Genomic DNA, 144,179 nt, shown 5'->3' on the forward strand with positions numbered 1-144,179 from the left:
TGTCCTGTTGAAAACCTCCAGTGGGAGCCACAGAAATCCATCAGTGTTACCAGCGACTGGTCACTTGAGCTTTATACAGCGCCCCATGAAACATCGGTGTGGCTGAAGCAAACACAGCACCACGCACTTCACATGCCCCAGGATTGCAAGAGGGCAACTGCGTATATGGTTTGCCATAAGGAGGAGGAGGAAAAGGGGTAAGAGGTGTCCGTCTGGCTGTTGTCAATTAGCTTCTACATTTTAATAAGGGTCTGAGTTATGCCTTGTTTCTGGTTTAGACTGGAGCTGCTCTCTCTGAGGCTGACTGCTTCTTTCTCTAGAAAGCAAAACACCAGCCACACCTTCCTTAAACATAAGCACTCTTCTCATGAGGAGATTTTTCTTCTGAAGGTGGAACAGCTACATCTAACTGGATGTGGGGAAAGCACTGTGATTGATTGGCTTTTTCCTCTTACAGGTAACCTGAGTGTTAACATCCATGTGCAAACACATGGGGGCAAAGAAAGACTGAAAGTTTAACTTTATAGGGTGGGGTTTTTTTTTCATCCAGAGGATCCCAGTGTCCTCTGCACCACCAATAACATTAATTTCACACATAGTGAGTAAAGGATAGACAAGACATCAAGAAAACAAGATGCAAGGGGCTCAGCAATGCCAAGAACTTCACCAACTTCACCTGTGCTCAGAAAACAGGAAATGAAAACTCTCATGCTGCTGCACCCTGAGCAATGTGACAATAGCCAAGAGAAAATAGAATAAGGTCATTAACAGACACATCACCACTTCTGACCTGCACGCATTGACTGGGTGGTGCCCAGAAGGCAGTCGGACAGCATCACTGTGACAGACTTCAGGGAATGAAGTGCTGTATCTACGTGAAACTAAAGGTGGTATTTTGAACGGGATGTTGGTTAGAAATGGTAGTAGCACAAGAAATACAACAGAAAGAGAAGGAAGACAAAACTATAGTGTACTTTTCAACTATCTATAAACCCTAGCATTTAGAACAAAACTGGGAAGCAGTGGCTTTCTTTTATGGATACAGCTCATTTTGATTGCTTCCATACTATATACACAGGTACAATAAAAGCCCAACCAAGTAAACAGTCAAGCATAGGCTCATTGGAGCCATTCTCATGCTGCACTTCGACAGAGTGTACCTCTGTGGGTAAGTGCAGACCATCTTGTGCTTGCCCCACCTGCGATCCAGCCAGTTTCCAGCCCTGTCACTGTATTAGCATGGCAACGTTCCCTGAACTGTTGAGCTGAAATCCCTCAAAGAGGCCTGTAAGCACAGGTATGGTACCATGTTATGGTCTATATAGCACCTAGGCTGTAGCTGGCCTGCATTAAACCCACTCAGCCTACCAGCAGAGCAGAGGTGACTGTACCCACACACTTGGGGACAGCCATGCCTGCTTTTTAGATTGAAAGGTGCCATCTTTTCAGGCTGCCCATAAAGGATCCATTGCTTTCTAAAGTGATGTACTTCCACAGCTCTGACAGAACGGCATGTGGCCTGAGTCCCACAGATGTGCAGCCCACAACCTTCTGCAGACTCCAGCCATAGTCTATGTGCCCAGATATGTTCCTTTAATGTCAGTGCAAATCCCCCTGTTGCCTCAGCTTGTTATGGATTAGCTCAAGCTCAGTCTTGTTTCTTTTGAAGTCAGCAGGAAAACTCGAGCCGGGGAGAAGATAAATCTATTTTCTGGTCTCTACCTTCTTCTAAAAACCAGACTATCCTCCTGCAATGCAGCCTGAAGTCTTCAGCTCTGATAGGTCCCACTCCTGCAGCCACTTGGTTTATTCTCTGAAGTCTGCATCCTGGAGTCCCAGCAGCAGCAGCAAAACCAGCTGCCAACATCCTGGGAATATCTGCCTTGGAATCTCAACTACTGTGTGAAGCTGCTGCTCTCCGGTTTGAGATTTGTGTTTGCAAAGGAAATCTGTCCAACAACAACATCGACAGAGGAAAAAAAAGGAGGAAAAAGGGCTTTATATAACAGAATTAACAGAGCTGTTGCAATAGTAATGTGAATTTAACAGGCAACTTTTCCTCCTCCTTCTCTGCCCCCACCCTCTAACAGCAGCTCCATTTGTTTTTGTTTCCAAGCTTCTTTTACTGGCCACTCTCACAGCTCCACTCCCTTTGTCTAATTTGGATCTTGAACTTCCATGCAACCGACTCTTGCTGTAACTGTAAATCTTTTTATGGCCCTTCTGCCTCTGAACTGTAGAAGCAATGCCACTGTAAGCTGCCTAAATGGGTCGTAAATCCACTTAGTGCACTGAATGAGGAAAAAAAGTTTTTAAGGGAAAGAAGGAAAAAAAAAAGAAAAGGCAAACTAAGGTGGATGGAGGGACACGGGGGAAAAACAAGAATATATTTACTAAATGGAACCAAAATAACAGGAATCAAAGGGAAAATATGAACACTGGGGGGTGGGTGGGGGTGTGGAAAGGATGAAATAATGCATCTTGGTGGTAAAAACAAAATCCTGAAGGGCTGCTCAGTTTATTAACGCTCCATGATTTTTGGGAGCATGCTGGTTGCCCTGCACTCTTGCTGGCACCAGTAGGACCTGGGAAGCATTAGGAGAGCCTACAAGGCTGCTAGCAGCTCATAGATTCTCTTTTTCCACTGGGTGGTCCAGGGATTGGTATCTGGGCCTAATTCTAGCTCTTTTGCATGGCCTGACTCGCAGGCTTCATTGTGGCTTGTGCCCTAGTCAATTTGTCTGTAAATGGAAGATAAAGATATTCCCCTTATTCCTAAAACATTTTGAGAGCTGCTTGAATGCCACCAGGGAAGGGACAGTGGCAGTCAATAGCAACGGTTTAATTTGTGTCTGTAGAGGCAGAGCTAACCCAAAATAGGCAACTTTTGTCCATGTAATTTATTGCATTTATCACCATGGTATCTGAACTCTAAGAGTATTATCCAAATTCCACTGAATGCACCAAATGTCTTTCCACTGCTTTCAGTAAGTTTTGGATTTGACCCCAAAGTTACAAAAAACCTGAGGAATATGTCAAAAGAATGTAAGTGGGTGTGAGTTGAAATTGAGGAGTTTGGAGACTGGAGTATGCAGAACAGTAGCTATTTAAAGACCAAGTTTGCTACTGAGTGTTCCCTTTTAATAGGGTTATATAAATACATTCCCGTCTCAATATATGTGGAAAAACAGGCAGTGAGGTGAGACTCAATCGCTTTATTTCTTATGGGAAATATTGTGCATAGCTAAACCACCTCTTCCCCTTTCCTCACCCACCACCCACAGGCCCTGGAAGCCTTCAGCAGCTGTGTACAGTGTGAAGAGGCACATCCGGGAGCATGGTGAGAGTTAAAAAGTTCACAGCATCGCCTTTATAATAAAGTCCCTGTTTTCACTGCGTTCTCACTTGGCCTTAAAGACTTGATCTGAGTTTTGGCAACTCAACATGTCAGAGCAGGAGGGGAGACTGATTATGCCTTTTTATTATTATTATTGTTATTTTATTGCTCTGCTGCCTTGCAAGGAAAAGAGGAGGGGAAAAAATGAAAGCAATGCTCATGCTTGGCTCTCTGCAAAGACCGAATGAGTTTCAGCACAGCTCCCTCAGGCCATGTGTGTCCCTGCAGTAGGTTACTGCCAGAGTGGGCACCTTAATTACCATTATCAGGGAAGAAAAGTCAGGCTGAGAGGTGAAGCCCTCTCTTTTTCCACCAGTACCATACGTGTGCTACACTGACCAACAGTTCAGGTCAGGAGACACTGATACTATAACTTAAAAGAGTCTTACTAAAATGATGGAAATCTTTGATTGTGAAAAGTGGGGTCTGCACCTGGATAGTAGTGATGTTTCCAAGGAAATCCATCTGGTATTTTACTGCTTATTCTCTCCATGCACTTTGTGTACAAGAACAATACAAGACCTGGAATATTTCCTATTGGGAGTCTTCCAAAAAGGTGTTTGTGCTCTGACAGGTCAATAAGCTACACAGACTTTTGCAGTATTATCTCTATTACGGGTAACAACTGGAATGCACATCTTTTTAAAAGCCTTCCTAAAAACACTGCCATGGATCCTTGGAGCAGGCAAACTCTTGTGAACCTCACTGAACTTCAGGAAGCTCATATACCCCCAAACCAGCTAAGTCTTCATTATCTTCATTATCAGTATCTTCATATTTCAGGTGGAGTTCTATAACTACACCTGAAATCAAATGAAGCTCATTTCTGCCATCAACAGAGCTGGGACAATCTGCCTGCACTGAGGACTGAAACTTGTCTGCACTGGAGAGTAGGACTCAAAAGTCACAGGGTGCAGGACACTGCAATTATGGCGAACCAGCTCCAGGAGGAAGTCGGTGTCAAAAGCCTGTAACAACACTGGGCATGGTTGGGCATGGTTGGGCTATCTGTCTGCAAATAACCACACAAATATATTATAGAAAGCCCATTTTAAAAGGAAAACTATATAAAGCCTATTAGAATTGGGTATCAGTCTTTAAAGACTTTGGGAACCCAACGACAGCATTACAATAAAATCACAGAGCCAGAACGACTTGATCACAAGGCAACCGACCTCTCTTTCATTGCCAATTCTAACTATTTTATTAGTCCTAGTGCATACATATCACAGGTCTCAAGATGACTGATGCTTTCATTACAGCCTTGGCCTTGGCCACTAGGTGATTGTTAAGAATCTCAACTTTCATTTTTTAACTTTGTAGCTGTCACCATTTAAAGAAATTATATTAAAAATAAACTACGAAAACTTAAAAGTAAGAAAGGGGGAAAAAAGGTGAACCCTATGGAAATGCAGAAGACAAATTAAAAAATATTACTATAGTAATTATTTCTTACCTATCTTCAATTCTTACTGATCGCATTTGATGGCTAGAGTAGACATTACTGGCTAGCTGACAGCAGCAAAATTACCTTGAATGAAACCCATGTAACAGAATTTGGCTATAATCTACATTTGCTTTAAATTTGTGCAAGCTCTAGTATAGAACTAGGAAACAGTCACAGATTTAATTTACTTTTCACTTCTAATGCTCCTTGCATATTGTGGGCGATATGAATTTGGCATGAGGTTTGCATTTATTAGCACATATAAATTTACCAGGAATGTTTGGTCTTGCTGTTCAAGCCCAGATCTAGAACACAGGAATATGTCAGAAGCTGAGTGTCATTTTTAAAAGCAAGCTTAGAAATCATGTATTTTTGTTGAAACACTTCACAAGTAAACCAATTGCACCCAGGAAGTTGAGAAAGCAGAAGCAAGACATATCCTGAAATATTCTATGATTTGGAAAACCTAAGTCATGATTTCTAAATACTTGGAATTGGAAATCCTGCTGCTAACTGCTCATCACTGTTTCACACAGTTTCACCCAGATCCAAGGACAGATTTCTGTCTCCCTAAATTTAAGGAAAATTTATCGAAATAACCTTCAGATTCATACTTTAGCAGCTTGGATTCAGTAGTAGATGTTTGCACTTGGTATCCTACCCGCTCCTTCTAAATTCACATACACAAACTCAAACAACTATTTACATCCACACATAACCTGTTACAGACAAAAAAGCCTCTTCTCAGCTTGAGGAGAACCTGCTGTCAACAAACTCCTCCTCCTCTGAACCATAACCTTTGACTCATCCTGTGGGGGAGAAGGGAGAAATTCAGTCAGGTGCAGAATGCCAATATGTGCCTCTGGGGTGACAGACATGCAATTTCCAAGCAACCATTTAAAGGTCCATATGGAATTTAATGTTTAATATGAAGCAACAAGAAACAGGAAAACCCGACGGCAAACACATGCCGTGTGTTACTTCTGCCTGTGAGCTTGGGCCAGTGTCTGAGCCTTTCCAGGTGCTCTCTTCTGCACTGGGAGCGAGCTGTGGGGATGTTCAGCACTCTTGGGGTGCTCTTACACTTTATTATTATTATTTTAATTAAGAAACAAGCTGCTTGGTCCATTTGAGGAGGGTATGGCTCTGAGCAGATGTGAAAATAATCTTTAAACATGAGGGTCAGGCAGTGGAACATTTCCAAGACTGTATGAAACATTAGGCAAGTGAACGGAAAACATTTATTTTTCCATCTCATATACCACAGAAAACTTGGCATTCTCAAGTTCATCTTTGTACCTACATTATAACTGAAGACTAATTGTGTTTTCCTCCATATTTTTCTGCAGATCAAAAAAGTTCAAATCTATTCTCTCCATTCATACCAAAAAGTTGTTTTTCCCATCTATGGCATCAGTGCAGCAGCGAGGGAGCCAGGCTGCAATGCCAGAGACACTGATGGACTACAGGCAAGTGCTGCTGTCCATGGACCTCTGGAAATGGAGATGAAATGAGGCTCAGTTGTGTGCAGCACATTGATAAGAATTTGGCCCCCATTTTAGCATGACCCACTAGGTTTAAATTGGTTCATTTCTCAGCCAGCCAAGAGCAAATGGGTGGTAGATGTGATAAGGCTGTTCACTGGAAATCACTCTTGACTGATTTAGCTTCTCCTCCTTGGTAGTGTATGGGCTCAGTTTATGGCTCAGGCACATAAATTACATGGGAAAAACCTTTCATGGTTGTGTATAGCATATATATATGTTGTCACCCCATCAGAGGAGAAGCTTTTATGAAGAATTAGCTCTGAGTGTATACAGAATAGCAACGATCACTTGCAGTTGCTCGACAAAAATAAAGTCACATTTTAAAATAACACTTTTGAATTAAAGTAGAACCAAGTAACTTTGATCCTCTTTTTATATAAAGGATCATAAAACATTGCTGCTGGTTCTAAACCCAACACATTTGAACATGTTTTATTTGTTTGTTTTTGGAAAACTAATAAGAACTATGAAATTCCAAAAAGTTTTCAGAACTCATTAACAAGATTTCACCAGTTTGGAGTTTGCTTTTGCCTCTTTGAAAGAAGATACAAAGATGTTTCATTTTCATTTTAACATGTTTACAGAACAAATGTTCTACCAGCACCGCTGCATGGTTATTTCTGGGAGATGAGTAACAAGATATTGGAGAATTATTCATAAGAATCATTTGGGTGATTTTATATACTTTCTTGCGATTGGAACAAGGGCCTCATTTCAGGCTGTAACACTCTCAGTTTCTACCCACAGGCGGATGTAGTATTGAGAACAGTCACTTGAACCCAGATTAAAGACCACAGAGATTAAAATCGGGGGAGTAAAGCTTCAAGACAAGGGGTGCTTTTGTCTTGGGCCTGTGCAGCACACGACAGCAGGGTCCTGACTCCAGACTGCATTTCCCAAAGGACACAGCGCTAACAATTGTACAGCTACACAACAGCAGAATCTGGCTGAGGACCGAGGTCCCTTCTCCAGGCTGGCTGGAACGCAGGAGAGAGCCAGGCTTTTGCTGGAAGAGGAAAGCTGTGAGAAGAAAAGGGAGGAAGGGACTTTACAAGCCTATGCAAAATCTTCATTCAGGTTAGGATTTAGATCAAGTAAATTTAGACAAACATACCAGGTGAGATTTTTTTTAACTGGGTATCGCAGGTTTTAAGACACCCACAAACCACCCAGGTCCAAGTGATTGGTCTCAAAGTTATTTTCCATCCTTAAAATAAAAACTTCAAAACTACCCTAAGTGGGAAGGAAGGCTTCTTTTTCTCCTAACCCAAGCCAGATCCCACTGAAGGCAATGGAGATTTTTAATAACACCCTCCTCCTGCCCCCGAAGTTCAGGATAGGTTTACACGATGCAAATCTATTTTAATGCTTTAGTTTAAATATTTAATGTTTTCCTTCAGTTCTGAAATGTGATGTTCTTTTCTGGTAAATAGTGTGTAACTTCTGACTGCAGAACCACTGGAGGAAGTTACCATCAGGATAAACATTGATAATTATTAGCAAAATTCCACTGTTCATATCAGTTTGGTGAAAGAAGGGAAATTCATATACCTCAACTATAATATACTACTTGTTCCTTGCAATAGAAACTTCTGCAGCAGAAAGACCATCCTTCTTACACTACTGCCGGAAATCCCTACTACTCTTTCAGGATCCCAATCAACGCCTCCCCAGTTTTCCCAACCAAAGCTATGCACTCAGCAAAGCAGTCCTGCCATAAATCTCGAAGCATTACCAGCTTTCAGCAAAAGCTGGTAACATTACACTGGGGGATGATGTATGGGGATGTCACCAACTCCCTCCTCACATGCACAGACCCCCTTCCCCTGTTGCAGGCATTTTTTATCAGCTTTGGTGACATCTCCCAGCCATCAAGCAGAGTGATAGCAGCAGCTTTCTCCCTGGTTCCACAGTGAGTGGTCAGTGATGCTTATGGGAGAGTAGAGGAGGGAGACAGGAGCTGGGCATCATTAACAGGACAACTGAATGGGTTATGCCTCTCTGATTTCAATTAACCTCTGAACTTTGTAGTGACAAGATCTCATGGTTACCAGCTAACTCCAGCAAAACCCAGATGTTACAAGTGGTTAATCCAAGATCTCAAATGGTGCATAATTGAGATGCCTACCAAAACAAAATATATATTCTTTAATATCCTTATTGTGTTGGAACTGGGGTCTGATTATTCTATCAAAGCTAGGGTCTGATCCTGTTCCCGTTTCAAATCAACTGCCATCGAAGAACAAACCAATCTGGCTATGTTAAGAATAGAGTTTTCCATGATTTACTCATGTATTTTTAAGGGAGCAGGTTTTAGTTTTAAAATCAGCAGAAAGTTTTAGAGATTCAATACAAAAGATCCTTTTAAAATCCTATATGAAATACAAAGACTTCCAGCTTGCAATAAAGCTACAACCGAGAATTAAAACTGACCAAAAGAATGACATTTTTTTTCAATTAAAACATATTTTGAGTTCTTCTGCCTTTTTAATTCAGAAACTAGACAGAGAAACCCTGGCTTTGTTGGCCTTTGTTGTCAGCACAATTCTGACACTTACAATGTTGGCCACCTCTGGTTAGTGGAAATAGATTTATAATAATTTATAAGGGTGCAATGGCTAAAGGATAAAGTGTTATCACTCTGCATATTGGCTTAAATGAATTTGTTCCTCATCTTTACACAGCTATAAATGAAAGACAAACCTGAATTGATGATAACAGACCATGCCTTTTCACGTAGCTGCAGTTACAGCACCCAGTGTGAGAGACACTGAAGGGTGTTGAAGCAAAACCAAAGACTACGGTGCAAAAAAAGATGATAAATACTGGGAAATGTGAGCAGACTAGTAACATTTTAAAGAGATGCAGTATCCCAGAAGTAATTTTAAGACAATTTGAAGACAAAGTTGGTGGTGATGCTATGGGTAATAAACCCCTCTTCACTAATGGGTTAATAGAAATATCAGTTTAAAAAGAAAAATTATGAAAAAAGATTAAACAAAATTTACTGACTGAAAAGTGGTGACTATCATAAACCAACTCTAGGACTTTGTTATGCAGTTCTTTGTAGTTTAAACAGTACCATTAGTTAAATTAACTGCAAGCCTGCAAATTCTTTACTCAAAGCAGTAAATAATTACATCTAATAAGCAACTTCTTGTAACATAAATCTCACAATCTAGGCTGACATTATCAAGAGTTTTGCTCATAATGGATATTTAAAGCATCAATAGAAAGTAAGAGTCCAAAATCAAGGCTTCTTTAAGGCACAATACCCTGCTTTGCAATATTTAGGACATTTCAGTGGATGCATTTTAGAAGTTCCTTCTAGACACCTGAAGATGCCCAAGTTACAACAGACTGCAAGAATGCCCTTCAATTCCTTACACATTACTAGCCCTACCTAATAATGCCTAATGTCCCAATGATAGAAGCATCTGGCTCTTCTCCCCTAATCAATAACATTCAGCAAAAGCCCCTTCTTCCAGCAGCAGCATAAATTATCAGTTCTATGCAAATAGACTTGCTAATGTTAATTGCCAGGGCTGATTGGTGATTAATTTTTTGATTATGATCAATCATTCTGCAGGAATCTTAATAAGACATTCAAGGCAATCTGCAAATTGATAATAATTAGGGATCCCAAATGGTAAGGCATCCACAGCCAACTATAAAACATGTCTGTGATTGAACATGCTCCTTTGAATCAAGTTCCTCCCTTTTGAAGAAAAGGGAACAATCAAAGCCTCTGGAGCCTGATAGGACTGTGCTATCAAGAAGATCCTTTATTGCCATTTTTATGGTAAGATGGGTTACGGCACCCTCTAACACAAGTGGCCACCTTCTTTATGTCCCTCATATGGTAAGAAAAGAAATGGGAGTTTTATTTACATGATGATGTTTTGGAAACATTACCCCAGTTCACAGCATTGCAGCCTGGGAAAATAAGCAATTCACAGGAGCACAGGATCCCAAAGTAACCAACCTCTGGTGAGCCAAGAATCACCTCTTGGAGCAGTCCTGCAGGGAACACAGTACATGATACAAGAGAATTTCAGACCATGCAAATTTAAAAAGGGACAAACAGAAAGCTCATGCGATGTCTTTTTTCTAGCACAGAGGAGGCAATAGCATGAGATTTCTAGCACTAAGAAGAGAAATGCTTTCTGTCTCTGACACTTGTTTGTATACTTTAGGGTGAAAGTTCTGATGTAAACATAGCAGCTCAAAATGTAACATGATTCATAACGTTTTCTTTAGCAATGAATTCTCTTGCAAACATAAATATACTTATGCAACATTTTAAACCCAAATACTAACTATTGCTTTGTAGGAAAACTACAGGCTGGGCAGGGACTGGACTGAGAGGAGCCCTGAGGAGAAGGACTTGGAGGTGGCTGATGAGAAGCTCCCCATGATCTGGCAGTGTTTGCTTGCAGCCCGAAAGTGTTCAAGGCCAGGCTGGACACGGCTTGGACCAACCTGCTTGAGTGGAAGGTGTCCCTGCCCACAGCAGAAGGTTGGAACTGGATGAGCTTTAGGGTTCTTTCACACCCAAACCAGTCTGGGATTCTATTCTCTGATTCTAGGAACCAGAAAGTACAAGTGACTGGAAGAGGACATGAAGTTTAACAAACAGCCCTAGAGACAAAACTGCGCCTCCCCAAACACTGCTACCCACTTGGGTGTTCATCAAGCTGTGTGCAACTTCTTGGGCGGCTCTCTGCCTGCATACCCCAGTGTGGCATTTCATGCACATGCTCAACCACTGGGCCTTGCGGAGCAAGGGTTTGACTTTGCTCTACGTTCAAATTGGACAGACAGATCTTGACACCTGCTAAGAAGAGCTGAACAGTCATCTCTTACTGACAAAAATGAATGATGTGCAGGAAGTGAGGAATATAGAGGGAAACATTCGAAGCATGTTGTATCTCAATGGCCGCCTGTCACATTCAAGTAATATCCAAGCCTTTGAAATGCCGGTGCTCATGGCTTAATTCTGATTTGCACAAAATATTCCTTTTTACATGTCAAGGATGGCAGAAGGGAGCTAGAATATAAATGAAAAAAAAAATCCCTGAGGTCTACAATTCTTTCAGTTATTTCGGTGCTGCTAAATGTACCACTATTTGAGGAACTTACAGCGTAAGTAGCTCAGCTCTTGCTGTTATTAGAAGGACAGAGTAGGATTAGCCTCTACTTTCATGTTAAATTTTCTGAAGAGAAGTTAGATTTCAGTTGAATGTTGCTTTACACAGGAAATATCTTCTTCCTGAATGTGTCATCTTTGCAACAAGAAACTGAAACATGGTTTTTACAAGAAGTCCAGCTATAAGTGCGAGCTTTTACACAAAACAGTTTCAATAAAAACAAAACCCAAACCAACCTAAAGGAGGGCACGGTTCCTTTCTTTCCTAGATAGGAAACAAGAAATGTTTTAAAAGAACACGTATACATAAGGGTTTTAACCATAAAATGGCTTCTAATTAGGGATTTTTAAAAGCCTTGATCCATTCTTTGCTAAATCTCATTATTTCTCAGCCAGTTTCAATTTTTCAAGAATTGTAAACACGTATAGAGGGAATTTAGTGGCCACAGCAACCACAGAGTGTAACAAGGAGTAAACACCAGCATGTACCAAACACATTTACCTTAGACAAAACCAGCCCAATTCTTTTCTAGTTGTCCCAGATCAAGAGCAATTCCTCTATTGTCAGGGGAGCAATTCTCTTAAGCTGATGTCTTTGATAAACAAATCAGGACCATATTTTTAAAGTTAACATTCCATTGCTTTTCTATTTCTTTTTAATTCTTCATATTTTCTGAAACCAAATAAATTAACAAACATTTAATTCTGCAGCTGAGATTCCTCACTGCTCCCCTTATAAATCTCCCTCAGGAAAACTGAACTGCTGTCACGTTCCTTGGATTTGGTCTGTCATTCCTCTCCAGCTCCTCGCGCTTTTACAATTCGCAAGGTCATGAGTACAAAATGTGCTTGTTAACTTCCACAAGAATAAAGCTGTCAGATGGGCTGAGGCCTCCTTGTGTACCAGTTTAGTGAAATATGATTATCCCAAGCTTTAAAATGGATAAACCTATTAAATTAATAAATCTGCTGCCCTGTAGCCCACCACTGATGTCATTGCCTTACCTACGAGGCACCCCTTCTTAAATTAATACTTGATAAAGGAATAAATCTTTTCAAAACACTAAAGCTTTGCATGGAAGAGTTATCTTTCGTGTTACAAACTGTAAGTATCTTTGACGGAAATGGATGTAAGTGAGAGAAAATGAATTACAGGGAAAAAAAGAAATCTTAGAAAAATGCTATTACCTAACACTGAGAACTGCTGCTTATCTGTACACAACTAATCGCTTCCCTGTTTCTTCTTTTATTCTAATGTGTGAGTGAATTTTAGTGCTTATGAAAGTGAAGGATAATTAGCAAGGTAATGGGTAAAGTGGAAGGGCACCGCCTTATCAAAGACAGGTTGGGTCAGCTACACATGGGCCAAAGAAATCATGATTCACTTCTTTCAGCTGCTTTGACTTATTACTCTAAAGGTCCAACAATGAAGTTTCACATCAGGGGAGAGAGAAGGAAAAAGAGTTTCAAAGGGTTCATCCTTCTTGACTTCTTAGAAAGCCTTTAGCATATTGTGTTTGATAGAATATAGTATCACTAGTCTTTATTGGTATTAACAATCTACTACACTGACACCCTCACAGAAACCAAAATGCACTCTGAAAGGCACTGACCAAATAGATGGCAAGACTCTAAGATCCTGCAGTCTCAAATAAAGAATTCGAAGGGTGGAAAGGAAGCAATCACAGACATACGAAAGCAGTTGCTTTAAGATCACATGGCAAAACCCAGCAAAAATAGAAAACAGAAAACACATTCCCTAGATCCACATCGGTACCTACAGCTTAAGTTACTTCAATAAGGTTAAAAATGAGACAAAAACAAGATCCCAGCTCATCCAAAGGCATCCAACAACGTGCTCAGAACTCAAAAGTGAATTTGTAAAAGGAAACAGGAAATGAAAACTAAAGAGGGTTGACATGATTACGGGGTGTTAATAAGAAAAGACATAAGCCAGGGGCCTTGATGTACAACTAGACAACAAGAGGTTACGTTTGGAGTCAGGGCTATGCTAATTTGCAAACTTGGGTCCATTTCATTAAGTGAGCTGAGAGACAGGCTGTCTCAGTCCAGCAGAGAGGGATCTCATTATCCATGTAGGGAGCAAGAGATAAGAATCTTTTAATAATTGCTTGGAATTTTTTTTTATGATGATACGGAATGCTAATTTATGCTTCTCCACTCAATGTGGAGAAAAAACAGCCCCCCTCCTGGCTGTGGCCATTAGGACAGAGAGGGAAAACAGAGACTAATACGCTTGCCCGGGAGACCAATGCTGCAAAACTCCATTAAATGCACTTCATATTGGAAACATGTTTATTTACAGTGGATGAAAAACTTTGCCAACCCTTTTTACTTAATTATTAATAGGCACAGCTGCAGGAGATAGGGTCCAGTCCAAGCCTCACTGCAGTCACCAGGCTACTGATAAGTAGCCTTGGGATCAAATCCTTTACTAATTTGCTAAGCAATGGTGCTGAATTGACACCTTTGGAAAAAGCCAAAGAACATACATTGCTTTGGTAAAAGCGTTGTTCACACTCACTTCCCTTTGTCCTTCTCTCCAAAACACTGCAGACATAAGAAAGGAGCTTCCTAGAAGCCAGAGATTTGTACAGTTATTCCTTCCCCTGCAATAAATATCTCACCTACTTTAGGCTAAGCACATCACAGGTCTTACGACAGGGAAAAGTTTAGTCTATCAGAGACTAATTTTTAGAGATTCGCACCTTTCACATGACCATACCAAATACAGTTCTGGCTACCTCTAAAAGCACTGGCATAAAAAACGCCAGGGGTAATGTCAGAAAAGGTATCATGCTCCTTTTCACTGCAGAGTATTTGCAATAGGCTGAGATACAGACACAATAACTTACCAAAATCGTACTAATAGCATTAAACTTTTAACAGTAAAGTTTTCCCTCTGCCCAAACGTATGCTGCAAGGAAAGAAGAAGTAGAACTGTTTCCACAGCCAAATCTGCTCATTTGCTTGAATTCACCGGGTTGGATTGTACAGTTGAAAAACACTGTCCAGGGAACTCTGAAGATGTGCTTAACTCTAAAGCTGGCTGCAGGACTTGTTTCATGCATTGGATCAGCCTAAAGACTATGTACAACTTACCTGTCGCCTCAGCAGGAACAAAATTAAAAGGCTTTCTCTAGCTGACCTTGCCTCTTTTCCCAGCTCTTAGTTGTTCATTAACAATCTTTAGTTTTCCATATGCCCGTTTACTGTTTGAAAGGATTTGGCCAATATCTTTTGTGAAAGGCACTCCCAGTATTCACTTTGCAGCCAAGACTGGAGAAAGCAGGGTTGACAGAATGGAAGCTGGCTTTCCTGGATAAAAAGCTCATGTTCTGGCTCCTTAATTAGATAGGAATAACATGAGAATCAGCTATATGGGCACAGATGCTCCCCCAAGATTACAGAAGTGCCTTCTGCGAGCATATTCTGATAGTTACATTTAAGGAAAAACTCTGTCTCCACAGATATTCCTACTTATAAATCCATCCCTTGGAGCAATCCTGGGAAGCAAAGACTGTGTGTCCCTTGGGAGCAGCAGAGCTGTGAGTGGTGCAGACACAGCCCAAAGCTGTGACTTGGGCTACAGCCCACTGGGTCAGGGACAGGAATGACTGGAGGGAAGGAAGCACAAAGTCAGTATGCTCACAAGGAAAACCAAAAGACCAGAAAGGAAGTGAAGCAGAGGGCAGGAGCAGCTCTAAAGGGAGCACACTGACTGCACAGGGTCAGCTCTTGACATTACTGAGTGTACAGAAGTTGTCCCATCCCTGACCCCAATCAGAGCTGATGTGGCACAGTCCCTCCTTTCCTCACAGCTGGAAGAAAAGAGCACAATGGTTACACATCACACCTTCTCCCATCCATACTGAAACAGGGGCCAGGTACACACTGTTTCTAAGGAGGTGCTGTTCAGTCAGTCCTCCTCTAAATTAACAGTGCCTGCATCAAGGGGTGAGACTCATAAATGAATGTCACTTCCCAGGCTGCTGTAGAACAGGGATCTTTTCAGAAGCAGTTGTTTCTCTGTAAGGGAGACAGATAAAACAAAGTGGACAGCAGAACAAAGCCTCGATGAGCCAGGTCCCAGGAGGAACCTTGGGATGTGCTACCTGGGAGCATGGCACAGGCTGCTGCTGTTTGGGAGCCAGGAGGGAGCATACCGGGATTAGCCATGTGCGTGCTCTTAACCTTGCAAGGACAATGCTTCAAATTGTCCTCCTCATAAAGCTCTGATAGAAGTTACAGTCTCAATTCTCCACTCTTCCCTCCCCCTTCACCACATATCTCACCCATCAGAGATATGAAGAAATATGAGCAAAGGCTGCAGTAGATCATGTCAAGCCAATATTAAATGCCTCTAATGGAGCTTAGATTAGACCAGTCTTAAATGTCTGGATGTTGTGTATAAACACCCAGGGACTCTGCAACTGAAAGGCCTGACCACTGGAGAAAAGGCTCAAATACCAGCCTTCTGCTTGCAAAATGCCTTGAGTTCTTGATGTCTTAAGACTTATCCTACAAGGTGCTGTTAGCAGCACTCTCCTGTTAATGTTTTTTAATAAATGGAAGTCTCTGTACTAACAATGTCATGTGAGCTTCCCTTACAGTACACTTCAAACCAGAGCTGAAGTATTCAAATGATGTAGTTTCAAGCTTTGAGCACATTTCAGTCAATACTCATTAAGTCAATAGGCAAATTCTATCACTTTTGTAGCTCTGGGCTCCCCACGTCTATGCAATTGCTATATTGCATCACATTTCATCCCAGACAGCTGTGGCATGATGCACATCACCCTTCACTTTATAAAGTTTCCCTGTCTCCTAGTCCTCATAACTAAGGATATTCCACAGCTTTACTTTCTAATAAGACCTCATCACGTTAAAACATACAATGACCTTTCCAACTGGTTAAATGATGTCCACTAGTGGCTTGTGTAAGACCACTAAATTTACTTTTGCTTTTGAATTAAGTCACCAAATTTCAGCCTAGGTATTTAAAGATTAGAAACTAAAAATCAGAACCTGACCCTCACAAAGTTTCATGCTGGTTGCTTTGTTCTGCTCCCTTCTCTCTCCCGTCCACAGGTTCCTGTTGTCAAGTTAAGATATATATATCCAAACCACCTCAGTCTGAATTTATTTGCAGTGTACTGAGATAAAAGTCCAGCTGCAGTATAACTAAAATTTAGCAGGGTAATAGGCTCCAGATTTTTTAAAACCTATTTTCTATTAAAAGGAGATCTCTCTTTCTCTCTCTGCTTATTCCTCATTATTACAATATGAATTTAAGGTACTATAAAATTAATAGAGCACCAATTCTAGAGACTGAAGTCTCCTACACAGGCAGCCAGCCAGCCTGTCCCTGCCACTGCCCTCCAGCTGTGACCGTAACCCTACACATGATAACAACTGGTTTACCTCTAGGCAAACTCATTTATTGACCCTTTAAGATGGATGTTAAAAGACCAATTGAAGTTAATAATGTGTAATGCTTTTTGTGAACTGGATCCTTGACCATATAGAACAGATTTTAAATTACTCACCTCATTATAAGCTGCAGAAAAGCTGCAGAAAAATCACCCTCTACTACTGATGTATATATATATATATGCATGTATGTATATATATAGTTATACACATACAGAAGAAAGATTTGCAAGCAGGAAAGTGAAGATACGGTGAAGTCACTTTTAGCCTACGATGGGTATGGTTTGATTTCATCTTTTAAGAAGGTTTTGCTAAACACGAGTAGTGAAAGAAGTCTTCCTTGTCCCCTTTCCTTGCAAGGGCAAAGAAGCATCAGGACAGGCCTTTTGGCCTGATGCTGGTATCTAAGAAGGCCAGGGAAGCCTGGACTGTGATTTCAGAGATCCTGCAGCCTGCTGCTCTGTGGCAGTGAGGTTCTACAAAGGATTTTGGAGTTGTTCCATTCACAGGTTCTCACTCCAGCTGTTAATTTGGCAAGGACAGTGCTGAGTCCCAACCAGGAGAGCTGCAGACATGGCTCGGGGTCTATCACGGTGGGCTTCTGCCCTCTGGCTTGCCTGTATTGTGCATCCACATAACTTAGGGAAAAAGTTCTTTTTCCCCGCCCCCCTTTCACAATAGGTCTGGTCACAGCTGGAAGGCAGTGGCTGTGTGTTTCGAATACAAAAAAGAGGAGGTGGAAAAGGAGGCTCTTGTTAGCCGCTTCTGAAGGCTGAGACATTATGTCCAGCCACATACCTGTGATACGTGCAAGTAAAACAAATCTATGTACACAAGCATATTAGCTCCAGTGTAGGATGGGATATAATTATAGCCAATTAAATAATTTTTCCTCAGATGCTTTTTAGAAATCAAGTTGTTATCTATTCATCAGACTGTTAGTAAACACATCTCTCTCACACACAACATGTTTAACTTCTGCTCCGGTTATATTACTTATATGCAATCCTTGCAGTAATTAATGACACCTCTATCAGCTCCTGGCTTTTCAAAACCCCTGCAAACAAACAAAATGTAACAATTAGGGGAATTATCTTTTATCCATTTGAGAGTAAATCATGAGGGTTGGTTGGTTTGCTTGGTTTTTACTTCCTACTTCTACATTCACATCCATCTTTTAGAAATGGGTATGGAGTTAGTGCAACCCTACTCCTCATAATGCTCATTCATGCCAGCACCTTCGGGCAAGGGGACAGACCACATCCAAGAACTGAGAAGTTCAACTTCACAAAGCACAAGGTTTGCATTGCCAGGTGTGCATTCAAAACTGATTACTGTTCTTAGACATAATAAATAAACATAGTATATGTATATACTCACATGTCCTCTAAGTGCATGCAAGCAAGCCCTGGACCTGTGGCCCAGCTGAGAACAGTTCTGTGGGTGAGGTTAGTCCTGGCTCAGTTTTCAGATTGTCTACGTTTGTGCCTTGCATCAGGCAGTTCTTTCAGAGGCAGCCACTGTTGCAGTCATAGATGAATAATGATGTATTGCTGGGGCCCAGAAATGTCAAGTGGACTAGTGGTAAGTGCATTTTGTGATGTTCATGGAAACAGCATCACTAAAACCCAGTGTGCAAGGCTGAAAGGCTCTCTTAGACCCTCTGCAACCTGGGCTTTCCTTCAACATCTACCAGCTAGACCCTTTTTAATCCTTCACAAACAGCTTCTGTCTTTATCCTAAATAAGTCATGGAGCTTAAACAATGTTATTTAACCTCCTGTGCCCTCTCCCCATATTTCTAATAGTGTCAAACACCCATAAACTAATTCCAAAAAGCCACACGTTACCCAACCAATGCTGCCTAAGGAAAGCATTCAGGAGTGTTTATGGGGCAGCTGAAGTGTAATGATTTAGTAGATGTTTATAAATGTTTATACTGTACAGATTAACATTCCCCAGGGGGGCTGTAATGAAGAGAGTGCTCCAACTGGAATCAAACCAGCTAGCCTGGGCTGAATGAGCATGAATGAATCCTGCTGGCCTACCCTCACGAGCTGTTTACTCAGTCTGAACGGATTTCCTCTATCCATGCTCCTTCAGCATTTTGTTTTGGGAGAGGTAGAAGAGAGCCTGGTCTCAGAAGCACGGCTTGGAACTGAGCTAGAAAATCCAGTCACTTGGATCCGAGCAATTACTCACAAATTGCCCCAGACAAAAGAACAAAGAGCCCAACCCCTTCTGTTGTTGAAGTGGAGGCTGAAACTCCCACTGACTTCAAAGGAAGCTGGGTCTCAGCCCTAGAACACAGTTTTCAAATATTGTGTCCAAGTGTAAACACTGACAATCATGCTGAAGCAACTACATCCTGCTATTGCACTAAGATCAGGGTCTTGGCATTTATGACTTATAAGTTTCATGTTATTAGGTCACTAGATTTGAAAACATGGCTTCAGATACTGTGACGCTGCGCTGGAGGTTCACAGTGATGGGTGATGGAAGACCCAGTAGTAGTGGTGGACAGCGTTACTGAATACCCAGCTGAAGGTGATGGACATCTTTTATTCAGAGCAAATGAAAGAACTTCACTTTGTCCAGTGATTGCTCAAGGAGTAAAACTATTTGCTACTGGTACTGGGATGCATGCAATGTGTTCCACATTGTCATGGGTTTAACGACATGAACACCAACCCCACAAAGTATGACTGGGAACTGGTGGATGAAGCTGTGCCTGCCTTGGTGCCTCAGAGCAATGTGCAAGCAGGTTTTAAAAGATGCTAACAGCAGTGATGGCCCCGGAGGTATGAGAGAAAGATCATTTCTTTTGGGCATGGTGCCAGGTGAACAAAGACTGTGAAAGCACAAGTAAGGAAACAAACCCCTCTGAATTTTTGCTGTGGTCAGGAGAGTATGACTTTTTACAGATGACACATGTATATATTCAGAAAGTGAGTCACCTGAAAGGGGCCAGGAATGGGTGGGAAGAATATAGAAAGGACCATGGTGTGGCCATAGCCAGCACAGGCCAGTAAAGGTGGCCAGAAACACCAGAGTGAACCATATCTTCATGAGGGGGATACCACTGCCAGGGGATTTCTGCAGACTGAGGGCCCACAGTAATTTTCAAATTGTGCTTTTTGCTGGTGTAATGAGATTTCTCACTCCTACCAAAATTATTCTACCTCTGGCTCTGATAGCCACGTGTCTGCACAACATGGACAGTGAGCAGCATCACACACTGCAGGTGTTCTCAACATTAAATACGAAATACTCCCTGCAAACTCTTAAACCACAGCACTGAAGGGAGTCCCACTGAAAATGTCTGCTGTGACCCTTCAGCCTCTCTAATGGATCAGGCAGATGGAGAGGGTTCAGTACATGAAAGCATTTCTTTGAATGGGTTTCTGAGATGTTTTTAAAGTCTCAAAACTAAGTTTGCTTTGAATCTTGGATGGAGACACTGGGCAGAGGTAATTTTGTCTGCAGTGGTTTATTTGCCCATCTCATGAAGCTGTCTGAGCCAGTTACAGTGTTTGGCAAACACTCCTGGTACAAGTTCTATACTGTAACCCCACTTGGGTCTTTAGATCAGTGGAAAAGACAGATATTTGAAATCTTCTAGAGCACTGTAACCATCAGGTAATTAGCTGTAGCAGACTTACAAAGTAGGAAAGGCTCCTGAGAGCTCTGAAATGAAAGCACAAAATGTCTCCTGGAACTAATTTTAGACTGGCTTGAAGTATTTAATCCTGCAAATTATTGCCAGCAAGGAAACATCAAGGTACTGCTGGATCTTAATAGTGGCAAACCAGCAGGAATGGTTCACCCTAAGCTGCCTCCTGCTGATGGCTGAGCAATCAGACACGCTTTACACTACTCACAAGGTGCAGAGGCAGCTCTGTGTTGTTCCCAGTGACTTGCAAAGTGGCCTGGAATTGTTCCTCTCTTCTTTGTGTCTGCAAAGGATCCTTTATCAGTGAAGCGAACGCAGCCCTATATTGGAAACAGCAGAGAATAAGGAAGAGGAGAATAAACACTGGTGGTACAGACAGCACCATACCACTGCATCATGCTAAACCCTGGGTCCACGGATGCTCTCCATCCTTCAGAGGGCAGGGAGGGGTTTGCAGAGAGGCACAAGGAGGCAGAGTGCTTTGCTCTTTCATAAACATGGTCTGTCTCATTCGGATAGATAGATGCCTTTCTGGTTCCTTGTTTTGCTCATGAGTTCTCATTAATGAAGTTGAGGAGATTGAATTTATCCTTTCATTCCCCCAGGCATCAGTTTCTCCATGTGCGAAATGTGCAAATCTGAACCTTCTCAGGGAGCAGGAAATGGCAGATAGGGGACTAGAAACCAACTTCCAAGGTTCTTAAGCTCAATCTGCTCTCATACAGATCTTCAGATCTGTAACCTCCTTTACTTTCATCAGACACCATACGAGGGAACCAGGAACCTCCACTGGGAAGCCACTTAAGGATCCTGTTGCTGTGGTGGCTAAAAAACTTCATTTATTTTCCAGACTGAATTCATTCATAGCCAATTAATACCCATTTGTTCTTGTGCCAAAATATTCTACCTTCAATAAGTAAGTAGTCTGTCCAGCTCTGTGAAAGCTAAATACTTGATTGCTACAGAACCTAGGAGTTTCCTCTTCCACAAGCCGTAGGCAGAAATGTTAGTAACAGAATGTACTGTAATACCCCATGCAAATTTTGCAGGAGCCCATCCAGGTATGTGCAAGAATCTATGTACCAACTTCAAAACTATTTCCACTACCAACTTTCCCAGCTGGGAAGCTTCTCTCATCTTCTAAAGAACAAAGGCAACAAGCTACAGTTTAACATGTTACTGAAAACTCTTTCTCAAATAATATAAGCTGCCATGTCTCCTCATCTCCAAAACCCATCAGGCACCAAGAAGCATCTCATCTAAAACCATAAGGATTAAGACCTTGCATATTTCTTTGAACAACAAGCATTTCTGAAATCAGCTTTTCTTTCTTTTTAGGTACAGGTATCCTTTTGCACATGCACCATTTGTATCTGCAAAACCAAGTGATCAAAATGTCAAAACAAAAGTTAACCATAAGACCTTATTCATCTGCATTATGATTTACTCTTCAAAGGATTATGCCTTGTTTTCCACCAGATTCTACTTCAGGATGGACAGTGCTCACTTAATAAGCAGATATTCGGTATTTTGTTACAGTGTCATTATTCAGCGTGTGGCTTGAGGCCTTATTTACCACATACATACTATTCAAAACCTGCCTGCAAGTCACAATTGCTAATTTTCCTGTGAGCTTTTCTAGGGCTCTTATCGGTATGGCATATGAGTGCTTCACAATGTTCATTTCTTTTAACAACACCCCATAAGATGAGAGGAGATTATTATTCCTGTTTAACAGATGGGAGAGTGAAACACAAAGAGATTCAGGTCAAAACATCCCGCTAACATTGGGTACCCAAGCTGAGATGCCTGGGAATTGATTTCTCAGAATGTTTAATGTTGTACAGCATCATATGCCAGGAGAAATACCACTGACAATGTATTCTGCAAATGGGAACACAGAAAACAAAATAAGATTAATACCCAATTGGAAAGAATTCAGTTTAAATCGACTTCTCTAAAACTGGATGAGAGTCCTAAAGTATTCAGATGCCTTCGCCATGACATCCCCCAGTTTCTTTTCAATCCTCTGCCTCTTACCGCACTTTCCAGCTTCCATACCAAATAGAGGCAAAGCCCATCAGACACCAGCTGCCTCCTCTGCCCAGCCATGACTCATCTCCTGAGATGCTCCACATTCTGAGTGGATTGAGACCTGGGTCCTCCACTAAATATAGCAAATGGTCATGTAATTAAAGACTATACCAAACACATATACAAAATAAACACTCAGCAGGAAACCTTCATTTCATGATTTCCCAACACCCTTTACTAAATACTAAGCCTTCAAAGGAGAACACTGTCTCCATTATGTATACATATATATAAAAATATAATTTTTATATATCATTTATATACCATATATAATGGCATATAAGCTATAAGATAAATATGATTTAATTTATAGAAATATTCTAATATATTTTTATATATTCATATTCTTGCTCCTGATTCATAATATGCTGAAATTTTCCAAAAACTGTAAAAGGTTCCTGCAGGGAACACTAAGCCCAAATTATTAACATTTTCAAGTTGAAATTAGAGGTGATCAAAATCTGCCCATAGATTCCAGTTCAGCATTTTTCCTGTGTCTTTCTGTTTCAGGGCATCAGGACCACTTCTTTTTTGTATCATTCACAGCTGAAGGAACATAGAGGCAATACTCCAAATTTCTAGCATGCAGGAAATTCAGTTATTCCATGATTTCATTTCATTCTGCATTGGGAGCACACCTATGCTTCCCTTGCCTCAAACTTTCAAACTCCCCTTGAAATGTTATTTGTGTTGGGTTTAAATTATTCTAAATAAATCAAACAGAGCTGATGCCAGCACGGGAAATTTCAGTGTGAATGCTCAGAGTCTGACAAAGCTACAAGGAAATACAGAAGCCTGGAAAGTTTCAAGCATTCCCGGTTACAAGTACACCACCAGCTATTTCTAAAATACCATTGTAACACCATATACATTTTGTAATAATAAATATGCTATGTGTTACTTTCAATACAGGGGTACCAAAGAAGGCACCTTCATTTTCCATATATTTTTACTGCCTTTCTGTCTCAGATACAGCAGAGTGAGGAGTGTAGCCTTGCCCTCCCCTCCTCCACAGGCCCTCATACAGTCATGAGAAAAGAGCCTACTCCAATCTTTTTTACTCTAAAAGAACCTGTGAAACAAGGAGCTCTGAGTTTCTCATATGGATGAAGTGACTCCAGCAGCAGAGCCATGCTAAGCCCAGGGAATAGCACTTGTGAGCAGATACAGGGTCCTGCTGAGAGGCAAAACTAGGGTTTCATAGAACCACAGAATACCTGAATGGGCTGGGTTGGAAGGGACCTTAAATATCATTTAATTTCAACCCTCTGCAACAGGCAGGGACACCTTCCACTAAACCAGGTTGCTCCAACCTGGTCTTGGGTTAACCAGGCATTAAATGACATGGAAAGCTGGCCAGCTTGCTTGTTTCACTGATTAATACTTTGTTCTTTTGTTTTTCTCTTATCTAGGGGATGAGTAGCAAAACGTAACTCTGAAGGGTATGCTGGAGCTTGCTGTGAACCTGGGCTTCTAGTTCACAAAGGATCAGCCATAGAGAACCGTTCAACTAAACCCCCTATGTCAGGATCTTCTATTTTGAAGGGAGGTGAGAATTTGGAATGAAATACTCAGCTGAGAACAGCTCTTTCCGTAAGGCTCAGGCAGTGGAAACCACTCAGCCCTGCAGCTGCCAGCAGCCAGAGAGGAATTCCCCTGTCATGAGGGCCGTGACTCACGCGTGCCCCTGCTGCTTTTCTCCCTCTGATGTAGGGGCCCTAACTGTGGTCTGGGATGTGTCAGGAGAATGGACCTGGCAGAGATCGCCTCTGTTACACAACCTCTCCATCCTGCCCAGCGGCACGATGCACCCAGAGCACGGAGCCGCTGCAGGTGACACGAACTACAAAATCCTTTTGCAGCTGATATTTCTTCTCTCCTTTTGTTTCCCTTATTCTTCTGCTCCTCTGGAATAACCAGAGTAACTCAGCCAGCTCCTGAGCAATCACAACACTGTTATAAAAGTCAGAGGGATTTTTAGCACCAGTTTCATCAGTGTAGAATGAGGCTCACACACAGCAGCGCTGAAACAGGTATTGAGGTCCCTCATCAGTTTTGCTCAATAAATTAACAATGGAGCTGCTGCCACAGCAGTGTGAGCAGTTGGCAACGTTTGCATTTGTGCTCTGGGTATTTATTACTCTGTTTTTCACGAGCCCTTTTAATGCCTCCAGGAGTAATTTATGGGAACAGAAGAGCATGAAAATAGCAGATCCCACTTATTTAAATCTCTGGACGATGAAAATCACATGAGACGAGCAGGTTTCACATTGTTTCCTCTTCATAAATGGCTTTCTGAAGTAGTAAAAGCCAACACAAATACTGTACAAACTACCAGGTTTGTTTGGGCTTACCCAAACAGTGCGTGGACATTTCAGGTTTATCCAAGTTTGGGCTCCATTTTGCTGACTAATTTCATAAAATCACTGCAGGTTTTAGTAACTGTTAAAATAACTAACTAGATACATGCACTAAAATACCTTTTAACTACTTTTACTATAGGAGAGGATTACTTTGTGAAAACAGTTTTTAGTATTAATCTTGTTACTTTTCAGATTGATGAGTAATGATGTGTGTGACTGGTGGTTCTTCTTCCCTTTTGTTGGCAGCTTTTAGTGCTCCTGCTCCAGAATAGGAAGCAGACTGATCTGGATGCCCAGGATGGTCCAAGTTTCCAACAACTGACAGGTTGCTTATTTCTCTTAGAAAAGCAGCAAATTAGTGAAGCATGACTAACTAACTGTGATCCAGGGAATACTCATCCTGGCAGTCACATTTAGAATCATAACCTTTTGGTGCTGAGAGTAATAGTAGTTTCTGGGTGGTGTAGTTTTGGGGGTATCTGTTGCAATCAAAAGCTTTACGTTGTTTCAAATGCGATGTGACGTTTCTGAAATAAGTAGCGTTTGCCTATAAAAGGCAAATTAAAGAGGTTCTTTGCTCTGTCTTTTCTCAAGAACTGATACGCTGACTCCCTAGTTTCCAGATAAAGCCATAGACTATAAGATACAATGCTTGTCTACTTTAGTTCTACTATATTTCATATTTTGCCTCATGAGATCAAATTTATAACGGTGATGGATGTAATATAAGAGTATATTTTAAACACCGCAAGTGTACCTGCGTGGCTGCTCATTTTTCACCAAGTCATTCCAGGAAGCATTTAAAAGCCAGAAGCCTGCCCCAGAATTTGTTTGAATAATCCAGGCTTCAGTATTCTGCAAGACAGCACAGAAAGTTAACTTGAGAGGTTTTCTCTGCTGCTAGTCACACCAAAGGTCTATAAAGGCAGCCAGATCTTTTATCAGACTCTTTTCACAGAGAGTCGTGGAGAGAAATCTCAACCTGGACCTCCATCCAGCAAAAAACCTGCACAGATGCTCGGCCTCCTTTAGTGTTCCCTCTCTATAATCAGAGGAAATAATCCACAGCATGTAAAGCTGCAAACATGTTCAGGTCTTTGCAAATCACAGCCACAACAGACCCGAGCTTTGAAAACTTGCAGGAACATTCACAATTTCACCAGCCTCATTCAGCAGAAGGAACATGGAACCACTCTGAGTCACAGTCAAAGCCATTTATGGGTACTGGGAAGAGTTGTGTCCCTGGACAAAATGTAGCTTTCTCTCAGATTCCTTCATGGGTTTAAGGAGAATTAAACCTTTCTGAAACTCGCTGGGAAAAGATGGAGCAGGAGGAGAGAGAAGGACAATTTATCTCTAAATTACATTGCTCTTCAGAGTAAACCACAGAGAGCTGTAATGGGACAAGTAATTTTTTTACATGGTATAATTAATTAGAACCCATAAAACCCAATTAAACAGCACTTTTGAGACTATCAAGTGGTGCATGTTTGAAACTGCAAATATGACAGTGTAAGTACATTTTTATAGCTGGGCACACTCCTCAGGATTATTTTCAGTGCTCTACTAAAATGGGAAATGGCACCAGTTTGGCCCCTGCTAATAAATCGTTCGGAAACAGGCTATATTAATAATCTTTATGGGGGTAGGATGGAAGCCAGATGGGGCAGAGAAGGGAGTGTGGAGGTGGCATAATATATTGGCCGGGAAAACATAATCCAGACCAAAGCAGCAATTTAATCTTGATGTGCAGGGGAGAGGGCTGGGTGTACAACAGGAGGGGTGGTGGGCTGGAAGGAGACCAGCCCTGCGGGATCAGGAGCAGCATTTCCAAGGTAAGGAAGGCAGCATCCCCCAGGGTGAGTTCTTATCTGTCTAAATGAGGCAGGGAGCACGGAACGGAGCAGTGCTGCAGACAGGGTTTCTCGAGCAAGGCAGGAGCCTTGTCCCCGCTGCCTGCCAATGAGCAGTGGTGCTGGGAGCTCCCCCTTCACCACTGTCACATCCTTGCTGCCCTCGGAGGGGGCCGCTGCCTGTGTGTGCAGGCGATGGTCCCGATGCGTGCGTAGGAGCCCGGTACACAACCCAGCGCGAGCAAAAGTTCCCTTTGCCCTTGTTTATTTACACGAGGCCCCGTTTGTGTTTAACTTGGCAGCCAGGAGACCTGCGCCTTGTGCCAAGCGCTAATTCCTTGGCTGCCCTGACAGGCCCCGGCCTGCACACCTGAAAGCCATCAGCGCTCGGGCCGGGCTGTTCTCACGTTGCGAGGCAGGGACCGCGGCCGCGCACGGCGCCGGCACGCACTCCATCATCCCCGTCAGCGGGTCCCGCCCGCGCAGCGAGCAGGCGGACAACGAGCGCTCGGGAGAAGCCCCTGCCTTGGCAAGCGGCTCCCTGTCAGAGGGCGGAGGTACCCAGCGCAGCTACCAGCCCTTCGCCTTGAGTTACCGGCTTGTTTGGGGCTGGGGTAGTCTATCCTTTCAGCAATGATGGGTCATGAGGAAACAGCCCCTGAGAGCTGAGCTTCAGTGACAGCACCAGATTGAATCCTAACAGCCCCATTCAAGTGTACAATGCTCCTCACGTGAGCTGCTCCCAAAAAGGGGGACTTTCTCTTATCAGGCACTCTGAAAACCCCTCCAGAGTCACCCATCAACACAGGAAGAGTATTTAATCCAGAAATGCAGAAATTCACATGAGTTTTGGAAGCAGTAGTGAACAGCTGAGCTCGATAGAAAGTGCTGCTGTGAAAACCTGCACCATCTACGGGAAGAATATAGGGAGGACTTAAGAGCATAAAGGAGATAAGCGCTTTCTGCAGAATGCTGTTGCACTACACGTTATGCTCTCTGAAGGTCTGCAGAGTGCTGTGACATTCTTTATTATACACGGGGAGGCTATTCATCTCTTAGTTTTTATGAATGCATTTACTGTATTACAGAATCTTATAAATATTTGCATTTCATAAGCCTTATGCCATTTCACCTACACTGAGATCCTTAAGCTTTCTCCCTACGTAAGTTATTTTAAGATCTCAGTCTCCTCAGCAGCTCTAAAATCTGCCATTTTAGTTTGGTAGAGACATTTCTTCTCCTTGTATTCTCCCTGTGTGTAATACCTCTACTTAGAACCAATAGGGACTGAGAGTCTTGACAAGCTAACAGTCCTAGACCACAAACAGGTTCTGGACCAATTTCTCATGACCTTGAAAAGGAAGGAATGAAGGACTTAACCACTGGAGAGCTCCAGATTTCCATGAGGAAAACCAGCATTGCATTTGTTTCTATGGCAGTCTTAAGGCTGTGCACTTTGCAGTCATCAGTTCCTAAAGATTACTAACACCCCTCCCACCCACCCAAGCCAAACAAACAAACAAAAACACAACTGGGGTTCTTTTTGGAGCCTTTTTTTCATGGCTTTTCTGACCCCTACACTGTTGAACATGTGGGAAAGCACACGACCTTACAGTCAGAATATAACCACAGGCCTAACAAAATGCTTATAACATTCTTTCAGGCACTACTAAAGCAGTATTTTCTCTGAAATATATTAGGTAGATGCTGATATGATATTTTTTCCTAAGCCTCTGTAGTTCACGTGCGGCCTCTCCACAAGCCTTGTACTTCAGGTTCCTCACTCTGCTCTTTAAACTGCTGGGCTTTTGAATGTTCTTAATTTTTGCTGTGTCCCTGTAAGGTTATCTAGGGCCATACTTCCAACTTGAAAGAGGAGGCACTGGTACACAAGATCCTAATTGGCTAGAGATGAAAATGCAGATGTAAAAGATGCGATGATTTAATGCAAATTATGTGAGTTCCTTGCTCCAAGACCCCATAATAAAGGTTTTCTCCCGAGAGATTGTCTTTTTCTTAATACAAAAAAAGGGTGCTCTGTATGGTACAACCATGCTGAGACGAAGAACCTTCCTCCCCAATTTAAGCAACACAATAGTAAGAATAATCTGTCTGTGCATTGCAGAACCGGGCATTTTGTAGAGATCCATAAAGGTAGATCACGTGGTAAAGGGAGGACAGAAAAATCCCTTTAATACTAAATCCTGGTTTAGATGTTTCAAGAAAATAGCACATTTTAAGGAGATTGGAAAGGTGGGACTGCAGCAGACTCGTGGTTTAGTTAGGGAGTAGAGGCACAGGGAATATCAGCAGCCATCAACAGGATGGCAAATGCCATTTGTATAGACATGTGTCATTCCTGTACTGCAGCCAAGTGAAACTACAAACACTATTAAAAGTATAAAGAGTCTTTAATTTACATTCCTGCTAAGACATCTTTATGTTGCCAGAATATTACAAGTGGGCTTAGTGTAAATGAGAATCTGGCCTTAATATTCTCAGACAGAAAAGTGAAATACACAGACATACTGACTTAAGATTCCTGTTCTCTCTTCTGTTACTGCAATATATCTGCACGGAGCAAAACTAGTGGAAGGAATATGAATCTTCACATACATTGCACAGCAGCTTCAATAAGCACAAATGATTAAAAGAGTCATTTCATGTGAGAGCAAAAATGGCCCTATACAGCACCACATCCCCTAATACTATGGCAGCATACGGCTAGACACACTGCCTGGATCATGTCACCCCTGCCACCACAGCAATCATGATGCTAAAATCAGAACTTCAACTCCAACATCCACCTAAACAAAGTCATCCAGGAACCTCCAATACCTCAGGCTTCTGAACAAAATGAACAAACTTTTTAGTACAAAAGAGCAAAAGCCTTGAATAACATCAGTGCCTTGGGAAAAAAACTATGTCCTTCACTAGAGAGAGGCACAGCAATGAAGCAAACTGTAGCAATCCCTGCTAACGTGACCAGGGGCAATACACACCAGCCTTGAGCTTCAGGAGCTTCTCACTACCACCAGAAGCATCTGTGCATCCTGACCATTAGCATATTCCTAGCTGTGGCCAATTCCAGATGCTTCAGAGGAAAATGGAAGAACAAACCAACCCAGAGGCCAAGTTATGCATGAAAGGATGGGGTGAGGTGGTGGTGGGGGAACCAAATAACCCCTCCTCCCATGCCCATGAGGAAGCCCTCGAGCAAAGGGATGAGACATGGGTTTCAGAGCAGACTGTGAGGAGAGTTTTCCTTCAAAAAGAAAAGGTCATCATATAAAAGACACATGAGAGAACAAAAGTGTAAGGAAAATGGGTAAAGTTCTGAGCCTTCTGAAAACGGTAACAAAACTCCCAAACTTTATTTGGGCTGAAATTTGGGGTTCAGCATATTTAAGTAGTTTCTTACATTCGTTTCTAAATAAGAAATCTGTAGCTCTTGAAACGTCTACTTGGGATGTGTTAATTTTGATAGGAAAATGAAAGGTGCTAATTTGTCCCTGTCGCCGAATAATATATAAACAGTTAAATGTGGTCTGACTTTGGAAGCTGTACATGGCAGACATCCTTTAAAAATTCATTCAGAAGGTACTGAAAGAATAATCTTTTCCAAATCTGTCAACAAGATCCCAGCCACTGTTCCTGGCGAGAAAACAGCCTAATTTGGTAAAACAATCACTTTTGCTTTCACAAACATTGTAAAACAAATGGGGTCATGGAAAGAAAAATGGGAACATTTTAAAAGACCCTTGATAGCTCCTCAGCAGTGTATGTTACCATGGGGTATTTCCAGGAACCACACAAGTTTTAGAAGTACAAGTAAACGCAGAGGGTGGGAGGGAGATCAGAGTGCAGGCAAGGGCTGAGGCACTGCAAATCCAATTCACCGCGTGGTTTTGCTGTGAATGCTTTTCCAGGTCTCACACCATTACATAGGATGTAACATCATAATGATGTCAACTCTTGGACCAAGGAATGAGCTGATTTAAGTTTTATGAGGGGAAGGATGAATACTTTCAAAGGAATGGTGAGTCGAATAATACAGAACGGGTAGGGGAACAGTCCAGGGAACTCACGGCTAGGCTTTGAACTATTTTTAGCAAGGCACTGCAAGTTCAGGGATAGTTAGTACAGAAAGGGCCTGCACAGCTCCAGTGAAGCACGGCATGTCAAAGCGTTGACAGTTTCCTACCCGTTTTGCAGAGAGAGAATCTGAATCTCTCTTCCCTTTCACCAGAGGTGGCTGCTGCAGCAGGGCTTCTGCTTGCAAACGGTTGCATGTGCATGTGAATGAGAATCACAGACTGTGCAAGAAGCCTCCATCTCTGTGCTCCACGCCAGGACAAAGGACAAGCACTCACATCTGAAGCAGCACAAGCCCCTCTCTGCTTTCTTCAGGGTAGTGGGAAGGGTGCTGCAGCAGGAGCCAGGTTTCCTCCATCTCTGCCCTGTCTCCCACATGAAAGCCATCCCTCATCATCACATGCTGTCTTTCTCCTGAGGGTGCTGTGACTTTCGTTCTGCCCACCCAAGGAGGTACTAAATCGACTTGGTGTTAGTCCCAGCACAATCAACAGCACAGGAAAACACTAAAAACCCTGAAATTGAGATATAAAGAAAACACAGGTTGGTAAGTTTTCCATCAAAGCTGTTGCTGTTCCTACAGTAAAAGCATGTTAATAAAGACCTTCCCCCAACTCCCTTTGTAGAGTCACTGCAGATGCTAGTTTCTGCCAGCTCTTATGTTTTTCCTTCTTTAAATGCATACTTAAAAATATCCAGTTATTGCAGATCCCCAGGAATACATGAGGAATGGGTTGCTCTATAAGCTTTACTACAATTATGGATAATGTTGGAAATATATACTGTATATTTCCTGTATGGTGGGACTGCTATAAGCACAGAAAATCCACATTGAAGGGGATTTCTATGCAAGCTATGCAGCAGATGAAGATTGTATTGCAAGCTTGAATTACTGATTCAAGCTTCTTCTCTTCCCACCCACTTCTCTAACAGCTTTTAAACTTAAATAGACATAGAAGTTAAAATGTTCTTTTATAGGGGGAAATAAACAGATTTTATGGTTCAGAAACTTCAAGTTTAGAGATCAACACTTTGCCACTAATTTATGCAGGGTCAAGCTGAAGAAATGGCTTGTTTTCCTCTCTACAGTTATTGAGGGCTTTCCCCTCCAAAAAAAAAAAAAATCAAGATGCACTTTAAATTAAGTGTTATAATAATTCTGGATGCAGGCAATGCTTTCTCTTGACAAAGTACATCTAACTTACTGCCTTCCAGAACCCAGTTCCCATGAAATCTGAGGAAAATGACTGCTGAAAACCTCAAAAAAGATGGAAATGGATGCAAACCTTCAGAACTTATTATTTGTATTATTCACGGGGCCTTTAAAAAACTACCACCAACAACAAAACACACACACAAGAAAACAAAACAACACCACCCCCAAAACTACAGGAAAGCTGTTAAATGCCACTCTGGAAAGCTAAAAATGTCTTACAAGTGTAAATGCAATTTATAGTTACACTTCTTTTAAACTGCCAAAGTAGTGTAAAGAGCATTTAGCACCAGCCTGTTCAGTAAACTCCTTTCCAGTGGGATAGCAGGATACAGTTCCAGCTGTCACAGGGAACCTGAGGAGAAGCAGTATGGTCAAGTCCCATCTCTTACACAACACATTTCCATTACAGGCAACATCCATCAGACTTCATGGGTAGTCCTCCATTTCAGTGAGACAGAGATGTGAATTCCAGATTCACACACAAATAATTAGAGGGAATAAAACCCAAGGAAGATAGAGCTTGGAAAGCTTGGTATGATCTGAATGCACAGAAAGTTATTTCCAAACCCAGGAAGCGCAATAGCTGTATTTGGCTGTGCAGTGGGGAGAACCACCCTGAATATTCTAAAGAAAAATTGCAGTGCCCTCATAGTTTCTGTATGTTTCAATTATCAACCTATCTGTTTATTCAACCCTCATCACTGTGTTCGAGCATCTGATAGATCCAGTAACAGCAGGGGAGTGGTTTTCCTCCCATTTATTACCTATGTGAACCAGCATTTAAGTGGTTAAAATGGAGGCTTTGTTTCCAAGCAATGATAATCCTGTTCCTGAGGACACCAGTAATGGTGGTATATGACAACATAATCAGCAGCGCAAGGATATAAACAACTCCCAATTATCCCAGACCAAAATTTCTGAACATCTTGTTACATTTTTTCCTTAGGCCTTAAAATTACGGAGTTGTTATGGTTGGATGCTTTGTGGTGAATAAATCTAGAATAATTCCCTGGAAAGAGTGAATTGCCACTGAAGTGCTCTTAGTGCAAAAGACCACAGTACCAAGCTTGCCCTGTCTTTCCTATCCATGGGGAAAAAAAGCCCCGAACATACAGTGTTCTCATCGCAAGGGGACAAGAGAGAAACAGGGAGGAGTGGTGATTTGATTTCTAGGAAGTGGAAAGCATTTGCATGCCCCACATGGAAAAACAAGCAAGAGGGAGAGCACAATGAGAACAGCACGCAGCACTGGGGTTGCTTGCACACTTACTTCTGTCAAAATGCCAAATCCTCTGGGCCTCCAGGTAAGTAATAAATAACCAACCATTAAAAAAACCCATTGCACACGAACACCATCTCTATGAAGCTTGCGAGGATCCGCAGGTGCCATTTCCCACACAAGGTGCACTGAGGCACTCATTAAGGGTAAGAGCTCCCACAGAGATAGGAACAGAAGATTCTGTACTAGAAAAAGAGATGTTACAGGACACTGTGTTTAGATCTGAAGCCAGTTCAAAGTAACTGTGTTGAGAGCCAAATCCATGCTTAGGCATTGAATATACCTCAAAAACATGGATGTTTTTGGATCTGGAGTTTGGGTTCTGTCATCCATCTAATCTTGAAATGGGTGGATCAAAGATGTTCAGTCTGAGGCTTAGCAAAGTGCTAACAGATACTTTTGCATCAAAATTATTCAGTAAAGTGCTCCAAGCAGGGAATAAACTTGTTGCTGGACAAGCTGTGAACTGAAAGAGAAGTGAAACTGGATGAGGAAATTGCTGTGTATCTATTGATTGCTTTGGTACCTTACCTTGCAAGGTTGGCTTTGTTTACAAAGGAGGGGGAGAAAGAGGTACAATGTGGTTGAGGAAAGGTGGTAGCAGTGCCAGAAAAGACTGGAAATTAAGAAGGATGTTGAGTGACTTGGGCAGCAGTAATCATATGTTTGGTGCTCCATCCTGAATTTCCTGTGTGACCCTGGCCAAGCCATTTAGTGTCTTAGCTTCCAACTTGCTAACTGGAAGTAGTAAACCTTGCTAAAAATAAAGAGATAAAAAGAATCGGTGGGGTAAAATAACTCTCTCTCACCCTTTGTAGCCTCATGACTTATAGGTGGCCTGATACACTCATTGAACAAAGGAGACTGGATGGCTTCCTGAATGATTCAAAATAGAAATACAGAAATACAATTATAGGAAAGAACTAATTGCAAAACAATTAAAGCTATAGGGACAAGTGTGGTGATAGATTTTCTGACATTTCTGTGCTTTAAGGAAGCCATGCCCCTGTTCAAGCTATAGGAAAAACACAGTCACACATGCACAAATTGAACAGCTCAGCTGGCACTGGTATTTATTTGCTCTGTAGATGGCACAAATGCCAAATGTTAGTGTAGAGTGGAAATGGCTGTAAGCTGCCAAGGAATTAATCCTGACATACATGTGAGATCTGGTCACATCAACCACCTCATTTATTCCAGAGCATGCATTTTCTTGGTCACCATTTTCAGCCTACCCTAGTCCACACTTTTGCCCAGTACAAACCTTTAACCTGAAGTCTGTGAAGATCTGAAAGGAATTTCCCCTTCAATACACAGGATCTTTCATTAAGCAGAGCCAATTTCATGATTCCTGGAGAATTAAGAGGTACAAATATCCTGGAACTCAGGATCCTGCAATTAATGTTGTAGTCTCCTTTTAGGGGATGAGAAGATAATTCACACCTAGTGCAGGCAGATCATTCCAGGATAACCCTTATACACTGAGTAAAGGCAGATTCCTAAATAATTCAAAATGGAAATCTCAGATGTTGTTGTTCATTCTTCTGCTCTAAGTGACCAAGTGTTATGCAAATCTGGGAGTGGAAAAATATGCACTCGGCCTTGCAAATGAAATTAAACCATAGGTGGGTTGCTGTGTTCTGGGGAAAACTATGAACAACAGTATAAGACCTTATCTACAAATCTTTCTGGTTTACAAATCATGGAGAACTGCAACATTTCTCCTGCTGTTACACACATTCACGTCATCATGTCTTCATTTTCCAAGCAATTTCCAGTTGGAAACCCCTGAAACCTCTTTAGCTACAGAGACATAAAGACAGTTCAGAGAACACTCTCATGAATTGCATGCATCTTTATGCAAAAACAAGCAAAGCCGAAGATAGCTGCTTCCCCCTGTAGTGCAGAAATTCTTGTACAGATTACACACCTTATTAATTCTAGACCAGTGAACTCGCCTTCTAGTTTACAACCAAGTGTCACATTATTAGTCAGGTTTCCCAGCATCTCTTGATAAAAATGGTGGTTTTATTGGTATATAAAAAACAGCAGGCGAGTTAAATGTTCAGGATTTTCTTATAAAATATTTAAGTTTATAAACTGTTGCAAATAGGCTACTGTTTATATAATATTCACAGACATCTGTAATGCCTCTCATGAAAGCTAATGTACAAGCTCTTAGCTACTGCAAAAGGGATTTAAAGATGCTTTGCCCATCTTAAAGTGCAATTCTACATAGTCTGAAAAGCTTCTTTGATACTAGTTTGTTTTGAGCTTAATGTTTATTCCCCTCACTGATGTCTAGGTTGAAATCTGCCTACTTTATGAGCTAAGGCCCCAGTGCATTTAAAATTTAAATACCTGACTAGGACACTCTTATTCAGCAAAACCCATACACATGCCTCATTTCAGGTACATGCTTGCATCCTTCAAGTCTCAAGGCTCGAATCATATGCCCACATTATTTGTTATAACAGACAGAAAAGCAGTTGGGAATACAGGCATTCCTGAGGCAGAAGGCTGTACTTCACACAGGTAAGAAGCTCTAATGACTTCTTTTCTATATATTGCCCAACTACCTACCAGTACTAAAAAACAGCTGCTGCTTCAGTTTCTGTGTTACTGACATTTTTTGTTGTCATTTGTTTCTGCAACATTGAAGTTATCCTGTAGATATTTTACTTTTGTTTCTAAAATAAAATAAAACAAATAAAGCTACTCAGAGTACAAGACACAACTGCTTCCCCACCAACAAAATAACAAAGTGAGGTGGGAATCTTCTCCCATCATCAACTGACGGCAAAGTGTCACACTGGTACCTTGTGTCATTTTCATCTCAAACAACAGGAATAGTCAAGAAAATTTAATATTTGGAGCATATTGTTTAAAACAGAACAGTGTCAGAGAAACTCTCCTTCAGACAATGCAGAAGCAGCACAGCTGATGCAAGAAGTCTCAACCATACAACCGAATGCCAACAGTTGAACAGCACAATCCGAAGAGAGTTATGGCATTCCCCTCAAACTTATTTGTACCACACATCAAGTGTAAACATCAATCAAATGTGGTTCTGAATCAAGAGGCTTATAGTGAGGATCTCAGGTTACCTTCATCTGGCTACAGTCAACCTCTCAGAACAGCCTTGCCAATCATTCCCATTATGACTTTTGCAGATGGAGCATTTGCAGCATTTCATACTGTCAGAGGCTAAGTGGTTGGTGATGTGTACCAAACCACCAGCTCCAGAGAATGACAAGCTTTCTGCTTCCTCACACAAGTCTAACAGGCCAGAAAACAGCAACACAAGATGCCACAGAAGTGTTTCTTTGCTTTGAAGGAGCAATTTCCATATCTGCCTCTACCTTCCTGTATCTACCTTTTTTAAGCTCCACCATAGTAGATTCCCATGCAATAGATGATGGTCATAGCTGTGATCTTAGATCAGGAGCAAACACTTGCCACCCTGCAAGTGTATATATGGGAGCGAGTGAACCCCATGGTGGGTGGCAGCTAAGGAGCAAGCACAAGCTCCTGCCTGGGACCTCAAGCAGGAATGGAACATTAAACTGTGAGCAGGTACAAGAACCTGAAATGGGGACCAGGTGAATGCAACCCAAGCAGACACTATGAAATAAACAACTCTGAAATTCAGCGAGATCTAGAAATTAGCTTAGCTGTAAGGACATGACTTGCAGTAGACACAGTGAGCTCTTGGCAACCTTTCTCCGTTGTGTAGACTTTTAGTTACTACTTGTCTGTCTTCTCCTCTACTCGCAGTCAATATGTGGTAACATTTTGAAATACGTGTCTGCTCAGGGAGCCTCTGCAATCTTAAGGAGTTGCTATACTTCAGTGTTCCGTACTGGAACCTCAGACTGGTGTGCCAGTGCCTTCAGTGAGTATATTGACATTTTATAGCAACAATCTGTACACTAGATAAATAAGGAGCATACTAGCCATCTCTCCTATTTCTTTCCTCATCCTTACCCTGGTAATGCTGGGCTTTTGACCATCAGAACATAACCACAGACTAATATGGCTGCAGTCAGTAAAGCGCTTCAAGAAGGTTTTCTAAGTCAACTCTCCCAGCCAAAAGACTGAGTAAACTGATACAAAGCGTGACACCAGACTATCCTTGTGGGCAGCCATAATCATAAATAAATACAGGTTGTGTAAGTAAAGGGACACGGGCAGAAGTAGCATACACTGGGGCAGCATCTCTTCCCTTCAAAGAACATAGACAGTTCCAGCCTCAGAGCTTTCTCTATTTACTTATGGCGACTGATACATAGTTTGTATGTTTGTATTTTGTCAGTTTGTATTTTAGGGACAGTTACAAGGAGGAGTAACTTAGTGTGCTGTTTCCCCATGAAACCTGGCAGAACTGGTATTTGTCAGTGTGAAGCACACATTATGGCGTCTGCCTGATGGGAGGAGAAAACCTGCACTCAGAACAAAATGAAGTCAGAGCAGACTTAAAGAAGGAACTATCTGATCTTGTATCACACTTTCTTACCCTAACAGTGTAACCCCAGACTCACAGTTGTAGCTTGGGTTTTTTTCCTTTTAATATCACATATTTCCTCACACTTTCAAGTGTGTGAGGAAGTATTTGGCACCTTCTGGTGTCGACATCACGTGCTTATTGATAATCTGGGAATTTTCTGATTTAACCGTGTCACCTACAATAGACCACAGTGTAGGGAACTGGAACTGACCTCAGTTGTTGTCCCCCACAGCTTTTCTCCTGTGAAGAAAGAGAGATTTCTGTGTTGTTCCCCCACGCAATTTATAGGAGGAAGTGGTCCCAGAAGTGGTAATGGAGGAGAAGTTACACAGTACAAGTTCTACAGGAATCCCAGGACAAAGGCTATTATCCTGAGAGAAACCTTTCTGAGCCATTACATGGGTGTTCGGCACATTTCTACTCCTGTGTTACGTGGAAACAACCTATTTTTCCCCAGCACTGGACAGATCAGTCACCCCATGAGTCTGTGTCCTCAAGAAAACTCATCCTCTAGAGCAAATACAGAAACATGTCACCTAATGTCTCACTAGACTTTAGCAGAGCAGAAGACAAAAGAAGCAGCAAGATCATATTCCTACTAAACCATCAACACAGTATTTCCTTCAACGATTCAGCCCTTCCGGACCTCCTTCTCCACCCACATGTAGTTGGTCTTTATACATTTGCAAGACGGGACTGAAGAAAGCAATAGCTCCTGTCTGCTATCATTGTACTTTGATATACAGTAACTTCAGCTCTAGTATCCAGTCACAGTGGACAGAAAGGTGTCTAACATTTTGGCAGATAAATGGCATCTGGAGCAACACAGCGCCACAGAAATACCTGCACAGACAATGAGCTGTTCTCAAAGATCCTCTGTACAATGCTAATGGCACTGAGTATGACCTTCAAAAATTCTTTGCATAGTAAATTAACTCTCCTTAAAGCATGAATTTATAGAGGAAGGGGAAAAAAAACAAACCGGCAAAACTGAAGAGGTTTATTTTCAGGACAAGGACTTCATCCATTCAAATAAATTTAAATAATTAGAAGCTGAGGACCACCTTGACAAGGTTCCCATCCCTGCTCCTTTTCATTTAATTTAATGAGGAACACTTGTTAACAATGCCAATAACAGGCTATTGTGGTAACTCATCACAGGCACTACACCCCTGCTCTAATCAGACAAGTAGCAGGGGTTGCCCAGTGCAATCATTGTAAGATTGTGACCATTAAAATGAAATAAAATAAAGCAAGAATTTTTTGAAAAAGGACCTTTGTTTATTTGATTAACTCCTTTGCCATCTATTTCAGTTCTTTCCTCTTCTTCACACAGTCATTTTCCACTCATCCCTCCCAGCTTCCCCGCTTACTTTGCTTAGCAGTGCACTTCTTGAAAGCACATGAAAACCGTTCCTATGGTATCAATCGTGCATATTCTTGAAAGGCAAGCTTACCCTAAAAGCACTCAAAGCCAGAACAAGATGCAAGACAAGTGGATCCAGCAAATGAATAGGAGGCATCACAATGAGACAATTAGGATGAATATAAATAAGCTGGTGAGAAGAAATATCATTTCACTGAAACATGCAATTTTACTGAACCCAAAATCACACTTGGAGACAAATCTGTCTCCAGAGAGCTTTCAAGATAAGGATTTTTGAGGTTGGGTCAGCTGTGATCAAACACAGCAACATGCCAGATATTTTGACTCACTCTTTGCATTTTGCAAAGGCAAATTTTGAATGTGAGAATTGCCATTACCTGACTATTTCATGGTGCAAAGTTAGCAAGAGACATCTTTGGGAAGGACAGTGTTCTTAAAGCCAGTCAGTCCTTACATTCTCATGGTTCTATTAGAAGCCACTGTGCAACACTACGCAGAAATACCTAAGCTAATGTAGAATGAGCTAGCTTGAGTACCAAAAGCACTGCAGACATGGACTTGAACTTAATTTGGCCACTGCCATAAAAGATAATTAAAAATATTTTTACAAATACCTTAATAATAAAAGGAGGATCAAGAGAACCTCCATCCTTTACTAGATACCAGGGGACTCCTAGAGTCCAAGGATAATGAAAAGGCTGAGGTACTTAATGCTGTATTTATCTACGCCTTTAACAGTCACACCAGCCATCCTTAGGGTACTCAGTCCCCTGATGGGTTCCATCCAAGAATGCTGAAGGAGCTGGCAGAGGAGCTTGCTAATCCACTCTCTCCATCATCTATCAGCATTCATGGTCTAGTGGGCAGGTCCCAGGGGAGATGGCCAGTGTGACATCTCTCTACAAAAAGGGCAGGCAGGAAAATCCTGAAAACTCCAGGCCTGTCAGCCTAGGCTCAGTGCTAGGGAGGTCATGGAGCAGATGATCCCGAGTGAGATCATAAAGCAAGTGCAGGAAAATGGGGGGATCAGGCCAGTCAGCATGGGCATCAAGCAGAAGGACAGGTCCTGTCTGATCAACCTGATCTCCTTCCACAGTAAGGTGACCTGTCTGGTTGATGGGGGAAAGGCTGTGGACACTGTCTATCTGGACCTTAATAAAGCATTTGACACTGTCTCCCACACATTCCTCTGGAGAAATTGGCTTCTCAGGCCTGGGTAGGTGGATTCTTTGCTGGGTTGGAAACCGGCCGCATGTCAGAGCTCAAAGAGTGGTGGTGAATGGTGTCATATCTAGTTGGCGACCAGTCACTACACTGCCGGTAACTCTTGTTAGCAATGATCTACAGGATGAAAAGCATTCAGCAAACTACAGCTGCTTTGTTCTGAATTTTTATTGGGGGTTATTTTTATTATCTTTTTCTTTTTTTCCACCACTAGGGAGTTACTAATTGTTCCAAACTGCTGTTCATTGGCTTAGAGCTCCACATGCACTGTCAAACTGCTGGTCAGCTGGCAGGCACACCATGCTTTCCCAACAGATTTATTTCACAGCTGGATGTGCAGTCTGAAAGGGCCTTCCCATTTCCAGCTCTGCAATCCTTCCAGGCAGAAGGGAGGAGAGGAACAGACAGATGCCTTTCCACAGAGATGTAACAACCGTAGCAGGTTCTCAGCATGTCAATAACAATCTAATCAGGCTGCACTATATTGAGGGGAAAATGAGACTTCTGACTTTGCCAGAACACTTCACACATCCGCTTGCTCTTACAAACACATACAACACACTCCAGTTTCCAGATGCAGATAAGGATAACCACAGTGTGGAAAACAATCCAAGAACTAGTCTAGCCAATTCCTAGCTGGACCTCAGCCTCTTTCCATCTCCTCTCCTTGGTCTGGAATAACAATTGCTGCCTGTAATTTTAATGAAAACTCCATAGACAACTCTGTTGTGCTCATGTCGCAGATGGTGCCCTACTGCTCTGAGGATGCATAGGAAAGATGACTCAACAAGCTGTCCCACCTTGCCTCTCCCCCAGCCCTGCTGTGTTGACAGGAAAACCTGCAGACCTAGCAATGCCCAGGGAGAAGTTACTTGTCCTGGAAGAGTCCTGATGGCACCTCTTACGGATAGCTGCAAGCACCTCTCCACCTCACATGGCCAAGCAACTGTATAGAACTATACAGAGATGTCATGCAGCTCACCCAAGAAGTACTGCACCAGGCTTTTCTTTTGCTCAGTGTAACTTCTGCCAGAGCTCCCTGCTTGGGCAGGGCTCACTAAAGCTGACCTGTAAAACCGGGGGTCACATCCCCAGATGACCACAGTCAGCCTAAATTAACCACTGGCCTGTGGATCGGTGAGCAGTGAAGCACCCCAGGCAGCAGAGCCGCATGCTGGTTTCTTATCCAGCATGCTCTGTGGCAAGGACTCGTACTCAGTAGCAATCTGTTCTTGGCAAAAAGATAAATAAACTACAAAAGAACATCGTAGGATCATGATTCCAGACTCACTGCCTGGGGGGGGGTGGGGGGGGTGGGGGGAAGATTTGAGCTCTTTCCTGGCTGATTACCTAAAGAAAAGACAAAAAAAGATGACTAGCTCCAGTGAATGAAACAGAACCTTCTAGTCCAAACGCCGCAGCCAGGTCATCTAAACTCCCGGTCCCCTTGATCTCTTTCCCACCCAATGAGCTTCTCTTAAGCTCTGACTGATGGTGTCGTATATTTCAAAATGTGTTTATTCTGACAATTTGCTCTGCTTTTATGTAAAAGGACAGGCCAGCGACTCATCCCCCAAACCTCAAGGAAGCAGCACAAGCCTTGGCTGCTAGACCAGTTGGCTCCCTGTAGACTGTTGATTTTTTGATAAAGTGTTATTCCATCCTTAAACGATGTACTTACCCTGAAAAAGAAAGCGCACACACAAACACACAACTGGGTATTAAGAGCTTTGGTAGATCTGTGACTGACCTTGTGACTAAAGTGTCAGCTGCTTCTGCAGAACTGGCGATGGCAGTGGAAAAAAACCCCAAACCCCAAACCAAGAAAGTAAAGGAAGAGTGAACACTGAATTGCCCACAGCTGGACTGAGCTGAACTTCCACAGCTCAGCTGCTAACACTAGCTTTTCCTCATTGCTTCAGTGTCAGTGAGGTTATGGAAACCAGAGAGGCAAACAAGTGGCAGTTTTTAAACGGATCAAGGACTAAAGGAAGGGAAAGGGTGTGGGGGAGAATATTCAGAGAACATCCGTTCTGTGGAGAGTTGTGTGTTTCTCAGGGTACTCAAGAGAAGGGGAGATATGCCTATACAAGAGAGGTCAGCAGGTATCAGATCACATCACCCCTTTCCTCTTTCTCTTGGCTGCCTTTTAACACTCCCTTTTGAGTACATTTCCCTTTGGTTGTGGGAAACACACAATTCACCAGCCCTCTTGAAGAACATGCTCCATTGGCACTGAAATAGAAACCTGATTTCTGCCCCCTGCTCTATCTACCCTCTACTGATCAGACCCAGCCTTAATCTGAACAGAAGAGACAGGATCTGGGAGTCAGGCACAGACCCACAGTACAACAAGGGAGCACATAAATTCCTCCAAACACAGCTGGTGGGGCTCCTCTTCCTTCCCCTAAGGAGTTCAACCCTGGTTTTAACAGCAATGCCTGCTTGGACTTGGTGGAAATGTAGTCCCAGCTCTGCATATGCATCTATGTGCTCAGGGGTCAGCAGCCCTGAAAACCATGCCTAGACAGCAACATGATGAATGGAGCACAAGAACTAGATTAAAATAGATTTTGAAATGCAGTTCCATTTAAATAAATCCCCCTATTTCTGTTGCCATTGACTAGCTTAAACTGCATTTTACTCTCTAACATTTGTCATCTTTTTTCACAACCTATTTGTGGTTAGCAGAGATCACCTTTAGGAGACTCACAACAAAGCAAGGCACATGAGCTCATTGTGTCCAGTGCTGCACCCCCATGCTGCATGCTGTCTCATTCCCACAGGTTGCCCCAATGAGGGTCCCCGCTTATATCCAGACCACAAACTCTTGGGATGTCCACCTACTGCCCTACACTGTGCACTGACACCTGTCATGCAGCCCTTTCACACTGACCCTCATCTCACACCTCACAGTCCTGGGTCACAGCCCTGTTTTGGGGTCCTCTTCCCACAGCTATGTCCAGCACCCGAATAGGGCTGTCTCCACCAGCACCCTACCACAGCCTGACACCCAGCTGATGGACCAGGGGAGAGAAGGAGCTGAAGATTTCACTGGGGGCTGGTCAGCGGAGGGGACACAACCTACATGGAAGTGTCAGACAGCCCGGCTCATCTCCAGACCCATGGGAAGCACCAGCCTGGCTTCAGCAAGCCCCCGCCCAGCACAGCTGGGCTGCTGGAGGACCCCTTGGCCAAGTTCACACCCAGTATAGCACCTACAGCTCCTAGCACCCACTGGCAGGACCCAACTGACCTCTGCTGTGCCCAATACCAGGCTGCTCATGAAAGAACAGGAAAGGATCAGAAGTCCATACCTGGCATCCTCAGGTGCATTAACACTAGAGAGCAGCCAGGCAGCCATCTCAGACCAGAAGCAACTGGGTATCACTGACTAACTGCTGGTTAAAGCAGAACATTTTTAGCTGTAAGGCACAGGATTTGACATCAAATTCACCATTGCCAGAACTATGCTAATGTGAAGCACTACTGTCCCCATCAAAGATGTTCAGACCAAGAAGAATGCATTTAGGAAATATGACATTCTTGAACATGACACTGCTGTGTGCTTTTCCATCCAACATAACTGGAATTAGACCCGAATTATACCCAGTTTTCAGAATGCCCTGCAGTAACACCCCAGGGCTGCCCAGAGACACTGGTACAGGGTACCCAGAGAAGCTGTGGCTGCCCCATCCCTGGCAGCGTTCAAGGCCAGGCTGGACACAGGGGCTTGGAGCAAGCTGCTCCAGTGGAAGGGGTCCCTGCCCGTGGCAGGGGTTGGAGCTGGATGAGATCTAAGGTCCCTTCCAACCCAAACCAGGCTGTGATTCTGTGATTCTATGATCTAGCTGATCATTTGGAACAACATACATTAGCAATACAGCCACATGGACAGTGCCTGCCAGTCTCAGAGGTCCTGTACCCACAGTTTAGGACAAGCAGATGTTCCCTTTTCACCATGTGACAAGATACAGAGCATCTATCTGTAATGTCAATGAAATAATTTCTCAAGTACCTTCAGTCCCACGGGGCTGGCCTGCACAGCTTGCAGGTTACCTGCATTCCTGATGTTCTCAGAAATTAAATCAGTGAGCAGATAACACAAAGTGCAAAAACACTGTCATGTCAACATATAACTTTTCCACTATCAAATAAAAGCAGAATAAATTGGCCACAGAAAGAAACTATTGGCAAAGAGGAAACCCCAGGAACTCAGACCTCATTGAACATCACTCAAGAGGACTTCCTGCTTGATCATGAGTCTAAGAACCAAGGAAAACCATTTACGTACTTCACTGCTGCAAAGTATTTTCATCTTTTATGCTTTGGTTTGGTTTTTGGTTGAGTATTTTTAGGACCTTTGTGACAGTCCAATGTCCAATGGGATAGAGAGAGACAAGTCTCCTCTAGATTTGGTAACTTAAGAAAAATATATAAATCCTCCAGTCTTAAGATACATGCAAAATCCTGCTTCTGCAGCCAGCTCCTGGGCACTTGAAGGCAATGCAGGGAGTCACACAGCCACCATGGGACAGCAATGTCAGAGAAGCACTTCTGCAGATGGTGGGCAATGACAGCACCAGCTCTTCTAAGGTTCTAGTGCTGGTGCCTGTCTTCACAGCCCTTTGCCTACCAAGCAGGGCAACATTTTACCCATTTCATTTCTTTCTGCTTGCTTCAACATGGTTTGGTGTAAGTCATTATGGTCTCTCTTTGCAGCAGCCAAATAGCCCAAGGGTGTTAAGAGCCATGATGATCACAGGCTATCTAGCAGCTTCCTTGCCACAGATTTCCTGCAAACCCTCCTGCCTGAGGCAGTCCTGCATTTCCCACCCACATGATTTCTCCTGAACCTTTCCAGATGGGAAACATCCAGACAGTGCTGGAAGAGCTCAGCAGCTTGGATCCTATCAGCAGGCTGGGAACGTAGCCTCCAGGGCACTGTATCAGGACTGCACAGATCCCATTGATTTCCTCCCTTTTAACTTGTCAGAAAGCTGAAGTTTTCAAAAACGGTTCTCTTTAACCTCTGTGAGGAAGGAGAGATCTCAGGGATTTGAACACTGATCATCTGAAAACTGCGTTAGCAGGTGAAGGAGCTTGTTTGAGATTCTGATCAACAAAGCGCGGCTCAGAGGAGCAGGTCAGGAAACGTCAAAGATGGATCAACACAGAAGAAGATGGTTTTGTTTTATAACAAGCTCTGCTGCTAAAAATGCTGGGGAGCAGCAGCTAGGAGGGAGAGAAAGGGTGTACGGTGTCATGGAGGAGGGGAGAGAAAGCCTTAGCCAGCAAGACAAGCATCCTGAGTCACTGCTGGGGAGGTGAGGCCACTTTGCCAAGGAAAGGCTGACAGAGTAAGTCAGGTGCCTGGAGTAATTCCACAGCTTAAAAAGTGATAATAGTTTATATTTTCAACACAGGATTGGTGCAATCCTGGCCACAAACCAAATACAAAATCCCACTGATGTGAGCCATGGTCACCCACTGCCAGGGTTGCCCCTGTACATGCATGCAAGGAGGAGATAAGTGTGGTCCATGCCATTCATCTGAATGAGCCGCATCCCCAGGCTTGTGCGAAGCAGCTCCCAAGGAACCCCCTGTTCACAGGGCAGAGTGCTCCAGGCTCTGCTCCACCTCCAGCATTGCCCCACAGTAGTGTCGAGAGGAGCTGTGTGCTCGGTCCCATCCCCACACCAGGAACCCCTTGCTGGGGCTTGGGAACACTGCAGTGGTGAGCGCCTCCGAGATGAATGCCTTTAGATGAGAGGAGCTTGTTCTGCTGACCCACAGTTGTGATTTTCATCAAAAAGCAGTGAATTTGTTGAACTCTGATTTCACTTTGCCTAGGTCTCCACAGCTAATGTCTGTGGCTACAAGACACCCAGGATATTAATCACAGAATCATGGAACAGTTTGGGTTGGGAGGGACCTTCAAAGTTCATCAAGTCCAACACCCTGCAATGACCAGGGACATCTTCAACTACATCAGGTCACTCAGAACCACATGCAACCTGGCCTGGAATGTCTGCAGGGATGGGGCATCCACCACCTCTCTGGGCAACCTGTGCCAGTTGTACCACCCTCAGCAGAGCAGAGGCAGAACCATCCCCCTTGACCTGCTGGCCCCGCTCCTCTGGCTGCAGCCCAGAATACAATTGGCCTTCGGGCTGCAAGCACACAGTGCCCACTCATGACCAAGCTCTCACCCACCAGTACCCCTCAGGGCTACTCTCAATCCCTTCATCCCCCAGCCTGTATTGATACTGGGGGTTGCACCGACACGTGTGCAGGACCCTGCACTTGGCCTTCTTGTGCCTCATGAAGTTCACATGGGCCCCTCTCAAGCCTCTCCAAGCTTGTCTGTTAATCTCTATTATTTCTTTATTCTTTTTTTCTGCTATAAAACCTTCTCCATTTCACTGAATTTTTAACTAAAAATGCAGCAAATAAAACCTGGTTTTTAAAAAGATGTATCAAAAGCACTTTGCTACACACCCTTTACAAACACATCACAGTTGCCTACCAGTAAACCTCAGCTTGGTCTGGGTTTTAAACTGACAAAGTACAAAGTGAATACAAAAACCCCAAAAAGAAAATAAGTTTTTTTCCATCATTATCCAAGTACTACCAAAGCCCAGTACTGCACAGCCCCTGAGTACTGCTGGGATTGACGTAGCCCAGTACTGCACAGCCCCTGAGTACTGCTGGGACTGACAACAGGAAGAAACTTGCTTTCTATTTTGTCCTGTCAATATTTCCCTTGCAGTGCTTTGGTCAGCACTGAGGCTCTAACCGAAGTTAGAGTTTGCCGTGTTTGTAGGCAGAAATAAGATCTTTCAATAGATGAACCGGTATAGCTGGAAAAATTACATAAGTTTCCAGGTGCTTCCTAACCAGCCTCTCACACAGTCACTAAGACAAGTCTCTCGAAACCCCTTGAGTTGAATGACTCCATGAGCTCTGCTTAGGTTTGCTTTCACTCCTTATTTCCAGGAGCATAAGTGCTTTTCGCAGCTTACTTGACTCAAGGGCAAGGATTAGATCTCTCCAATTTCAGAGAAGCTCTGTCTTCGACCAGCCAGAATCACTCCAATTACTTTGGTAGCTTTGCTTTCTCCCGGGCTCCTTTCTTTTCATCTGTTAAAAGAAATGGCCAGAACAATTATTTAGAACATAAACACACACACACAAACCCCTTTAACAAGTACAACCAATCCCCTTTTATGATATACCCTATCTGTTCTCCTTAGTCCTTTCCTGAGTTGAACCCTTACCAAAATCCTCATCAGATAAAGTCTGACAACTCCCGTTGTAGTGATCCATGCTGCAGCTGCTGGAGAGCAAAGGAGATGTTATGGAATTCCATATTCAAGTGACCAAGTCACTAGCTCCATCCTAACTCCATAGACTCCAGGAGGAAGAGGAGGGTAAGGTGCTGAGCCATGCGCTTCTCCCAGATACCACAGACCTTCTGTTCTGTGAACTCAGCAGATATGAATGGAAATCACTGATGGAAAAATGGAACACCAGAGAACACAGAGTGCTAGTTGTGATCTTAACTGCAGTTTAGCGGTGCATGGGGCTTCTACACATAGGCACTGCAAGCATGGCTGAAGGAAAACAGCACTCAGTGCTGTTAAAAATGGTCTTATTTAACCTTTGAAAATAAGAGCAATGATTATGAAAGGGGTGACAAAGTTGTTCTCAGTATGTCTAGTTGAGAATTGCTGCCATTTTCCTAGCTTATCTGGATATGGGGCTGCTAATCAGAATTCCACAATAAATAGTGCTGGAAATGAGAATGGTATTTGGATTATTTGCCCTAAGCAGAAGAAAGGCAGCAAAACAAGTCAAGGAGGAGGTGTGAGGCAGAGATCAGCCTCCCTTGGTGCATGGGCACCTCACAGGACTTTAGCATCATCAGAAGAACAAGCAATCACCAAGTCCAGAGCTGCTAAAGCCAAGTTCAGAGCTCAACAGCCTAAAGAGCTCTATCACACCCTGCCCCAGCAATGGGGCCAGACTCGGATGCTTTAGCAACAAGCAGTACAGAAAGCCCAGAAGATGACTGTATCTGGACTCTTTCTTTGGAAGAGCAAAGGCAAAATCATCCAGCCAGGATCTGAATCAGTAGCTGGTCCTGACACCTGAACTACCAGCAACCCCAAGGGCTGCTTTAAGGAGAGAAACAAAATCACAAGGTTTGTCAGCAGATTTTCATTACGAGGAAGCTGAGGTCACCCATATTTCTACATGAATTTTCTAGTACATATTGGTTGGACTTTAGGTAATTGCCCCTCCTCCACCCCACCCCCCCTTTTTAATAAGTAGAATTTACTAGAGTTGCATAAAAATGAGTAATACATTAGTTTCACTTAGACCCAATATAAAAATGAGTCATTTCTTTCCAGCACATGACCAGGCTATTATGTCTCTCCTAAGTATATTGCCAAAAGATAGAGAAAGATGTTACTTTTTGCCCATAAACACACACTGTAAACCATCTGATTCTCTCAAGTGACAATGAGTTCACCTCCTGAAAAGGCCCATTTGAAATGCACCTTCCCTGTCATACCCACATCCCCACAGCTATGTCAAGCCCTGGGAAAGGGGCACATACTTTGTTCTCACTCAGATGAACCATGTTTATCTTTTTCTGGCTGACAAGGGGAAAAAAATCTTTGTGACAATGGGGCCCTGGAGGGAATAATGTGGTACCTTTATTTATAGATCCAAGGCTCGATAATCTGATCACTTGATGCTCCCTTCCCTTCAGGCTTTGAGTAACCAGTATTTAGCCTTGCCCTGGTTTTGGCTTTTCTGCCCCTCTCATCTTTCCAGCTCTCTACATCTCAGACACAATTTCTTTAGGAAGGCAGCAAGTTCTGGCTGGGACTGTGAAGTACAGCGTTTGCGCAAACAACATGATAGCACTGTTCCTGCCAACCCCTCTTCGAGGCAGGAGGGACCAGCACTGTCTGGCTCTGTAGTGACAGCAACATTGCTGGATAATCTGTCCGCCTACACTGAAATGAGGGGAGATTCACTGGACTTACTTTCTTCGTTTGCTAACTTTACTTCTGAGCAGTCTCTCTGGAACTCGATGGCAATCCTGTAAATACACCAAAGTCAAAATCAGAAGTAGGATTAACAGTGAAAATAAAACCAGCTATTAATCTATTTACTTTAACATAGACTGACGGAAACAGGTTATTGCATCCAAAATCTCAGCTTAGGGAGAAGCTCTCACACCCTTTTCATGTCTTTTATATCTCCTCTGGACTGCTTCACATCTGAATGCACAGAGCATGTTTTAAACATGCAGGTGGACGCTCCCGATGTCATGCTCATTGACAGCTCCAATCACTGTCATCAAATGTACCCTGGCAAAGAGCCCTGATATAATCTAACCTCACCTTGCCCTTCGCTGGCATCTAGAAATCAGCCCATAACTTACTGAGTACCGAGTACATCTTCTTTCTCCTTTCCAAGGAAATTTTTACTAAACCAACTAGTATGGCAGGGAGAGACAAAATACCTTTCACACTCCCAAGCCTATTCTCAAGGTCAGGAATGGGAGTAGGAGATTTTTCATTCATCTTAGAGCATCAGCTTGTTCACTGGTATTGTACGAGTGACTGCATTTGCTATGCTTCCAAATCCACACGCAAATTTCAGCTCTCTTAAAGTAGGAACTGGTGCGTTGATTAATGCATTTTCTATGTGGGGATGTTCATCCTGCACAGGAACATCCAACAGCACTGATAGTAATCAAGAGAAGTATTCACTGCATGTTTGCATACGCATTACTTTGGGCCCGTAAGGATACTTCAGTGTCCCTCTATAAACAAGAGATATAAACTCTCCCTGCCCCAACCTCCAAACAAACCTTAGTTTTAAGAAGAGTAGGGAAAAAAAGAGAAAAACCCACCCTTCTTGTCACTTTGGGACAGAGGCACAAGAGGATCCTGTCACATTTTTTGCTGTGGATCATTATAAAGGAAGAAACCTTCAGTTTGCACAGGAACGCCATATTAAAAACATAGAATAGTTAGGGTTGGAAAGGACCTGGATTGATACAAAACGGACCAATACCACAGTGCTGGTAAAGATCTGCAGAAGCTGCTCTCCTGCCTTCACATCTGCAATGCAGATTTCCATGACCCTTCTGCAAACTCAAATCCCACACTCTTAATTCAATCCATGGAGCTACAAAGAGGTGACTTGAAGCTCCTTCTCAGATCCCAAATTCTGGATCTTCTCTTGTATTGTTCAAAGTCTGAGCTACCAATACTGAAAACGCTTTTTTTCCTTTATCTTTTTTTTTATATAAACTGTAACCACCACCTTCTCGCTTTGCAGTCTGAGCCAGTTCTTAATCCATTGCTTTCCACTACTCAGTCCTAAGGGTACACTGAGGTCACGTTTCCTATATTTTCTTGGAAATCATTAAACATATGGGGAAAGTGGGAGTTGGGTAGAATACAGTTTAAAAGCTTCTGTAACTCAAGACCTGGAGCTGTAAGAAAGGACTATGCATTGCAGCACTGATGATCAAATCATGAGTTGGCAAGACTGGGCTTTCATTCAACTGGACCACAAATACACTTGAAACAGTGACTTGCTTTTCTACTTTTGTTTCAGATCCACCCAGCATCTTTTTTGACATAAAGTGACCCATTTCTGTTCTGAATCACTAGCAAAGAAGGGAAAGGAAGAAAAGTGAAGGTATCAGTCTCCACATCTTCATCCCGCAACATGTTCCAGAGGGCACAACTTGATTGTAACTTCCCTCACTCTCTCATGACCTCTTGTAAAATAACCCCTTCTCACATCCAAGTTATAAAGTAAAGCAGTTCCTTTCACACTTAAGAGTGCACACTGTCTATGATGGCAAGATAAAGGTCAGCCAACAGTGAATGGAATTTAGCTTATCTTCAGAAAAATGATACCTCAGCCACAAATGATGAGGGCCACATAATGAGTGCACCTTGCCCAAGGTTATGGGGGGATCCACATTAAGAAATCAGACTCCTAACCCCTGCACTGCTTCAGCACACAAGAGAGGCAAAATGACTGCTGCCCTTAAATTGTGGATACTGAGACTCCCCCACAACCCAACTGCACAACAGTACTCATCCAAAGGAGCTGCATTCCCCTTCCAAACCTCAGGAAGCACTTGCAGGACATATCTGCACTGTGCCGCTACCCCTAGACTAGTATCCAGATGATGCATCCGCATGCAGCAGAAAGCCTAACACATGCCCTAAAGCAGTGCTACTTGTTCAGGTTTGAGGTTGCTTCTTCCTCAAGCCCATACATGAGGGAAGCCTGTTTGGGGCCATGCTTCCTCCTCTGTTTTCAACAACGCGGACACAGCACATGGATGTGGGTGCTGCAGCATTGAGCACTGCAGCCTCACTGTGAAGAGTGCAAAGTCCCAGCCCTAGGAATTGCAGGCACAGCATCATTTCCAGCCTCTGGTTCCGGGAAGCAGCCTTCATCCTTCGTCACCCACCCTCCCCTCAAAAGGTTCCCACCTATTACACTGCGCAGTAGAGAGGCAAACACCAGCAACATTGCAGGTTCCTCTATGTATTAACAGCAACACCAGAGCCAAGGCCAGATGCAGGTTTAGGCTCTCTTTGGTTGCAACGTGTATCCAGGGAAGAAGTACATCTTGATCCTCCATCAAAGACTTCTGCTAGCCATCAGACACAGATTACAGGTGAGTGAGATAGGAGGATGCTACACATTTTCAGACAATGCTTCAAGAATTTCTGTGTTGGACAATGGAAAACACAAATGATGTGGTTGTTTCAACTGATCACCCTGGCAGGGATTTAAAAAGAAACAGAACAGAGCCAAGAAAACCCAGTTATATAAAGCTGCAGCCTATTTCCTAAGAGCATGAAGGAGAAAACCTGTCTGTACAGATGTTTTTCCTGCCCCCAAATTTGTTATCTATACCGATCTCGTATCCAGGGATGCTTGTCCAAGACAGTTCCATAAGCAAGGGTAGGATTACAACCCTATTTCGTACAAGCCAGATAGCACTAACGCAGCCAAAGCTACAGGCATGTCTTTCTCTTTGTTCCTAGAGATAAACATAAAAGTCACTGAGTGGGAGAAATACTGAGCCAGTCCCTCCTCAGGAAACCCCAGAAACATTTCCAAATAGCAAATTACACATGTAGAAAGACTTGACAAATGGGACAGGTCTGCTCCATTCCATATGCTTACCTTCCACATAGCCTTCATCCCCTTGTTTCCATCATTAGCCCTTTTACTGCATAATTATGCCTTTAAAAAAATGCAATGCCTTCTCCTTATAACATCCCCCTTGGGAAGCCAAAGCACTTCAAATGCAACGGTTTGGCATTAAACAAGGAGAGTTATTGTTATGCTTCTTACCCCTACACTTAAGCTTAATATGGGCATAGATTGGAAGTGCAGAACAGACAACTGCTGAAAGCAGAAAAAATACTGAGGTTTCTTGTCCAAGGCAGAAGAGGAGGAGGGGAATGGGCTGGAGGTGACTGTTCCTTAGCCAGCACTGCTAATCGAATCAAGCCATCCTCATCAATATCACTTTGCTTTGGCAGCTTTTCAAGAGAGAAAAAAAAAAAGAAAGAAAGAAAGAACCCCCCCCCCCCCGCCTTGCACTCCCCTTGTGCAACACGTTTAATTGCTCTGTGTGCCACACACCAAAGAGGAAATCCAGGGGGTTAGCAGCAGCGTGATGAGCTGCATCGCCTTTAATGCTTTAAAGAGCAAATTCCTGCAGTTGGGGACCAGGCAGGGGGAAGGCACATCCCCCTCTGACCCATGGGGCACATTCTTTGCCACTCCATCTGCCACCCCCAGCTGCTAAATCCTCTGTCACCAGCACAAGGTGATCCCAGACCTGAGCGTGCTGCTAACACATGAAAGGAAGCAACTTTGGCCGAGTGCCTCCTCCCAGGCCCCGCTCCCCCTGCGCCCTTCCTCCCCTTCCTCCCTGACATGTTTAAAGCATCTGAATGTCAAGGTACTGAGATATCGCAGAGCGAGCTTCCCTTCCCTATCCTGCTCAGACGTCTCTTGTCAGCAGCTCCCTCCAGTCCTACTCTCAACCCCCTGTTTTCCATGAGGATTTCCCTCCCTCCTGCTCCGGAGCCACAGCTCTGGAGCTCACATTATTTGCTTTCTTGGAGCCTACAGTCTGGAGCCAGGGAGGTTTGTCTGCTTCCCTGGGTTCAGCTAATAAATTGGGATCAGGGGGTCACACAGCAGGGGACTTGGAAGCCTGAGAGCCTCTGACACCATTTTTATTAGTTTTTACTATACATACCATTTCAGGAGCCGGGATGCCATCCCTGTGGGGCCCTACCCATTGCTTAGTAACTAAGATTTTGTAATCTAAGTTTTGACAAGGTCATTTTTTACCTTGGAAGAGGGTGGGGGAGGGAGAACCCCCATGTACATTAATTACACAAACACTGTGGGGACAATGCAAATAGGAACCCATTTCCCTTTTGCATCAGGGATAAAGAATGAAAAAATGTTTTTACTATAGGGCTATTACAAGGCAAACAGGCCAGGATGTTTTAAATGACACACTGACACAGACCTGCACTCTCTGTGCAGGTAGGGTGAGTGCATTTCAGCCTTTCCCCTGTCTATTCCTAACAAAACAAAAGTGACCAAACCAGGAGGGAGCCACAGAGCCCTGATGCCCATGTTATACTAAATGCTCCCATGCCCTGATGGCAGCATAGGGGTGACCGTGATCCAGCTAAAATTAAGTAACAAAACCTCCACCGGCCTCAGCATCACCATGACAGTTAACTCTGTGTTTAGTCGATCACTGCTGGCACATGGGGTATAAATTACCTTTCGGCAAGCTCTAGCCCCAGCAGACAGAGGTGTGAAGAGCCCAGGCACCCGCCGGCCCTTCAGGCCAACTAGAGACAGTTTTTTCCCTGATATAATGTTTCTTAGGCTAACAAGCAGGATGACTGGAAAGCATGCGAAACAAGGAAACACAGCCACTGAGAGCTGGTCAGAGCTGGGACCATGGCATGAGGGTAGGTACAGAGCCAGTGTGCCGAGCCAGGCTTCTCTGATGTATTTAGCGCTGTTTTCTTCATCCGCAGCTTTGCTGTTCAATAACCCCGAGTGTATTTTTCTTTCTTTTCCTTCCTCTTTTTTTCACCTCCTGCTCTGATAAATTCATTCTGGAAGGAAGAAAAAAGTCCTTTGGTCACTGCTACCTTTCCCTTCCACCCTCTCCCCTGATCCACAGCTGTGTGAGGTATATGCCTCTGATGTGGTTAGAGCAGGACTGAGGTTAAGTAATGCTTTGAGGTCCTTCAGTATGCATTTTGCTGTCTGTCACCTCAGTGGGCTCCAGCATATGCTTTGAGGTTAAGTCCCAGTGTTTGTGTTTTGGGCTTTTGTTGTGGTTGCTTGATTTGTTCATGATGGCCTTGGCTCTGCCACCCCACCAGCAAAAGCAACATTCACAAAGTGGCGACTCAGGCATTTGATCCCCTGGCAGCAACAGTGCCTGGCAGAGGCTCAAAACAGATCAGAGAACGGGGCAACAAGTGTCCCCAAGATGGATTTCAGACAAACAGGGAAAAACCTGAAAAAGCAGCAAGAGAAAAAGCCTGAGATTAACTGAAGAGACAGAAAAACAGCTGGAATGTCAAGTGGAGCCTGAAGAGATCAAAAGTAAATCAGCTTGGTGATAGACAAGGAACTGTGCTGTGCTTTGGAACAGCAACGCTCAAAATATGGCAACTCACTGGCCTGCACAGCTTTTTCCTTCAGTTAAACTCAGCCTCACGTCAAAAGCAGTTGCTTTTTGCTGCCAGCACTGGAAACTCAAAGCAGAACCTACAGACCAAGCTGTTTTCTTCCTGCATCAGGCACCAGCCCTAAAAATAAAATGACCCTGGAGGACTCGAAAAGCTGGCTCGCTTGTTTGGCTGATGGCGTACGAAGCAGGATAGCAAGGCTTGTGCTTGTGCTTCCACAGTTATATGGGCTCTGTGGGCTTTCAAATAACAAAAAATGTCCCCAGACATGAAGGGAGAACTTCATCCTGACATAGTTTTACATCATAGTAACAACTTCACCCCTGGAGGAGGAAGGAGTGATCCTCATATCACAGAATCATAGAATCACAGAATGGTCTGGGCTGGAAGGGACCTTAAAGCTCATTCAGTTCCAACCCCCTGCCATGGGCAGGGACACCTTCCACTAGAGCAGCTTGCTCCAAGCCTCGTCTAACCTGGTCTTGAACACTGTGGACATACAAAACTGTAACATCAATGAGCAATCGAGTACCAGACCACGTGTCTGAACTGGAACTGTCAATTTTTCCATAAAAGCAAGACATTATGAGGATTCACAATATGCATCATCAGTGATGGGTATTTCTGCATTAACCATATTTCAGGGTTGAATACATGTGAAAGTATCATATATGGACTTCTCCAATAAGGTACTCTGTAATAAAATACCAAGTTCATAGAGGGAGGAAGGATGGTCTTGTGCTTAAGCACAGCACTGGAGTCACAAAGCCTGGATCCTGTCCTTGGTATGACCTGTGGTCATTCCTGTGAGACCTCAAAAGCAAGACTTATCTTAGCTATGTAGAGTGAAATCACTACCGGGTGTACAGCAATTTACATTCAGAGAGCTTTATAACTCATTTTTGCCTGTTTGATCTCCAGCTCCAACTTTTCTGGCAAAATAGCAATTAGAGCACAAGTGCTGAGCCGGCTCTTTATTGCTGCCCATGCCCTATCAGACTAAGAAAATGATTGTGACTCAGTCACCTAAGCTCCGTTCTGTTTATTCATGTGTAAACTGGGAATCACTATAATTGCTTTCTAAGCATTAATAGATTATTCCTCATTGCACTACTACAGAATTCCTAGAACAGAGAGAAATAAAACCAACAAGAGCAGCAGAGAGCAGCAAACTGCTCAGCACTGTTTGTTTACTTGGTTTTTCTTCTGAGTGCTGAAGTACATGAGAAGTTCTTTCCACTCGTGTCCTGACCTCAGTACAGTGTGCCATGGTGTGCTCTGTGACCATCTACACATCTCTCTATTCAGACATGACTCCATCACAGACATCATGCCACTACATTCCATGGGGTGCCTAGCAGGGAGTTCCTGAACACATGTCTATTTATACCACTACCTTATATATCTGCTCAGATCAAGAAATCTTCTATATTTTACTATCATTAGGGCGGCAAGATAGTCAGATGGATATCAGATGATTCACTGATTCCTAGGTGCAGTTACCTTATTCTACAACTCCTCTATGCATTAGTGTATCTCCAGCCACTGCTTTACGCACATTTTCTCTGGTTGCTGAAGTCCTATAACTCTGCATGTCTCCCTGCCTCTTACAGCAAGCAGCCAGAAACCAATTGCAACCAACACACTGATTTGTATAAAGAGAAATTAATCCTCTTCCTTCTTGGGGCTGGACTGTCTCGAGTGCAGGATGGATGGATCACCAACTAAAATCCCAAAGCAAATAAGGAACCAAGTCAGAGTGACAGGAGGTATGTAACATGGGCAGATTAACTTCACACCTTTCATCATCTCAAGCAACAAAATAAATGCAAATGACTACAACACTCAGGCCTGGCGCTCCCTTGGGAAAAAAACTAACAGCAAAAAAAAAGAGCCAAAAACCCCAGCCTTTGGAAATCACTTCTATGGGAAGTGGGAGGTATATACTACAGCTTGGTGATGCAAACAGTCTCCTTGTCCATACTGGGGTATATGCCCACCTCATAACAAACACTGCTTTACGGAGACATAGCTTGAGCTTTGATTTTTATGTTGTTAGGCAAAAATTGTTTTACTATTGTAGTTATTTAGTCACAGGCTGATCAGTCACACAATAGCAACTGCAGAAGTTTAACTGTAAATATGGCCTGCATACTTTTTTACTTAAAAATCAGCTTGCTCTCATTTCAGGTAACAACATGGAAACGTACTGAAAGGACAAAGAGAACATTCAAAGACAGTAAGCAGAGTCAGCTAGTAAAGGTTCAAACAGGTATTCTCAGCAATCTGTAAGACACTCACAGAATTGTCCCACCTGAAACCCAGAATTTTTTCATGGTGGAGAAAGTTGTTTGGGAAAAAGACACAAGGGAAAAAATGAGCCATTTCTGCTTGCAGGCAGCTAAAGCTGAACACTCATGTTTCCTCAGAGAACGTCTGAGTGGAAAATCTGACTGATCTGGCAGAGACCATTCCAAGACAGTGATACTGAGTCATAAAGCCAAGCCGTAGCTACCATGCAGCCCAATCCAGTGCTTCTCAAGTCAATAGGAAAGCTCTAGAACTAGCACACACAAATTAAATCAAGTTTGCAGCATGGCTGCTATTAGCTCAGCCCCACTGGAGGAGCTGGCAATGAAAAGCTGCTGCTTTCATGAAGACACTTCCATCACTGTTATCAGTGTCATTTCTGTCTAAGGATGTTCTGCAAATTCAGACAGGCATCAAACTGAGGAGTGTTCTTTGGACTTTGTTGTTCAAAGAGAAGTGGGGAGAAAACAGTTTCACAGCTGTAGGTTGAGCACGAAAAATGTGGCAGGTGACAGAAAGAGGGTCACCACACTGAGAGAGTGTCTCTGTTTGACAGGGTATGGGCTTGGTTTGCTGTTATATTATGTGAACTTAGTGCTGGTAAAACAGGGGAAAAAATGCTAGTCTATTTAAATCCTGGGATGAGGAGCTGCAGCATCCATCACTTAATAGGAAAAAATATTCTCCTTCAGATGAAACAGCTAACAAAATCTATATAGAGGACAAGCACTTACAGAAATCAGACATGAAAGCATAGGTTGGGATATAAGACAAAAGAAGCTCTAGAAGGGACAGTGAGCAAGCCTAATTGACCTCCTGATGCAAAGCACATCCCTTGAAGTCAGACAGCTCTTTCTATAGGGGTAAAAATGACAAAGTATGATTATCTGCCAATTGAGGAAGACAGAGAAGAAACAGAGACAAGACTCTATCTTGTAAGACCAAAGAAAAGCCATAAAGGGAGCCCTTGACCTCCCTCTCTCAGCTCTCAGTTTTGGTGCAAGACAAGGAAAAGCAAAGGTGGTAACAGCTTCTTGCACTCAGCTCTCACTTGGAAGGACCTTAGGGAGGTAAGTAGAGCACCCAACCATCATCTACAAACAGCAGCATCAGTAAACCCTGCCCTTGATGTACTTCCATTAGACACTATGGAGAGTAAGCCATTAAATGCAAAGGGAGAATGGGAAGAAGAAGTTCTTTAATTAACTATACACCAGTGTCAAAAGCCTGGGTAATAAACAACAGGAAATAGAATTAGTCATTTATGAGCACTAATTTGTCCTAGATTCTATTACTGAGCTTTGTAGAATGATCTGCTTGACTGAATGTTTAAATCAATGGTTATAATCTACTTAGATAGGGCCCAGGTCTTAGAAGAAAATGAGGAGTGGAAAAGATGGCATTACCTATAACAAGTCACTCATAATTCTGACATCCCCTACCATCATGCTAGAAAGCATGATGACTAACACATAAACTGCTTGCTTATCAGGTGTAGGATGAAAAGATAATCTAACCTTGAAGGTCTCTCATCTGAGAGGCTGATGCTAACCCCTCTTAGAACTGCTAAATATCCAAGCTCTAATCTGTCAAGTTGGTGGAGAATTCACCATGGTGGGGAAAACCTCTACCGACTTACTCTTGACAGAAGAACGAGTCATCCAACAAACAGCAGTTAACATAACTACAATTAATTATGAGTCAGTCACCCTTGTTACAGGCAACAAGAGCAAACTATGTAGACTAGTAATAATATATACTTGGTGCTCTGAAAAGCTTTCAGCTTTATGAAAACATTAAGGGCAACTCAGTTGAGGGAAAAAGTCTCACTGACCAAGCATGTCCTGGAAATGTCTATGAAGGTCTAACAAAAAGGCCCAGATGCCACAACCCAATAGTCAAGAGAAGAGATGGTGCTAGTGAAATAACTTGTCTACACTAACAGGTTGCAGAAACCTAATAAAAGCAAGGAAAATTACATTCCCAGAAGAATAATGCACAAAATAGAGTAAATCTGAAGTTTATTAGGAATCTTAAAACGCAATTTGTGCTTAGAGCTAACATTGAAATGTAAAAGACTACTACCAGATGAAGATGTCTTCAAGATGATAGATCTAAGTAATTCCCATCTAAGAGATCCCAAAATGGGAAGCAAATGCTTTCAGCATATCTTGGAGGAAGTAAGATTCTAGAAAATTAACTTGATGTTATGCCGATGTCCTAATACAATGAACAGACATATTATTCAGGTAACAACAAAAAGAAACTAACCAAAGGAATCATGTAAACCTCAAAACATGGAAATGGACAAACGTATAAGCAATCACCATGAGTTTATGGAAACCACAGCCTACCAAATCCATTTCACTTCTCTTATGAGATTATAAATAGAGCTAAAAAATAGCTTATGATCAGATTTCTAATAAGTGTTTGAAATCGGATTTATACAGAATTGAATGCTACAGAATGGATCAAAATGCATAGGTCTGTTGTACCCTTTGGCTTCATAATACGTGGCACTAACAGGGCTGGGAACTGCAGTGCAGGGAAAGAGCTGACTGCCACCATCGATGACGAGAGCAAAGACATCCTACCACTTCCATTAGCACCTCTACTGAGGCTATTTACAGCTTCAGAACAGATGGATTTTCCAGACATACTAACAGCAAGAATAGTCTGGGCTTAAGAGGACTTTACATACATGATAAGGCACAGTTACTAGCCTGGTTCATTGTCTCCACAATTCCTCCTCCTGAGACATGGACAAACACCTCAGGAATGGAAACATGAAAATTAAATGCCTTCCAGAGGAAGTATTCTTTTCTGAGGACAATGAATAACTATGCTGACTTTTGGTAGATCCCAGTGGTGTCTCATATCCATCCCAATACAACATCTCTGTTGGTATAGAACAGCCAAGTTTTTCATTTGGCTGAAGTCACACCCATTATTTGCTGCTATAACCATGCTCATCTCCAAAATATACCCTGAATCTAAGGCTCTGACAAGCTGTGGGGCCCACATCATTGGTATTGGAAGATCTTCCAATAGCAAAAAAACAAAAGCAAAAGCATGTGTGATACATACAGTGCTCTCTGCTGAAAATCACATAGAACAAGTGGCAATTGCTGCTCCTTGATGTTCTAGCATGCATGGCATGCAATGCCCTTGACCCTATTTTTAACCTCTGACATGCCATGCCTTGATACCAGCCCTGCAGGGTTATGTTAGTTAAAGCTTCAGTGATTATTTTGAAGTGACAGATGGAGTGTCAAAGTAAACAGCATCTGTCCAAAGGGCTGCAGTAGGTGATGCTTCACAGAACATCTCCTGAACATCTGCAGTCATTAAATGCTTAGGGTGAACAAAATTTAATCTTGCAGGCTGTGTTGAATCAGGCAGAGTTCACTGCACACGCGCCCTTGATCTGCTCTGTGCTCCTAGAAGAGAATGTTGCTTCTCCCTAAGCCCTCTTCCCCCTGAACTTCAGAGCTTTGGAAGCTTGTTTGTTCAAAAAATAAGCATTTAGTAGCTAAATACCCAGTTTGGCAGCATGAAATTGTTTCTTGGATCTGAAAGGAGAGAACAATCAGGATTTAAAAGTTTGCATCTCTTCCCACCTTTTTTATGGAAGGGGTAGCTTATTTTACCAGAATGGAAGGCTTTTTGGCTGTTTGTTTCTTGCAGAACTCAGTAGTGGTATCTTAATAAAATTGGGTTCTTGTGAATCCCAGGCAATCTGAAAAACATCAAGAGATGATGTTACTCAAAAGACGTGACCAATGGGAAAAAGCATGACGCAAGTGAGAAGTGGGAAAGGCCAGAAACTTATCAACATGTGAGACAGTTGAGTTTGATAGTCAGCAATATTAAACAGCCCAGTGCAGGGATACAGTGCACTCCTTTCCCTCCCACAGAAGGGAGACAAAGCTCAGCAAGTCAGTACCAAAGACACAGGTAGAAACCATCTAATTTGCTTGCACTGACAAATACTTGGGGTGGGATCCACCATTCCCTCCTTCCTACTTGTGTCATTCCCAGCAGTTTGAACTGACATGACCTGTAGTTCACTCAAATCCCTCATTTTAGAAGCATAAGCAGCAGCTCATTTGGGTGAAGTGATGAGCAATTTGAAGGAGAATGTCATGAGTACAAACCAACAAAGCACTCATAGAGTCAAGCCAAGCAGTCAGGAGGCAGACAGGTCTGTAGAGAGGAGATACTGCTTTTTGAAACATGATGGCCATGAGACTGACACATCAAGCCTTGCTGTAGTACTCAGACCTTACTATAAGCAGTTTCCTGGCTACAGAAAAACAGAGCATTGATACGTCCTTTCCAAAGCAGAAAGGGGCAAGGAAATGAAACCCCTTTGTGCTGCATGGCAGGGAAACATTATTACAAAGGGACAATTTTCTCAGAGTCCCAAATATCTGGTAACCCTGATCACTCTGAACAGGGAACAGGTCAGAAGATAAATGTTCAGCCTTCGGCACTTATTACTCAGAGTGCAAGGTTCTCATATGGAGGTTACCATATAATATTGGATTATGGTAATATATTACATTGCATTGCTGATAGGGATTTTTCATAGGTTTTCACGTTCATTGCTTAGCTCTCCATAGTTTATATTATTTTCTTCTATCTACCTAATTTATCATGTTTCTCAGGCACCTATCACTTTGGTATCCTTCTAGAAGTAGTAATGTATTTCTTACATATGGGATAGATTCACCAGTTACCTGCCAGCACTGCTTCTTTCCCTCTCATACTGTTGGGGAACCCAAAAAAGATGCACCATTGATTTCATCCTTTGCCAAAAGCTAGGCTGTTGGTCTGGAACTTGCATGTATTGGGAAATCCATTTGTGCTCCCTCTTCTTACCCAATGTCATTTCCTTTCCCAGCTTCAGAGAAAAAGTTTACAAGTCACCCCAGAAGAGGGTAATTCATTATTTTTTAGTTGACAAAGTTGAGGGTGAGAAGAAAAAGAGCTGAAACAACAGAAATGTTGATCTCATTCTAAATCACAAGTTACAATTAATTCTCTGTTGCTGTTTGTTCATTGCTCACTAAACTTAAACTGTTCACACATCTGGCGGGGCAAGTTCAGAGCCATAAATGCCAGCAGGGGTCATAACTGGAGAAAGAACAGAAGATGAACTAATGGTTGCAGTCAAGGCTGGTATATGCCCACAAGTCATATTCTGATGTAAGCATGCAAGACCTTCAACTCTCCTTGGAAAAGTGTGATGACACTTCAAAACACCCATCAAATGCACTCTCCTAGATGTGAATTACTGGGAACCACAACGGAATGGCCAGCCCAAGTTTGTCTTACCTCTGGAATTAAAAGCTTTTGATTTTGAACATAATTTGTGTAATTCTATACTTTAAAAGATTATCAGTGTAGACTTCTCCATGTGACAAACCCTGAAGCCACTATTACAGAAGGCTAACTCTCTCAGCAGAATAAATCTGGCACCAACTACCACTTTGGAGAGCTACAAAAACTCAGGAAGGAAGGAGAGAGAAAAAAGAAACAGACTGTGAGAAGGAATGGCAAACTTACAACATGTGAGTGCAGGGGGATGGGGAAAGAGAAGATGAAATAAAGGCCATGTCAAATGACTCTGCCTTCCCCTCTATTTCGTTTGGAGAGAAGATTAGGTTACTACAGTTCAACAGGACTCAGTTTGCTTATTGCTTTGGGCATTAAGAACTTAATGCAAAAGTAATGAAGTTAAACCTGTGGCATAGATAATGGTCATTAGCAGTCTTCTTTCCCTGTCATAAACCTGACCCTTGTTAACTCCCATTTTATCTTTCTATGCAGATGATTTGAGTGGGGCAGGAAGTATTCTCTATTCTGTCCAATTTGGGAACAAAGTCAGCTAGTGAGCATGCACTGGTATTTCCCAAACTGAAGCTCCTCTCCCCCTCATTACATCCCAGGTTGCATTAGGGAATAGGAATTAGGTTGCATAAAGGGAAAGAGCAAAATTGGAGCCCTTGACAGAAAAAGCAGAACTTGGTTCAGGGACAAGAGCTTCAAGAAGTCAGCTGGGATCGAAACCTCCTAAAAGGAGCATGTCAGAGAAAAGGCAAGGATTAAAAAGCTTTAGCATGAAACAAAACCTATTTACTGTTTAACCGCTTTCATTTCTGTCCTCCACCTCCCAGACAATGGAGCTATTTCCCCACTCATTAATTAAGGTCTTCTAGAGCTTATTGACTGAGGGCAAAATTGCCCTATAAATAGATCCCTGATAGTTGGTATAGCATTTCTGCCCTCACAAAGGGAATCCTATTACCCAGCTCTGCCAAGGAACATCTCTGGATGAGAGAGATTTGGATAGACCAATATGAGCAAATATCCTAATTCTTTAGTAGTTATCCAAAACTCCAATATTCTTTCATCGGGAACACAAAAAGAGCACCATTGTAGCTAAAAGGAACCTATTTTTCACAACTACATCGGAAAAAACGCATCCCATTATCACCCAGGTCTGAAAACATGCTCTAGTTCATCTACTTTTAGAAGCAAGGCGACAGCTACTAACTTTTTTATATGTTTGCCTAATAGTAACGATCAGGCTTTTATTTTCCATGGGAATTACTGGGTGGCATGAAGAAACTCAATGGAAGGTTTCAAACAGAGATGACCATTCCACTGACTACCTAAAATGGCAGAGACCTTTATAGCTACATTGACCTTAAAGGTAAATTAATCAGTTTTGAGGTTTCATTGACAAGTGAATCCAAACATACCAAGAAGGCAGTAATAGAGCCCTCAGGCCAATTCCAAAATTGCATTATCTTCAAAGGAAGGATCATCTGGCCCTCAAAGTGAAAATACTTCATAATAATATCAGTCATCACAAGAGTTACACCTATATTTGAGTAACAGGGAGTGGATGAGTCACCGCCTGATGAGCAGGAAAAAAAAAATGAATTTTTGGGTTACGGTCCCAAAGAATTATCTGTTTCCTGTAAATCCACTCGAAGGGAGGAAAACCACAGGCTAAAATCTCAGCTTGGGGTAATTCTGTATTTCATGCTGAAAAGGGGCCTGTACAGGACATTGCTGAATAGACAGCTAAAGCAGTCCAATTTTAAGGTGTAGAAGCCAATATGACTGCTTGAATCATCTCCCAATCTCCTGTTCAGCTTCTCATCTACTTTATTTACACAGACATATGTGATTTTGTTGCCAGCTGGTGATTTGGCAATAAAATGAAATCTGAGCCTAATGTGCCTGGAAGATTTGTTTGGAAAAAAATAAACCCAAGATAAAAAAAAAAACCAAACTAAGTAGTACTTGTTTATAGAAACATTACGGTACCTTTGATCCTTTCTTCTGTTCTGCTTCAATATGCTTGGGTAAAAAGAAAATACGCTGTAAATTTCAGAGAGCAGCATGGGGGCTCCTGTGTTTGTGTTGCAAAGACAGGCTGAAGCCTTTAATCAAGACAAACTCCTGTAGGGCAAATTTCCCAATCCAGCATTAGTGCAGTGGTGTTGCTAGGTGGATCCCCATCCGAGCAATCTACAGGTCTTGTAACTTGTCTGACCCACTTCTGTAGCAGGGCAGCCCTGCAAAATGATTTGGGCATGAGAGAAGGTGGGGAGACAAGGAAGTGACACACAAGAAATGAAGACTAAAGCTAATAAACCTGAAAATATATGGAAAAATCACTCAGAAAACATAGGAATAACTGAAACACTGAACTACAAGTACCAACGAAATAGAAATATTCTAGCAAATGTAGCATCCATATGAAGAATGCTTCAAATGTGCATGACCCTGCGTAAAAACACTACGAGTAACTCCCTTGACCTTTCCTATACATATGTATGTCAGAGAAATATGTACATGATGCTTTTTAAAAGCTGGTATTTACTGTATATCACATCAAAGCCTAACTGCACATGGTCAGATTCTTATGGAATAGCAGCATGCAACAGGCACAGGGGCAGAAAGGGCATTAAAGCTGCTTCTGTTATAGAAGCCCCAGTTAATAGTGGATACTTTTGTAAATTAAATTGCTGTAACAATTACACTTGAAAATCAGAGGTGCAAACTCACCCTTGAGGTCTATCAAGACACCACCTCCATAATTTAGAGCTTTCCAGCGGGATTCAGAATGTGTGTCTTCAGAGGCAAACCACTGGCTTTTCAAAAATGGGGCTACAGAACTGATGGACAAGGGTAAAGCAGTTGATGTCATCTACCTGGACTTGTGCAAAGCGTTTGACACTGTCCCACACCACATCCTTGTCTCTAAATTGGAGAGATATCAATTTGATGGATGGACCAGTCAGTGGATAAAGAACTGGCTGGGTGGCCGCACACAAAGAGTTGTGGTCAATGGCTCAATATCCGGCTGGAGACCGGTAACGAGTGGTGTCCCTCAGGGATCGGTGTTGGGACCGGTCTTGTTTAACATCTTCGTCACTGACATGGACAGTGGGATTGAGTGCGCCCTCAGCAAGTTTGACACCAAGCTGTGTGGTCCGGTTGATACGCTGGAGGGAAGAGATGCCATCCAGAGGGACCTCGACACGCTTGTGAGGTGGGCTGATGCCAACCTCATGAAGTTCAACCATGACAAGTACAAGGTCCTGTACCTGGGTTGGAGCAATCCCAGGCACAGCTACAGGTTGGGCAGAGAAGAGATTCAGAGCGGCCCTGCGGAGAAGGACTTGGGGGTGTTGGTCGATGAGAAAATGAACATGAGCCGGCTGCAGTGTGCGCTCACAGCCCAGAAAGCAACCGTATCCTGGGCTGCATCAAAAGGAGCGTGACCAGCAGGTCGAAGGAGGTGATCCTGCCCCTCTACTCTGCTCTTGTGAGACCTCACCTGGATCATTGTGTGCAGTTCTGGTGTCCTCAACATAAAAAGGACATGGAACTGTTGGAACAAGTCCAGAGGAGGCCACGAGGATGATTAGGGGACTGGAGCACCTCCCGTATGAAGATAGACTGAGAAAGCTGGGGCTGTTCAGCCTGGAGAAGAGAAGGCTGTGTGGAGACCTAATAGCAGCCTTCCAGTACCTGAAGGGGCCCTATAGGGATGCTGGGCAGGGACTCTTCATCAGGGACTGTAGTGACAGGACAAGGGGCAACCGGTTAAAACTTAAACAGGGGAAGTTTAAGGTGTTAGGGTGGTGAGGCACTGGAATGGGTTGCCCAGGGAGGTTGTGAGTGCTCCATCCCTGGCAGTGTTCAAGGCCAGGTTGGATGAAGCCTTGGGTGGGATGGTTTAGTGTGAGGTGTCCCTGCCCATGGCAGGGGGGTTGGAACTGGATGATCTGGAGGTCATTTCCAACCCTAACTATTCTATGATCCTATGATTCTATAAAGTGTATAAGGTGTAGTCCTATGCTGTGCTACAAACTGAAATGTGCTGAGAATACAACCCAGTATTCAGATACAAATGTATTCAAAAAATGCAAGTGTCTTTCCTTTAAAACCCCATTTTCAAGCAGTGTAATGTGTTCCTTTTAGACCAAAATCTTGTCCCTTTCCCCAGAACAGCTGTGAATACACTCAGTTGCTTCTGAATTCTCTGTGATCAGATAAATCGTTGCAGTTAGAAACTCCTAAATACAAATCAGAACTCCAGAATGGCCAAGGGAAACCATCACTTGGTTCTACAAGGAGCCTGTGCATGACTGACAAACAGTAAAACAATGTTTAAAATACAAGTTAGAAATCATCACCAGACCCTGAGATATCGAACATGAACAGCTATACTGTAACACAGCACCCAATGTACTCAGGAGGCATTGAAGAACATGTGGACAAGTGAATAGCGTTGTGGCCACTGCAGTAGGAGAGGGTTTAATTTAGCTGCCTTCTCATATCCACATGCTGGGGACAATGCTAGGAAATCCCACCTGATGTGTCTGTGGGGGTATTTCTAACGTCTTCTCCACGGTTCCACGTCTGTGCATGACCAAGGCTTTGAACGCAGATGGTGTTCCGTGGATAGGTGAACTGATTTATGCTCTTTCAGTTAAGGGACCACAGTGCAGAGTGGCTGATTGCTATCAGTTCAGAGGGGGGCAGGAATCTGGGCCTTCTCCAGCTTTGTACAGACAAGTGGAAGCCATATGTGATTCCCTACAGCCATCTAAAGAGAGCAGGAGCTGAAAGGTAACTTCCCCACCCATGTGGAGGAGTTTAAAGCCTGCTGAGAACTTCCCTCGGCCAAATGTTCAGCCTCCCTGCACTGTAGTGATTTGTGCAGCCTTCTCTATCTTTGAAACACGAGCAAGTTATTGTTGTTATACAAAGAAGCTGGCAAAGTGTCATCCCATGATTCAGCATATCATGAAGCAAGATAGCATAATGCATCATTGTGCCAAAGGGTTGCGCAATGCGGGCTGAAACAGTCCATATAAAAGCACTGTTGTATTGGGATGGAAATGGCTTTTTTCATGGAAGATACTCATCTGCCAAAAAAAACCCGTTGTATAACTAATGTTTTATGAGCAGAAGATCCAGAGGCACTGTGACACAGACATAGGAAAAGATACTTTGGTCTGCCAGGATGATTTGTTTACAATTGCAACATCTGGTACAGAAAGTTCTGAAAGAGATCCATAAATTGAGATGAGGAGAAAAGAAGTCCTGCATATGATTTAAACTGCACTGTGAATTGGAGATAATCCATTAGAGTCAATGGAGATAACCTGGCACAAAATTACCCTCAATGAAAGGAGAACCACAGCCAAAGAGTGTCAATGCACAGAGCCTTACTGCCTTTCTTTATAAAGCCCATGGGGAAGTCTGCAACAGGTCAGATTACTTCAGCTATTTCCATCATTCAACTCTCTTTTCACCCTTATGGCATTGCCCAGCAGGCCGAACCCCAGTAATTCCTCCCCATGTGCTCTGACAGGGTCAGACACTGTCATCCTAGAGGGATGCACCCCATAAGGGATCATGCCTTTTGTCTGTTAACCTCCATCTGCCTCAGGAAGGGCTCTCCAGTTTGCCAACTGGTTGAGCTGGTCTCCATCAGAAGAGCACTCTCACACCTTTCCCCCCAGCCTTTCCTCCTCTCAGAGAGCATCATTCCCAGAGGAAAGGCTCCAAAAGACTCTTAGGATCTAAAAGAAACATCTAGCTTTTAAAACCAAAACTCAGTGAGGTCTTTTTGTTGAAAGAACTGATATCCTTAGAAAGGAAAACTGAGACCCGCGACTCCTTTTGTCGAAAAGCCTCTGGGCTGACATAACTATGACCAACTCTGCGCACACTTGCCACCAGAAGCCAAAGAGAAAAAGCTCTGCAAATCATTACTGCATCCTCCTGCATCCTTCAGGCATCCAGTCCCCATCCTCTACTTTTAATTCAGATAATTAGTTTCCATGCCCTGTCTAACTTCTGTTTTCCCTGTCTGTGCCCTTCTGATTCAGTTTCCTCCCTGCTGGCTCCCTGCTTCCTTGCCCAAAGAGCTGCTTTGGCACCATTTTTTCCTACTTTATTTTCTTCTTATATCTGTTGACTGTTTCAGATGCTATTAATTCTATTTAATAAAAATGGGAGACACAGGCAGTGAGGGAGGGCACACTGTTAGCAGTAATGTAAATAGATCAAACTTTCACCCTACACACCTCAAGTTATGAGAACCTGGAAGTAAAGCAGTAGTTAAGGGCCTCAGCCGCTCGTATTGGCAAACCCATCTTTCATAAGCATGCAATTTAGATTTAATAATATGCTTAATGAATGGTAATTAAAAACAAATTGCAATTAAAACACTATTTAATGAGGTTCAACAGTGATGTAATAGATATGTATCTATCAGCAAGTTCAACTTCAATAAATATTTTCTTAATAACAAACTGGCATTTAATTAGTATGGGAAAAATGTTGCTGTTATATCTAAATTAAATTAAAATACACTTAGGGCACTTCCCTTCTTAATAGTAAGTGCTAATGAAAAATATTTAAAAGACTCTTTCTCTCCTTCCTTTTTTTTTAAGGGTAATGGTTACAAGAATTAAATAAAAGGAATTTAATTGATTGCAGAATATGAGGGTACGATCCAGCCCTGCACAGAAACACTTAATTGCTTTAAAAATTTCCTAGTGTACAATATCTCCACTGACATATGCCCACGAACAGGCAGCTTGGCTGGGACTGGAAATATAAAGATTGAACAAATGCGATAGTTGACAAAGTCATGCTCAGAATTCCCACCACACCTTCCCCACTCACCTTTTGACGGCATTTCTGGTCCCATCAGCATAAACATCTCAGCATCTACCAAAGATTTTAAAATAGAAATAAAGTGTTTTCTTTCTTCCTGCAGAGATAAAGCGTGAATATTTCATGGATCTTTATTTGTTCAGTGGGAGAGGGCAGGAGGAGTTTAGCATTTGGAGTTTAGCATATGTCAACTATTCTGTTTGAGACGGAGGTTTGTGAAATCTTTATTTCTCATAAAAGGTACTTCAGTAGCTTCAGCCCTGATCCTATCTGTCTCCTGTGCTCCCCAGACTCCTTATAGTGTCTGATGCTTTAATTGCTCCAGCACTCATTATGACTTGGACTAAATTCAAATAAAACATTTTATAGTGAAAAATAGCTTTCAGGAGCACCCAAAACATGGACCCTTAAAACACTGACTATTTTTGATCAACTGGTTGGAACTCGGAAGGATTCATTTTGAGAGAGCCTGTGGAAACACAAAATAAAACCTGAATAAATATTTTAAAATTCTCTTTCTCTATAGTTCTTTACTGAGTATTTCAGGACAGGAACTGGAAATACCCCCAACCAAAACGTTTTTCTTGCATATATGATGAGGACTCCTCCTGTGTCTTCACAGCACCCACCACAAGAGGCCTGGTTCACAGGGAGGATGCAACAATCTGATAGATTTACAATATCAATGCAAACAATTCCCTAAGGCAAATAATGACTTTTCAGTGTTTCACTCCTCAGAAATTTTGTACATGACATTTTTGTACAGCAACACGTGTCACACATACAGGTATGGGTTTTTTGTCACCACTGACTGTATGTAATGTACCTAATTGCAGACAGAAATGAGCTTATAAGAAAAAAAATGGCACAACATTAAACATAATTTAAATAAAGAAGAAAACCACACCGGAACAATGTTTCCCCTGAGCTCACTATGGATTCCTTTTCTTTTCTGCAAGTGTAAAAGACTCAGGGGAACTAGGTATTAAAGAGGAAAATTTAGCCCTTAGCTCTGTTCTTGAAGACAACATCAAGAATAGGAGATGATAATCATAAACCTGGTCTCTCTGGATACCTTTCCACTTAATCCCACCAGCAGCTGTTTGGCCCAAACCTCTCCTTCTTCTTTACACATCACAAACCGACTGGAACAAGGACTACCAGTTTTAAATTTCAATTATTTTCTGTTGGACTTTAGAGTGCCAATCTTGGTTTAAAGTGATGGGTCCAACATTGCACAGTATTATTTCATAAAGAAAAAAGATCCAGCCATAGAAAATAGGTAACAGATAAGCAATGTGAGAATGAGTTACTGAATATAGCATATAATATTAAACCATACAAAATCAGAGAGAAATAGCTCATATACCCAGCCAACTCACGATTGATCCTGAAAGCTCAGATGTATTAGATGCAGAATGTGAAGGATGTTTTCCTGGCATGTTCCAGCTTCTGCTATGATGCGGATAACACTTAGCATTAAATAATGCTCCTACGATTCCAGTTTTCAAGCATTTCACAATCCATTGCTAAATATGACATCCTGGGTGAAACAAATGTCTTGATTAAGGACTTATTAACATTGAAACAGAACTGACTTCATGAATTATGACAGGTCCTACTATACACATCACAATGCATTAGAGCTGAAGGCAAAGATACTGTCCTTACTTCAGAAAAACACAGCTATTTAGTTAGGGAAATACCCAGTCAGAGTAGTAGGCAGAGGCAGAGCCTGGTTCCAGCAGGCAGAACAGGAAGTCATATCCAATTCTTTGGTCCCATGTCTCCTAGTGCACAGTGGTTGCTGTTGTGTATCTTACTACACTCCTACTTGAATGGAACAAAAAACATTTAACTTCAGTAAAATACCTGCTCATCCTACCAAATTAATAGTTAAACCTGTGCTTTGAAGAAGACAATCTTCCTTCACTTTTACCACTTAAACTACTTTCTTAGAAAACAGAAAGAGCCAATAGGGACCTTGGAAAGATGATTTACGATATGGATTATTGGACACTGGTGGAAAGGCCCAGTATTGCACCTGGCTTTGATGCCAAGAGCCCAGATACAACACAACCCACAGCTCAGTGTCACCTTGTCCCCAGCACATCCAGTCACCTCGTGAAAGCCCCCAGTCACAGACAAACTGGAGTTGCCCTCTGAAAAATCCAAGGAAATCTGTGGGGTTTGACTATGTCAGTACCTACTGCAGTACCTGTGGTGGGTCAGATGGAACTGGAAGTCAATCAGATTTAGTTTCCTAATCACTTGAAGGCTTTTAAAAATTCCACTTCAGATACAAGAAAAGAAAAAGGAGATGGGAAGCACAGAACCAGGAACTCTGGAAAAGAATTTGTTTAGGGTTGGCTACACCATGCCAAGCTTGCAGTCTTTTTCAGCCAGGACAGCTAATGCCCTTTCCAAGGGGAGAGCAAACTACCGTCACTGATGCCACCAAAGATCTGAAGAGTCAGGAACTATCCCTTCATCCCTAAAGTATTTTCCACCAAAAATAGCAGAGAAATGCTGATTAGGAAGGACAGTGCTTGAACACTCTTGGCTTGTGGTTAGCAGTCTGGCATCTCTGGTGATGCTCAGCTCAGGCTAAGACAAACAGGAGGCCCATGCCAAGTTGTTCTGCAGGCAGTGGCCTGTTGCCAGATTGTCATTTTTCACAGAAAGGACACAATACCAAGCAATCTGGCTGAGAATGAATAAAAATGTCATCTGTGTTCGCTCCACTTCAGGGGCTCGTGCAGTATTGCTCTCATGCGCAATACAATTCCAATTGATCCAACAGACACATCAAAAGATGCTGCTCAGGACCCTGTTGGTCACTCTTCCAACCTTGACAGGGAACTCACATCAAACTGTTGCATCTTACAGCAGTGATTAAAGAGGGTTCATTTCTTTCATGAGCTGAGGATGGTTTATTTTTTGCCTACTAGAAATTTGTCTCTTTCTTTCACCCAGCAAAAAAGCACAAGAATGAGACAATGAGACAGCATGAAAAAAAAAAAATGCTTTGCAGAAATAGCAAACCATCAGATTTGCACATTGCTGGAGATGCAAAAGCAAAGATGATTGAGGAAAGGCTGCAAAGCCAAAAAAGCACTGACAAGATTCATCTGCCATCTGCAAGAAAGAAAGGAGAAAACAGAAATAAACACAGGCATGAGGAGGCAAGAGGAATGAACATGGTTTGTTACCACGGGGCACCTTCCACTGACTGAACTCTAAAGACTTTACCAATAGGGACATGGGTTTTGAAAGAGTCTACGGAGTTTTTGTCCTCAGTAACTGTGTCTGAATGTGCACAGTGAGACAGCTTCATCTTGGGCCCCCACAAAGGAAAAGCATACATGAGATACCCCAGAAGCACACAAATCATGGCTGACTTTTACGTGTTTCTCTAGAAAGGGGCCTCCATGTTCGACTGGCCATTTGCACACCATCTGCACGTGCTGTTAGGACGTGAAGTTGGAATAGTCAGTTGTTCAAGGTAAAGAGGATCTTTGTTTTTCCTAGTTAGACTGAATTCGAGACACTAAACACTCCTTGAGAGTTGTTCAGCCTCCTCATCTCCTAAAGACAGCAACAGGTCTTGAAGTATTGAGTAACATGCAGAAAATCCCAGACAAATGGGCTGTACCAGCTGGTACTAATGGGAAAGAGTGGCAGGGAGGTGGGGAAAGAGTAAAGCTCCCTTCATCCTTTCAGTGCATTCTTGCCAACAGCTACTGATTCAATCTGATTCTAAACACAACCATCAAGACTGGATTTTCATGCTTGGAGAGAGGAATAGCTTCCAACAAGTCTCCATGAACCATCATAATGAAGAAATTCTAAATATCAGATAGAGCAAAACACAAGCTGGCAACAAGAGAAGAGCACTGCATTCCTCACCTACTGTTGTGCAGGGAACAGAGGTGCTGGACAGTTAAGATTACGAGCTTTCTTCCTCATTTCCTCTGAGAGGGTTCTGCATCCTCTCTGGTGCTTTGATAGGCAACTCCTTGAGCAATGAATGAATTTGTGCCTTAGGAAAGTAAATCGGAGAATTCCACAAGATCTCTGTATTCTGAAAGTTGAAAAATGACCCAAAGAATAAGAACAGCACTGGAAGACACTATGCCCCTTTTCTGCCATCCCCCAAGCCAGGATTTACACTCCATCAGCCATCTCTGAACATTACTTGGTAACCCCTGACTGAAAAGAAATCCTCAGTAGAGATTCCCCCACCAGAAACCACATGAACGGGAGTTACAGGGAAGATGCCTCAACCACAGTTGTACTCAACACCAGCTTGCTCTGTGACCTGATGATTTACCTGGCTCCAGCCTGTGAGAGGAAGACCGTGGTGTTTGCCACCTCACTGCCACAGCCAGGCACAGTACCACACCAACGCTGTCCTACCCAGAGGGAAAGAGTAGAACTGGCAGCACAACAGCAGAACTGGATTCAACTTCCAAGGTGCACTGCCCAAACCAGACGTGATACAGCTCTTAAAAGGGGGCTGCAGAAAGAAGTTACCATAAAGTTTCCATTCCAAAGCACTAAAATCTTACATTTGCTTATTAAATTTCAGTTGGGGCCCCAGGCAATTGAACAGAGCACCGGTCTAGCTACTGGATTTTGCTTTCCTTGCTGCTACTGACATACAGCCATAACTTACATAAATAAATTGCAGAGCCTAGGAGTTTAATCTTGGCTAACCATCCCTTCCACCTCTGGCTTTCAGGGTAAAACTGACATCACATTTCAGGTTTGGGGTTTTGTTTTATTATTTTCTTTCTTTTCTTTTAAAAGCATTATGGGAATGTGGAACAAAAGAAGAATAGCATATCCTCTGTTTAAGAGCCCCTGATTCAAAGACCAGTTCAGACAATAGCAGGATTCTCACGTATTTTGCAGGCATTTAATAATAACCCAATGAGTCCAGTTGGAAAGTCGTTACTCTCAGGGGCCTGCTGGGAATCTGTGCTCCCCCTGCTCACTGGTGCTTTCACATGGCTGCAAGCACAGAGGTGTGCCATGCCTGCATCCCAAAAAATCCCCTGGGCCTGAAGATCAGACCTGAGTTAGCCACGTACAACAGGAGCTGGGTGCTGTGTTAGGGCTCTGCTCCTATGTGATTGCTGGAAAATGTGATCTGAGATGACAAAAGTTGCTGTAGTTCCTACTCTTTGGCAATCATTTCAGATGGCACAGACCTAGAAGCCCTGATCCCCTCTCATGGGCTGGTTCCATAATGCTCAGCACAGGAAAGAAGGATGACTTTTTCTAAAAAGCTCAATAAAGATATGATCTCCCATAAACTGGGCTTGAGGGGCTGAAGGAATTGCCAGCCCCAAGTCCTCACAACCTGTCAGCTCCCAGAAAGGCTTCAAATTGGCTTGGAAATAATGAAAAACATAATAAGAAATATAGTGGACTTTTTTATTTGCTTTTTGATTTTGGAACCTAGAACATAAATAACCACTCCATGTTTCAAACTCTCTTTCATAACACCATGAAGACTAGAAATGGTGTGGGGTTTGCACCTCTAGAAAGAAGAAATGTGCTGGGGTTTATATTTGTTTGTATACTAAAAGTGAGAGTTCAAGGAAATAGCAGGATTACAAGAGCTCAGGCTTTAGGAGACACACCACCCCCCTACCCCCCCCAGGCATTACTGGAAAGATTCACAGTAATATTACCAGGCTCGGTACCTTTGTACTATTCGTCCAAGTATGACAGTCTCCACTCACAGCTGAGAATCTCCTCTCTCAGGTAGCGCCAGAGAAAAAGGGTTAAACAGTGACAAGGAGAGACCAACAAGCTTGTAAAATATGTAGTAACCAAGCAGGGTAACAGCACTCGGCTGTTTTCGCAAGCCCCCCAAATTATACTGGATAAGTCATGTATTAGCCATTCTTCAGCATTTGCTAATTCCAAAGGTTTATCCCAGCCAGTCAAAACCAGAAATAGCTCATCTCAGACAAACAGGAGTGGCACATGCTGGAATCAAGCAGCAGTAGAGCAAAGAGCTAAGGCATATGCTTAACTGATGAATAGGAACACGCGTGCTTAAGAAATTAAGCATAGGATTAAATATTTTGCTACATTGAGACCAGATGAATTCCATAGTTAGTTTATTGTTATCACTACTACGATCATCACTACTACTGAGCAGACAACAGACCATGGTAAAGCTGGCTAGCCTTTTTCAGAACTGTTTGTGCAGTTTATCCAGCCTATGCTGACATTTACACATCCTAAAGTCATGATTCAAAAGACCAAGATCAGCAACTACCCAGTTTGTTAAGATGAAGCTGAGGTCTAGTGACTAACTGCACCCCAGGAATGGCTTTGATAAGCTCTGGTACCTTAAGAAAACGGTGCTAAGCACAAAATGATGGAGCAGAATGTGCTACAGGTAAATACTAGTGGGAATATTTGGTATGCAGAGCAGCAAAATGAGGGGAGTTCAGCCATTCCTATTCTGTTTGTTTTTAAACACGATGTTCCACCAAAGAGGTAGTTAAGAGCAGATGCTGTCATTCAAAATTCCCTTTTTTTAAATTCAATACTGGCTAATATTACAAAAGAGGAGAGGACAGTGCTCCTTGGGAGAGGTTTATTCTTCACTATTTTTAAACCAACGGGAATTTCAGATGTTCAGGAACTGTGGCTGTAACAGATCTGTATTTTTATTTAATTGCCTTTTTCCTAAAGGAGATTACAACATGGCACGTGGTGTCTTTCAAACCAGACACCTGTAGGCAGAATTAGAAGCTTCACAACTGCCACAGCTGAGGTTCCCAGGGGTTGGGGAGGTGGTGAGGAATTGTTCAGCTCAGACCCAGGGAAAGCTGGCAACCTCATCAGCAGTGTTATCAAGGCCTCTCCAGATCTCAATGGCTTTCCTGTCTGCATATTTTTATATGTATATTTATTTATTTATTTATGCATTTTATTTTAAGGCTAGTTCCAACAGGAAAAAGGTAATAGAAGAGGGAGAATTTCCTGTGACAGGGGACCAGGGAGAAAAAAAGGAAAAGAAAAGCAAGCCCATTAAATAAAATGAGCCTGGACAATGGCTTATGTGAAACTGAAATGAGGCCGAGATGCCCCAGGTGCAGCACGGGTCAACCGTCCTTCTTCCAGCTCTGCACTGGAAATGTGCCCAGCTTTTGTCAAAGGTCCCAAAGCCACAGCAGAAGGCTCAAGATGTTGCCTGGCCCTGGGCTATGCACTTGGCTGCTGCAGCAACAGCGACCTTTGTTCCTGACACAGGGCTGGATCAGTGTTTGGTTTTCATCAGTTCTTCCTTCTCACAGGCAGAAGGACCATTCAGCAGTTGGGGTTTGTGGCCTGACATTTGGGCATCCAACAGTTTCTGTTCACAAGCAAAACTCTATTTAGCAAATGGATTTCAGCCCGTTGTTCACGCTGGTTTCCCATGGCTGGAAGCTTCAGGAGGCTGTAATATTCCAGGGCTGGAATATAGCTGCAGAGCATGCTCCCAAAGCCAGTATACGTCTGATCCTATCCTTCATGGACCAGGACCAGAGCAAGGGCCCCACAGACTCCATGTACAATGACAAGCTTCTCCAATGACCACCCCAACAAGAACAGAAAAGTGGAATTGGATGTGGACCCTTGACAATGCTTTGTCTATTATCACAAACACCAGCTCATTTTCTTCATGTTCCCCAAGCTATCTACAAAGTGGCAATGATGTCTGAGCAGAGTGGACAGAAGACCAACAAGTGGAACTGCATAATGCTAGTCCCATCATTAGCCATCCTGCTTTTTAAGGCTTTTTAAGGTTTTTCATTTTAATGGACAATGGAGCAGTGAAAGGGCCCTGTGTAAGAGGCATGGAGCAGGACAAGGAATCCACTCCTCCACATTTTTCAAGAAACAAGCAGAACACACCAGCCTTCTCCAGAATGAGTGCTTGCTGGTAACAGCAGACCAGTGGCAAGAGACACATGGTGATATTAATGCTTCCTTTTAAATTCTTGTTATTATTTTGAATTACCATAGCACCTGTGGATTCCCTTCATGGGGCACTGACCCACAGTGACAGAACACCCTGCAGAGCCAGCACAGATGGTTCTTGAACCAGGGAGTCTGCACTCCAAGCCAAAAGCTGACAGATGATGTTACAGACAAGGCGGGTTCCATGGAAACCACTAACGTTCATAGACTCACAGCCTGGTTTGGGTTGGAAGAGACCTTAAAGCTCATCCAGCTCCAGCCCTTGCCACTGGCAGGGACCCCTTCCACTGGAGCAGCTTGCTCCAAGCCCCTGTGTCCAACCTGGCCTTGAGCACTGCCAGGGATGGGGCAGCCACAGCTTCTCTGGGCACCCTGTGCCAGCGCCTCAGCACCCTCACAGGGAAGAGCTTCTGCCTAAGAGCTCATCCCAATCTCATCCCATTCATTAAAGAGCAGAACTATGGGGAATTGCCTTCTTTTAGGTGCTGAAAATTATCTGACAGCTGGTCATCTGCAAGGGGACATCAGGGAGACAGATGTGGTGTAAGCAGGTAGGTCTCCACAGCATCAGGAAAGGGACAGAAGCTGAATTTGAGTGAGCAGAGTAAATTACCATGAGATACCGTGTAGAAAATGAAACAACAATGACGAAAAGTGTGAGCCTTTGAGCCTCAAAGGAATGATGGGGAGTGCCTGTTTCTACCTCTGCTTTCCCTACATACTGCTGAATTGCTCCCTCCTGAGAGGCCTCATCCCTAGTGCTCGTAAAAATACTCCCAAGAAAGTAGCTGTGTTCTCTCCAACATTAGTGCCCTCCCTTTTCAGCTGAAATTAAGCAATGGAAAACAGGACAACTTTTCCAGCAAGCATGATTTTACAGCACAGCCTCATCCCTCCTCCCTTCTTCTCCTGTAACAACAGTATTTTTGTTTGTTTAAATGGGAAAAACAAACAAAGGAACACATTCCACAATACATGCTCCTATCCCTCACCCATAGGAACACTCCTAAAGCACAAGGTTTACAGCTTGCTGCTTGAGAACTCCCTTTCATGTCAGTACCCACACTGAAACCTCGGCAGGGCAAAGTGCCTGAACCAGCGCCCACGCCCCAAACTTCCTCCTCCTTCCCTCTTCCTAAATGCTGCCTCACCCTCCAGAAAGTCCCCCACGGAGAAAAACAAGCCAATGCTCGTAAATGGACATAGACGACAAAGCAGAACATTTCTATCATCCTTCCCCTGCACCAACCTGCTCCTTGCATGCTGCGGAAGTCACACTGATGAACAAGCAGCAATGCTAAGGTTGGTCCTGAAAGCAGGTATTACATGTGCCAAAACAGGCATGTCATTGTACATACCATTACCACTGACCTGCTGCTCAGCGCTCCTAACTCTCACATCGCTTTGGCAGCAGTCACTGTGGCCAGTTCCACTTCAAAGCTACCTCTGTGCTTTCAGAATCACAGTAAGTGCTCTCTCTAATTACTACTTGTTTCCAGTATGTTTTTAATCATCATCATTAAGAGACTGAACACGACCCACTGAGATACAGAAGTGTAAACATGAGCAATAATTATTCCAACCTCTTCATTGGCTTCAGGTAATGATCACACTTTAAAAGCTGCTGCTCAGTTTATGACAGTCTGGTTTAGAATCACATTTTTCTGAGTGTTTTTGGTTAAGGCCACCTAAAGGTTAAGGTCTATAGAGGAGGGGGAAACAAGTTTTAAAGTTATTTTAAAGGCTTTTAGTTATTTAAAGTCAATGCCTGTGACCTGTTAAGAATCAGCATAGATGAAGACATCTGCCTTATGCTATTCCAGAGTAAACAGATCTGCTGCAGAACTGTAAGTCAACTTGAAGTTGGAATTTCAGTTTAATTTATGGTAGACATGCCACTGGCATTTCTCCTTCTAGAAATGGTCACGTTAGTTGTAATCAAGCTAACAGGAGCACTCTGAATGCAGCAGCTCAAACGGATGTGCTAATATTTGCCCTAGTTTTTAAGAAACAAGTGTGAGAGGAAGGGAGAGCTTGCCATTAAGACCATCGGTTACTGCCATGCTCCCAGACATCCCATGTAATACAGTGTCCTTTATTACACTCTTAACCCCCACCTCCCATACACAAAGTCTACATGGTGCGGTTTTCTCTATATAATCTTGTAGTTACTGGTGACTTTTCTGGCCACTCAGCTGACACCCCTAGGCTATGTGCAGACAAATAACACATGCTCAGAGCTCATGCGTGTGCCTGACTGCAATCCCAGCATAGGTGCAGTCACCCCATGCTCGCATGTTCTAGGACTGTCCCAGATTTAACCATTTAACCACAGACATATCTATCACATTAACAGAGATCTAGAGCCTCCCAAAATCCTTAGAAAAAACTTGAAGGCTTAAAAACAAGGAAATGCTACCCAAGTGCTTGCCGATGCGTGGTAAGTGGCTGTAAAGACCACTTAATGCACAGCAAGTATGAATTTGAGCCAGTTGTTCCTCCTTGAAAGTTAAAGTGACATAAAAGACCTCACATCTCCCATGGATGCAAGCAGTGAACGTCTGGTTTTGGGTGTCTAACCCTAAGCTACAATCTCCCCTGAGCAAAACTGTTTAAATTCTTTCCACCGGGAGGAATGTTGTGTTTGGGGTTCTGTTATTTCACTACTGCCTTGTTTGTGTTTGAAAACATATTTTTGCTTGTTTTCCAGTGAAATGCCAGAAATGGAAAATCACTGTTGACATGGGCTTAAAACCTCTTAGGTCGGGGTTGGTTTTATTTGTCTTGGTTAAAGAAACCTTCTGGTAACTGGGAAGTTGGAAATAAATATAATATTTGCAAAATACCTTCTGGAGACTTTCTGATGCCCTTCCACCAGACCTGCTCCAGCTCATCCTTGGCTCTGATGTGGTGCTCCTGGATGACCCAGTGACACAATATTCTGTGCCGCCATGCCCTGGTTGTTGAGATAATAGGAATTTTAGTCTCCAAATCAATGATTTTTCATCAGAAAAATGGCAGTTCATCAGATCAGAGGTTACTGCAGAAATACATTTGCTGTGAATAATTACAGCTTTTGTGCGAAGTATTTCTGCAGTTCAAGATGGAGATTCCAGTGAAAACCAAATAAAACAACACTCAATCATCACAATCATAATAGTAATAATAAACCCCCCAAACAGGCTACTTCAGACTATACCAAGGCTTTGTTTTTTCACAAGTATCTGACATAAATAGCGAGCCAAGTTCTGATCGCAGCCACAGAGGTGGATGTTCACGGAGAGCCTGCTAACACCTCCCACCATTCACGCCCCAACATCCAATACGTGAATGGAACCGTCAGGCACGCACTGCAAAAAGGCTGACACCCACTTCCATGGGTGCAGTCCAAGGCATGTCCCAAAGTGCTGCACGAAGCTGGCAGAGGCGCAGAGGGCTCCCGCCAGCCCCTCTGCCCACCGGCCATCTGCATCCACACGTGGAGATGGGAAGAAAGGAAGGCTCCACCCTGTTCCCAGAGGATGGGTGCAGCCCCTTTCCCCAAGTGAAAGGAGCTAAGCCAGGCTCAGTCTTCAATTCATAAGTGTTCATCTATGAAATCGAATTCCCACCCCTCTCCACTAAGAATCTGCTAATTCCACGAAGCACAAGATGTCAGGAGTTTTGCCAATATGAGCACAGCTGTCAAAATCTCATCCTTGGAAAGAATCCCAGATAGACACATGTTTTACCCCAGCCAAAATGGTCAAACTTTGCAGAGAAACATTCAGAGAGGAAAAGTTTCCATATTGTCACTGCAATCGCTTGGGATTACTCACAGCCAGACAACTGGGATGCAGTGTTTTAATAGCTGAACCACTAAAAGCAACGGGCATCTTGCTATTGACAGCACTAAGAACAGATTCAGTGCCTTTGGCACAAGATTATCAAATGCATCATAGCAGGAAAGGAAGTAAGCTTGTTTGGATTTGGTAGACAACAAATAAATGGGAAAATATGCTTGCAATTTGCTATTTCTATGATATGTTTTTCTAAATATCTTCAGCACTTTTGCCTGGTATTTCCAGTGGGAGTCTGAACAGCTTTGGGTTTATACTGTCCTTGGGTTCATGGTCTTTCATGCCTATCTGAAATCCAAGCCTAAGAGACTTGGCTGAACTTGCCACCAGTGCATCGGGAAGGATGCAGAAAGCTTCCCATCTCGATTATCCCATGGACTAGAGACACCCACAGCCCAGCACTGGCTGGGCACTGCCATGAACACACTTGCATGGAGCAGGAGGCCAGCCAGAACTAAGCAGCATTGCCAATGCCCTGAGCAGGCAAGCATCAACGTGTTTCTTCAGATGGGAGATGTGAAGAGGACAAATGTTCATGAAGGCAAACTGCAGAGGAACAGCAACTCCTCAGTCCCTTGGGCAGATGGGACCTGTCTGTGCTGCCTTTCTTAGCCCAGCCTGACTTGTGTGAGAGCAGCAGTCAGGCAGCAAGAGGTGAACTTCTGCAGCTGAGGGGGTGAGGAGGAGAGGTGGCATCAGAAACAGCAATCATTATCCTCTTTACTGGAAAACGTTTATCTGAGTGGCTAGATTCAGTGTTGTTCCAGATCTTTATGAGATTTATGAGGCTTAAGAAAAAAATTTACTAAGAAGGCATAAAACTTCAGTGGTTTGAAATGGAAATGTTTGCAAGGGACTTGGGATCAGCTGGTTTCAATTGCAGCCCTGTCTGAAGCAGGGAGGGCTTCACTTCAGGGCTAAGGACCTCAAACCTCTCCTGATCTGAACCTCCAAAGACAGCTAAAGATTAAAGCTAACTAGAGAGCCAATGCTCCATCATTGGGAGGACCTGTGGTACCTCAGATAAAGTAAAAACATAGATAATGGAGATGATGAGGAGCACATGGCAGAAACACTCAAGCCTTCTTGTGTGAACTAGTGCAGTCCTGCAGGGCCAGTCCTGAGCTCAAGCTAATAATATCTGTCGAATCTAAGCTGCTTCCTGACCCTGCACCACCCACCCCAGCATCCTGGTTCTGCAGGGCTTATTACATTGCATGGAAAGTTAAACCCAAGCTGGCTTTCTGCATTGACACACCGCTGGGAGCAATACAACCCTAACTCCAAGCACATGGAGCTCTGGGGAGCACAGGACATGGCTCTGCATCTCAGCCCTCCTGTTCTCGGCACAGGACTGGTTCCCAGCAGAGGCACATGAACATCTTTGTACCCTGCTCCTTGTTTCCCCTGGGTTCATAGGGAAATCCCTCCTGGTGCTCACAAAGCACATTGCCCCAGACTCAGCCTCTGCCTTCATCAATGTAATCCCAAACTCTAAACTTTGTGGAGAAATCTCCAGGCTGAATTTGACCCAGTGCAAAACAGAAACTGAATTCCCCTCCAAGCATAACAGACAGGACAACCAAACACTTAGAAAATGTTGTTTTTCCTGTATCAGAAGCCTGAAACCACATTACACACGTCTTAATGAGCGCAATAAGCTTTAACTTAACAGCCTCTGAACTGAGCTCATCATCCACTTAGAGTAATATTCCCTTCAGTGCCTTGTAGGGCATGTTGGGATAGGTTGGCCAATGTTTAACACCTTTGCATTTGCCAGCATTTGTTCCTGGCTCTGCAACAAACACAAAACACGCTGGAGATTTCCAAAGGGTATCAGGGGAGGTCCACGCCTCCTACCCTAAAAGGGTGCTTAATTACATTGGGCTCCAGCGGGATTCGCACTGAGCAACTCATAGCAGCTCCGCTGGCAGACAGATCTGAAGGTGTGTGCAGTTCCTTCCACCTCTCTCCTCTCCCTCAGTTAACAGAGAATATTTCCTTCCCTTCTTCCTCCTATCTCCTGTCCCACTGACCAGGCACTGAGCTGCCTGGCTCACCTGGCTGGCAGAGCCTCGCTCACAATCACTAGGCTGTTCATAATCTTTTTTACTGGGACTGCCTTTAATCCTGTGTAATTGAAAATACCAAACGCTGCAGTCTAATATGTAGGAAACTCCTTTTTATGTAAAGCCCTGGAGACTACAATGACAGCACTGCTGTTGACATGGGCTTTCCCACAGCAGATGAGCCCGAGATCCTGCCTTCGCCCTGGCTCATGCTCTGAGATGCCACATCCCAAAATGCACTTGTCAGTATTTAGTGTTGCTGTCTGAGGAGACAGAGTTTTGCATCATTCTGCTTGTGCAGCCATTATTTATGGCTCAATGTGTGATTTTTGGCTCGCTTTCCCTAGCTTGCAAATTACTTACGGCACTTGTGTACTGATGTTCAGAAAATCATCTTGGTCTGTTTCAGACACCCAACTTTACAGCCTGGCCTGATAGGTTCTTGCAGGAGGGAAGTCCACAAATTTACCTTATTATGTATAAAGACGCATTTACTTGTTAGTATTAAGATCAGCATTATCTTTGTAAGATCTCTTACCAGACGAGTATGATTACAAACCTTTTCTGGCCTCAAACCTGTTTACTCAGGTAGTTTCACTCAGCATTTAGGTTTTGAAACACAGAAACAAACTTCTCAGTCTACTTCTGGCAGAAATTAGGAGCGTATTGCAGGCTAAGACAGTGATCTGAGCAAGATTTCTATACAACTGGCCAAACATACTGCTTCAAAACCTGTAAGCACAAGTTCTGACATAGAAACTCAAACGTAGGTCTAGTTTGGAACACACTGAATTTTGTTTTCAGCAGCAGCATCAATGTAAACTATTGTCTGGAAGGAAAGACAGTTCTGGCTCTTATCTACTAACTCACTGGGGGACATGAAGCTTATGTGGTTTACTCTCAAGCAAAGCAGTTTAGTGCCCATCAGGCTGTAGCTGTAGCTATGGTCCTGCTGCAGTTTGTCCAAGGAAGTAAATGACGAAGGGGTGTTTACCAAGACTTGATCTATCAAGACTCTTTCCATAGGACTCCCTTTCCATTCTCACTTCATGTGATTTCAAAAAGAGAGTTTACTGTTACTGACACACTATTGCAATTAGCTAAGTCACCTGCAATGCAGTGAACTGGTCACTGCTTTTCATTACATGAAGCCCCAAATCAAATCAAGGTCCATTGTCTTAAGTGACTAACAGGGCATCCCTTGGTCTGAGAAACCACCAACAGTTTTTTCCTTTCCCGAGAAATATGGAGAAAACAGGCTTTGATTGAAAAAAAAAAAATATTCTTTTTTTACCTTTGGCTCTATTCAGATTTCTCAGGTAAACGCTTCCTGTGAACATCTCTCAGCCAGCAGATTGCTTGAAAACTCCTCACATTGATTACTCACCAAAGCACCAGTTGTGATCCATGACCTGTGCTGCATGACTGCTCATGTAAATCACGCAGAGCTGCTTCTGTTCCCAGCTTGCAAGAGTGATAGCATGGACTTGAAAGGATGGTTTCAGTAGTGCACAAGCAACCATTTTCATCAGTACTGTTGATTATTTTATCTTCTTTTCCATGAACATCCATAAAAAGAAAATTAATGACGATATGAATTAACGAGATAAGGGATAAATGTGACCACAGAAGTTTTTGCCCTTAATGTCATTAATATTTTCCAGTGAAAACAATTACACTCGTTCTCGCTGGCATTCTTCACATGGTGAAGTGTTACCCAGACGAACGAATGGAGCTCAGTGTGAATTTCTGGGGTTTACTCAAATATGGTTTTATTTATATTGTTCAGACATTTAGAAATTAGAGAGCACTTCCCTGGTAAAGCCACAGTCAGGCTTTTAGGCACACTTATATTTACCTGACTATAAACTCCTGATACTGAGTGATAACTTCTTTACCTGCCAAATACTGCACTCATGAACAGTGATGTATTCAGCTATAGGGAAGACTATACGAAAGCTATAGTCAGCTATAGGAAAGACCTTGCAATTTAGATTTTTTAAAAATTAAACATGCTCTTATAATCAAATTTAGCCTTTTTTAACTGCTCTGTATTTACCTGGATGTTTCTCAGTCCATTAACTAAATGCCCATGCTTTAACCAATTAGCTAATGAGCAATGTCATTAGGAAGAGAAGGTAATTTTCCAGAAACCTGAGAAACTGTGAACACCAGATAACAAATCAAAATAAATCATCCAACTTCAACCCCCTCTCTTGGTGTTTGTTAACGCACAGGATTGCAAGCATTCCCTCCAGTATTATCCTTTCTCCCTTTATCTCCAGCTCAGACAGATTTGTAGCTCAGGTCACTGTAATATCCAGCACTCCACCATGTTTTGCCTGAAATTTCCAGTAAGGCATGCAGCTCTTTTTGGCTTTCTACAGACATCAACTACTAAGTCTTTCAGGTCTCTCTTTAAATCTCAGCCTTTAATACTGCTGGATATCACAGGACATATATAGATATACTGCTATAGCTCTCTTTAACCAACCAGAAACAAATCATGACAATATGGCATCACCCCTCTGGGAAACAGGCTGCTACAAAAAAGAGGTATTTGGCCCTGAAAGTATTGTTGATATTTTCCAAATTTTTCAAGACCATCAGGACATACATAGAGGGAGGAGAAAATAAAAAGGGGAAGAGAAAGAGGAACTGCTTGTAAGTGTAGAAAGATACTTCTTAAGATGTCATTCGAGAGATATCTGTTTTCACTGGTCAAGTGCAGTTTGTCTAATCTGACTTTGAAATCATTGTTCCCCCCTTAAAATACCTCGGTTGTATGAGAATATATGAGAGAATAGTCTTTAGGAGGCTGGCAGGGTGAGGAGAGGAAGAGAAGGAGGGAGACAGAAAGTCAACAGATCAATAAAAGCACTTTAGGATAATGGCTCTACCTCGAACAGACCAGGTCTGGATTCCAGGCCAGCCCAGCACTGCCAGGAAACGTGCATTTGCATGAAGGAAATTATTTGCATGAATATAATTAAACCCACAGCACCATGGCAGAAGGTGAGGTTCTGGTTCTCTCCCCATCCGGCTTCAGGGGTACATCTCCCTTCCTGCTCATTGTTGATCACACACAGTGTCCTGAATGGAGTCAGCAGGACCAGAGTCAGGAAGCCTGGCCAAACTGAAGATGTTGGTTTGCAGCTTGTAGTAAAGAAAGGCAGTAAAAGGAAGCATTAGGACAGAGTGGAGTGAAAAGAGAAGGGCACAGAGGTATATGCATATTGGATCCCCCTCTAGCCCTTTCTTTTTCATGCTGGGCAGTTATATGGAAACAACAAAGTGCCTGAGTCAAGTCAGAGCTGATCTTTCAGGAGTTAGTGCCAACAGACTGCATACGGCCACCATCTGCAAAAGGCTTCCCAATTTGATGGAATTTTATTACAGTAAGGGCCCCATCTACTGCCAAAAATTTGCAGTGAAACAAACCACACATTTAAACATCTTTTGTTTCATTAAAATACTTTCATTAAATAACTCCCAACCATTCCATTCCACTTTCTATCTCTTGCCCTCACCCCAAACAGGAGAGAGCATTCATGAGCAACAGATAGCTTCACCAAGCACACCCATGATGCACATGCCAGGAAAGTTCTCCCTGCTTTTTATATTGCTTCATAGTACCCAACCATCATGGTGACCCACACAAAAAAAGACCATCCCCCCTCTTGCATCCCAGACAGATGAAGAACTTGCAAGCAGCAAACAAGTGGGTTTCCCGATCCATGCTGTGTAGCCAGTCAGTCAGGAAAGGCTGCCCATGGGCAAGGAAACAAAAAGTCATGAAAAGAAGTTTGCTTTCTCACTGTACACTTATAACTTGCTATTAAAAGGACTCAAGCCTGCTTCCAGATAGCCCAGAACTTGGGGCTGTTCAGGAGTTTTTAAGAACTTATTTGAAATCCATAAAGTGTTGGAAGTGGAAGAACTGGGACCAGAGTAGATGAAATAGTTAACCCAAATGGAACAGAATATTTCTACTAAAATAAGTGCTTCTCTATGGCTTGTGGGTCACTCTCAAGGTTTAATGTATACTTTTGGGTTGGGGGGTTGCTTTAGAAGCTGTCAGTACTTGTAGGGGAATATTTCCCTTCCCCCATTAGTATAATAAAAATGGTCACACAAATAGATGGACCTATAGCTTGACACCTAGAAGCTCTGCTAAGTGCCAGCACTTTGGTCCAGAGGACCTTAACTGACCCCAAGGTTCAAGAGCCCAGCAGGAAGCAGGTCACAAATTCCTGCTCCACAACTGCCCATTCCCCACAAAACAGAAAAAGCTCTGGTTCCCAGGACTAGGTAAGGGGAGTACAACAAAATCAGGAGAAACTGCAATAAGACAAACATCAAAGATTGTTTCTCTTTAATTACCCTCCCCCAGTATCTTTGCTCATCAGCTGGAACTCCCTGTTGCTTTTCTAAACTAAACAAACCAGTGAGGTTTTCATGCTGACCCACCTCGTCTCTTTGGGCTGACTAATTGCTGAAACTGGCCATAAATTGTCCACTTTGTGACATTCTGAATAGCCTCATTTATTGTGGACAGCACACATCTGTTTCTATGTGTGCACACATGCATGTGCACGCTTACACAAACACAACCCTCTCTCCTGTTGCAGGGCTGGCTGGGGATGGGGCCAGCCAGTGTACTATTTCAGCCCCATATTGAGTTTTGGCTGGTGCTGAGGTCCCTGAGGCTGAAGAGGAATAAGGCTCTTGGAGGGGAAACGTCCTGTAAACATGGCTCTTGTGATCACCTGGGAAGGAAACGTTCCCATTGGATGAGGCTGGTGAATAAATCACATGAGAAAGGTCCTGCTTGGTGCAGGTTGGGAGCAACCTGGTGGAGGGACAGAGTGCAAAATGCACCCATACTTTCTCCTCCCTGAGCAAGCAGAGCCAATTTTATAGAATCCCAGACTGGTTTGGGTTGAAGGGACCTCAAAGCTCACTCAGCTCCAACCCCTGCCACAGGCAGGGACACCTTCCACCAGAGCATCTTGCTCCAAGCCCCTGTCTCCAACCTGGCCTTGAGCACTGCCAGGGATGGGGCAGCCACAGCCTCCCTGGGCACCCTGTGCCAGCGCCTCAGCACCCTCACAGGGAAGAACTCCTTACTTGCATCTAACGCAAATTTCCCCTGTTTCAGTTTGAACCCATCACCCCTTGCCCTATCTCTACAGGCCCTGATGAAGAGTCCCTCTCCAGCATCCCTACAGTCCCCTTCAGGCACTGGAGGCTGCTATGAGGTTTCCACACAGCTTCTTTTCTCCAGGCTGAACACACCCAGTTTTCTCAGCCTGCCTTCATACAGGATGTGCTGCAGCCCCTGAGCATCCTTGTGGCCTCCTCCAGACTTTCCTACTAGCCTGAGCAACCAGAGGAGATCACAGCCAGCAAGGGGAATGCACGCTGCTGAACCACACGATGCTGTTTTAGACCTTCAGCCGGTGTTTCAGGCGAGAAAGAAATCTCTCTTCACACATATCACATGAACCTGACATAAGACTAAAATAAGGAAAGATCTGGCCAACCAATCTAGCCTCTTTTCTTCCTCTCACAAAACTGAGTAACACGTAAGTATTACTTTTATCATGGTCACTGCAACTGCTCCAGATGTAACATTCAATAAACGGGCTATTTAATTTTAATCAGGGATTTTTCTCATATGCATCGGTCCCAACTTGTTGCTCACTTAACACCTATGCTATGCTTTTAAAATCAAACTCCAGTATTTTTCACCAGCACATTGATGACAGACATGGAAGAGGGGGAGAAATTTCTCCCTCTGTAACACACGGGTTTGTTATTGAAGCCAAGATGAGGAGTGCTCCTCCGCGATGATGGTCTTGGCTCTGGCTGGGTGTGCACGAGCAGCTCTAAGCCCCATCTTTGGCCACTGGTGCCTGCCCATGGCAATCCAGAGCCTCCCCACCAGCTGCACCCCGGCCTACCCTGCTGTGCTCCAGCAGAAGGCAGCACAAATGGCTGGAAAAGCTCTGGAGAAGTGCAGAACTTCACCTCACTTACTGGGAGAGACGCTCAACTCACACAAAGTCCCATCAGCAAGGAAAGGAGAACTGCTCAAGAACTCTGATAACACAAAATGTTCAGGGGGTTTTAAAGGGGGTTTGTCTTTGTTTTTCAAGAGGATTGTTTTTTCCTTCATCCCTGGTGGGAAAGCGTATGCCTTTAATGCTGTAACTATAAACTAAATAATAGATCAGCTTTTTTTCTGTCAAGCATGGCAACAGAACTGAACGTATGCAAAGTTTCCACTAAAGGTTTTTGTAACTCAGTTTTCCTCTAGAGATTAGAGGAAGCCAGATATTCTGTTTCTTGCTGGAACTTGGCTGGTAGCCACACTGCGCTCCCTTTCCCTGTCATCCATCCCTGGTCCCCCCAGCCCCCAGCACTGTTAATCAGATTGCTGTATCTTCCCTATATTTCTCCTGTCAAGCTATTAAGGGGATATGGAAAAGAGAAAGAAGAGAATCAGCTGAGATATAAACCAGCTCAGGTCCTAGAGTGCCTCTCCTGCTTCTCAAGGTTGAGCTTACTGTATTACTGCACACACTCCTGTCAAAGCAAAGGAGAACTGTTTTCCCATGCTAAGAGTATATGGCTGAAGTTTATTTCCCCAGTGAAGAGGGGCAGGCAGAAATTCTGCATAGAGCAGCCATGCAACTGTAAAACCAGGAAACTGTAGCATGGAGAGGGAGTAAAGTCGTCAAGCCTGGGCTATGGGCTCAGGATATTCCAGCTTGGCTATACCATCCCCCTGCCTGCACGGCGAAAAGGGCAGCATTGACAGGAAGGTTCATACCATAAACAAGCATAAAATATCACAGCTACATGAGCTTTGGCAGCTTCCTTGGGTAGAGAATTCCTGGCACATGCTCAGCAGCAAGTGGAGGTGGTTGGTTGGAGAAAAAACTTTAGGAGGTTCACAAAGAACCCCAGACCAAAGTCAGGCTTAGGGCTGAAAACACTGATTTTACTGCATCCTTCCCTCCTCCTTTGATTCTGGAGCACAACAGAAACACTCAGTCCAGCACTCAATGTCTGTGGAGTGGTTTGCTCCCATGAAAGGGTCCCTGAGAGACCCTTTCTTCACCAGGAGATGAAGCAAATTCCCACCTATGGATATCCTAGGACTTTGAAAATAGTTGGATCCTGATATTTTTGGCTTGGTCTACATCCCATTCTTGTACATATCAATAAATGAGGAAAATAACCTAGCTAACATGGCTCCAACACACCAGAAACAAGAACTGTTGTATGATTTTGGCCTAAGCTTTCTCTTTGTAACCAACCAGGTGGCAATCTTATAAGGAACACCATAAAACCATTCCATTTCTCTAGTAATCTGAGAGTCTGTGACTGCATCAGAGACTAGGCTCTGTGCTCCAGCAGCACACTGTACAGATTCAGATTATTTCAGGCACGTCCACTTTGCTCTGATTTTAAATAGTACATAGAGAGGTTTTTAAGAGCCCCTCAGTGAGCTGTGAGCTCTCAAGCACCTCAGGTGTCTTGGAAAATGGAATTCAGCTATTAGAAAATAGAAGACTTACTTAGGTAATCCTTAAGTTCCTTTGAAAACAACATGTTCACATAAAAGGTAAAAGTCTATGGAGAAGCACGATGGAATGATGGGTCACTGGACAGATTTTGTCTAAACCTATGTTAAACAGAGAGTAAAATGAAATCAATTTACCAATACCCAAGTTCCCTATTCAGGCAAAACATTTACTCACTTCGAGAAGACTCTGAGGCTAAGGAAGGTGATGATGACACCTGAATGCACCTTAATCACAGAATCACAGACTGGTTTGGGTTGGAAAGGACCTTAAAGAACACCTAGTTCCAAACCCCTGCCATGGGCAGGGACACCTGATCATAGAATCATTTAGGTTAGAAAATACCTTTAAGATCATCAAATCCAACTGGTGACCTAGTACTGCCAAGTCCACCACTAAACTGCGTCCCTAAGCACCACATCTACACATCTTTTAAGTACCTCTAGGGATGGAGTGTTTTCTCTAACACTAATAAGTGTTTGCTGTATCCACCCCCTCTCTGGCGACATTCAAGCTGATTTCGTGGGTGTAGACAGTTTAATAAAATATCAGTCTCTTCTCTTTGGGTTTTTGTTTGCTTTTGCATTTAGGAAAAAAAAATGCCACAAAAGTAATTTCTACAACTGTAGAATACTGTGAATATTTAACACCTATGAAGCTTGTGTTCCCAGATAAAAGTTTGCCTGCACGAAGTCCAGGTAAAAGGAGGTGAGAAAGAACACAGGAATATGCACACATACCTAAAACTGCATGCGCACCCACATCCTTCTCCATTCCATAGGGACATGGCTTTCCCTGCTCAAACACACCTACTTGAGCATCCTCCCCAGCCATGCTGCCCTCGCTGCAACCTTTTGTCTTTCACTCACCTCTCCTTCCTTTATCTCTGTTCTATAACCATTATCTTCATCAGCATAACTCCATAAGATACACCTAGACATCATTTTGCCAATGAATGCATTTCACACAACATTAGTCATATTGTACTGTGCATAATTTTTATGATATTGCTGTGCCTCTCTGTGGTATGTTGTTACAGTTTAATTTGTACATATTCTGCTGCTGATGTAGTATCAGTCAGCTGTAACCAGAGAGAGCACGACGGTTCTGTGTTATTGCAACCCATTTTCCCCTTAAAAAAAATTAAAGCAGGAAAGGAGGTAAAAAAACTCAAACCCTCAGAGATAGACCTTTTCTTACAAGTAACTGTTTGCTTTCTAGGATTAGTTAACTTCAGATTAACTACAGTAACAATTAACTGTAGATCAGACCAGCGCTGAGCCAGATGCCAACTTTGCCCAACAGAAAAGGATTCAGATTCAGGTTTACATCTCAGGCCCACTACACAAATAAGCAGTAGCTGCAAACTTGTGTTTAGAACCAATTTTTGCACAAAATTCAGGGTAAGAGTTTCATATCTGCAACAGATCTTGAGACTCTTTCTACCTACTTGTCTTCCTCAGACAATCTAATACTAGCAACCTCTTTCCCTTCCAATTGGTGATACTCATTTCATGGTTAGAGTTTAATACTGTAGATCAATTTTCAGTCCCAGGCATCACTTTTACTTTTAGACATGAACAGCACTGCCTGTCAACTGGTTTAGGTATTCAATAGACAATATCAGTATCTACACAAAGAACTGGCTACACTGTTCTCAGTGCTTCTGCTCAGTGATCGAGTTTCCCATATGGAAATGTTTTGCAAAATAAAGGATTACTTGGAAGGATATTGGGCTAACCCTGCTGAGTATCTGCTTTTCTTCTTCTTAGTTCTGCAGCATGGAACGTAACCGCTGGTATTTTGGCCAGTGACCACAAGGTCATAAGACTGAGTGAGTGACTGAGACTCCCGGAGTTCTTTGTTTACCTCTGGAAGACAAAACAATCAATAATTTAATCTAATAAACAAGAGTTTCATTTAATTCTTTTTAAATACTTACTTATTTTTAAAGGAGCTAAGTTTGCCCCACATATTTGAACGCAGCCTAGGAGAATACATTCCCTTGAGCAATGATATCTCACTTTTGTTTCCAGCCAATTTTAAAGGTAAACTTCTTTCCCTATTGATCTCAATCTAAGACTTAGAAAAATATCTCCTGCCCTACAAATCTACTCCTCCAAGTTGAGCATATTAAGCAGACTGGCTTGTTATACCGCACCAATAAGTACGGAGTTATTTGGTTCTGAAGATAAAATAATGTGAGTTGCTAAAGAAGAGCTAATCTCTTGGGCTGAGATCCCTGACAGAATTTTGGTACCTTGAAGGTCTTGGGTGTTCACCTCCCTGAGTTGTTATGAAATAGTCATGTTCTTGTGGGTTGAGAGAATGCCAGGGCAAGGTGTGCCCTCCGTTTTATTCCAGGCTCTTATTCTGCAAGAGTAATTCAGTGTCTTAAGCCTCCACAATCTCCTTTAAGGAAAAGGAGTTTTGTTTCATCTTCTCTGAGGACCACTCACAATAAAAGACCTTGGCATACTTAATACGCTTTGCGTGCCTTAATCTTGTAATATGGGCAGATGCAAGGAGAAAATACACTGGAACTATCTTCTACTTTTGTTCCTCCTCAGATCCTCTATACACATCCATTCACAAAAGCTGCGCTGTGAGGAGGGGAAACGTGGTCTAAGTCTTCCCCAAATCAGACATCAACTGCTCTATCCAAGAGATCTTTAGAAAGAAATTTAAAGGGGGCAGAGATTAAGCTCTGTAGCTGCAACTCCCACAGCACCACTCTGCATAGGGCTTGCTACACCACCATGACATACCCTGCTTGATCCATTTATAGCAGAGCTATTCTGACCTCAGTCAGATTTGCCGAGATTCATTTATATATTTGTTCAGACATGAACAAAATACTCTAGCTGTCTATGCTAATTTATAACTGAAGGACCTATTTAACACCCAGAAGTGTTTTGGTATGAGACAGCAGATAAGCTAGAGCTAAGAAGCTGACATACACACTAACAGGATCATCTTATATGGTTAAAAGGTGTAGACAGTGATTCTGCAAACTTCATGGGTTTCAGGCCTGAACCTGAAGTATTATAGAATATAACGCAGAATTCTGGAATACAGCCGTTTGAGCCTGTAAGGAATATTACCTGACATTAACTCCACAGTTACCATACTGTAAGGTTAAAAAGTCCCAAATTCTGTCTACGGAGAAATAATTGAAAGGAAACCAGTTTGTGAACATGCAAATAATTAACCCAGTTCAGACAAGAAAGTTGATTCATAATCATAACATTATTCATCTTATGCTTATAGGAACCTGTGATCTTAGTACTTTCACACAACTAGAGCATATACCTTTAACATATTGATATATATATATGGCTTCTCTAGACAATTATGCCATCTGGAAGACCAACCCAGAGATCCTTCTGCTGCCTACAGAGTACTAAGTAGGGCCCCTGCCTTATTTTAAGTGAAGCCAAAGAAACAAGGTCAGACTTTAGATGACTAAAGGTCTCTCCCCACTGCCTATGACATTCTTCCACACAAGAACTAACCCAGGCCATGGTGTTGTTAAAATGCCCATAAGCACTTGGCCCATGCAGAAGTTCTTATCATGCCTTGCTCCTGTGAATCAATCCTTTCAATTAAGGTAGCTGGGGGATATAATGATGTTTTCATTTGCAATTACAGCTTTAAATTAGGATCAATAGAGGCAGCTACAGCCCTACAATACCAACAGTCCTGAGAAGGTTTTCATAGGTTTTCAGAGAACTCATTTCTGAAATAAACCCATCCCATTTCTATTAAAAATGTAAGAAAATATGGAGAAAAAGACTTGGACCTTAACACAAGAAAAAGGTTCAAGGACTCTTACTGTTTGTTTTCAGTTTGATTTTGGTCATCAAGCCAGCAAGGCCTTCTTCCCTATGGTTGCCTCCCCTACGGACATGGTCACGTATGGAATAAAGTGGGTGGGCAGCAGGCCAGGTCAAAGCTAACTCTGCCAGAAGAGGAAAGGAAAATACACATCTGTTCAATTGCCACCCTGCACTTCTTGCTTCTTGTTCAGTGTAAAATTTTGCTCAATATGAAGCTTGTGCCATAGACTAGGGATTTTGGGGGTTTTTTTGATCAACTCCTCCAAGAAAGGATGCTCTCAACTGAAACAGGAACAGGTTCAGCTTGCACAAACTGTCAGTATAAAATAACAAAAAAACAGCCATTCCTAAATGGAAATTGTAATTCGGTTTTTGGAGGGAGGGGGCTGGGGACATGACCTTCCGTCAAATGAGACCTTTTCTGAGAATGAAATTGCAACAAAAGAACCTATCTCATGACTTTCCCATTTCATAGCATATTTCATAGTTGCTGTACAAGTTAGGGTAATATCTGCTCTGATTTATAGAGGAACAGTTCTGTAAGAAGCCACCCTTCTAATTATAACTGGTTATGAGGACCATCACTCACATCAGACTGAAATTTACTTCCATCTCAAACATGATCTTTTTTTTGCCTGTTTATTATCATAAACTGGCCACAGAAATGCTGACAGATTACAGAAAATGTTATTAGCTTCATCCCCTCCTAGTTGAGTTACTTCTTCTAATACAGACTTATTCCAAGTCTTTGTTTATACATTGTGATGTGTCAGACAGTAACCACTATCTCTTCTATGGGAAGTTGTGCAATGAAAGCATTCCCTATGCCATTAGGCATAAAAGCTGACTTAGACAGAATGAACAAAAGAACCTATAAATCCAGTGATTCCCTCCACTTTCACAGGCACGGTATACAAGGGGTTCACATGTATAGTAGATGTTTCATTTGAATGCAAAACATGCTAAAATTTCTCCTGAAAAGCACTTACACTTTAAAAACATACCATAATTCTAAGAAGAAAAATGCCTGACGTGTATTTTGGCTGATTTCAAATTCATATATATTTTAGATGATCTATATGCCCTAAGCTGTGCATTTTATACAAGAGAACGATAACCATTACCATTCCACTCCATCTAATCCACTGATGGCCTTGATTTATTGGCCAGTTGTGTATAGTGCACTGCCCCTCCTGAAATTCATGCTCTAATTTTCATTTTTGCTGTTGCTGCTTCTGCTCTTATCTGGATGAGCACTTGCCATGAAGATACCATGGTCTTACTCACCCTGTAAACATAATTGATGCTATTGAAGATAATGATTTAGGATATCATCCATCTCCAGTACAGCTTGCCATTACGTGACTTGTTCTTGCAGGTATCTGATTTGTATCATAGACGAGTTGGCTTGATTGCTGTTTTGCCATAGAGTAATAGTTTCCTGGTTTCCACTGACATACTGAGTCTGCCTTGATCACTCAGGTGATCAGTCAACACACAAGTTAATTATGGGTGAAGGGGTGTCTGAAGCCCAAAGATCAAAAGATACACACAAGGTCTTCTCCAAGTCATTATTCACCTTCTTAAGCATCAGGCACTCAGTTCAGATTCCTGCCACCTGTACTGTGATATAATAAAGTTATATCACTTTATTCCCTAAATAAAGTGCTATAACAGCAGGAAACCTAAATTAGAGCAGCTAAAAGACACAAAATGGATCCTCCAATTTCTCCAAAACAGGAAAAACAAAGAAACCCATGTGGGCATGACTGCCTGCATGGGGGTATCACGATTAAAAACTCAAGGGTTGCTGTGCACAGGTAGATGACCTGACAGCTTGCCACAAGGCTCTCACCTGCTTCTCTGGTAAAATTCTTTAGGTTTTTTGGCATGCCCAGGAAATGCTTTCTAATATTGCCATCATCTTTACTTCCATGTACATAGAATAGAATTTACTGGCAGAAATTAGGAGCTACTGGACAAAACAAAAAATATCAGAAGACCTCCCAAACTGTAAAAGAACAGCAGTTCTCAGAATTTACATATTTCAACCACCCTCAAAACTCAAATGCAGGCATTAACGTTACCAGCAGCTAATTACTATTACTATCCTGAATAACCTGCAGGAGACTTACTCCTTTGGGCCACATTCCACACGCCTCTGGGGAACAGGCACTGCAGCACCGCAGCCTCCCTCGTGCTCCAGAATCCTGTGAGCCAAACACAACCTGTTGGACAAGTCTGTTGCCCAACAATAAACAACTGAGGCCTACAACAGTAAAGAGGTTGTGGTGTCATGTTGTAGCCAGCTTTTTGTGGGTGGAAAAAATAATCTTCTTGGTGATAATGGGTTGTGCTCACCAAAGGCTTGGGTATCAACTTGATACACCACTGAGCTACACCTGCATTCATCCACCAAAACTGGCTCCTCCATCCCTGTGGTTTTCATGTTACTACATTAAAGGAGACATAACTGGGCAATATGCCTCAAGAGTTTATTTCCTAAAATAATATGATGATTACTCCACCCAAAGTCACCCTGCCTTTATTTTTAAGGCAGAAGGAACTGAATCACTGAGTTGCAGATTTGAAGAGATACTACCTAAGGTCAAACGTTCAAAGGACTTCAGTGCAAGTGTAACTCAGTGCACACAATCCCACATATGCTTTCTTCCGTATGCAAATAAATGCTACAGATGCACAGCCCACTTGCACGTATCTGCACATGCCAAGGGGATTTACACATGTTAATACTTGGAAAGCAAAGTGAGAATGTATATAAAATGGCACGCACAAAGTACATTCATCCATGTGCATATCCCTCCGGAGGAATCACTACTTGGATGTGTTTCTAAGTGGAAAAGCAGTTAAAATATTGATATGTCACCCTCTCTCCAAAACCTAATGATTACAGTCTGTTAATTGCACCACATCTGTCAGAATACTTAGCAAATATATTGTGAACCTGATCTATTATCTATGATACCAACAGAAATTACAAGTAATGTCTTAAAGTCACACATGCAAGGTGGCAGCAGAAGTAAACCGTGCCATGTTACCCCTATCCTGCAACTTCCCCAGGCAAGTACTACATACTGTGACAGAGTAGCTAAAATAACCTTTGCTACATTTTACTTTCTGCAGATGGAGAGAAAGCAGTGAGAAAACATAAAAATTCACACACAGGAAGGAAAAGCACATCAAAAAAAACCCAAAATTAAAATGTCATTTACCATTTGTCCCAGAGTAGCTCTGAAAGACTGTGGGACACAGACTGACATTGCTTTTAGTCAAGTTTCCCACAGCCTGGTATTCGCCAGTAGCTTTTGAAAGCCCACCACACAGGTGCATGGTAGGGTCTGCTAGAGAGACAGTCATCTTAGCACAGCTATGCCCTGAATTTAATCTCTCATTATATAGGATCATAGAATCCCAGAATGGTTTGTGTTGGAAGGGACATTAAAGCTCATCCAGGTCCAACCTTCCACTAGAGCATCCAGGTTATCCAGGTCAACCTTCAGGTCGATCTGAGCATCCAGGTCATCTACCTAAAGAATCCAGGTCATCCATCATCCACGTCAACCTTCCACTGGAGCAGCTTGCTCCAAGCCCCTGTGTCCAACCTGGCCTTGAGCACTGCCAGGGATGGGGCAGCCACAGCTTCTCTGGGCACCCTGTGCCAGCGCCTCAGCACCCTCACAGGGAAGAGCTTCTGCCTAAGAGCTCAGCTCAGTCTCCCCTCGGGCAGGTTAAAGCCATTCCCCATGGCCTGTCCCTACAGGCCCTTGTCCAAAGCCCCTCTCCAGCTCCCTTGCAGCATCTCTACTCCTGAGTAAAATCCATATGGATTTGCCAAATCCCCATGCTTTTTAAGGCACTTTAATGCTAGGATAAATGCAAAGAGCTGCTGATCTGCTCTCTGTCAGGAAGCAGCTCTCTGTTCTGTCTTGCACAGAGCTCTGAGCCACAGCCCTGCTTTTTCCCCACCTCCCATACTCGACAAGGACTACCTTGCATTATCATCGCTATGGTTTCTCCAATACAACAATTCAGATTTCAAGCAAAACCCAGATATATTTCTTTTTCTCAACAACAGTGTAAGATTTGAAAGTCAAGCTGGGTCCCTTCTTCCTTGGCTTTGTCAAACCAAGTTCCCCAGGGCAAATGGCAACTGTCTGGTGTAAACTGGAGCAGAACTGCCACCGTCTTTTGGGTAACAGAAACAAGGGCCTTCGCATCTCATTATTATTACTATGGGACCCGAGCACTAGCTAGCTGTTCTTTTTATACCGCCTGAGCCAGCCCACTTCTGCACCAGAAAGCAAATCATCACTCAGGCTGAAGTTTATGAAACTTCTGGGATTCACAAACATGTTTCATGAATTTCTGGCAGTTGTCTGAATGTTCACAAATAATATGATGCCAGTAATCAGAATGAGTCAAAACTTGACACTTCTATTCATAAATCAGGAGATGTTTTATTTTTACTGCTTAAACAGTTCTGCTCCCAAGCACAACTGGACCTAAACCACCAACCTGGAGGTGAAAGGACCTTTATTGAATGTATTTGTTTAGGTTTATATGAAATATAAAAAAGTGCCTATCCAGGCCTCTAGCCACCTTTGCTGTATATTAAAAAGAACAGGCCAGCTCACACAGACAAAAATAAACTCAGCAACTTCCAAAAGCCAAAGGCAGCACAAGAAAGCCTCTTGGTCAGAGACCTCAAAATTTTTCTATATAAACTGCAAACTTCTGCACACACTATTTCTCTCTTCTCCAGAGCCTGGGACATGAGGAGCTGTGTCCCTCAGGTCAGCAGAACTGGACTCTCCCAGGCTGCAGTGGAAAGAGAGTATTCACTCATGCTCCTGCTGAGGAGATCCATCCAGTATTCTCTCCTTAAAACTGAGAGGACTTCAGCCAAAAAGCAGCTGAGGCTTGCAGCTGCAGTGGTATCGCTGGGGAGACAGAGCAATCTATTAAGCAAAGAGGATCCAAGATCCAAGACCATGTGCCAAGAATCTATTTTAGCCTCCCCCATGAGCCTGCAAGCGCAGCATAGATCCTGAAGCACCAGTGTTAAGTGCTGATGGTGAAAACTCCCACTCGTCACTCCAGGCACATGGACAGCACTGCAGATCCATACCCCACCACTCAACACGCTGTATGTACACCCCGGCCAACCCCCGGGCCCAGGGAGGACTTCTACTCTCCTGCATTACAGAGTAGCTTCATTTAACCAGTTCTTCCTTCCACGGTGAGAAAACTGTAAATTTACGACTCCAAAAATAGGAGAGGGAAGAAAAAACAAACCTACTGACTTCAGAACACAAAATGAAACAAATCCTCATTAAGATTTTCTACTGCAAGGTAGAAGGGCCCTGCAGACTAAGTTCTTTTTGCTGTTGCCATGGTCCCCTCTGGTGCCAGCCAAGAGCACCACTCACTGTCCCACTCAGTCATCTTCTTCCTTTGCAGTCTCCTTTTGGAGTGGGGACCGGTAGATGTGGGGAGGCAAGGGCAGAGAAGTGAGGCATGTCTTTATAAAACTGGCTTTTCTCCTATAGTCAGATTACACAACACTTAATTACAGCTTTGTCTCTTACAAACAACTCCAGTTCCGCTATAGTAACACAAAATACTTCCAAAGTAACACAAAAGCACCAGACAACCAGGTCTTTTCCCTTCTGAATGCTGCAGAAAGTAAGTGTCCATGAAACAGATTGCAAGAGATTGTCAATCTCCACCATGCTGTAGGTTGTATTTTCCAAATCCTCAACTGCAAGCACGAAAAACCATGCCTTTTTTGGGTTTGGGTTTTTTTCACTAGAGGCTGACAGATTTAGGAACAGTTTTCATTTAAAACACTGAGCTGAAGTTTCTCTTGGGAAAGAAGGTCCAGTAGGAGACAGGTTAAGAGGACAGTGATCCCTGTCCCATCCATCCAAGCTGCCTCGCAGCAAGGCAGCACTGCAGCAGCTGCCAGGGGATAGGGGCATGCATGAAAATCAACTCTCTCTCTGAGCTTCTGTTCTAGCCAGAGTGGATGTGGATAAGAAGCAGGATCCCTTGCAACCAGGCTTGTAAAGCACAGACTTCCTCCCCTTCAAGTATCTAAAGAGCAGCCTGATGGGATTTTCTCCTGGACAGCTCAGCATTCAGACAGGCCGACTAATCAAAAGTACCTCCCAAATGAAATGACATCCTGCTTGCCTTCAGACACTTCCCACTTCAGTAACATCATTTATAGTTCCACTGTTGCAATATGAAGCCCTAAGGAGAACTGGCTCCTACAACATGTTGCCATTACGTTTTAGCCAAGTCTGAGTGTAGCTGTAAATCTCTCTGCAAAATACAGTGGAGGTCTATTAAATGCATAACTTCCCTGGCACCAAAATGTTATTCTTTTAGCAGGTCTGCTTCTTCCCTGGGATCCTGACGAAGTGTGCTCTGCTGTGTTATGAAATACACCACCTTTTGGTGTGATACACAGAAAACGTTTTTGTTTAATACAGCTTATCTTTTATTATGTCACTTTTTTATCGGATTTCTTTTCTGTGCACTGGAAGCATATTATTGTGACAGACACACTGCTTTAAGGGGGGCTTTGCTATGTGACCTGCAGAGTCAGAGTGAGGAAACACGGGCCGGACAGCTGGATACAACATAAAGGAATATGGAGCAAATAAAGAACCAGGAAAAGCAATTCAGCAGCACCCCCACCCAAGTGGGCTGCAGAGGCTTTTTCCAACCTGACACACAGGTCTGCTACAAAAAACTGAAAACTGAACTGCTATTTGACATACCACGCTCATTCTTCCATTTACACGTACTTACCAGAGTTAACATGAGAGCTGGATCAGTTCAGGGAATCCCACTGGCACATCCATTTTGCTAGGAAGAGGCAACATGGTAACAAAGCGAAGCCTGGAGTATGTCCCCCCTCATAAGCTCCACTCTTGTGATTTCTTCCAGATCCTTCAGAAACTGCAAACAGGAGCTCATGGTAAATAGAACTGCTTGGCAGGGAAGGTGCCAGCACAGTACCCTAGGTGCAAGGATCTCATTTTCATTGTGAACTGCTGCCAACACCTGATGGGATGAAGTCCCATGAGATACTTGCTCTGATAGCTCACCACTGCTGCAGTCTGGAGGGAACTGGTTTGGCAAAGATCTAACCAGCAGCTGGGTGGTGAAGAGACTTCCCTCTTTTGGCAGGAGTGAAAGAGCAGCTCAGCCACCTCTTGCAACATGCCCTTTGGGTGCCTTCATTGAATGAGGTGATATACCTAATCCCTAACTCTTTACGCATCTCTGTTTCCCGTGGTAGCCCTCCCCACATGCCACCACTTGAGCTGGGCAGCACATCAAGCTCATACCCAGCCCTCCTTGGACTCCACAGAACAGGCTTTCATCCACCTAAATCCCTTGCAAGACCTGTTTGAGTGCTAGAGCGTGCTCCTCCCAGAGCAGGTTGCCTGCGCCTCCTTTCAGGCCAAACCACATCACGCTGATGCCACTGCTGCTTCACTGAGTTACTCACCAGCTCCTGCACGCCTGCAGAAGCTCCATTTCTCAACCAGAGGGCTTCAAACGAACATCTCCCCTGTTCCAGGATGATGCTGTAGTTCGCCAGCTACTCACTCTTCGCAGAGGTGTTCTCCACTCCTCTTGACAAAGCCTAGCTACTTCACAGAACGCGTTCAAGTTTCCCTTAGTGAATGGGCAGGGGAAACACCATGATTTTATCTTTTATGATAAATTTTTATCTTTCATGACTACAATGCTCCGTCAGGGACTGCTGCTACTGCCCTATGAACTGCTTTCGGTAAACAATAAAATGTGGAAGATAAGATCCATTCTAAAGAAAGATGAACTCACAACCTACATATCCTTCTTCTTTAGCACAGGCAGGTTACCTGAGCTTTCTTTGGCAACATCGCAAACCTCCAAAGGGAAGGACGGACAGAAGCCTCTTAAGAAGCCTCTTGTCCTTAGACAACCTAGAAAAGTCAGAATATATTTTTTTTCTTTTTCCTGAGAGACACAATTTGACTTTTTAATCCCTTGTGCTCAGATCAGGCAACCTGAGTAGCTGATAGAGGTACCAGATCCTGGGTGAAGTTAGGGGTTGCAGTGCCAAAGTCATTGCTCATCCATGACACATTTGGTATCTGTTCATGTATTTTGAGCGTAGTGGCTTGAACCAGTCATGACTTTTCCCCATCATGACACATGGGTGGTAACCAGCTTCTGACAAGCATGTTGACCCAGTCCAGAGGACAAATGCACCGTTAGAGAGTAAGCAGACTGTGTTCAAGTCCAAAGTCAAGGCCCAAATTCGCACAACAGTGGGTGAATTTGTGCCTTCCCCTCTACGGCTGACTCTCCCCTATGCACAGTACACAGCAGCACTTACTTCCAGGGTTGCTTCACAGAAAAGTTAAAGGTTATTTAGGTGCCTGTAGTAAAGACCATGCAAGCAGCTAAGGCAGGGAGACAGGAATGCTACAAGCTTCCTTCCCACACCCCTCAGCAGAGGGGACTTGCCATGTCTGCTTTTGGTCTTCGGATTCATTACAGCCAGGCAGGAAAAGATGGCTCATATGCACACAATGTTTATCCTGCTGATCAATAAGCTTCCTTCCTGACCGATAACCAAGCCACTTATAATATTAACAGTGTTATTTAAGATCTGTGGAAATTTAGTCTGATCCAAGCAAACCAGAAATATCTTGACCTAGATACTGAGAACAAAACAATGTTGAGTAAACTTCAGGGTTGCCAGTTCATCTATCATTGCACTTGACATTTTATTGAAGACTTGGAGCAAAACTATTTTATCCCAAAGGTTCTCAGACCAGCATATTTATTCAGTGGATGAGGAAGAAAAATCTAATACTTCCCCTGTCTCGCTTCAGATTGAAAAGGGGTGCATTTTATAGCCTATTTGTAAGGTACATGAGTTGCCTATGAACCCCTTTCAATGACTGCAGACAGCAAAATTACACCAGAAAGCATAAATGAATAAGACTCATCTATACTTCCTTCTGAGGAAAAAAAGGAGTGTGATGAAAGAGCAAAAGAACACAGAAAGTATTTCCACCATCTTACAAGTGCGCAAGATCAAGATAGTGACCTGCACCGTAAAAGATGGTCACTGATGCAGAAAGGTTCAATAACGGTTTTCAGGAGCACTTTCAAGCTGCTGCTCCTTTTGGCTTTATGTAGGGCTGGGCATATGCAGCACCTCTGAATAGCAAGTCCTTCTTCAAGGTCTGCAACAACATTCATAATAGCTCCTACAATAAGGAAAGCCCACACAACTTGTGTAACGCATACAAATGCAAAGCTAAGAGACAATCAGTGTCTAACCTTCTGTCCAGGAGCCGAAGCCTCACAGAATGTCAGTCTAATCCAACAGATTTCTGCTTATTCCTCTCATCCATGCAAATTTTGGTGCTTACCTGCACATATTTCAGTGGATGGAGTATTTTAAGTATTTACCTACCTGGAAGACGGCTTAACAAAAGGTACAAAATGAAAAGCAGGACTTTCAGAAAAGATCAAATACATCATAAGCTTGGCAGATGCCATAGCCCTGAAACAGCAGTTTGAAACTTGCACCATAACAAATCTTCTCCTATACATTATCTCACAGGAAACAACACATGATAAATTCTTAGCACAATGTGATTCCCCTCCTTCCACCTCCTCCCCACTTCAGAAAGATTTAACATCTAATTCAGCTTTTGACGAGCTGCTTCATCACTGCGGGAATGCTGTTGATCTCTGTCGGAACCCTGCGGCCTTGGACAGAACAAACTGAAAAGGGGGAAAAAACTTTTGGCCGTCTGTAATGATAAATAAATACATTACAGGATACAACTCTGGGGAATGGAGGCTGACACTGACTGAGCACCATGACCTCCACACAACTGCCAAGCCTCAGCCGCTTAACAAAAGTCAACTTTTGTTTGCCTTCCTCCCCTGCCCTGTTTTCTTAGAGCGCAAACGCGGGATGGAAAAGGAAAAAAAAAGATAAATTAAACCAATAAACGCTCAAGGAGAAATCCCCAACCCTCCTCATCTGCTGCCCAGAGGCACTTGGGTTCTGAGAGAACAGTGCTTTGGTTCTTTGGTCTTCTGGAAACTGGGAGAAACCAGTCCATGCTGCAGCAGCAGCAGCGGAACAGGGAAGCTGTGCTGCAGGGAATGCTCAAATCCCTTTAAAAAACAATTTTGCATCAAGATCTGCCTGCCTTCAGGCTAGTCCTTGGCTCCCATTTGATTTTCTTTCTACTTAAGACACTCTCACAAAATCAAACATGTATGGCAGCTGTTGGGTCTTCACAGTGAGAGGGAGCGATTGATTACTGCATCATGTAATGCACTTTCTTATCTGTGTAAGCCTCACCCACTTGTGTCAACCTAGCTCCTGGCCTTTTCCTTTCAATACTGGATTCCCATTTCTCTCCAAGGTGATACCTTTCTGATACCCCATGTCAGGGGGCTGGAAATAGATGAGTTTTAAGATCCTTTCCAACCCAAACCATTCTGTGATTTGACTAGCTACTGCAATGTCTCCTCATTCTAACGATGCACAAAGTGGTAAGTAAAGTGTCATGACAAAGTCAGTAAAGTTGAAAGTCAGGTATGGACTGCAAGTATTAACTCTCATGTCTTCACTGTGCTTACCATAACATACTATTCAATTTACTCCTTATGCTTTATGGGATTAAGGTTGATCAAGTAAGTTCATGGTCACACAATCACAGAAACAACCAGGTTGGAATGGACTTTTAAGCTCATCAAGTCCAACCACTCCCCAGAACTGCCAAAGCCACCTGAGGGCCTCATTTACATGGTGTGAACACTTGCAGGGATGGTGATTCCAGCACTGCCCTGGGCAGCCTGTTCCAATGCCTGAGGCACCCTTTGGGGAAGGAATTGTTCTTCATCGCCATCTAAACCTCCCCTGGTGCAGCTTGAGGCCATTTCCTCTTTTCCTCAGGGACAAGCGGTCAGGGCTCATCAACACCTTAGAGCCAAGCACAGCACAGAAAACCCTGCACTAACATTGATAAAGCTAATTCCAGTGCAGAAAGTACCTCACCAGCATGATGCTCATCATCCCACTACCTTGTTGAGCTATTTATTTCAGGCACAAAGATAATAGAGCTACACTGCCCCTAAATCCCCCACCAGTGTTGCTCCCCAGCACAGTGCAGACACTGCAACTCACTCAGAACTGTCCCAGGAGACATGGCACAGCTTGATGCAAGTTTTCCTTCTGCTCCCTCTGCTCCCCTAAGGAATGCCTCCTGATGGCTCACCAGCACCCAGACTGCTGCCGACACCAGGCTCTGTACTCACAGCTCCTGACTTGCAGATTGTTTAACTCAGCTATACACCAAAGCACCTATTTAATCCACTCTGCTCATAGTTACTACTATTTAAACACTTCGTATTTTCAAGTGTCCTGTGACTACTCATGCTTCCTAATGTCCTTCTTCCTTCCCGTCACCTGCCATTTGTATACACAGGGAAAGTGGGTAAGAGAGAGATGATTCAACTCACCCAAACAGTGAAAAACTCATGATTCAATCCCTTTATCTTTTCTCTCTGGTTTACATCTTTCTCAGACTATCCTGTTTCATATATTTTTTTGTTCTCTCTAGGTTTAGAGGATTTGGACGGTTCTCCTTTGGTTAAAGGCAGGATCTTTCTAACATGTCTTCTTGCATTTGAATACTCTCCTGAAGATTTTCCACAGTTTCAACTTTGCCCTCTGAGAGTAACTGGAGAAAAACATTCTTCGGCTCAGTCAATTCCTTACGCCTGTTCCACCGGGGAGCACTTATTTCATGTTAACTATATCTGTGATTGTCCTGGAGTTGTTTCCTGCAAGAGTGAGTTGTGCGCGTTACAGTCTCTGTTAGCAAAGGGCTGCTCAATGCACCACAAACGCAGTCACAGATGGACTTCCATAGTGGTGCCCAAGCATTCCCCAAACCACCACAAAGCTCATGCCTTGACCTGCCCATCAGAACAAGATTGACACTTCCCAGAAGAAACTGTGTAAGAAGAAGAAAAACAAACAAACAAAAAAAAGGAAATAAAATCCATTATAATGGATTTCATACTCCAAATCAATCTGTTTTCAAAGCTGTAATTCCCAAACCTTTCACCTAAGTCAAATACACCAAAAACCAAAAGAGCAGGACAAACCAAAAAGCAAACCATATGAAGATGAGCTCTACACGTGAACCAGGGACAACAGAAACAATGACCCTTCAAGCTCAGTCAAAAGCTTTGAATGGGAATTCCTCCCTTTGGAAACCAATGAGGCCTTCACTGCACTGCACATCTCGCCCATTGCAAGCCACAGCAGAGGGGATCTGCTGTGATCTGTGCCTCTACCTGGGAGGAAATGCAAAGTCTCTACTGAAATCAAAGGTGGGGTGGGGAGAGGAATCCGACCTGGATGCCTGGGTGGACACTATCTGGCAGAGCAGCCCAGGTTGCTGGCGTGCCTCCTCCCCTGCCTCAGCACATCTCCTACGTGTGCACGCTCTGCACGTGTGTTTAAACAAAGCAGCTGATAAGGAGCCCTTGTCTGTCAGCAGGATCTGAGCCTGCGGCTCTTTGAGCGCGTTGGGGTTTACTTGGCGGGTCACGCTGACTCCTGGGGGACCATTTATCACCGCACAAAGCTCCAGGGGATGGCGCAGTGCCAGGATCTTGTCTTCTCTTCCTCCCCCCCAATCCCTGCTCCCCTCCTGGGTATTGATGCTATATCAAAACAAGCCTCCGGTTCACATAGCAACAAAACGTTTTTATAACACCCCTGCATGGGAATGCTTCATAACCCATTGGACACTCACTTGGAGCCCATTAGGTAATTCCAGGATATTTTGCTGGGTTTTGTCAAAAACACCCCTGATTAAATGAGCTATAAAAAGGGAAGAGGATCTTTTGCACATGAGCCAGACTTGAAAAGCATCTTGGCACCAAGGACATGAGGGGATTAGTGCACCTATTGGTTCCACGTTCTAAATTTTGCCATTTTCTATCTCACTTAGAATCAAATTGGAGAGTCCAAAGCATTTAAGCCAGTTTGTGCATAATGTAATTGAAAGCAAAACGATGCTGAAGGGATCTGCTGAGTCAGGGTTTTACTAAGGCAAAAGCAGAAATTTTGATTTTGGTGGACACTGAAAACTCCCTTTGCTATCTGAAACAGAGGTATCTGTTCAGACTGTGTATATATCTATAAACTAGCTAGGTCATCTTAACTTCATTTTCCCTCATCCTGTAACCAAAGCTTAATACTTCCAGTAAGGACAATGTTCAAGGCCAGTTTGGAGAGTGTGGAAGGAATCCCTGCCCGTGGCAGGGAGGACTGGATGATCTTAAAATCCTTTCAGACCCAAACCAGTCTGTGATTCTATGACGAACATGTTACTACAAATCTTTTCACAGCATGCCCATCTCACCTTTACATTGTGTTAATCCCATGTTTTCAGGCTTCCGCTAGTTTGCTGCACAGATCACAAAGACCTGACATATCAAAAAGTATGTGTGTGAGGGGGGAATTGTCTCCGAGGATCTTTACTGTCTTCCCCCAATTCACTGCAGATAGCCATAAGCAGAAACGGGGCACCAAGATGGGCACATCAGGGCCTACAAAAACACTGGGTTTTGTCTGGCATAGAATCAAAGAATAGTTAGGGTTTGAAAGGGCCTTAAGATCATCTAGTTCATGTAACCTCCCTATACAACATGCCAGGCATTCATGCAGAAAACTGTTTAGACATACGTCCCCCAGCCTCAAACCGGCTCAAAAACTCATCTGAAAGCCTCTAGTTTTGCTGTTCTAGGAACACTCTTGACTTCATATGTGCTTCAGCTTTTCAGTCCTTATTCTAATGCCTTTCAGATTCAGTGAAGCTAAGCCCTGCAGGATTGTTACGAAGTGTTAACAGGTTGCAGTGACTCCATATAATCCAGCACTGGCTGTTGAGTTATCACACCCCGTTGTCACCTCATTAGTTGGCACGGTAGGAGAACACAGGTGCCTCCTGTGCCTCACCCTGTGAGGTGGCTCAGGGAAGCACCCACCAACAACCGCCCATACTCTGGGTCAGCACTGAGAGTCCTCAATACACAGCATAATCTCTGGATGTCACAAGAGGATTTGTCTGATTTTTCCCCAGCAACTTTTTCAGTAGCACACCCATCAACTGCTCTGCCAAATCTACCTCCACACAGTTTTTGTGTTTTTCGGGCTTTCAACAAACTCCCATACTTTTATTTCTGGGAACGAACCCGGGAAGCTTTTTGGGGACCACTTAATTCCTTGTTTTGCAGAAATGAAGCAGAACACAACCAGCATGCCTGAAAGGTTAAACGCATCATCTATTTTAGGTGCATAACACAAGATTAATGCAGAGACACATCTAGGAGGAAATTCAAAGCCCTAAAACAGGTTTTCAGAATCAGCATGAATAGCTCTCTAAAATAAAAATAAGGGAAACCAAATGTATGCAGCCAACTTGGTGACCAATTGGTAACCAATTATGCCCTGAATCTTATTTTCAAAAGTGTGTGCATGTAACAGTGTGTGCAAAAATGAACAATCAATAGTATCCTCCATTTACATGACTTAGTATGACTGCATATTGCAGCCATGGTAACTCTGCCCCCACCTGAGGAACCACACGGACAGATATGCAGACACACTGGGCAAGTTCCCACCCCAGCACCTTGTTTCAAGTAACTGAATGACGAAGTCATGTGCTACAGAATGGCCCTCACAGCAGCAAAGTGGTTCACAGAATCATAGAATAGTATGGGTGTGAAGGGACCTTCAGAGGTCATTTAGTCCAACCCCAATATCCATGTGCATTACATACATATAAACGCACACAAGTGCACATGTAAACAAAACAACATGACTGACTTAATCTCTTACATTAGTGGTGATATTAAGGAATAAGCACTAAGAAAAATTCAACATGCTGCTACTGCATTGGGGGTCAGTGAGGTCAATGCAGTGCATCCATTCTTCACATACAAATGCATACGCAGATATGCAACAGGACGAAGTGGTGACACCAGAACTCGAGACATGCTCCAGACAAGAGGAGAAGCAATGCAGTGCACGACTTCACCGACGAACTCAGTTGCACGAACACCCATGCAAGGCTAGTGCTAACAAGAGCAAGGCCAACAAGCATGTGCACAACTTTTATAAAAGCACGAGAATCCATTAGCACCATAATGAGTCAAAAGGAGAGTTTGGGAGAGTGAAGAAACCTTTTACTCCATTTTGTGTTGAAAACACTGTAAAAAAATATGCAGAAAGCAGAGATTTCCCTCCTTGCCTTCTCTTAGAAGAAGCCCTGGTCATGTTCCCAATAAGAAGGAAACGGCAGCCAGTCCCAGCCAGCACTAATTTTGGAATACCTATTTTCTACCAAGAGATGTTAAACGGAAAGTCTGGCCACCGGTGAGATACCCTTTTCATTTTTCTCTGGAACAGGCCACAGAAAGAGCAAGAAGGAACAGGGGAAGTATTTATTGAATCTACAGATGCTCACTTTTGATATGTAATGGAAACCCTTTATTTCACAGTCAGCTAAGAGATGAGAGCAAGTCCTACAGGGCTATTTCAAGCCACAGCACTACTCTTCTAATGTTACCTGTTTTGAGGAGAAAGCTGCACAGACTGAAGAGCCAACTGGGGCATTCAAAGGGAGATGCAGAGCACTGGGTGAGGGTCCAGAGCACTGGGTGAGTGTCCAGAGCACTGGGCGAGTGTCACGAGCATCAGAGGTATTGAAAATGGATTGAAAATTGCCACTGCTGCCTACCGCCCAGCACAGATGTTCTAGTCTGCTCTGCAACTTGCAGAGTTTCTGTCCCATGCATTGCTCACATGCTCACTTGGCTGGCCTTGATGCCATTCAGTGCAGACAGTATCACTACGGCTTTGTCTACTGCCTGTTATTTTGGAGACCAGTGCATGGTATCTCCTGCTAAAGAAGTCCTAACACAATAAACCAAGGCTCTTTTAGCCAGTTTAATGACTGGATAAAGCCTAAACACATCAAATAAATCATTCTACAGCCTCTACATTCATTACCAATTAATTATTGAAAGGGTATCTATTGAGTGTTTTAATATGCATAAAAGTAAAGACAATTCCAGTTGCCATGCAACTGGCTGAGAATCATATAAACATAAATGCAGTAGCTTCATTTTCATGAATAATCTTATTTAGCCGGAGTGAAGAGCTCAGCAGAGCCACCACATCTGAGCAGAGAAGTGGGATTTCAGATGCAGTGGAATTAAGTGCTTGGGAAACTATAGTTTAGTAATTAATTTGATTATCAGTGTAGCAAAAAAAGGCCAGACCCTTGTACCCATGAAGTCAGGTACAGTTGTTTAGACCCTGGAAGTGCATCCTACAGATTGACATGGAATATTTACATACGATGCAATCAAGAGAGGTCTTATTGACAATCAGACATCGCTCAGCATGCAGTCTGAGAAGACTTATTATACAGATGAAAAGAAATAACAAAAGATGTATGTGCTCATTCCAGCTATCCCCACTGTTTCACACAAACAGCACTAACCTGTGTTTAGGTTGGTTTAAAATACAGATAGTTTCACCAAGCATCAGAGCTTCCAGCACAGATCTAGACTAGGACTGCATGCTTTCTCTCCAAGAACTGTGAATTTTAGAAAAACAGAAAGATTTGTGAATTCAGGCCCAATATGGAAACTGATGTGGTAAATAGGAAAATTGTTCAAAACTTCGTCAAGAAACAGAATTAAAACAAACAAATTCAGAAAAAACTACATTTTGAGATGACCAAAAAGATGTTTTTTTGAGTTATTCTTTCAGTTTCCCCTGGAACAAACTTGATTTTTTGGTTACAAGAAAAAAAAGAAACACTAATGTTTTGCCAAGAGCATAGACCAAACAACATAAAACCAGCAGAAATATCCCCCACATTTGGAAACAGCATGTAAACATGCTGCTTCAATTTTAACCCACCTCTTTCTCAAACCCCCATTTCTCCTGTAGTCTGAACAACCTGATTTAGTTGTTAGCAAGCTCAGCTCCTGCCTTAATACCTAATTTACAAACTCCTGAGCTTGTTTAGTCTTCCTGCTGTTCCCTTGCAAAGGCTGCAATGTGTCTTGATCCCACTGCTGTCCCACATCCTTCACATGATGGGACTGTTACTCTCTTTATCTGTTCCACAAAGTTTTCTCTTCCAGCTCCCTTTCTCTTTGCTGCTGACAGACCTGTCAGGGAGTAAACTCTCTTAGCTTGTAATTTAAACCACCAGAGTGAGAACCTGAACCAAATCTGTGTAAATGATTGATGGGGTTTTTTTCTTCTTAGGGTTTTGTTGTTGCTGCTTTTTTACACCTGCATGCAATTGCTAAGAGGAGGCAGGATGGTCTTAAACACAACTCATATTATTCCTTAATCCACTCAAATGAAATGTTTGGCATTTAACTTTTTTTATAATAAAAGGTATCAATTAGGAACTGTCAATGTTTTCAGTAGTGATATCTAATTACTGTAACTTGCTATAGGCTATCTTGTTAAATTCTAGTTGAATGACTAAGTATTCCTGACAAGTTTAATGCATTATTAAAGGTGTAATTACTTGGTTATTGCTCGTGTAATTCTGAGTTAATTACATGACATCTAAATTCATCATTTTTATGTTTATTGAACTTTGGTAAATTCACTTTTAGCTACTGCTTGATATTTACACCCTGACTTCCTCTACTACTCATCTGAACTAAAAGAATAATGCTGCATTTTCTCAGCACAGCAGAAGAAATCATGAAGGGGAAGGAACCAATAATCATTATAAGTAATAGAATCATAGAATAATTAGGGTTAGAAAGGACCTCAAGATCATCCAGTTCCAACCCCCCTGCCATGGGCAGGGACACCTCACACTAAACCATCCCACACAAGGCTTCATTCAACCTGGCCTTGAACACTGCCAGGGATGGAGCATTCACAACCTCCCTGGGCAACCCATTCCAGGGCCTCACCACCCTAACAGGAAAGAGTTTCCTCATTATATCCAATATAAACTTCCCCTGTTTAAGTTTAAACCCGTTACTCCTTGTCCTGTCACTATAGTCCCTGATGAAGAGTCCCTCCCCAGCATCCCTATAGGCCCCCTTCAGGTACTGGAAGCTGCTCTGAGGTCTCCACGCAGCCTTCTCTTCTCCAGGCTGAACAGCCCCAACTTCCTCAGCCTGTCTTCATACGGAAGGTGCTCCAGTCCCTGATCATCCTCATGGCCTCCTCTGGACTTGTTCCAACAGTTCCATGTCCTTTTTATGTTGAGGACACCAGAACTGCACACAATGCTCCACGTGAGGTCTCACAAGAGCAGAGTAGAGGGGCAGGATCAACTCCTTCAACCTGCTGGTCACACTCCTTTGGATGCAGCCCAGGATACGGTTGGTTTCTGGGCTGCGAGTGCACTCTGAAGCCGGCTCATGGTCATTTTTTCACTGACCAGCACCCCCAAGTCCTTCTCTGCAGGGCCGCTCTGAATCTCTTCTCTGCCCAACCTGTAGCTGTGCCTGGGATTGCTCTGACCCAGCTGTAGGACCTTGCACTTGGCATGGTTGAACTTCATGAGGTTGGCATCAGCCCACCTCACAAGCATGTCAAGGTCCCTCTGGATGGCATCCCTTCCCTCCAGCGTATCAACCGGACCACACAGCTTGGTGTCATCGGCAAACTTGCTGAGGGCGCACTCAACACCGATCCCTGAGGGACACCACTCGTTACCGGTCTCCAGCCGGACATCGAGCCATTGACCACAACTCTTTGTGTGCGGCCATCCAGCCAGTTCTTTATCCACCGAGTGGTCCATCCATCAAATTGATGTCTCTCCAATTTAGAGACAAGGATGTCGTGTGGGACAGTGTCAAATGCTTTGCACAAGTCCAGGCAGATGACATCAACTGCTCTACCCTTATCCATCAGTTCTGTAGCCCCATCATAGAAGGCCACCAGATTGGTCAGGCAGGATTTCCCCTTAGTGAAGCCATGTTGGCTGTCACCAAGCACCTTGTTGTTTTTCATGTGCCTTAGCATGCTGTCCAGGAGAACGTGCTCCAAGATTTTACCAGGCACAGAGGTGAGACTGACTGGTCTGTAATTCCCCAGGTCTTCCATTTTCCCCTTCTTGAAAATGGGGGTTATATTTCCCTTTTTCCAGTCATCGGGAACTTCACCTGACTGCCATGATTTTTCAAGTATGATGGCCAGTGGCTTAGCAACTTCATTCGCCAGCTCCTTCAGGACCCGCGGATGGATTCCATCAGGTCCCACGGACTTGTGCACGTTCAGATTTTTAAGATGGTCTCGAACCAGATCCTCTCCCACAGTGGGCCCAAGGTCTTCATTCTCACAGTCCCTGCGTCTGCCTTCTAAGAGCTGGGTGGTGCAGTCAGAGCCTTTGCCAGTGAAGACCGAGGTGAAGAAGTCATTCAGAACCTCAGCCTTCTCCAAATTCTCTGTAGCCAGTTCTCCTGAGAGCTTCCTCAGGGGGCCTATGTTGTCCCTAGTCTGTTTTTTGTTTGCTATGTACCTGTAGAATCCCTTCCTGTTATCCTTAACATCCCTGGCCAAGTTTAATTCTAATTGGGCCTTAGCCTTCCTGACCTGGTTCCTAGCTTCCCGGACAACATCCCTCTACTCTACCCAGGCAGCCTGTCCTTGCTTCCACTTTTTATAAGCCTCTCTTTTCCTTTGAATTTTCCTCAGCAGCTCCTTCTCCATCCAAGGAGGTCTCCTGGCCCTCCTGCCGCACTTCCTTCTAGCTGGGATGCAGCACTCCTGAGCTTGTAGCAGGTGATCCTTGAATATCAACCAAGAGTCTTGGGCCCCCCTGCCCTCCAGGGCTATATCCCATGGAACCTTACTAAGCAGGTTCCTGAAGAGGTCAAAGTCTGCTCTTTTGAAGTCCAATTTCCCTATCAGTTTTCCATTTTCCTCTGCTTTCCTTGCCTACTGCCATTTCCTCAATTTTCAATATAAGAAAATGAGGCTACAAATTTTGAAAAGAACTGAAGTGAAATTGTGACCCCACTGAAACCAACTGTAAAGCTCCCGTTGTGTTGAGTAGAAAAAGGATTTTGCCTTTGGGACCCCTTTTTCTGGGAGGAGAAAGTGAACTACCCAAGGGGCTCTGGGCTACAGGACTTCAGCAATGTCAGCATTGATAGTCAGATGCCAAAGGGATGTTTCCATGAGTCAGCCACTGTAACTTCCACTCACTGCATTCGGAAGGAATATTTAGACGCATTTGAAATTCCCTTCCCTGCTTTGTTTCCTCCCTACATGATGCCTTTTTTCCTATCTTTGATTTGGAAAAATGACCTCTTGTGATCCACCAAGGACATATCTTTGCTCCCCAGGACCCACGCTGTGGTCCCACACATAGTGGGAAAAGTAAATGCTGTCCATGCCACAGCTACCAAAAGAAAACCTTGACAAGCTCAAGTGCCATCACCATACTATCAGAGAAGCTGAGGTTATAAATCTCGCTTCATTCCCATTTGGAAGAAGGATCTTCAATTAAGCAAAAATTGATTTTCTAATGATTTTTTTTTCCCTGCTCATGATTGGTAGATTGTTTGAAATTGTTCCAGTCCAACAACAGACAGACATGCATCACACTTGACAGTAGGACTGATTTTAAGTCAGTGAATGCAATTTAGCCCTTTGATTTTTTGGCAAGAAGTGCAACAATTATGAAGGAAGAAAATATTATTCTAGCTCAACCTTGCAACTATCAAGCCAGTCAGAAAGCAAGGTTAAAACACAGTGGGGTGTTGGGAAATCACTTCTGATCTTATGGAATCCCTCACTACTCTGCATTGCACTTTCCAATTAAGTAAATTACTTAAGTAGTTAGTAACAGCTGAAACATTAGTAGAGACTTGAATCAGATTTTTGGCAGGTCAGATACCACACTGTCATTGTTGAGAATGATTCTTAGGAAATTAGGGACCCACAATGAAAGTTTTCAAAACATATTTAAATTTTAGCACTGATGGAAGGCTCAAAACTGATTGAGTCAAAGCCCACTAAGCTTAGGTGCAGTTTTTCCATTAATTTCAAAGCCCTCTGGACCAAACTCTAAGGCATAGGCCTTCTTCAAAATCACACTTTTTTGATGTGCACAGAGAACAAGCAGAATAGGATTAAAATCCTATTAGATGTGAACTGAACTAATAATTTAAACCTTACTTTATAATGCTACATTGACAGGCACTGCTTTACATTCTGAACTCTATAGATGTAGTTCTGATCCTACCCATTTTGCTAATAAGATATAATTAAAACTGAGATCCTTACATCTACAAGACAATACTGTATGTCATTATCCATGTTGTGTTAGTGTTCAGTGGTGCTCACCTCCCAAGCCAGGACACAGCTGTGACAGGTACCATACGAACACAGGACAAAAAGACAACCTGTTTCCTGAAAGGCTGCAATGCCACTGTCAGAGCAAAAGGCAAAGGGAAACTCAGAAAAACTGAGGGTGCAAAAAAGCTCACAGACAATAGTGTTTGTCAAGAAAGACAAGAGACAACAGCATACTTGCAATTTAATCCTTGTTGTAACTTTGGGGGCACCACAGCCTTGAACAAAACCCTCAGAGCACAACTGGTGCTTCTGAGCCAGCCCATACTACAATCACAGCGTTTTTCAAAGCTGGATGATGATAAGTCTCCCCTTTAATCCAGTTTAATCTTTTTCATCTACAGATGATGTTGGCCAGGACAGTCTAAACCTTGCTAGAATGCATCAGTAGAAGTAGGCGCACCGTTCTCCTGATGCAATCGAAGTAAATCCCATTTTCTATCAGTCTAATAAGGAAAGTTTGGAGATTTTCAGTTTGCATTTCCTAGTATGTTAATTTCATCATTGCCCACATATTATTCTGCTTGATCTGACCTGAATCTGACTTATTGCATTTCCCAAACTACTTTTCACTCAGCAGTTAATTAAAAGATTTGGTCCGTGACACACTGCTTACAGCCCTTATTGGCACCCATTAGCCCAGCTAGACTAATTCTACTGAAAAGCAAACCTCCTCCTATTCCCAGGGTCAAAAGTTCACAGCCAATTCCCTAAATCTTTAACATTCACTATTAGTTCATTATTTGAACCTACTCTGTATAAGAGGCTGTATTCAAATGCAGGCACCAAAAGTCATTCCAGATATTTTCTCACACAAATTCCTCACCTGCCAGTTCACTCCATCACAGTCTATATAGCGCTGGGACTGGAGAGTGCAAGAGCTTGGAATTTATTTTTCTTTCACTTTGCTTTGAGTACCTTTTCTTAAATATACAACTAACAAAGAAGGAAAGTGCATGTTCTAATACACATGAAGCAATAAACGTTTGCATTGTGCTTCAAAATTACCTCAGCAGTTTATTTTCCTGTGCGCACCCAGAGTGCAGCACCGCCTCTGAGGCACATCTAGGACTGAAATCCATACGCAGGCATCAATATTACACTGAAAGCAACAGCACCAGCATTCTGAGAACCCATTTAAATAGACAGTCACAATTCAAGCCCAGACCTCAGCTGAGACTGTAAACAAATACACACACGTGTTCACACACACATAATCGCAGTCTCTCACACGCACACATGCATGCTTACAGGCATATTGAGATTCATCCCATTTTAGAGATAATAAATAAACCACAACATTGAGATTTGAATCTAGGTGGTAGAGCCCCCAAAACCCTGAATCTCTGGTTCCCGGGCTTTGGTTCAAGCTCATCTTTGCTGTATTGAGACAAAAAGTTCACTTGGGGAGGTGTGTGGGAAGAGAAAAAGGCAAAGTTTAATTATTAAAACTATGCGGCTGTGCAAGCATCCTACTTGAGTTGTCATTAAACTCAACCTTTCCCCCTCGAACCTGTGTCTGGAACAGCTCAGACACCAATGATGACCTTATGTATTTCTTTTAATTATTGTGCAGTAACCTCCTCCAGCTCACTACAAGCCCTCAGCTACTTCAAGCAAAGACATTCTAATGATTTCGATTAAATCTTGGCCTCTCCCCAACGGAACACAAATTAAAAGCATTACTAGGAGGATACAAGCTTCAGCACTTGGAAGTGTTATATAAAGAATGGGGAAAGCTGCCAAGAGCTTGTTGTCATTTCATATGCAGCAGGGGATGATTAACCCCTTGGTGGCTTTTCATATCCTGGGAAGATCACACATCGGGCTCTGGGGGGGGGTTCCCCCTCATGACTGTCCCCCATGTTACACTTTAAACTCTTTTTAACTTGGTATTTGGGGAAAATGCTTCTTCCAAGAAAGCACTGTGCTGTTTAGGCTCCAAAATCAGCCCTGTTCTACTGACATAATTTGGAGAAGAGAGGTCTAAGAAGACTACAAGTATCATCCAAAGTTCCTCTAATGTGTCCTATACAAGACTGCACTTTCATAGAGGATTTTCGCTTTCCCATGTTCACTGGCTTAGTAGAAATCAGTAGGAATCTCTGAGAGTTTGAGCACAGCTCTACTGACACTCACCACTTCAGCTGATGGACCAACTCTATCAGCTGGTGGCAGTAGCAAATTGACATCCTCTGGTGGCCCAGCCTCTAACAGGGGTAACAATACATGCTTTGCTAATGTAATGCCATCACACTGTGCTGTGTCTCCTGCTGCCAACATTAGAAATGTAGGTTCAAACTATGAACAAAAGGGATTTTTGTTTTACATGAAATTGTGGGGGGTCAAAGCAAAATCTCCCTTTTAAAAGCAGCTTATACACCATTTTATTTTAATAGCAAATTCAGCTGATTCTGATTTAAAAAAAAAAAAAAAAACAACCAACCATCAACTGGGATAACCACTGAGGAATGCCCAAATTAAATACACAAAAATCTCAACTGAAACAACTGTCGCAAGAGTGGGAAATAGGCAAACTTGGTTTAGATCCTGGTGTCATTATAAGCAATAGAGACTTTCATGTTTAGCCTCCCTCCACTTACTTTTCCATTTTCTATATTGTATATGTAAATAATTAACCTAAAGGATTGAAATGTATCTTCAGATCTTTAGATAACAGAATTCTAAGGTAGGTACAAGACCAAACTGCCTTAAGATGGAGCAATTGTCAGATCAGACATCAAAAGCTTCTTTACCCATGTTTCTCTATGCAAAAAAAAACCTGTAAGCTTACAAATCCTGAATCTTCTCCTTCACGTGTGGCTGTTAGCACTCAGGCAAATGAAGAAAAGCTATGAAATCAGCACTATTCATCCACTCACACCTACTGTGCACAGTGATAATTGAATACATGAGTGCCAGGTAGTATCCGTCCTGTCTTCCAAGGTGCCACAACACCCCAAGGTACAGACATGCCACAGAGTCTCATGGGTGATGCAAACCAGAGGGTAAAAGTTAATTAGGTCAAATAAAAAGGTAAAATCAGTGGGAGAAAAAATTGCTCTGTTGAAGTTTTTGGACCAGTATTAAAAAGCAAGAGAACAAAAGCACCTCAGCAAAACCTTACAGCATCCATTTAGAAAACCTATTCTGAAGCATGGTTGGGACAAGACCGTTTCTGGGAGGTGGCGTGGGGGACCTGCTGCTGCCTTGCGATGCCTCATTCTCCAGACTGATACAAACAAAATCAAGGGAGCACTAAAGCAGCAGGGGATTATTATCTCTAGAGATAACTACAAACAGTTTCATTTTAAAAACAATCAGCAGCATTGTCACTGTATTTCCATTTCTCGAAGCACAGGAATGTGATGGAATATCCCGCTCATTCCAGAAGTCAGAGCAACTTTCTCCTTAAAGAAAAATCTCTGTAGAAAAAAACAATTCACTTCATCTGATCAGATTTTCCAAGATATCACTGTGCTGAGCCAGTGCTTCCCCTCTGCTTGCATCGCACTAGCCCTAGCAATCACTGGTATTACTATTTCTACCCAACAGTAAAATACATTGGCTACATCTTCATTCCAAGGTAAAGCACATCATTTCCTAAAGATTTCTCCTTATGGCAATGCCAGCCTAAACAACACTAAAGTTTGAGTGGCCGGGCAAGAAGGGAGCACGGATACAAACAGCTACTTGCTTTAGCCAAGCTGGTTTTCACCCAGCCAGCCGCAGCAGCACACCATGGGCACTGACACCAAAACCATGCATGTGAAAGCCCCAGAGCAACACATCACAGCACATCAACCACACACCTTCTGGCCTGGCTGAAGGCTGCTAGGACTTCTCACAAATTTTAGGAGAAGGTGATGTTCAGGATTGCCCAGATCATGCAGAAGAGAGGCCTACAGTAATACTGCTAAACCAGAGCTTGCTCAGCCGAGCAGGCGCAAGGTTTTTTTGCATGGTATCTTCCCTTTGCTACTAAAGACCTTCTCCAGTGTCCCTCCGCTCTCTTCTTTCGGTCCCCTGTTATTTACCATCCTAACGCTTTTCTTTTCCAATCATCATAGAATCACAGACTGGTTTGGGTTGGAAAGGACCTTAAGATCATCCTGTTCCACCCCCCTGCCATGGGCAGGGACACCTTCCACTAGAGCAGGTTGTTCAAGGCCCTGTCCAACCTGAAGGATGATCAGGGGCTGGAGCACCTCCCGTATGAAGACAGGCTGAGAACATCAGGGGTGTTCAGCCTGGAGAAGAGAAGCTGCGTGGACCTCAGAGCAACCTCCAGTGCCTGAAAGGGGCTACAAGGATGCTGGAGAGGGACTCTTCATGTAGTAACAGGGCAAGGGGTGGTGGGTTCAGACTGGAACAGGGAGATTTAGGTTAGATATAAGGAAGTGCTTCCCGTGAGGGTGGTGAGGTGCTGGAACAGGCTGCCCAAGGAAGCTGGGAATGCTCTATCTCTGGCACTGTTCAAAAAGGGGGGGAAATCCAAAATTCAAAATGTGCTTTTAATTTCATAGTGAAAATCTGCAGGTTGTCACCATTTCACATGACCATCGTTCACAGCTTACAACCAGCACTACTGCAGAAAACCTTTCAAAAGGAGCCACTATCTTTAACAAGGAGCTCTGAAGCCACTTCAGAGAACAGAAGCACTGGCTTGAAGGCAATAAGAGAAGAGGGCAGAAGATTATTAACCATGTGTAATAATCACACTGTAGGAAAGCATTCTTAATAGTTCTCCTTCTTTGATTCATCCTGTCATCTTCATCTTTATCCTCCTGCTGCAACACACCAATGCTGCTTTGCTGAGCGAGTCAGCATGAAAATTCAGTAAAAAAAGAAATCCCCAATCTATTAGGATGTCATATCAGGAAATAATTCCCTACGCTACATCAAAGAAGACCCACTCCTATCTTTTGTCAGTCACTGGATTGAAATAAAGAGGTAGCTATGCACAAAGAAAGCTGTCATCTCAAACAATACATCCTTCACTCGTTCGAGATATAAACACATTAAAATGTGGCAGGAGAAAGAGAGTCAATCGAACCTGTTTAATGGAATCAGCTAATTGGATAAATTACACTATGATAATAATGATTATCATTGTGGAGACATCCTGCTCAGTACTTGTGCTTGCTATGCGGCCTTCTCACTTGATTCCTCCTGCTAGAAAACACAGTGTAAAATGTTTTGAAGGCCTGAAGGACCAAGCTTTGCTTGGGTGAAGGTTTCATCCATAAACCTGTACATAACCCAGGCTTCTGCAGCTAGGGTAATAAACTCAGTCAAAAGGGATTACAGGCACAATAAGCAAACACAGCTCTTCAAACCAGGTTCCAACCAATGACAGGGACCTGAAATATCACTAGCTATGAACACACATCACCATTCACACACACAGAATCCTTCTCATAAATTCATATTGCTAGAAAACATGTAGGCTGGAATAAATATTAACCAGCTTGCCACTAGCATATGGCAGGCACACAATCTGAGAAAACTCTTAACACTAAGTAAACATTCAATAATTAGTGTAACTCTACATTTATGGAATTGATACATTTGGTTCTAAAATTATAAAACTTAAAAAATTAAGGGAGTTTTACCAAACAACCTCTCTTCTTGACACAAGCTGAGTTTCAGATCTGTTTCATCATTGTGCTACTTCACATGCATTACACTAGACAGAAATCAGTGCAGTATGAATGGCGTTGACTTCCAACTCAGAGCATTGTTTTGAGTCTCAAAGTATGAAGAGCGTGAAGATTTGGAGATATGAAACCCCAGTTTCATACTGTTCCTCAGGGGGGCAGCCAGAACGCACAGTACCCACCTTCTCCTGCCCACCAGCACCCATTACCGCTCTCTCCCTCCAGTAACAGCCTGCAGTGGGGCATTACCAACAGGGTAAAGGCCCAGCCCAAGATCAGAACAACCACTGACTTATTTGCTTTTACAATAGAAGTCCAAGCAGTACAGCCATCAACGGAAATTTAACATGAAACTGTAGTTTAGGGTCTGGATGCAAGGGGAAATGCTGACCTCATTGGAAATGAAGAGGAAGCACCAGCTTTCTGCTCATATCCTGCATGCCCCCAACCATCCTAAAGGACTCTCTATCACAGCTCCACTCAGAACCAGACATTTCCAAATTGTATACAGAGTAAAACATAAAAAGGAATAAAGTGGATACAGTTATGTGTCATTGGGCATCTTGGTTTTGTGATTACTAAGGCAAACTCAGACAAAATCTTAACAGTCTGCAGAAAGACAAAAGGCCTTGTGAGACCTGATTTAAGACGAAGATTGATCAAGTAGCTTTTGTTAGGCATAAAAAAGGGATTTCAAAAAGTAATAAAAATTACTAATATCCACTTCTTATATTCCCTTAAGACACAGGAGGAGTAGCCAGCCAAGATCTCCCTATCAGATGGTTGGCACCAACCAACAGAAGCAGGGTTCATTTGCAATTTGATTTGTACAACATGGAGTTGAAATGAAGGGCGGTGAATTTGTGCACTACTACATTAAAAGCATCCAGCCTGGAATCTCATTTATCATCTTTTTTTTTTTTAGTGTGAAGTATCTTTTCAGTTACATTTAATATTTGACGAAAAAATGAGCGGCCTTAATGATGTTTACTGCTGTTGAAGATGTAGGAAATGGGAAGCAGGTTCAGTGGTTAATTTAGCCAGTTTTACTTTCATGTCAGTTTGGAAACACGTAGAAGTTCATGCTTGCCAAGGTATATGATCTGGCAGCTTTGCAAGATGCAATCTTTTGAAAGCAGAACTCTGGAGCACAGAAGAAGTTAATCTTGGAGGAAGCTATGCTATCTGGCAGTGATAGGACAAGGGGCAATGGGTGTAAACTGGAACATAGGAAGTTCCACGTTAACATCAGGAAGAACTTCTTTACTGTAAGAGTGACAGAGCACTGGAACAGGCTGCCCAGGGGGGTTGTGGAGTCTCCTACACTGGAGATATTCAAGGCCCGCCTGGACAAGTTCCTGTGTGATGTACTGTAGGTTACCCTGCTCTTGCAGGGGGGTTGGACTAGATGATCTTTTTAGGTCCCTTCCAACCCTTGGGATTCTGTGATTCTGTGATTCTGTGGAAGGTGTCAGAAATATTTGTCTGGCTCCTGGAGATCCCTCAAGATGCAATGAATGGCTTTGTCTTTCCTCTGCCAGCATCAGAACCATCTTAAGACTGCTGTAAGAACAAATGACCACGGTGAATAGCATACATGTAACACTGTGGCATACGGATACCATTATCCATGAAAAAACTCATGTTTACAGTTGGATAGACAAAGGCCACATTAAAAATATGATGGTGTTCTAATGTAAAAAAGCAATACGTCTTCGTTTTCCTTGTTATTCGGAGGCTACTTGCTACCACTGTGTCCAAGCAATACCACTTTGAATAAACAGTCTTAGCAAAATCAGAACTGAGCTTGTGATGTCTCCCTTTGCCTAGGAAAGACAACTGAAAGGGGAATAAAAGCTCCATCTGACCTGGGATTAACTCTAAAGTTCAACTTTATGTTGTTATTTGTCTTGCTTTCAAGCAATAACTTGCATTATCTTCTTAAAAAGGCTCAAAATTGTTAGTATGTCAGCTGAAAACTGAGTGGAAAGGCTGCTGTGTCATTGCTGTACCATTTAACACTAGAAGCACCTTTTAGAAGGGAAAGACTGCAATGTTTGTCAGAAATGGTCATGCCCTAAAAAGTCCTTGTCTCTCAATAAACTGTTCAAACATCACTTAAGCCTTAAGATACAGATTCAATAACAATGCCTCTGACAAAGAGCACAAGAATAATTTCTTGTTCCTTCCTTCGGCCAGAGGCTTTGCTCCTCTTCCAGCCACGCACCAACTACAGCCTAATGTTAAACCTAATCCTCTTGCCTCAGCTGTTCCCACAACCAGTATCTCTCAATCTATTCTTTCCTTGGTGGTGGGTATTTTTTCAAATAGGTAAAACAAAGTTACAGATTAGGCAAGTAATACTTTGAAATACTACAGGGTGGAGGGAGGAAATAGGCGAGGGAAGAATGGGTAAAGACAAGGTTTCAACTGCCCAAAAGAAACCCTTCTAAGTGCTTTGTGATTTCACTTCCATTAAAAGGGTTGTCCACATGAGCAGAAAGTCTTCCTAGGATAAGTACGATTTCACAGAAAGCAAGACTGAACTCCTCAGCCTCTCTCCCATCCCTTAGTGGTAGGAGGCGTTTGCAGGATGCGTCAGAGAAAGACAAACACTAAACCAACAAACAGTTGGGGAGTGGAAAATTCCTAAATTCCAAACTGTGCAACATGTGGTGTTTCAACAGCTTTTGGGAAAGCTTTTGCAAACATCAACAAGGCGCACAGCTCCCAGCGCTCTGCAAGAGAAATGTACCCAAATATTAAGGCCGCAGAGGTGACTTTGTCAACAAGCAGAAAACATGACAACGGCAAAGCAGGGAATGCGGGGGAAGTTGTTTGGAATTTTTATTATTGTCAACTACAGATAAAAACGCAGACAGAGCTCAGCATCTACTCCCACAGGAAAATCGCATCCAGCCTGGAAGTCTACTTGAAAAAGAAAAACAACAAATAGCAGAAAATGAACAGGAAAAAATAAAAGCTTTTGAGCCAATTTCTCCATTCCCTATTTGGCACAAGACTGCAAGAAGGAAAGGAGAAGCTAAGCTTAAGGTATCTTTTCACCTTCTGTTCTCAGACTACCAGATCAGCAGAGAATAGGAGAGACTTGAGCTGTTCCTACCAGCGTGTGGTTTAACCTCAACACCAAAAAGGCAGGTTTTACTTCTCCATAATGTGTGATGCCCTGTTATGAACTGCAGAACCCTTTCAAGAAGCAGTCCAGAGAACAAACACAATACAAAAATAAGCCTTAGAAAAGTATTTTCCTGATTGAACTAGCGCAATTTAGGATTACAATGAAGGAAGCGGGAATGCACAAAGGAGGGGCAGGAGAGGATGAAGGAGAGCTGTTCCTTTTGGTGCCAACAAGCCATTAGGTCACCTAGTATGCAGTGTCAGCGGGACCTATCCTCTGTGCTAATGACACTTCCTGTGATGCCAGAGGTCAGTGTACTCCTCCTCTACCCTGCCTCTCCCACACCTTATCCCTGTAGGCACTCCTCACACAAAAATATACATCCTGTGCTCAAACACCAGCCCAGTTAATAAGGTGAAAAGCTCTTTTGTGTCTCCAAAGCAGTGTAAAGAGCAGAAGCGTCACAAAGCACTGGAGTTATCATTCAAGGATTGATACTGGTACCAGCACCACCCCTGTCCACACTCCCACCTGCCCTTCCACCCGCAGTGGCTAATGGAAGGATTCCTAAGGCATTGCTATGAAACGATACTGCACAGAAATAATTTTATAAAATGAAAAGAGGAAAGTGAAGTGCAGATATTAGTCCTAAACCCCTCCAAGTTCTGACTCGAGGATCAGCTCCAGATCCACAAGTGACTATGTCAGCCCAACCAGGACAAGGAAGGAGAAACATCAGCATGGCATTGAGAATGCGGCCCTGGGGACCACAACCTTCTTCACCCATCTTTTCTGCCAGCAACAGAACAGTTTTACCGGAGGAAATGTGGAGCAGCTTAAGACAGGCCTCATACACTTCCCAAAAAACTTCAGAATCCATGCCACTGACTTAAAGAGTACTTGCAGTCCTTCCCTAGAACATATTTTCCTCAGTGCTTAAACTGCAGGTTGGCACAGAGACAAAAACAAGTGGAAAATGCACTCCTATTGTTTCAAAAGGGTAGGCGAAAACCTAAAAGGAATTTCAATTCTTCAGGGCCAATAACGTTCAAAGACAAGAGCAGCTTTCGGTATCAGGCCACCATCTGGGCTGTACCCAGGATTCCCATCTCAAAGTCATTGAACCTTGCAACGTTTTATCTTACAGCCCTCAAAGGCAGTAGCACATTGAGTATGATCCATTTTTTAAACATACAAAGCAAAGGAATTTATTTTCCATATGTTTGTCATATGTTTAGTTCAAGACCCATTGCCAACTCTCAGCACAGCTGATACGCAGTGCATTCGTAGGGCCTGACCTTGGAAGAGTTTACTCTTAACTGTGCACTTCTGCCTGTGTAATTTGTGCATGGTGACTACATGTGTTTGTATGCACTATTATGCCTGAAAACTTCTATTTCTCAGATACCTAATATCCCATCAAAAAAGATATGCTGCACAACACAGCTACAAAGTTACGTTAAACCCTTTTAATTCTTTTTTAAACAAGCACATCTCCAAAATGAGGAAGGGTTATAGACACGATCTACAACCAAGAAAGGCCAAAATCAAAAAATGGTGAAGCTAATGAATAATGTCACAAATACACACACTACTTGCACACAGATTAACATGGATTTTATCACTATAGTGTTTGAAACTTCTCCAATTAAACAGTTCCTTCCTTCCTTTTCCGAGCATAAAATAGATAAATCTACTTGTTTCCATGGATTTATATAGTGTATAGAAACAAAGAATTCACATTTCCACTTTTAGATTGCTGAGTTTTTTAAGATGTGTTCTGACTACAAGCAGCCTTTCTAGAACTGAAGTTCAGGGTTTTTTTTTAACTTAAATTCTTGAACTGATGAATAATGGCACATTCAAACAAAAACTAGCTGCTCAACAGATTTTATTTTCCCCTAGAAAAATTCAACAAAATGCTTTTACTTTCTTCAACCTAAAAGGACAACGTGAAATTTATCATAGGTACAGAGGAAAGCTGGGACACTTTCCAGCCAGTTTTGATAGTTACATTCCCAATAGGCCATAAGGAGCAGTCTTGGTGTGAATGCCATTTCTAAGGTGTCTATATCGCACAATCAAAGCAGAACAAAAAACCCTTAGGAACCCGGGCACAAAATTTTTCCTCCTCAGTCTGTGAGAACAGAACAGAATTAGTGAAGGAATTCAGCTACAGGCTTGTGTGTAAAGAATGCAGCCAGTTAATCCATTCCAATCTCCACTGCACCAGACTCCAGAACTCAGTTGTGATTCTGATGCGTGGCCTTGGGCAAGTCGCATCACCTGCCATTTCCCCAAACCTGTTCCAATTTAGGTTTTGATTTTTCCATTTAGGTTGGAAGCTTTTCAAGTCAGGAACTGATGCCATGACTTGTGTGACCAGAGTTTACCCCTAGCAAGGGCCAGCTCTCCATTACAGCCCAATTACTTGGGATGATGGTCAGGGTGAGACAAAGCCAGCAGTACACACGGCTATTGTCTGTGGGTTTGACAAAGAGGCTAAGGCCAGTTCTACCCATCATGCTTTCAACATGTGATGAGTGGGCACAACTCAAAACATTTAACAATCTCAAAGAGCTAAAAGGTCCATGGAAAGTGCCAAATGATCCTGAGTAGCCAAAAAGGCAAATCTCTGGACTTAACTCCCTCCATGGGTGGTTGCGAGCAGGAAATAAGTTTCTGACCATACACATTTGTTCAGAATTAGAGACATTTCAGTTTGAGATATTTTGAGGGAAAATAACCTCTGTACAGCATAAAGTTAACCCCCAAAAATAACATGCTAAACTCAAGCCTGCTCACTCATCCACAGCCTTGGCAGCTGGGGTTCAAATACAGTCAAGCAGCAAACTGCTATGTGGAGTAGCCAGCGTCCCTTCACAAGAGCCAAGAACAAACGTCTTCCCACAAGTCTCTTAAGACTCCTTCCACTAACATCATCTTTCCTGTTACCGATTCTGGGCTCTCAGACTGGATGTTATTTCCCTATATAACAGGACAGCTTACAGTTCTAACCCTCATTAACATTCTCATACTGACGATAATGGATTTGTTTCCGCCCTGATGACACCAGAATACTCAGGCCCTGCTCCAAAGAATTAAGACCATTAATAGCCCTACAGGCAACTCCTGCTAAACCACGTCCTGTCTCTACTACTGTACTTCTGTCTAAGGCAGCTGGAGTATAAGTGTCCCTTGTTAATCAGGTATTTTCTCTTTCATTTGCATGTGCTTCAAATTGCCGTAGATGCCAACTCACTACTATGGCTTCAGACATAATCTGCCACTACACCTCCATACCCCAATTGTTGCAACAAATCATCTGTATCCAGCATGAAGAGGGACACTCTTATACTAAGAGTATATGCCTTATATTACGAGCTCCCTGTGCAAGTTATTAATGATTAAAAGCAATTTCCTTCCTTCATGTTCACATCTCCATTGCCCATGCACTTTGACAAACAGTCTCTAATACAAATGACATGGCTTTCAAAAGTTTCTGCTTTACCCCTGGGCAAAAACAATAAACACCTTGATGGAGCTTTTATCAATCAATTTTCATTTAGGTTCTTTCTATTAAAAAGTCTTAAGATGCTATACTTAACACCAGGAACAACAGCAATGTACTTCAAGGTAAAACAACAGTATTACTCAAAAGAATGTGAATTTTATGTTCTGCAATTTGTGGAGGTAGATCACATTGATCAACTTTACTGCACATCACAGTGTATCGTGGGATTCATTTGTTTTTTCAAATACAAAGCAGAGGACATTACTCTGACTTGAAAGGATTTTATTTCATATTAAATTGGTGAAGTAGCAAATGCTATCTCTTACACATTTAACAAATGAGAATATATATATTATATATTATATATATATATATAGGGCAGCACACAATGTCACAAACTTCCATCTTAATTTCCCTAGAGAGTAGCTAAGAAGGGGAAGATACCCCAAATTCCTAAACAAATTATTTATGGTCAAATAGTCAAATTAGTAAAATTATACGTAAGTACATATAACATATAAATACAGCCAATAGTCAAATTCTTATATTATAATATCATAAATATCATAATAATTACATTATTACATCAATTGCCTATGAATACCAACATTTTTACCCCGGATTGATTTAACAGCTTGACCTACTCTGAGCAAGCAGTGTAATCCCAAAGAAGTTCCTATGAAGTTCCTCTGGTTTTATATCAATGTGTTTGAAATCAGAAACTTGGCCTAAAATTCTAAGCAGCATGGAACAGCTGCCTATTGATGTCTGCATAGATTTGAAAGGTTGATGCAGCAGCGTTAGTGTATCGATTTCCTCCCCTCCATCCCTCCAGGAATTTGCAAGAAAAGAAATAGAAATGCAGTGTTTGATCCCTAATCTGAACAAACTTCAGGGCTTGCTTACAGTTTGGTACAGAAAAACAAAGCCAGGGAGATAAGGATGTACAGATTTCAGCTCACACCAGGCAGTTACAAACGGACCGCACTGACCACAAAGAAGACAAGAAGCTCTTTCAAGTTAAAAGAAGAAAAGAAACATGGGTTGGAAATTATTTTCTTAGAGTGGAACATCTTGCTATGAGATGACTGGATACTGAGGATATCCAGTTACTGTTAGTGTGGGAGAAGAAGCCTTTACAAATATGCTGTTTAAAAACAAAAGCGATCTTATTAAAGATTTCTTAATCAAACCTAAGGTCTCACTGGAATTACGGATTGCTTAGGTACCAATATGAGAGGCATCTAACACAGGTCTGACCCAGCTTCTACTCAAGTAAACTGAAAAAGTCCCACTAATAACGCATTAGATCAGGCCTGAAATAACCAAATCCGGTAAAAGAGAGGTTTGGATTTATAATTAATGCAGTTGTTGGTGTTAGGACCAAACTGACTGTAACTGAGGATGAATCTGGAACTGAAACAACTCCAGTGGAAACCAGCTTGCAGGTTTCCCTCTATTTGAGCAAAAGCAGGTTCTTTTGTAACTCAACCCAATTTTCAAAACTAACTACCATGTTTTAAAGTTCACCTTGTCCCTCAAAACCTTGGCCATACTTTGGATTAATCATCTAGAGCCAAGGGCACTGAATTCCCAGATTCCAGGACTGGCAGTAGGGCATTTCTAAGACTCTGCCCTGGAAATTATCTTGGGATGCCAGAACAGCTTGGGATCCCAGTATTTCTCCTTCACAGCACTTCAAGAAACAGAATGATAGTCTTCACCCTGGATTTTATAGTTACACAGAAAAAAAAATCAAGGGCTGAAAACTGCACCCTAAAACTCCAAATAGGAATCCCTACAGGGAGCCTGGGTCTGGTCTGGCCTTGCTCCTCAAAGGAAATTTCCTCAGTCTTGTCCTTCCCCTCCTCAACCCAAAGTGAGGGTGAAGAAGCTTCATTTTTTAATAGAGGATGCAGTAAAAGGGTTGCAAGTAAAAAACTCTGTTTCCTCTTCTATGAGCCCAGATAAATTAATTCCACTAATATAGGAGTCAGTAACATTCACCAGCCACAAATACCAGCCACCAAGATCGGGAAGCATCCCTCTTGTGCCTCTTCTGTGCCCCTGCCCCACGCATTCCTTTCTCTATTTGTGGTATTCACCAGTCCCATCCAGAACCTGTGCAACTCTCCAACACAAGAAAGCTGCCTCAGCAATGTTCAACTATCAGAACAACTGAGCCCTCTCAGGTAATCACCTCAGCTTCCTGGTTATTGTTTCTTCATCTCAGGGTCATTCATTATATACAAAGCAACAACATGTAGAAGTGCCATGTGCCAGGTACTGCAAAATGAAGAGAACAGAAAATCTGCTTCCCAAAGAGACCACACCTTCATAGAATCATAGAGGCAAGCAGGTTGGAAGAGACCTTGAAGATCATCAAGTCCAGCCATTCTTCAGCACTGCCAAGGCCACCACTAACTAAGCCGTGCTTAAACCACGACACCATGTCACTGAGGGCCTTGTCTACATGGTTTGTGAACACCTTTGCAGCTCAACACACATTAAACTATCCAGACAAGACCTTTTGTTTCATGGTTTATGCCTCCGTTCCTCTTTTATCACCCCAGTAAATTCCTGTTAATTATTTCTTTTAATAGAAATTAAAATACATAAAAATACTTAACATCATGCCCTTAGAAACAAACAGGTCTGCACTGTACCAGAATAAGTATGAAACTGGTACGTAGCCATCTAATTTGAAAGCCTTCTCTCATCACATACCCTGACTCCGTACTGGGAAGAGCACTTAACCTCAGTCAATGCCCACGGGAAGCAGACCAGCAGCTCTTTGCTGACATGAACACAGAATGATCAAAATATTTTCCTGCTCAGTATTTAAATCTTGGCTCCTTAAGTCTACACAGTGCTCTGCAGATGCCACCTCTGAGCATGACCCACTATTTCCAGGCACAGCTCTGCAGTATTCCCCTAGGAGCACAACTCAAACAGCCCATTCTAGGAGTCCTTTATGTGCAGAAGCAGGCTGCAGTGAGGCATTCGCTGAGGTTCAAGAGCAAGTTGAGCTGCGTATGTAGGCACAGCAGAGTGACAACTTCATCTTCAATTGGGAAGTGAAGCATTTCCACAATAAACATAATAAATACCAGTGACAGCACCCATGTGCCAACTCCTTATTTTGGTACTGACATGGGTGTGAAACAGTGTGAAATGGTGCTTCCACCTGAATTTTGGGTGAACTAGTTCACATCTCCATTGGATATTCACAAAATAAAAATACAACCATCAGACAACTCTTGTGGCATAACTGCACTTTCCAGCACAGTTCCCAGAGCTGCAAACATGGGTCAACACTGGAAATGTTTCACGTGGCACCTCACCAGTGTGGAAACAAATGCCAAGCATGATCTAGTGTCATCCAGATTAGCTCCCGCTGGTGCTTGGATTCAAATTAATGGGTTACCCTCCCAGCAAATGTCACAGGAAAACCTTGCCAGGAAATAGCTTACCAAGGAGAGAAAAAAAGGAAGGAAAAAAAGAATCCTATTTCATCTTGACTGAGGGATTCCATTTCAGTCAGGAGGTTCCTTCCCAGAGTGTCTGTCTGAGCACTGCTTGGGAAATACTTTTGGGAAATGAGATCAAACAGGCATAAACAAATACCGACTTACACATATGCAAGAAACCAAAAAGGCAACTGAGCACCCAAGAGTATCGCAACAACTCCAGCCCCTTGAGCCTATTCCTTCTCTTTAATATTTCCGATTCCATTCAAAATGTTCAAAGGTATTATCCACCTTTCAGAAATGAGAATGTTAACACCTAGCAGCTTCAAAAGGCTTTGCCTTCCTTTTCTGAAGGAGGTTTAAACTCTGACTAACAGTGGTCTAGGATGGGAGGATACTTCAGAGTGTCTAGAAAAATGAGACAAGTTCCTGGAAATCTTACTTCCCAGAGCACAGGGTGTCAGTTTTCTTACTGTACCTCACTAAAAGTCTTCCAACTTCAAGAAAAAAGTCCTATTTTAATCCGCTTTGTATTTTTCGAGGTAGAGAATTTTCCTCTCTTGGATCCACAGGTCTGAACTGGTAGAGTTGCAGTGATCTGCAGCCAGTTTAACTCCTGGGCCCAACTGCTCTTATAAATGGCAGTGAACACCAAAAACAGGGCAGGAAGGTGTGGCTGGGGGTAAGGCAGATGGTAGGACTGACTTGCTTGACAGGAGCTGGATGTTAGAGCATCACACTCAGAAGTGGCACCTGAGCTAACCCACCTGGCTTTCTTACAGCCTAGACTAATCAATGATTCTAAAGCAGTTCTCAAGAAGTGATATCCCCAGCATGACCATTTGTAGACTACAGCTTTCCAAAGGTACAACAGAAAGGAGCAATAGGTGTCTGCTCTAATTTCATGCATGATTGAATTCCTTTCCCCACCGCAAAATATGCGAACTTCTGTTCATTTCTTTTTTTGGGAAGCCTGTAAGCTGCCATGCTCTGGGTTTCCTGCATGGGCAGGAAAACAAGAATCTCCCTTTCCTTTTTGAGTGAGATTGCTTGTAAAATGAGATTACTCCAAAAGAGAAATCATTAAATAATGCAGTACTCATTTAAATGACATGAATTGGTATCAGAGGGCCTTGACTACACACATTTGGATTACTTTAATAGAGTTCTGGGTTTAAATCTACTGTACAGCTCATCAACTATAACAGACACTTTTCAAAGGTTTTTTGATGAAATTAGAACCTTTCTGTTGAGCCTGAGATATTACTTCTTTGAATCAACATAATGAATTCAAGCAAGTGGATGCTGTAACCCTTCTACCAGACTCTCCTCAGTGAAACCAGGAAAGAAACAAGTCTGGGACAATGTTATTCCCCTCCCTGTAGTGATGTTCAGTGCTCAGTGCGAATTGCTGCTGTCAGATGAGGCAGTGTTACCCAATGGATATTTTGAAGTAGAACTATCATAGCTTCTCCCAGTGACACCAAGAGTCCTGCTCAGAGCTTCCTGCACTACTGCTGGGTACGTACCACCATCCAGCAGCAACAGGATCAGTCAAGAGACTTGACAGTAGCATTGAGCAGAGGACTGCTCGCCACTCTTCTCACCACAGCTAGAGCTGGGAGAAAACACATGCACAGCCTTGTGCCCAAAGGAAATGGGAGATGATATTCCTGTGAAGTGGAAATGTTACATTTACTATTTCACCTAATATTAGATGTAATCTAAAATTAATTTGGGTTAGGAATTGAGTCCTTTGCTCTTACAGTAGTAAGACTGGGGAGAAAATAGTTAAAACCTAGTTTACTTATTATCTTTTCTGCTGTTTGTTTACTCCTGTATGCCAGATGGCTTGGAACATGAAAACAGATCCATGAGATGACACATAATCCTGCAAATACTCAGTGCCTGGACCTCCGGTGGAGCTTGCTAGAAGTCCCATGCACATGGTGCCTAAACGACTGCTTCACTTCTGTTTATAATCAGCTTCACTTTCTCATTCTCTCAAATTAACAAAGTATTGCCACATTCAGGCTGCAGACAAAGAACGTATGTCCCACACTTAGTTCTATAAATCAGTTTTCTTTTTAATTAGCATCAGAAAACACGGTTTGCCCCTTCCCAAAAAAATGGCTCCATAAACCCACTTTGCTCATCAAGCCTCTTGATTTTGTTCCTTTTTAATGTTTACTATTTATCAAATTGTTTCTGTGATGTCCCCTTCCTGGTTCATCTGATCTTCTTCTGCCATGAATTAACTGATGATGTTCAGTCTTTGGCATCACACCGATTTCTGTAGTGCTACACAGTAAAGCTACAAACACAAAGATGCCAGCTGCACATTCCCCAGGAATGCCTACTACACAACTAACACACCTCCAGCGCCACCAAGCAGCGAGTTCCTGCCTTCCACTTCCTCTGACCATGGGCCTTTTCCACCTTCTCCAGGCAGGACCTCACCAGGGCTTTCCTGCAGCTCTCAGGAAAGCTGCACACAGCCACTGCCTCAGTTTGCTGCTACTACTGCTCTGCTCCTGCCTTCCCTCTTTCACCTCACCCTTCTCAGTGCAGGATCTTCATGCATGTCAGCTCTAGGGCTCCAAGGACACCATCTGCAGTAAAAGACCCATGTGCAGAAGAAGTAGGTGAGCTGGAACAACATCCCTGATGGAGCACGACTATGTTGCCCAGCGAAGCTGTGGCTGCCCCATCCCTGGCAGTGTTCAAGGCCAGGCTGGAGGGGCCTTGAAGCAGCCTGCTGTAGTGGAAGGTGTCCCTGCCCATGGCAGAGGATTGGAACTGGGTGAGCTTTAAGGTCCCTTCCAACCCAAACCAGCCTGGGATTCTATAACTCTGTGTACACATGCTGTGTAAGAAACACAAAGGTTAAGGCAGCCTCGTGCATGTATTCACCAGCTTCCTCTCCAGATGGGGTGAGACCTCCCAGACAACCATCTGTAGCACCCCTACACATTCCTGCTTGCCTGGATCTGCCTGCATGAATCTTGAAGAGTCTTAAGCAACTCCACAAACAACCAAAACAGTTTGTAAGCAAATTCATACTCCCTTCAGAAGGTAAAGGAAGGGAGGATTTTCAAAGGGATTAAGTACAATTAAGCACATGAAGCTCAGTGGTCTTTAATGCCACTGTGGTGTTTAGTTCCCTGTCTGTGACAAATTAACAAATACCAAGTCCTCATTGAAGCTGCCTTCCAGGATCTCTCCTCAGGGGAACCCCTCTCCTTGCCTGCTCACTTGTCATTAACATTAAACTAGTATCAAAAGTGTCAAGCAGCATTGGGACTAGTGCATGTCAGTTGCTGTACAGGCAAAGGCAGGCTCCATCTCTCTACCCAGAACCAGGGGAAAGAATACTGCCGTACTTCTGGAGAAGCGCTGAATTAACAGCCGAGGATGTTGGGTGACACCAAACAAGAGTGCCTATCTGTAACGGAACAAGAATACGCTCAGATCGTCTTGTAACTACTATGAAGGCTTACAACTATCAAACCCAGGAGAAAATAACAAGACAAGAACAAGAAAACAAAACTAGAAGGCAAAAGGAGACACCGAGAGTGCTATTTTTTTTATTTTGCTATTTTGTAGGTGTAAATATGTAAATCATACTTAATGATGTATCAGTTTTAAACTCAGATGCCAGCTGCATCTGTCCAAAGGTACCAATGCTTAATGGAGTCAAGACAACTAGAGTAAAATAATGGTATTTTGTGAGGTAAAACTTCTGCTTTCCATTACTTTACCTGCATTTAACCTCCTAGAGGCTTCAGCCCAGCACAAGCCCACAGAATTAAATTCATTATTATTCATTATTCAAACACCATCCCTTTGTTTTCTGGAATAGCTTTGTAGCCTGGAGTCAAATGAGCTAAAGTAAAATTATGTGACTTGGCATTGAAAATATATTACCTCAGCTGCCAGAACGGATTTAGCAGAATATGTGCGCAGTTCGTCACTTCTTCCACAACTGCCTTCATGCACACAAAGGGGTATGACAGCCCCTGAGTTATGAGAGGCCATTCTAGGGGCTGTGATGGATTAGATTGTTTCATGCACTGACTTAAGATCTCATTTCCTGCAACATTCACAAGTGCTTTCTCTATGGCTGAATAGAAACCTGTTCTGTCCTATGTATATTGCCTTCCCTTGTTAGCCAGGGAAACTATAGATGTGGGGAATTCACACTAAAAAGAGCTTCCACTTGCTCAGGGATTCAGGCAAAGTCTCCAAACAGGCTGAGACATTTAAGAAGTGACAAGTGGGTTCTCCCTGTGCTTTTTATTGCATCCTCACCGATTTACTCTGGAATAGGGGAACAGTGAGTTACTCGCAGTGAGAACAGAGCAGGAAGCAAATTCTAATCACATCTCTGACAGTCTCACTCTGCAAATTTGAAAATGCAGAACTCCCTCTGTTAACAGACGATTGACAGGATGAACTCTTCATCTGGGGCCTTCTGCACAGTGCTAAGCTCCACTCTTACTGATCCAACACCCTGAGAAGGTGCTAAATCTAGTTTTGGGTGTGGAACTACAAAACCCAGAAATGCCACAGACACAGCATCAATTCAGCTGTGCTTCTCTACATCACAGCCACATTCCCAGCTTCAGGCATCTGTGTCCTGCTGGTTCTCACCTGCACTTCCTTCACTGCAACCAGCTGCCTTCCACTCTGCTCCAGAGCAACCATTTGCAGGGCAGAACTGTGAGCTACATCAGTGAATTCATCCAGAATCATAGGCTCATAGAATCCAAGACTGGCTTGTGTTGGAAGGGACCTTAAAGCTCATCCAGCTCCAACCCCTGCCACAGGCAGGGACCCCTTCCACTGGAGCAGCTTGCTCCAAGCCCCTGTGTCCAACCTGGCCTTGAGCACTGCCAGGGATGGGGCAGCCACAGCTTCTCTGGGCACCCTGTGCCAGCGCCTCAGCACCCTCACAGGGCAGAATTTATTCCTTATATGCAACCTAAACCTCTTCAAGTTTGAACCATCACCTCTTGTCCCCAAGTCCAAAATGATGAACAACTACCCATTTTTGAACTAGGGTAAAGCAAACCCTTTTTAAGTTGCTTTGGCCACCAAACCCCACCAACCATGGCACTACAGTCTCAGCAAGCATGTTCAAAGTCTTACAGTCCTTCCTGGAGGCAGAAAGCCGTGAGAACCAGTGTAGTTTCCACACTGGTTAACTCACCAGAAGCACAAACATTAAGCCCCAGCTCAGGTTTGTACCATGGGAGATGGGGTCCTGCACAAACCCAGTATTAGCAATAGCAGAGCCACAGTCCAAACAGCCACACATGAAACGCAAGTAACATCCTCCCCCACTCTGCTGCTGAGAAGATTAATTTCACCTATTAAAGCATTAACAATTTTAAATGTACTAACCTGACAAATATTGCCACTAACATTTTTTTAAGTCCTAGAAACTCATCAACTATATTAAAATTAATATAGATGGGAAACCATAACCATGTAGGAGTTCTTGCATCAGACAGTGACAACCAACCAGAGACTATAAACTCAGGCTGGCACATCATCACAGGCTAATCAGCTGGATTTTTCTCCTATTCTCGTTGCTTGAGCTGTATCATAATAGAATCTATGAACTGCAAGGTACATGGTAATTAATCTTTGAACTACTTGTCAAAGCGTGAGTTGAATATCAAGTTGAATGTGTTTGCAATCACTGTCTCCAAAGAAGGTGTGAGGAAAAATTGCCAAACAGAACCAAAATAATAATAATTAAAAACCAGAAAAGACCCAAATCAAAAGGCAGAGCATTATCCCTGCCCAGACTAAATACTGGGTAAAGCAGACTAAATAAAGTCAATAGTAAAAATAGTCTCCTGAGAGGTACTAGGCCTGATTTAACTGAGTGCAGTGTTAGCTAGAGGTGCCCTCCAGTAGTACTGTTACAGGAAGGCCACCAAAACAGGCCTCTTCCCTAAAGAATTCACTGGTTTTACTTCGTAAACCTGGCACACGAGAAAAGAAAGTGTCTTTCCAACACTCTGCTCTCTGGGTTAGATGAGGAAAGAGGGAAGGGAAAACAGAAACACACACAAACACATACACACACACAGACTGCCCTCTCCTTCAAGCATTTTTTAGTGTAAAGATGGCAACAACAATATTAGCAAAAGTTAAGGCAGGCAGGCATGGGGAAATGTAATGCACTGGGAAAGAGCTGTTCAGGGAAAGCACACGGGTTTGTGAGGAGGAATCTGGGAGGCAGAGCACAAAGAGACCTTGATAACTGTTTTTATGGAATATGAAAAGTTCGAAGACTTTTTTTTTTCCTTTCCCCAATTTTGAGCAGTGCTGGAGACCAGAATGCTGAGCTCATGTTTACTATCATCAATACGTCTTTCATATGGTACTAGTCCATCACTGCACTGTACATGTGCTATAAAACAGATTCCAAAATGTGTTTGTAATTTGCATTAACAAGAGCTCCATTCTATACATATTTAATAGCCCAAATGATACCAACTAATCCAAAGTTTCATTTTAACCCACCTGTTTCCCACCCTTTCTCTCTTTCCACCATGTTTTTAAACTACTTAGCTGAGAGCTCAATGGAAAATTTCCTAGACAGTCCACTGAATACTAGGTCCAACTGTAAGGGAAAAGTTAATCAGCTTATTAATGGTTAGCACACACTTAATACTGAACACATGTGCAATAGGTTTGATGAAAAGAGAGGTTTAAGCCTGGTCTTAACTTCCTCCTGGAAGAGGAAATAGGAAAAAGGAAAGAGGACAGAGGAAAAAGAGAAGCTACCCTAAAATCTATGAAAATATCCAATTGTTTCAATAGGCTGTTTAACACATACATGCTAATTCTGAACAGAACATTCTGACTCTGTTATTTGCTTTTCTATTTAAATGTCCATCAGTATCTACTTATGTTGCAGAAGCATAACAAAGGGATATGAACCAAAACATTTGTACATGTCTTAACAGCAGAATGCAAAGCTCTAGAGTCAGGAATATGAGATCAATTTGGTGGAACAATCAGGTATTCTGTGGATCTGTTAATGAAACAGCTCGTTTATTGGTATTACAATCACAAATCAGAGTGTGGAGTGTCCAACTGCAGCAGTACTGCATTTGCACACAACTACAAGTGCAATTGCAGTAAGGACTGACACAGAGTTGGCTCGTTTTTATTTTTTCCTACAAGTATTTCTGCACCTATAGTTGTTCCTCTTTTATTTTTCTTAGTTCCATTTTCTCCTACTGAGTCTGACAAAAGCATCCCAACAGTCACTACAGGCATGAACACAAACCTGAGATGTGTTCTGAGACACCACTGGTTTGTACATTACTTGGGGTGAGTAACTACTCAGGGTGATGACCTGCAAACACACTGATAGTACAGGACACGTAGTGCCAAGTGCCAGTACAAATTGTTTCCTCTATAAGAGGATTGAATTTAGGGGTTTTGTGTTCTCTACCATGAGAGAAATGATGAGCTGAGCTAAAGCTTCCTCATTTCTCAGATGATTTTATATATACTATGGGTATTATAAAAACATTGGTATATTACCATGAATATGTTATTTATAATATCCTATATTACTATAATTATATTACCATAGTATCTTATTAAATGCAAAGAGATATGCCTAGTTGCAGTGTAGTTATTAGATGTTCAATTTCAATTGATTGTCAAGAACATAGTCATTAAGATTAAACATCTGTTTAATAGGTATATCTTATTACATAGTTGTACTTAAGTCCACAGGCAAAATCTGATTTAACATGAGACATAGTTTAAATAAACTAATTATGCAAGCATGATCTAAAACCAAGCTAAACATGGACCTTTGAAAATGACACATGAATTTAATCAAAGCCAGGGCCTCAAAGTGAGCAGAACTTAACCACTGGCCTGACTCACGCACATGTTTTGATTTCACAGCTGAAACCAGTAAAGCCCAGCACCCTCTGGGGGCTTCCTGACTCAACAGTGCCTTCCCCACCCACAGATTACAAAGCAGCAAGTTGTCTCTTTGTTTCAGATTACAGGAAACATCTCTGTGCTTTGTTTGGGAAAGTGCAAGCCCTTACCTCTCCAACAGTAGTGAAGTCTCCAGGGGACGGGTCTGGGAGGCTCTGGACCAGTTTGCTCAGCTGAAAGCAGAAGGGGCTTACCCCAACCAGGGATAACAGGTGCTTTCAAAAAGCCCACATGCTCCATCATCCTCCTACCCTGCATCCCGGCTGTGCCACAACAGGAGATGCCAGACCCATCACAGACCCAGTCCCATGCAATTCACACCCAGATTCATTATTTGTCCACATTATGAACTTGCTCCTCTCACAAGAGTGACAAAGTCAGGTGTGTAAGACGGTGGGTATACCTGGTCTGAAGCATAGGTATGTCAAGGAAAACATGGTCTTGCTGACCAATGACCTAACCCATGCTCCTACAGCCCAGAACCAAGGTCTGACAGCATACTGAAATCACTTATCTGAGTGAGGAAAGCCTGGTCTGCTTCATTTTCTGCTAAATTTAGGACTTAAGGGAAATAAATCATGCATTTGGATCCAGAAAGACCAAAAGGTGTTTCCAACAACTCAAAGCAGTTCTCAGACAGACCTCACTAATATTTTCCCTGTTTTATTAACGGCCACACTGTCAGCAGGCTCTGCTCTGGGTCTCCAGGGAAATAATTCTACGTGCCTCCCTGACACCGGGAGACAGGCTGAGCCTCGCAATACGCCCGTCCCTCGCTTCTTTCAGTGCTTGATGATTTTCTCAAGAAATCTAGCTTATTGCCACATGAGAAATAGTGCTGGTCAGGAAACCAGATATCAGCTCCAGTCAATTACTTGAGTTTGGGAATTTTTTCCATCTGGAGTCAGAAACCAGCTCCATGTCATGGAAGTGAAATTCAGCTTTAATATTGAAATATGTCATTTCCAGGATGAATTACGATCTCTCGGATGTCTAAATATCTTCCTAGAGGACCAAAGCCAGTGAAACAGCCTTGGTCGCTACAGCCCAAGCCTGACAGGATTTTTGTTGGCTCCAGCACTGCCCATCACTGCCAAGCACGGGGTGAAATAGTACCTCAGTCATTTTGTCATGCCGAAAAGAGGCACGTTCATTTTCAAATCTGTCACAGCTATTTGGCAGTTAAAGACTTCTGAGATCCAAGAGCCTGTGAAACCCACAGGTCACTGGCAGGATGTCAGACAGGTGAGGAGCTGGGAGCCCAGGAATCATAGAACAGTTTGGGTTGGAAGGGACCTCCAAAGCTCATCCATTTCCAGCCCCCTGCCACGGGCAGGGACACCTCCCACCAGAGCAGGTTGCCCAGAACCACATCCACCTGGCCTGGAATGCCTCCAGGGATGGAGCATCCACCACCTCTCTGGGCAACCTGTGCCAGTGTTTCCCCCAGCTCTGGTGTCTTACACTGGGATGATGTTCCCTCACTCCTGCTCCTCAGTTCACCAAGCTGGCCAGGCCAGAGACCTGGGCAACTGTGACTGCTGGACTGGACTGACTCTTTGCTTCTGATTCACAAATAATTGAAAGCAAATCTGATGGAACCTCAAAACCCAAACTGATTTCTATTAAAACCTGTTGCCCATGGGAAGTTTTCAAAATGAATTTCTATAAAATCTTTACATGCATCACATCAGCAAGTTTGAACGGATGGAACAAAACGTTTCCTCGAGATCTCTTTCATTTGGATTTGATTTCTCCAAAACAGCTTCATCCTTTTCAAGAACCCAAGTCCAGCACTACGGCAGTGCAGAAAACCTCAAAACCAAATGCAAGTGCACCCTATGGATACCCAGGCCAGAAAAATGACACATTTTTGTTCTCATGGTTTTTAATTGCTTAGAGATGGCAGTGCTGGCAATTAATACTATGGAATGCTACTTCTTTTCCCACACCTCTGTAATTGTTCTAATGACCTCCTTGCAACATATTGGTGGAAATGTCAGGAGATTTCATGACAGATATAAATCCATGGGATTGCCAGTAAAGCACTATAAAGACTCCAAAAAATATCCCACAAATATTTCTCCACATTTTTTAGTATAGCTCTGTCAGAACGACTCGCAAGCTTGTGTTTGTTACACGAATTGGGTGCCCACATCCCACCAGAAGACAAGGGTTTCTAAGGGCTTCCAAAAGTCAATGGATAGTTTTGTATAGCTTTAGGAAACAAGTATTAGGCTCACATTTGCCAAAACTGTTCCTGTTAGACTGCAACATATAATAAACACTAAAAACAAACGTGTCATCTGAACTATAATATCTGTGTTTACAAACACTTCCGAGTGATCTCTACCTACCCATGCCATTAAACTCATTAAAGGTACCTCTTTTGCTGTATTCCAGCCTGCTGCACTAACAGGGTGAGCAGAAGTGTAATGAAATATACAAACACCATCCCATGATGAGCAGGTTCCCACAGCTGTACAAGACAAATATCTACACACTTCTTAGCTGCAGGTGAAATAAGCCATTTCTAACAGGTACGTTACACAAAATCAGTTGCTAAATTCATGTTGGTATATGCTTACATAGACTATAAAACTACCTGAGGCTCAAGACTGACACTGTGGACTACAGAATTTATTTTTCCCCAAGACTTCACGTCAACCCTCCCTACTACGTTGTTTTTTTTTTTTTTTAAGCTATCTCTCCATTAAAATAATACATAACCCCCCATCTTTATCACATATCCACCATTTCCAGCAGCAGAAAAACCCGTGCTCCCTGTGTTGCTCCACACAAATGCCATGAGTGTTGTGATGTACCTATTACACCTCCCTGTAGCAGCTCCAACTCCAAGGAGCTGTAGGCAGAGCTGTACAAGCCACTCAAACCCAGTCAGCGTGCATCTGAATAATTCCAGGAGCAGTCAGTGAGCTTTGGCAACACTGCAGTTAAATAAAGATGTTACATCCAAAGTTTTAAGTCTGATCATTAACTCATATTGGTGTGTCTGTTGATCACACTACTTGGAAGCATTCAGAGATAGCAGAACCATACAAGTACTCCACTGGAGTAAATGAACACTAAACTAAGTGCAATGTACAAGCAGACCTTCAAGAATGGCCTTTACAGAGTTAACTGCAGTCCCTCAAATAATTCTACTCAGCCACTCACTTCTCCTGTGTAGTATCACCACAATCAACTGCATTCAACTATGTCTACAGGAATTAAAATCTAACATTGGGAAGAAGAAAACAAAACAAATCATGGAACACCCAAACCAGTTGACCAAGCCATTGAAATGGCTGATCTAACATTTCACAAACAGCCACTATGCATCATTTTACCTTTGCCCCAGTATAAACGGAATTAGCAGAAAAGTCCATATATGAAAGCATTTGAAATCCCACCCCAGCTCTGGGTCATTTCAGATCTGCTGCTTTCATGCTCTGGGACGATCACTATAATGTACCAGAATTACTTCTTCCAAATTTGAGGGGCCTCTGACCTTTCCATACCTGCATCTGGATCTGATTGCTGGGAACCTG

At 43.0% G+C, this 144,179-nt stretch overlaps 1 long non-coding RNA gene across 2 annotated transcripts; it reads right to left on the reverse strand.

Moving 5' to 3' along the window:
* Positions 1–10,161: 10,161 nt before the first annotated feature.
* On the reverse strand, positions 10,162–102,328 carry LOC136020349 (uncharacterized). Of its 2 annotated transcripts, none has more exons than XR_010615295.1 (6): positions 102,201–102,328; positions 61,455–61,543; positions 49,747–49,802; positions 47,710–47,827; positions 20,875–20,986; positions 10,162–10,411 (listed from the first exon to the last, which is right to left on the reverse strand). It is a non-coding gene; the product is annotated as an uncharacterized LOC136020349 (long non-coding RNA). The 2 variants fall into 2 exon arrangements; XR_010615294.1 differs by having other exon boundaries at positions 61,425–61,543.
* Positions 102,329–144,179: the final 41,851 nt, after the last annotated feature.

Source organism: Lathamus discolor, chromosome 11 (assembly GCF_037157495.1).
Source record: "Lathamus discolor isolate bLatDis1 chromosome 11, bLatDis1.hap1, whole genome shotgun sequence".
NCBI classification, from domain to species: Eukaryota; Metazoa; Chordata; class Aves; order Psittaciformes; family Psittacidae; genus Lathamus; species Lathamus discolor.